The sequence below is a fragment of the Somniosus microcephalus genome, chromosome 9 (genome assembly GCF_052327205.1).
Source record: "Somniosus microcephalus isolate GS21.2 chromosome 9, FLI_Smic_1.0, whole genome shotgun sequence".
Classification (NCBI taxonomy): Eukaryota; Metazoa; Chordata; class Chondrichthyes; order Squaliformes; family Somniosidae; genus Somniosus; species Somniosus microcephalus.
In genome coordinates this window covers 130850921-130995099 of record NC_140995.1, presented here as the reverse complement: position 1 = coordinate 130995099, position 144179 = coordinate 130850921, and the positions used below count along the sequence as shown (strand labels likewise).

The following is a 144179-nucleotide window of genomic DNA, read 5'->3' as shown; positions in this document are numbered from 1 at the left end:
CGGTTTTTACCAATATCGTTGGTACCTATATGCACCACGACAACTGGTTGTTGACCCTCCCCCTCCAGAATGCCCTGCAGCCGCTCCGAGACATCCTTGACCCTTGCACCAGGGAGGCAACATATCATCCTGGAATCTCGTTTGCGGCCGCAGAAACGCCTATCTATTCCCCTTACAATAGAATCCCCTATCACTATAGCTCTCCCGCTCTTTTTCCTCCCGTCCTGTGCAGCAGAACCACCCATTGTGCCAGGAAGTTGGCTGCTGCTGCCTTCCCCCGATAAGCCATCTCCCTCAACAATATCCAAAATGGTATATCTGTTTGAGAGGGGGATGGCCACAGGGGACACCTGCACTACCTGCCTGCACCTACTACTCTGCCTGGCGGTCACCCATTCCCTTCCTGCCTGTGCAGCCTTTACCTGCAGTGTGACCAACTGATTAAACATGATATCCATGACATCCTCAGCATTGCGAATGCTCCAGTATGTATCCATTCGCAGCTCCAGCGCCGCAGTGTGGTCTGTCAGTAGCTGCAGCTAGATACACTTCCCGCACACATGGTCGTCCGTGACACAGGAAGTGTCCCTGATTTCGCACATAGTGCAGGAGGATCATGCCACGGGGCCGAGCTGTGCTGCCATGACTTACCCTTTAATTAATTTTAATTAAATTAAATCAAATCAATGCCACTAATTAAACTACAATTAAATGATATACTCAAGGGCCCTTGTTTACTAGCACTCCCCGCTACACAACAGAGACCTTAGAAACTATAACCACAGAAATTAAGACCTTCTAAACTTTATAAACTATTAACCTTAACTGTCAGACTATAGAGTAGTATAAATACTCACCTGGCCGTACTCACCCAATCAGCTGCTTCCTCTTGCCCGCGTCACTTTTTGGAATCATGGCATGGCTCTGGAACGCCGCCGCCGGTCTGCGAGATTGACCGGCTTTTGAAAAAAAGCCTGCGAAAGGGAGTTTAAATACTCACTGTACTCTCCTGCTGTTCCCGATACTGGTCTCTTCCTACAGGGTGAAAAGTTAGGAAAAACAAAGGCGAAGCAAGGGAGCTCCTCCTTCCACTCCTCACCTAACTCCGACTCACCCAACTCGCAGGACTTTGTTGAAACCGCACTCAGTATGTATTGTTATAATGAGCTGACCATACAAAATCACACAACATGCCGGCACAATGCGTACAGTGTAATTGTTTGTTTTTTAAAAGGTCAACCTATAGCAAGATTTATTTTTATAAGTAAAAGGCCCACATAATTAGGAGGTTTTCTTCTTGATCTCCAAATTACTTGCAAAATAGCCCTTGGTTTTCTTCTTCTGTAAAATGTATTACCTGGTAACCTTAAAAGAATTTCTTTGTAAAATACAGCCATAAATATTAAGCCCTGTCTTCATCTCATATTAAATCAAAATATCAAATAATTTTTGTTAATTAAAAACATCTTACAATGTTTAACTTACATATTTTGCATGTTTAAAGAAAACACTTTAATTTGCGAAACTAATTTAAGAATAAAAGAGCTACCAGCGCCATAGAAGTATGGAAGTTTACAGTACCAAAGGAGGTCATTCGGCCCATCATGTCTCTGCTGACTCTTTGCTTGAGCAATCCAAAACTAACCCCACTGCCCTGCTCTCTCCCCATAGCCCTGTGTCTTCCTCTGCATCAAATATTCATGCAGCTTTCTCTTAAAAAATGCAGTGCTCTTTGCCTCAACTATTCCCTGTGGCAAAGTATTACATGGTCCAACAACTAGCTGTGTAAATAAATTTATCCGAACTTCTCTCCATGCTTTCTTAGTGACAGTTTTAAATTGATGACCTACTGACTCCCTAATGAGAAGAACTACCTATTCCCTATTCATTCTGCCCCTGCCCGGCTTCACTTATTATTTCCAATAAAGCCCAACATATATTGACAAATCTTGCAATTACGACATGCATCCCCTCATTATGTTGACAGTTAAAAGAAAGAACTTGTATTTATATAGTGACTTTCACGACCTCAGGATGTCCCAAAGTACTTTACTACCAAGTTAAATGAATTGTACAGTATAAACTGTCTTTTATTAACTGATGTGTAAAATTGCACAGCCTGTGACAACTTTCAGAGATGCAATTAATTTTATGCAAATGTTTTTATTGCCTAAATTCTACAAAAATTAAACCTGCTTGAGTTGCAAAATTGGATACACTACACACAAATTAGTAGTTCACTTTTTAAAAAAACTAAAACACATAGGGGGAAAAATTCGGTTGGCTTGCGCCTCCCATTAGTGCCCTAAGAGGGCGCTAATGGGGCGCAAAGCAACCAGCACCTGGGCGCGGCGATGTTTGCGCCGCTCGCGAAATTGACTAGAGTTTTTGCGGGGGCGCAAAAGTTTACCGCTCGATCTCCTGTGCCCGCAGATCGTGACGTCAGTCGAGTGTGCAACTGGCGCCCCGGACCAGATATTGAGTGGCGCCCCCCTCCTTTCCGCCTGGCGCAAGCAACGACAGGGAGACTGGAATGTTTCCCAGTCGGTGAGGGGCTGGCGGGGGCGGCGGTGGGGGGGGGGCGCTATTTAAAGGCAGCCTCTTCCTGGGCTTTTCTGTAGTAGACATTTTTGCACCACTCATTCTGACAGAGAGATTCTGAGAGAGAGATAGAGAGACTTCTGCATAGAGTCAACGCTGTGTGAAGTAGTTTTGGCTACTGAGCATCACTTTGCAGGTACTTTTGGATTTGACTTTCATTACTTCGATTGCCAAGAGACTATGGGGGCTGCACTGATTTGGGGTGTCATCCTGCGCCTGCAGAATCAGAGGCAACAGAGATGCAGAGAGAGAGTGGCAATCATGGCCAGACGGAGGAGGGTCAACAGGCCTCTGCACAGGAGACCTTACCCTCCCAGGGTATTCCGGGAACAATTCTCCTACATTCATTTGTCTGAGGAGCAGTGTTTGCGCAGGCTGCGCTTCCGCAAGGAGGTGGTCACTGAGCTCTGCCACCTGCTGCAGCCAGATCTGCAGCCTCTACTGAGGACCAGGATGTCACAGTGGTTCTGAACTTTTATGCCACCGGCTCCTTTCACGCAACTACTGGGGACATCGCCAATATCTCCCAGTTCACAGTCCATTGCTGTATCCATCAGGTCACAATTGCCCTCTATAAAAGGAGACGCCAGTACATCTCTTTCCCAATGACCCGGGCCAAACAGCATGAATGCGCATTGGGCTTTGCGAGGATAGTGGGCTTCCCCATGGTGCAGGGCGCCATTGACTGCACGCATATGGCATTGTGGACACCACATGAGAATGCAGAGGTTTTCCGAAACTGCAAGGGGTTCCACTCCTTAAACGTCCAGTTGGTCTGTGACCACAGACAGCTGATACTCGCTGTCAATGCCCGCTATCCTGGCAGTAGCCACGATGCTTTCATCCTGCGCCAGACTGCTATGCCAGAACTTTTCCAGGCACCACATCAGCCAAGTGGTTGGCTCCTCAGGGACAAGGGTTATCCACTGAGCACCTGGCTGATGACACCACTCCATAACCCCAACACCGCTGCTGAGCTGCGGTACAATGAGAGCCATCTCGCCACCAGGAACATCGTTGAGCAGACGATCGGCGTGCTCAAGCAACGGTTCCGCTGTCTGGACCACTCAGGAGGAGCCCTGCAGTACTCGCCTGAGCGAGTCTCCCTCTTCATAGTTGTGTGCTGCATGCTGCATAACCTTGCAATCCTCAGGACCCAGCCAATGCCACCAGGCCTTGGAGCACCACCGGAAGAGGAGGAAGAAGTGGAGGAGGAAGAGGAGGAGGATGATCAGCAGCAGCACCAAGGCGGGAGGGAGGCCCACAATGTTGAAACTGCAAGGGCCATCCGTCAACGGCTGATAACAAGCCGCTTCTAGGCCCCTGCTGAGGAAATGGCTTCTGGCATGGAGAACAACATGAATGAAAGCAACCCGCAACCCCAAAGCCAGCCAAGGCAGCAATGATTCCAAAGGCCAGACCTGTACATTATGAATACAAAAACTTTTTTATTTTACAAATTCTGTGTGTGATTTCTTCATGACAAACTAATAGAAACAAACACAAAAAATCATTCATTAACATAACTGGTTCTCACAATCTGGAGATAATGTCCAAAAAACTAAACAAAGGTTTGAACATGAACCTCGGCCTTGAATAAAAAATTGACCAGCGTTTCGTCACACCTCCTACTTTTTGCCCTTCGATGGTGACCTCCTTCCCTTGCGCACTTCCCCGCTTCCTGTTATGTTCATTAATAAATAGACATTCTTATTATGAACACAGCTAGCTTTTGCTAGTTATTTTATTGAGCACATGTGGACTTGTACAGCATCTTTTAGAGGCTTCCATCTTGACTGTTGCCTTGTGGGTAGCCTAGCCTCATGGGTAATGTAGTCTTAATATATATACAGCTGGGTATTGTAGTCTTAATACATACAGCTATATACAGCTCTACACAGCTCTACGGCTCCACCTAGTGTCCACTATAGAATGACATGTTTTTGATCGTTACATCCCCCTTTCTTTGAGGTTTAACAAAATCAATATCAATCAACTTTCAAGAAAACAATAAAGATAATATCAGTAACACTTTTGTTAGTGCTCTATAAACATAAACATTTTCAAAACAGTCAACACATTTTCAAAGCTTTACATTGTACTCAAAGATTAAGTCTATCAGACTTTTTTACTTCACGTGTGGATCTTCTCAACACGGGTAAGTCTGATGTGTCTTCATGAGATTGTTCTGGCAGTGAATGACAAGATGCAGTTGTGGCATTGTCATCAATCTGCTCTTGTATAGATCGAGGTCTCCTTGCGATCTTTGCTTGGAGAGGGTTTCAGTGTTTCCTTCACTCTTCATGCCATAACTCTCAATGTAGTCAATGCACTCTCGAAAAAATGCTGGCAGCTGGATCCCATCATACAGCATAGTCCTCTCAGCAGCCTCGGCTAATGGAACACCAAAGATTGGCCTGAGGGAAGAAGGAGTATCCACCGGAACTGCTTCCTGCTCTGGTGCAGGCTTCTTCTTTTTCTTTTTCTCTTTCCACTGCTTAACAACATCTGCTGCGGTTATATCTTTGGACTTTTTCTCCTTGTGTTTTTCCTCTTTGTGCTTTTCTTCCTTTGGCTTCTCTTTGACCTTAAAGTCTTTTTCTTTCTTCTTGGAGAAACTAGGCTTTTTGAAGACATGGATACCCTTTGGCCTTTTCATCCTTGATGGGCTCTCTGCTTCATCACCTGAGTCATCTGGTCTGCTTATGGCACAGTTTATACAGTAGACTCTCTTGACCAGTTCTAAGTCTTCACAAGCTTTGTCACCTAGTATCGAGTCAAGTCTTTCAGCCACAACAGAAAACATGAGATGATGCACTTTGTCTTTGACTGTCACTTTAAGTCTGCATACACCTAAGCTATCTATTTTCTGTCCATTATAGTCCTTCAGTAGTACTGACTTTTTCTGTATTTTGGGCTTTTCTTTCATATTGTTAATGTCACTCATACTGATTAAGTTTGCTTTTGCCCCAGTGTCCAGTTTCAATGTAACTAATGCTCCATTTATCTGCAGTGGGATCATCCATTTGTCCTCTTTTACTGCATTAACTTTATGTTCAGCATTGTCTATTTCTGAGGGCTGCACATTTTCTGTATCTTTTTTGATATCGTCACATGACACCATTCCTACAAAAAATGTCTCACTTACATCAGTGTCCTCAATCACATTAACTCGTTGCCCTTTCTTAGTTTGTACTTTTGAAAAGCATTGTTTGGCAAAGTGATTCTTTCCATTACACTTTGTGCATATTTTTCCAAACGCTGGGCATTGTCTTAACTGGTGTTTGTAACCACAGCGTTTACAATTAAAAATTTCATCCTCCGATTGCTTTTCATTTCTGTTCTGCCCACGTTTCTTCCCCTTGTAGGACACAGCACCGACAGCAGCATTATCACTCATTACATTCGCATCATTATTGATTTCACTGAAAGTCTTCGCGTGATTTCGAGCTAGCTCGCTGGCTTGGCATATTTTCACTGCATTTTCCAAATTTAGTTTGGTTTCTCTCAACAGACGTTCCCTGACTTTTTTATCATGAATACCAAACACAATCTGGTCACGAATCATGGATGCTTTGAGCTCAGAGAATTTACATGTCTGTGCTTTCAGTTTCAGATCAGTTATAAAGCTATCAAAAGTCTCATTTTGTTGCTGTGTCCGAGAACGGAAGATGTATCTTTCATACGTCTCATTTTTTTGGGAGAACAATGTGCATCAAATTTCTGTAGCACATCGTCTAATTTGTCTCTGTTCTCCGCTGGATTAAATACAAATGTATTAAATACCTCTATCGCCTGTGGGCCTGCAACCGTAAGCAGCAACGCTATCTTCCTTGCATCTGGCTTCGTACTGAATCCGATGGCTGCAATGTAGAGTTCGAATTGCTGTTTAAAAGTCTGCCAGTTGTAGTTGATTTTTTCTGTGAGTTTCAAACGCTCTGGTGGCTTCAAATTCTCCATGTCACTTTTCACAATTTTCAGCAGATCTTCACCACCCTGGTACCATGTTATGTTCATTAATAAATAGACATTCTTATTATGAACACAGCTAGCTTTTGCTAGTTATTTTATTGAGCACATGTGGACTTGTACAGCATCTTGTAAAGGCTTCCATCTTGACTGTTGCCTTGTGGGTAGCCTAGCCTCATGGGTAATGTAGTCTTAATATATATACAGCTGGGTAGTGTAGTCTTAATACATACAGCTATATACAGCTCTACACAGCTCTACGGCTCCAGCTAGTGTCCATTATAGAATGACATGTTTTTGATCGTTACATCCCACCCTACTGCTCCTCCGTAATGGGGCCCCAGTGGCTGCAGCAAGGCTGGTGGAAGGCTGCTGATTGTCAGAATCTGAGACTACAGATGCCCTTGAAGGACGGCCTCGACCAGCTCTGGGCCTGGAGGGACTGGCTGCAGACTACACCAACTCTGCATGGGCAGCAGCAGTCTGGGCTACAGGCGGTGGCAAGTGCAATGGGGAAGTGACAGTGGTGGCAGCAGGAATGCTGTCATCTTGAAAGAGGACAGAAACTCCCTGCTCAACCAACACACTGGCACTCCCACAGGGCAGCACCTCAGCATCCGGAGCAATCTGCTGGAGCACAGATTGCTGGCCTGCTGCGGCGCGGTGAGAGCCCCGGGGAAATGTGTCCTAACCAGCGACAATGGCAGCAGTCAGTGCTTGCGTGGCCTCAATCTGAGTCTGCATGAGACCAGTCTGAGATTGGATCATGGCAGCCAGTGACTGAATTGCAGCACTAAGCATTAGCGTGGCATCCGTCTGTGCTACAGCATAGTGCTCCACACTCCTTGTGGAGGAAATTGAATCAGAGACTAAGGTCCAGAACTTAAATAAAGGGAATTACGAGGGTATGAGACGGGAATTGGGTAAGATTGATTGGGTGGTGTTTCTGGGGGGATTGACAGTGGATAGACAATGGCAAGCATTCAAAGATAGAATGGAAGAATTCCAGAACATGTTTATACCGGTTTGGCATAAAAATAAACCTAAAAAGGTGACTCAACCGTGGATAACGAGGGAAATTAGGGACAGCATAAAATCAAAAAAAAAGGCATATCAACTGGCAAAAAAAAGCACCAGACCGGAAGATTGGGGGCAGTACAGGATACAGCAAAAGAGGACAAAGGGATTAATCAGGAAGGGGAAAATAGAATACGAAAGTAAACTTGCAGCAAACATAAAGACAGACTGCAAAAGCTTTTATCGGTATATCAGGAGGAAAAGACTGGTAAAATCCCAAGTCGGTCCCTTGCAGTCCGATTCGGGAGAATATATAATGGAGAATAAGGAAATGGCAGACCAATTAAACTCATACTTTGGTTCTGTATTCACAAAGGAGGACACAAATAACCTCCCAGGAATATCGGCAAACATAGGGACTAATGAGAGGGAGGAGCTGACAGAAATTAGTATCTCTAGGGATATGGTGTTGGGTAAGTTGAGGGGACTGAAGGCCGACAAATCCCCGGGGCCTGATAAACTACATCCTAGGGTACTTAAGGAGGTGGCCCTGGAGATAGCAGATGCTCTAAGGATCATCTTCCGGAACTCCATTGACTCAGGAACAGTACCCGTGGATTGGAGGGTAGCTAATGTTACCCCAATATTTAAAAAGGGGGGTAGAGAGAAAGCAGGGAATTATAGACCAGTAAGCCTTACATCGGTTGTGGGCAAAATGCTAGAGTCCATTATTAAGGATAAAATAGCGGAGCACTTGACAAATGGGGAAAGGATCGGACAGAGTCAACATGGATTTACAAAGGGTAAATCGTGTTTGACTAATCTGCTGGAATTTTTTGAGGAAGTAACTGGTAAAATAGATGGGGGAGAGCCAGTGGATGTGGTGTACCTTGACTTCCAGAAAGCCTTCGATAAGGTTCCACACAAAAGATTATCATGCAAAATTAAGGCTCATGGGATTGGGGGCAAAGTATTAACGTGGATAGAGAACTGGCTGGCGGATAGAAAACAGAGAGTTGGAATAAACGGCTCGTTTTCGGAGTGGCAGGCAGTGACCAGCGGGGTGCCGCAAGGATCTGTCCTGGGACCCCAGCTGTTCACAATATATATAAATGATCTGGATCAGGGAATTGGATGCAATATTTCCAAATTCGCTGACGACACTAAACTAGGAGGAGGGGTGGGCTCTGATGAGGATGTCAGGAGGCTACAGTGCGATTTGGACAGGTTGGGGGAATGGGCGGATACGTGGCAGATGCACTATAATGTGGATAAATGCGAGGTTATCCACTTTGGGGGTAAAAACAGGAGGGTAGATTATTATCTAAATGGCAATAGATTGGGAGATGGGGAAGTGCAGAGGGACCTGGGTGTTCTTGTGCACCAGTCACTGAAGGAGAGCATGCAGGTGCAACAGGCGATTAAGAAGGCAAATGGTATGTTGGCCTTCATATCAAGGGGGTTCGAGTATAGGAATAGGGATACCTTACTACAGCTGTACAAGGTGCTGGTGAGACCGCATCTGGAGTATTGTGTACAGTTTTGGTCGCCCCATCTGCGGAAGGATGTTCTTGCCATGGAAAGAGTGCAACGGCGATTCACCAGGCTGATACCTGGAATGGCGGGAATGACCTACGAAGAGAGATTAAATAGTTTGGGCTTGTACTCACTGGAGTTTAGAAGATTGAGAGGGGATCTCATCGAAACATATAAAATTATGGCAGGCCTGGACAGGCTGAATTCAGAGAGAATGTTTCCAATGGCCGGGGAGCACAGAACCAGGGGCCACAGTCTAAAAATAGCAGGCAAATCATTTAAAACAGAGATGAGGAAGAATTTCTTCACTCAAAGAGTGGTGAGCCTGTGGAATTCCCTGCCACAGAGGGCTGTGAAGGCTAATTCAATAAATATTTTCAAGAGAGAATTGGATATATTTCTGAAGGCTAAGGGGATTAAGGGTTACGGAGAAAAGGCGGGGACGGGGTACTGAACTGGTAAGATCAGCTATGATCTCAGACGAAGATCAGCCATGATCTCATTGAATGGCGGAGCAGGCTCGAAGGGCCGAATGGCCTACTCCTGTTACTATCTCTATGTTTCTATGTTTCTATGTTTGCCAGTGCATCAATACAATCGGGCACCCTTTCCACTGCACCCATGAGCTGAGTGTGCATGTCCACCGCCTGGGCGTTCATTTCAGCGATGAGCCGCTCTTCCTCTGCGTCCAGTGCAGCAGAACTCGCTGGCCTACTCTCCCTCCGGGGAGAAGGCCCCCGAGCGTCCCTAGCCACATCGCGTTGCTGTAGCCCGCTGGGTCCCGGAGCTTCACCCTCATCAGCCTCTTCCTCCCTGCTCCCCTCCAGGGGAGACGTGGTCCCAGTGTGGGCATGAGCTTCCTCGGGAGAGCGTGGCATTGATGCTCCGGCTTCCTCTTCCTCCTTGCCTGCGGCTTTGCTCCCACTGGCAGCTTCAGGGCCCGTCTCCTCAGCTGGTGAATCACCATCTGAAAGCAGAGAGGTACAAGAGTGGCTTTAGCATGAGGACGGGGGGCAGTAAGGGAGGAAGGAGTGCAGCAATTTAGTAAGTTGGATTGAAAGTGTCAAAGGCTGGTGTTGTGAGGGACAAGTGGAATGAGAGAGGAGAGAAAGCTGATGACCTTACCATTGCTGCCCCGAGCGGGATCGGCCTCTCCAGGGGCGACGGGACCGATCACCTGGCTTGCCACAATCCTGTGGACGCGCACCTCAAGATCGCTGAGGGGTTGCAGCTGAGGCCGCCCTCCACCCGTCCGTTGCTTCTGTCTCCTATTATGAGATAGCTTGGCCTGCAAGAAAAAGGACGGCATCTGAGTAAATATACAGCCATGGTCTTGCCTGATGTGCCTCCCATAATTGAATAGCCCTTAATGTATGCAGCCATGGTCTTGCCTGATGTGCCTCCCCTAGTTGAATAGCCCTTAATGTATGCAAGGTGTGGAATGTGCGTGTGTGTTTCATGAGAGGGCCATAGGTGTTGGATGAGTGTTGGGCATTGGGGTTTTAAGACCCGCTGGCCATAGAGAGAGGTTGAAATGGAGGGATGGAGAGGCATTGAAAAAAAGCCACTCACCCTGATGACCCTAGTGAGGTCGTTGAACTTTTTGCGACATTGAGTATGGGTCCTGGGCACCATGTTCCTGGAGGAGATGTGCTGAGCCACCTCCCTCCACACTCTTCTGTAGTTGCGCGGCAAAGGCCTCCTGCCACTCTCAGGGAAGATTATAGATGTTCTGCGTTCCACCGCGCCAACCAGAGCCTCCAAGGCCCGCTCGCTGAAGCACTGAGTTTGTTCTCTCACCCTGTCCATAGTCCTTGGCTGGAAAATGTAGTCACAGGTCTCTCCAGGCCAAAATTCAAGGCTCCAATGAGCAGGGTGTGGCTGAAGGGCAAGATCGACCCTCCCCTTTAAGAACTGGCTGGCGCCAGTGTGTCTGTGTTCCATCGCTAACTGACATCACCTGCGCTGCACCCGCGCTCTGAGTTAGCGCCACGCTCCTCGGCCTTTGCGTCTTAAGATAGGTGTGCAGCACCTGATTTAGCGCTCCGATCACCTCCAGGGGCAATAGAAGCCAAGTTTGCAGTCGGAGGCAATATTTATGCTAGGCGCTAAACTTTGCGCCCGGCCTATAATTGTGGCCAAATGGGGCGATACCAAATTTCTCCCCCATATAGAATCTTGTTTTAGTTATCCTAGCTTTAAATTCGAGTAGTTAATTTGTCATTTCAGGGAGAGGTAGAGTGAACAGAGATGGAAAGAGACACAGAAACTATGGGGGTAATTTTAACCCCCAAAAACATGTGGGTTAGGGTAGAGATGTAAAAATAATTTCATCTCAAAACCGAACCTAACCCGCCTCCAACCCACCCACTTCTGGGTTTAATGGACGTGGGACAAGGGGCAGGCAGGCAACCCACTCCCAGCAGGTGGGTTGTCGATTTAAATATTATAATGTGGCTGGGAGCCTCACAGTTAACTTCCCATACAGATTTAATCCTAGCCGGCCGGGATTCCCATGCCTCAGGAAACCCGGCAGCTCAAGGGAGACAAGGGGCTGGATTTTGATACTGGGGCGGGCTGGGGTCGTGTAATCCGCATTTCGTGTTAGCCACCCAATTCTAAATCGATGTGGGAAAATGATACCATTTTAACTTAATTGGCCAATTGAGTTCCAACGTGTGGGAACCCATGGCCAATGAGTTTTTCCAGTCTGAAAGTCGCCTCTGATGATGTCATCATTGCTGCTGCATTTAAGGTCTGCAACAAGCCTTGCTTCTTCTGCAGACTGCCAAGCTTTTGCCCTTGCATGTTAGAGGCACCTGCAGGAAGAATGGCCAGCCAGAGACCTAGGTCTGCACCCCGCTTTGATGACGTTGCCCTGCAGGCTTTAGTAGAGGGAGCAAGAGCAAATAAAGAGGTGCTCTTCCCTTCTTCAGGGAGGGAAGCAAACCAAGGCTGTGTGGATCCAGGTGGCAGAGGAGGTCAACTCTTTGTCAAACCTGCTGATGCGCACTTGTGACTTGCAGAACCTGGCTTCAGTGCAGGAAGAGGTTTCATGACCTTCTGCGCACTGGAAAAGTGAGTATGAATTTCCCGTCACCCTCAATCTGATCCCCATTGCCTCTCCTCACCAGCACTCAGCTTTAGCAATCTCTTCCTCCACATCCCACTTGACACTGACATCCATGCACCCTTAGCCATTCCCTCTCTCTCTATGGTCACATTCACCTAACTATTCGACTATGCAGCCCTCACACTCCTTATCACTATGATGCAATTAAAACTTACAACACACAGGGAGGGCCCTTGGTCTTGCCACCTCACTCCATCTTTGTCTCCTTCTAAGCATCTATGCTATGGATTCTCTACACTCACTCCTTCATTCTCACTCAAACTCCACTTGGCACCCTCATTGCAGGAAAAGAGAGCTCACAATAAGAGGGAAAGAGCAAGGACAGGAGGAGGGCCACCCTCAGTAGCCCAGCTCACCACCTGGGAGGAGGCGGTCCTAGAGATTGTGGGAGTGGAGGAAGATTCCCAAGTGGGGGACAGAGAGATGGGCGCATCATAGCAAGCTGGTGACAGAATAGCTTTCCATCTCTCTCAATGACATTGCATGAGTCACTGATAATGATTCTGAAGCTCTAACAGATAGACTTATGATCATCTGCAATATGCAATGTGCATGTAACCTTGGCCTCACATCTCTGACTCTTTCCTTTACTCCCCCACAGGACCATCGCAAGCACCCGTCCCCACTATCCAGGAGGAAGAGCATGAGCTTCAAGGCTCCTCAGAGGAAGCTGCAACCTCTGAGGGCGCAGCGTCAGCAAAATTCACCGCACCCAGCACCAGCGCAGACACTCACACTTCGGAGGGAACATTGCGAGATAGAGCAGTGTTGTCACCTGGTGTATCACAGCTCACAAGTGCGCATCAGCAGATTGTGGAGACAGGGACAGCAGTGGAGAGTCCTAGTCGGAGAGCGCAGGACTCTGCCAGCTCGGCTCAGCTGCATATCGACCCTCTGCCTCTGGGTCCATCCAGAACAGCGGTGCTGGAACTCCAGGAACAGGTGCAGGAGTCTCTGGCAGGTTTTGTCTCCAGGGTCGCTGCGAGTGTGGAGCGAATGGAGGAGTCCATTGCAAACATGAGCAGAGCCTTTGTAGAGTCATTGGCGCATGAACGCATCACCATGGAAAGGATGGCAACCTCCATGGAGGTGATAAGTCGCCAGAATGCAGAAAACATGATGAGTGTTCTGAATAGAATTACATCTCTGGAAGAGTGATGGTCATCTATTGAACAGAGAAACCAGACCTTCATGGAAGTCCTTCTGAGTAGGATTGCCAGTACAGATACGGGTCCCGTTTGGCCCCCCTGATGTGCAGCAAGGTGCTCTCAAGCCACTTGCAAGCGCTGAGGGGGATCTGACCCATGAGAGGGAAGTTGGTGGCAGACATCAAGGAAATGAGAGCTCCTCTCCAAGCGCTCACACTTCCATGCCACTGCAGAGCCCTCGGTCAGAGCCCCACCACAGTCCACACACAACTGAGATCGGCGTCTCAACCCCTGCACAGCTGCAGGAGCAGCAGACTGTTGGCGAGCCCTCACAGGTTCGCAACCCTAGAGGATGCCCGCCAAAGGTGTCGAGACAGGAGCAGCAAGAAAGTGAGCAAGGGGCCTCCACATCTGCTGAAGCCACAGGGGAAGCACCACGTAGGAGCACGCGTAAGAGAAAGATACTGCACAAATAGTCACAAGGGTAATCACTTGGGTGAAATTTGATGTTTTATGTTAAAAAGCCATCAGATGATTACTGTAAATAAAAAATCTGATGGCTACTGCTGTAGTTGTGGCGTGTGTCATTTCGCAAATGGGACTTCCACATTGAGGGCTTAGGATTACTTGCAATTGTCAGTATGGTGGTCAAATTGCTAGGATTCCACTGGTTCTTGGCCATTGTCGATGCTCAGGTAAGAAGCTGTGAGGCAAAAGTGCTTGATTGGCTAGGCTAAGCAAATCTGACCAAGATGAGTGCGTTCCTTGCATCCTGGGCAGCAATGTTCTCGCGTACTGCTGCCGCTGGTTGATGGGTCTCTGCAAGTTGTTCGTTTTCGCTCTCCTCCTCCTCCTCCTCCTCCTCATCTGAGGAGGATATGTGACGAGCCACTTGGTCCTCAGGAATCTGCAAGCCACGACGCTGTGCCATGTTGTGAAGTGCACAGCAACGACGACGATTCTGGAGACCCTGGCTGCTGAGTACTGCAGGGCTCCACCTGACCTATCCAGGCATCTGAAGCGCATCTTCAGCAAACAGCAATGGTTTGCTCAATTATGGCTCTAGTGGACATGTGGCTGGAGTTGTAGCTCTCCTCAACTTCGTTGGATGGGCTCCTCAATGGCGTCATTAGCCACGTCTTCAGGGGATAGCCCTTGTCTCCAAGTATCCATCCGTTAAGTTGGTCTGGCGGACTGAATAGTGGAGGTACACTAGACTGGCGCAGGATGAAGGAGTCATGGCAACTGCCAGGGTACTTGGCACAAACATGCAACATTTCCTTCTTGTGGTCACACACCAGCTGAATGTTAAGGGAGTGGGAGCCCTTGCGGTTGACAAAAATACCTAGATTGCGATGGGGTGCCTTAAGGGCCACATATGTGCAGCCAACGATGCCCTGCATCCTTGGAAAGCCTGCCAGATTAGCTAATCCAACCGCACGCGTCGTGACACTTGCTTGATCCTTGGTGAAATGGATGTAATTGTGCGCGATGGCAACGAGGTCATCGGTTACCTGCGTGATGCAAGTGTGTGCGGCCGCCTGGGAGATGACGCTGATGTCTGCTGCTGATCCCTGGAATGAGCCTGAGGCAAAAAAGTTGAGTGCGGTGGTGACTTTGACAGCCACTGATAAGGGTTGTCCACCTGGTCCTCTGGGCTCCAGGTCTTGTTGCAGCATTGCACAGATGTCACCCACTATCTCTCGCGAAAATTGGAGCCACCTTTGGCACTGCTGCTCAGACATGTTGAGGTAGCTGACCCTGTGTCTGTAGACCCTGTTTGGGGTGTATCTCCTGCGCTGACGGGCTTTCATGCGCTGGCCCCTTCTGGCCTATGCAGCTTCAGGTGGGTGAGCAGCAGCTTGGCGCTCCTGATGTTGCTGGTGCTGCTGTTGTTCCTGGTTCTGCTGGTGCCGCGGCTGGTCTTCGTCCTCATCTGATGTCCAGAAGGGAAGGAAATAAATGCCTCCCATGCTTCTGGTAAATGCCTCAGTTGAGGAAGCGCTCAGTCAAGGTGGCGAGAGGCGCTTCCCAGGAGGTCACACTGGAGATGGGTGTCATGCTCCAAACTTCCACAGCTGTGGTTATGCCTTCCAAAAGTTCCCCCAGACCTGAGACAACAAAGTCCTGGCACCTGTAAATGATGGCTGATCAAATGTCCTATTTAATGGTTGAGCTGCAGCTTATAGTCAGCAATCCAGTTGTGCTACCGCCAGGTTTCACCGTCGTGTTTCAGAACAGGCGTGCTTCACGTGGGAAAAGGGTTAAAATCACAAAGGCCTATCAAAATGGCATTATAGCGGCAATTTAGTGCTTGTTAAGGGCCTTAATGGCCTATCCCGCCTCTTGGAGGCGGGACAGAGACGGGACCAGTAGACACGATTTAATGAAAATTGCTTGGAGGTGGGGTTGGGCCCGCCCACCAGTTTTTGCAATTTTAACCCCCCACACGCCTCCAATCCCACCTCAACGGCCCGATGAAATTCGAGCCCAGGGACTCCATTTTTTGAAACTCAGGTGTCAGGTGTTAAGTGGGCTGAGTGACATTGTTCCAGTTATTATCTCATTGGGCATTAATTGTACTAGTTCTTCATTTTCTAGTGAGATTTCCAAAGATGGCCTTTTCTCATTAGCTGTTGAATCTTGCAAGATTATGAAGAGTTTTTTGTGCCTGTTTCTGCAGACTTATTTCCATGTGTTTCCAGGGCATATCCAAACTATTGCAGACAATTTTATCTTTGATCTTATTACTGAGCCATCTAGCCTTTTGCCATGTTCTCTCGACATGCTGGTACTTCAACTTTTCAGATTTCCTACTAATCCTAGCAGCCTCGTTGCCACTCCTTCCTGGGTTGTGACTTGTCCTGGTGAACTCTTTATTTAAAGGGACTTATCTTTGTCAGGAGAGTGGTCAGCAGTGTGTATGCAGTTCAGGGCGGTCTTCAAAGCTCTTCTGTTCCCCTCTTACTACTAAGCACCATTTCAGGGTGTTAAATGCAATTACTTTAAGTAAACATTGCCTATTTTTTCCTGTTTCATACACTACATCTTAGGGCTGAGGCCCTAAGCTCTGGAATTCCCTCCCTAAACCTCTCCACCTCTCTACCTCGCTTTCCTCCTTTAAAACCTGCCTCTTTGACCAAGCTTTTATCTGCCCTAATATCTCCTTATGTGGCTCGGTGTCAAATTTTGTTTGATAACACTCCCGTGCAGCGCCTTACTATGTTTTACTATGTTAAAGGCACTATATAAATGTAAGTTGTTGTTGATCTGATGTTTTGAGTGCTATCCTTTGGCTTCCTATTATTCTTGCACAGGTGACCTGATGATAGAGGCATGTCAGTATTCTGGCAAACAGTGGGTAGGCAACCGTCGAGGTTTGTGACTAAGCATAGTGGGGTATCAAATTCCAGGTTGGGATTTGGCCATCATGAAGAGAAGTAGTCTAAAATATAAAGCTACTTTCTTTATTGACGTTTTTGTTGAGTCTGTGTGCCCCAGTTGTGCTTATTATAAATCACTGGACACAGACAACAAGAATAACTTTAACAGGTCTTTACTATTCGGAGGTCAGGGCTGAACTGCCCAGCAAATCACTACACGTGTCACCACTGGTATTACAGTATACAGCAGCCAAGAGAAAGTAGTACATCTCTTAAGGTAGTTCTCTTAAGGTGGAACAGGTTACATACACCACAATCCTCCCTTTTTAGCTTAACAGTGTATATCCCCATTTAACATAACATAATAACATATATATACAACTTCATGCAAAACAGTTCAAAGATTCAGTCTCTGAGGAGGCCTCCTGATCCGAGTTGGATAACGCCTTTCAGGGGTCTCTGATTCTCGTTGCTGGGGTGACTCATCTAGTTGATCTCTTATGGATTGGACATCATCATCAGGTACATTCACTTCTGAGGTAGATGCTTCAGGTTCACTAACTTCTTCCACGGTTGTCTCTGCCATAACCATGGGTTCGACCCTTGTTCTCGATTCTACCAGTTGGTCAGCATGACGTCGTATTACATTTTCACCAATATCTACCGTGTACATCAGGGGTCCTAATCTGGCCCGAATTGTTCCAGATTGCCATTTCTCATTTTTATAGTCCCGGGCTAACACTGGTTGTCCTATTTTGAAACTCCGAGTGGTCTTGTTATTTCGACTTCCCTCCGCACATTTGGTTTTAACAAGTCCAACCTGGACCGCAACCTCCTGTTATAGAACATCATGGCAGGACTTTGGTTTGTCACTGCATGAGTGGCGTTTCGATATGCCAGTAGGAATTTGTCCACCTTGTGTTGCAGTGGAATCTGATCTTCGCTCATGGCCTTTATTGCTTTTTTGAACGTTTGTACAAATCTCTCGGCCAACCCGTTTGTAGCCGGATGATATGGGGCAGAGGTATAATGTTTCACCCCATTCTTCTTCATGAATTTCTGGAATTCTTCTGACACAAAATGCGGTCCGTTGTCTGAACATATTTGTTCTGGCAATCCATTTCTTGCAAATATCGTTCTTAGCACCGCGATCGTCTTTTCCGAGGTAGTGGTAGTCATCTTAATCACTTCTGGCCATTTAGAATGTGCGTCCACTGCAATTAAAAATATGGAGTCCATGAATGGACCAGCAAAGTCAATATGTACACGTTGCCATGGGGTTGAAGGCCATTCCCATGGATGCAGCGGTGCAATCGGAGGTGCATTTTGAACTTTTTGGCACCCTGAGCAGCTTTTCGTCAGATCCTCTATCTGTTGGTCGATACCCGGCCACCACACATAAGCCCTAGCAAGGCTTTTCATCTTGACTCCCCCCCCAGATGACTTTCATGCAGTTCCTTTAGAACTCTCTCTCTTAACTTAGGAGGGATAATCACCCTTGTTCCATACATCAATGTTCCTTGACAGACGGACAGCTGTTCTCGTCTTGCTGAGAATGCCGGTAACAGTGGATCACCATGTGCTGGCCATCCCTTCACTGTCAATTCGTAGACCCGGGACAGTGTCGGGTCGTTCCTGGTTTCTCTTTCAATACTTGCATTGGTGACTGGTAAACATTCGATGATGGTCGAGTGAAATAACTCAACAGGGTCAACCGTCGGTGCCTCCTCCGCTGTAGGTAGTGGCAGGCGCGACAGCCCATCAGCATTACCATGCTGCTTTGTACCTTTGAATTCGATCTGATATTGATGTGCCCCTAGGAAAAGGGACCATCTCTGGAGCCTCTGTGCTGTCATCACCGAAACACCCTTCTTAGGGTTAAAAATGGATACCAACGGCTGGTGGTCTGTCAGTAGCGTAAACTTTTGGCCCTGCAGGTAATGATTAAACTTCTTTACTCCCCACACAAGGCTGAGAGCCTCCCTATCTATCTGAGCATAGTTGCGCTCAGCAGAGGTCAATGATCTGGATGCGAACGCGACTGGCCTCTCCAAGCCATTTGGCAACTTGTGTGAGAGTACTGCCCCAATACCATATGGAGAAGCATCACAAGCCAAACGAATAGGCAGCGTTGGGTTGAAGTGAGCCAACACTTCCTCTGAGGTGATCAATGCCTTGCTTTTGCGAAAGGCCCTCTTACAGTCCTCGCTCCACTTCCATGGTACTCCCTTCTGCAAAAGAGCGTTCAGCGGGTGCAGCACCGTGGATAAATTTGGCAGAAACTTATGGTAATAGTTAATCAACCCTAGGAACGACCTCAACTGGGATACATTATCCGGAGCGGGAGCCTTCACAACAGCTTCGATCTTGTCAGGAGACTTATGAAGCCCCTCCTGGTCAATGACATGACCACAGTACGAGATCCGCTTCTGAAAGAACTCACATTTCTGGTGATTAACTCGAAGTCCATATTCTTTCAATCTGGTGAGCACCAGTTCCAAATTTGCAAGGTGTTCCTCATCATCATCTCCTGTAATCAGAATATCGTCCAGGTAACATTGTGTGCCTGGAATTCCCTGTAATACCTGCTCCATGGCCCTCTGCCAAATTGCTGGAGCCGATGCCACTCCAAAAACCAGTCTATTATCCCGATACAAGCCTCTATGCGTGTTGATCGTGAGATACTGGCGTGACTGTTCCTCAACTTCCATCTGTAAGTACGCCTGCGCCAGGTCTATCTTGGTGAAGTGTTTCCCGCCAGACAACGAAGCGAAGATATCCTCAATCCACGGAAGTGGATATTGCACCGTGTGAAGCACCGGATTAACAGTGATCTTGAAATCTCCACAGATGCGAACCTTCCCCGGTTCCCCCGGCTTGTTGCTCGATGAACGCTTCATGACGGGAACAATGGGCGTGGCCCACTCACTCCAGTCCACCTTAGACAGTACTCCTGAACGTTCTAGCCCTTCCAGCTCAGCTTCCACAGCAGGTCGTATCGCATAAGGTACCGGTCTGGCTTTGAAACATTTCGGGTTTGCATGTTCTTCAACCTTGATGTTTGCCGTAATTCCTCTCAGTGTTCCCAGTCCCTGCTGGAACACCTCTTTAGCATCGTCCAATATTCTGGACAATCGTTTAGGTTTGACATCTTTTTTACCGGAATCTACCGTTAGTGCTTTTAAGGAATGCCAGTCCATATTTATTCTCCTGATCCACTCCCGTCCCAGTAGTGGTGGACCTCCCTCAGGTAGCACATATAAGTCCATTCCTCGGCTTTCTTTGCCCTTGTGGACCACCTTTACCTTTATCTTTCCGATGGGGTATACTCTTTGCCCCGTGTATGTTTTCAATACAATCTCCGTATCCCGTAGGGGAATATGTGGGAATAACCTTTTGTAATCTTGCTTATTCATGACCGTCAATGCCGATCCAGTGTCCAATTCCATCTTCACTTGGACTCCTGCTATCTGAAGTGTGACCCAGATAGTTTGGAGGTCTGCTTCATTACCCACATTGTGTACTCTTAGACAACCCAGTTCCTTACTGCTGGAGTCTGAATCTGACTTCTGTTCATCCGAACTGTTCTCTGTCACCTTGTGTACCTTTCTGCACTTTTCCTGTGGTGACTTTTTGTTGCTGGTCTTCTTTCCTGACCGGCATACTTTAGCTATGTGACCAAGCCTGCCACATTTTCTGCATTCCTGATTTTTGAACCAGCACTGGTTCTGATCATGCGTTGTCTTTCCACAACGATAACACTTTACTGCACCCAAGGCCATTTGATTGGTGCTGAGTTCCGATGACCTTAGCTGCATTTCCGCAGTGCCTCTCGCTGTGGCTTCGTGCGATGCTGCAATAGTGACAGCTTTATCAAGCGTAAGATCATTCTCCTCTAGCAATCACTTTTGTGTTCCTTCTTTTAGCAATCCACACACAAATTTATCTCTCAGCGTATCTGCTAGTCCTGTTCCAAACTGACAGTACTTTGATAGCTTACGCAGTTCAATTAAGAATTCAGCGTTGCTTTCTTCTTTCAGCTGCGTTCTTCTGTAAAATTTAAATCGTTCCGCTATCAGCAGCGGCGTGGGGTTTAAATGATTTTTCAGGACAGTAACAATATTCGCAAAAGTCTGATCTGCCGGTTTATCTGGTGATACAAGGTGCTTCAATAGCCCGTACGTCTTCGCACCCATTGAGTTTAATAAGGTTAGTGCTTTCTTATCATCTGGTACCTCATTTGCTTTACAATAAACTTCCATGCGTTCTACATACGTGGCCCAATCTTCGACATCGCTATCAAAAGCATTGATGTTACCATGTTTAGGCATCCTTGCAAGTTTCTTTAAATTTTCTTTTTCCCAAAATGGCGGCTTCCCGCGCTTGTCTTCTTCCCCCGCCTACTAAAATGGCGGCTTCCCGCGCTTGGCGGTTTTTTCCCGCGCTCGTCTTCCTCCCCCGCCGACTACAATGGCGGCTTCCCGCGTTTGCCTTCTTCCCCCGCTGGCTGCAATGGCGATTGCCGTGCTGTTGCCGTTCTCGCCTCCCCAGCGGTTCTCAATTCCCCGACGCTGCTTTTTGCTCCCCCGCGGTTCCCGTGGGCATTCACGCTTCCCCTGCTGTTGCGCCTCTCAGCCCCGCTTGCAGGCCGGTCCTTTACACCGGCTGCGGTTGAGTTCTCCGCGGTTCTCGTGGCCTTAACACTGCCCCAGTTGCTGCGCCTCTCGGCCCCGATTGCAGCCCGGCCCTTTTCACCGGCCGCGGTCGAGTTCTCCGCCCTTTTTCCTCCGTTTTCCCTCCCCTACTCCACAGCCAACGCGGCCGACTTTCTGCTCGTGTCGCTGATCGGCTTACCCACCACCGTGGTAGAAGGGATGATCACTGCCTGTCGCTGATGGAGGGCTTCGTGGTCAGAATTTTTCTTTTTAACCCGGGTTCTCGATGCCTCCCGTGCGATGTGGTGCTCAGCAGGATGATGAGGGCGGATGCCTCTTCTCGACGCCCGTTCTGAGGACGAAGCTGCCTTGGATGTAAAACTGCCGCAGGGTAAGATCGGACTCGTCGCCACTGTTGAGTCTGTGTGTCCCAGTTATGCTTATTATAAATCACTGGACACAGACAGCAAAAATAACTTTAACAGGTCTTTACTATTCGGAGGTCAGGGCTGAACTGCCCAGCAAATCACTACACAACGTTTATATACCGGTGTGGTCACCACCGGTATTACAGTATACAGCAGCCAAGAGAAAGTAGTACATCTCTTAAGGTAGTTCTCTTAAGGTGGAACAGGTTACATACACCACAGTTTTCATCTGCAACTTTGTATGACAGCTTGACACAGTCTTAGCTTTAGTTAAAAAACATTATTTAATGATGCTTTACACTGAAAAAATAATACACTGGATCATTCGTATAACTGCGGTGGCTGGCACAAGATTTACCAAGCATTGTTTGATTCCAATTTATATGCTCATAAATCAGTATCCATCACTGCTGATGTCCTTCTGCCTTATTGTCACTCCTGCTTCTCTTTTTGCTGCTGCCATTCCTGGCAGCCTCGTAATCTGCCACTTGTGCAAAATCTTTCCAAGTTAGGGTTGGGGTAACCTTGTCTTTTTTTAAGTGGGTGCTAGGGCTTAGCTGGGAGCTAATGCTGGGCTATGGGTTAGGTTTGACTTAGAGTTAGGGTTGGGGTTGGGTTTAGGGTTATGTACTAGTGGGTTTGCTGTGCCAAGAAAGGATTTCTTTGGGTGCTGATATGTTGAAGGACACTGGTCTTAATGTTACCTCTGCCGTGGCTGGTGCTGCTGTCCCTTGCCATTGACTATGTTCCCACTGCTTCCCACGACCAAGGTTGCAGGCACAGAGCCAAAAGTGTTGTCAGGGGTGGCCATTGCAAGTGGTTGGCGGGGGAGGGGGGGGGACTCAAAGGTATACAAGTGACGGAGTGCAGCTGAATATCTGTTTTTAACAAATTCCACTTTAGGCATTGAAGGGCTGGCACAACCCGCACATGTGAATTTCCAAAGGACAGCAGCACCAGCTACAGCACGGGCAACATTACGACCAGTCTCCTAAAACATATCAGCCTCCAAAGAAATCTTCCCTTGGTGCAGAAAATCCATCTAGTACATAGCCTTTCACCTCAAATTAAACATTCCCCTTCAACAAAATAGTCATCCCTGAAATAGATTTACCCTAACCCCAATTCTATATACCCTTGACTTTTCTAAAGGACAAGTAGATGCCTTTCAGGAGTTCAGCACTATTTTTAGCTTAAATAAATCTATGGTGGATTCTAAATATCCTTTACTTAATCAGCATGGTCAATTCAGTATAAGGAAAGCCAAAAGGTTTTCATGCAGGCTTTCTCTAAACATGTCAGTATTAAATCATGTACATATTGCCAGATACAGAAACAATTCTGACTCAGCATGTTAATCCTAAAAAAATGTCCTAAGTGCGTGAGAAAAAGCAGCACAGGTGTTGTTTTCTGCTATTTCTTATACATAGAGTATTATGTTGTAGCAACCAATTTCAACCTGCTATCTGTTTTGTACCTGATGACTTTGTCCAATTTAGGACATAATCCAAATTGCTGACAGCATTGCTTCATTTTATTGAAATATTAAATCTTTTATGAAGAATGTAAGAGAAACAAACTTTGTGACTAAGATTAAATTACAGGATTTACCAAACACTGTCTAAATGGGCTTCATTCAAATAATAACAAAGACTTCCAGACAAAGCACTTAACTTAAAATGTTGACATTTTTATGTTTTAATACATTCTAACACTGCAGATTAGATACTGGAAGATCATTATTCTCTGGAGAAGACTTTATTAAGAATTGACAATTCAAAGCCACAGTAACTGTAGCCTCATCGAACTGAGAACACCAGACTGACTGGTGTGAGTTTTCTGCTGTAGAGTAAGATTTTTTCTTTGTTCAGTCATGTATCTTTATATACATTAAATATAGGTCATAACAAAAACTACATTAGATGATCAATTTCATTAGAGTGAACAATTTGGTGCTAATACAGCTATTAATATTTTAGACAATTATAATAAAAGTACAACGTAAGAACAATGCAGTATTAATTTTCACTAGCTGGCTGTTGCAGTCAGGATTGCTTCGCCCATGTGGATTGAATACAGGGACTACAGCTTCAAGATCAGGTTGGGATAAGGTCATATGTTGCAAACGTGTCTCACGCAGGAGAATTTCACTGATCAAAAACTACAATATTCCACTCCCATGTGCCTGGGGAACACTCATTTCCCAAGGGCAGGGAAGAAAAAGGGGCAGAGACCCATGATACCTACAATAGGTGCAAGCACTGCAAAGGCATAGAAATGGGGAGGAAGGGGCTAAATGACACCATCCACCTCATTTTCCTCTGGAAATACCAGTGGGGCTTCCATTGGAACGGTGGCCTGAAAAAGTTGGGGGTAGCCCTTGCACCTGGCCTCCTTCAGATCGGAGAGGTCTGGCAGCAAGGCAACTGTAGGGTTGCCAACCGTCCTGATTGTCCTGGAGTCTCCAAGAATGACAGATTAATCTCCCAGGCACTGCAGCAAGCAACCCGGGAGAAAATAGGGAAGTAGAGTTGTTGGACAGCATCAGTGGCCCAATGACAGGAGGTGGAGGTTTGACGAGCGGGCATGGAGGCCAATAGGCACGAGGCGGGCATCTTTCTGCTAGCAGGTTAGGGTGGGCTCGAGCCTGTGTGAGCACCATAGACAGTATAGGTCCCAAAAAATAGCTGTTTGTATTTTGGCTGCAGCCATTTTGGATAAGTACTTGTAATACCTTTTCTATACCAATTAGGAATTTTCTATTCCTTTTTTCATTTGCCTCCCTTCCCCAGCCCCCCTCCCCCCCCGCTTTCACTGCATCTTTTCCTAAGTCTGTAGCCTGCCTGCGAGTGAACTATCAGGTCGTTTTGAGGATGAAGTGGTTGGAAACCTCAGTTAGACTTCTTTTTCCCCCTCTGAATAAATTTTCCCTCCAGTCATTTTTCATTGAAATGGAGTGTGAAATGTTTGAATTCTCACCCTTTAGCTCCCAGTGCATGAGCGTGGCAGGGTTGCCGACCGTCCCGGATTGTTGCTTTGAGCAACCTGGCAGAAAATAAGGAAGTAGAATTTGCTATTCGTGCATTGTATCTGTGGTTTGCCTGTGAGTAAATGCATTATGCAGACGCCCAAAAGCAGCAACTCCCCCTCACAGAGAGACTAAATAATTCTCAGAGATTTATTTATACATATAAGTTACAACACAGAATCAGGCCATTCAAGCATAGTAAATATTCTATGCATTAATGGCAATAAGTGGTTCCCGAAAACTGCTATCTCCAATAACTCACCGTGTGACCACAACTTGGATCTTTACAGTGGAGGCAATGGCAGCTTGTACGCTCTGAAGAGCGCAGTGATCCAAACCTTCTCACTTTTTTCACTGCTTGCTCTCTTGGGTTTCAGAGCTGGTGGATGTAGGAGCAGAATGTGCTCCAATCTTAAGCCAGGTCCCCATCAAAAATGTATTTTCCGGACAGCTAAATTGCTAGGATTAAAAAAAATCCTTCTCAGAGTCCACCCAATAAGTACCCTGGAAATGTTTTTACTATTGAGCTTTTAGATGTAGCACAACCGACGTGAAGTGAGCACCACAAGCAGGTGTACAACTACAGCATTGAATCAAATGCGCTTTTTACATTTCAAAATTGAGCAACAGCTCCAGTTTTATTTGCTACAAGTGGTAAACACTGCAAGCAGATTCTACATTATTTTTTGTTTGATGTGTTTTTAAATGCTTTTAACTTAAAAAGCAGTTACATTTTCTCAGAGCTGTGGGTAAGAGTGAAGCTTGACTAAATACGATTGATATTTTTACTTTAAATGTGCCTGATTTTAATTCCAGGTTTCCTTTAGTCAACTGAAATTATAAAGAAAAAAAGAAAATATTGCAAATGCTGGAAATCTTAAACATAAACAGAAAATGCTGGAAACACTCAGCAAGTCAGGAAGCATCTGTAAATCATAGCATCTCACAGCACAGAAGGCCATTCGGCTTATCGTGTCTTTGCCGGCTCTTGAAAGAGCTATCCAATTTGTCCCATTCCCCTGCTCTTTTCCCATAGCCCTACAAATTTCTCATTTTCAAATATATATCCAATTGCCTACAGAAAGTAACTATTGAATCTGCGTCCACCACCCTTTCAGGCCGTGCACTGTAGATCATAACAACTCGCTGCATAAAAAAAAATTCTCATGTCCCCTCTGGTTCTTTTACCAATTACCATAAATCCGTGTCCTCTGGTTATCGACTCTCCTGCCAGCAGGAACAGTTTCTCCCTATTTACACTATCAAAACCCATCATAATTTTGAACATATCTATTAAATGTCCCATTAACCTTCTCTGCTTTTAGGGAAAACAACCCCAGCTTCTCTAGTATCTCCATATAACTGAGATCCCTTATCCCTGGTATCATTTGGTAAATATCCTCTTCATCCTCTCCAAGGCCTTGACACCCTTTCTAAAGTGTCGTGTCCAGTATTAAACACAATACTGTAGCTGAGGCCTAACCAGTGATTTATAAAGGCTTAGTAAAGAAAGGAAAATATTAATGTTTCAGGCCTGCCCTTCATCAGTACATGAAAATATTACAGATAAATTGTTTATAAGGAACAAAGTGAAGGGGAAAAGGAACCACATACACAAGAAAAGAAAAATAATGAGCTGCAAAGCGATTAGGTGGTTAACAGGAGATGGTTAACTGACAGAAGAAATAATGGCATAAGACAAAAAGGGGCATGATGAGAAAAATTAAAGCCATTTAGGAGATCTAGAGAATTTGTGAATAGCTGATGCAGGTTATCTCAATTGGAGACGAAACCTGGCAAACCAGGCTCCAGTGGCGGAGGAATCCAGTGGAAGAAAAAGGCAGGTCAACACCAGCAACCACTCTGTTGGCAGCTGGGATCCTCATATCAAGCACTAACCCTTAAGCTCGACCAGCACCTCATATTTCTACTAGGTGCTTTGCAGCCTTCTGGCCTTAATATTAATCAGACCTTAACCACAGCTCCCATTTTCTCTCTGACAGTGGGTGCTGCTAATGTAAAATAGCTGTACCAACACTTACATAAGGACATAAGAGGGAGGCCATTTGGCCCCTCTAGCCTGCTCTGCCATTCAATAAGATCATGGCTGATCTTCTACCTCAACTCCACTTTCCTGCACTATCCCCATATCCCTTGATTCCCTTAATATCCAAAAATGTATCAATCTCTGTCTTGAATATACTCAACGACTGAGCCTCCACAGCCCTCTGGGGTAGGGAATTCCAAAGATTCACCACCCTCTGAGTGAAGATATTTCTCCTCAGTCCTAAATGGCCGACCCCTTATTCTGAGACGGTGACCCCTGGTTCTAGACTCCCCAGCCAGGGGAAACATCCACCCTGCATCTACCCTGTTAAGTCCTGTAAGAATTTTGTATGTTTCAATGAGATCACCTCTCATTCTTCTAAATTCTTGAGAATATAGGCATAGTCTACTCAATCTGTTCTCATAGGACAATCCCCCCATCCCAGGAATCAGTCTGGTGAACCTTTGTTGTACTCTCTCTATGGCAAGTATATTCTTCCTTCGGTAGAGACCAAAACTGTACACAATACTCCAGGTGTGGTCTCACCAGGGCCCTATATAATTGCAGTAAGACGTCTTTACTCTTATACTCAAATCCTCTTGTAATAAAGGCCAACATGCCATTTGCTTTCCTAATTGCTTGCTGTACCTGCATGTTAACTTTCAGTGATTCATGTACAAGGACACCCAGGTCCCTCTGAACACCAGCATTTCCCAATCTCTCACCATTTAAGGAATACTCTGCTTTGCTATTTTTCCTACCAAAGTGGATAACTTCACATTTCTTCACATTATATTCCATTTGCCATGTTGTTGCCCACTCACTTAGCCTGTCTATATCCCCTTGAAGCCTCTTTGCATACTCCTCATAACTTACATTCCCACCTAGCTTTGTATCATCAGCAAACTTGGATATATTACATTTGGTCCCCTAATTCAAATCATTGATGTAGATTGTGAATAGCTGACACCCAAGCACTGTTCCTTGCAGTACCCCACTAGTTACAGTCTGCCAACCCGAAAATGACCCGTTTATTCCTACTCTCTGTTTTCTGTCCATTAACCAATCCTCAATCTATGCGAATATATCACTCCCAATCCCATGAGCCCTAATTTTGTTTAATAACCTCTTGTGTGGCACCTTATCGCATGCCTTCTGAAAATCCAAATACACATCCACTGGTTCCCCTTTATCTATTCTGCTGGTTACAACCTCAAAAAACTCTAACATAAGAACAGAAGAAATAGGAGCAGGAATAGGCCACTTGGCCCCTGGAGCCTGCTCCGCCATTCAATAAGATCATGGCTGATCTAGGGGCTCAAAGCCGCTTCCCAGCCCGCTCCCCATAACCCTTCACTCCCTTATCTTGCAAAAATTTGTCTATCTCCACGTTAAATGTATTTAATGACCCCTGCCTCCACGGCTCTCTGGGGCAGAAAATTCCACAGATTTATGACCCTCTGAGAGGAGAAGTTCCTCCTCATTTCAGTCCTAAAAGGGCGACCCTTTATTCTGAGACTAGGTTTCCCCATGAGGGGAAACATCCTCTCTGCATCTACCCTGCCGAGCCCGCTCAGTATATCTTATATATTTCGATCAGATCACCTCTCATTCTTCTAAATGCCAATGAGTATAGGCCCAGCCTGCTCAACTTTTCCTCATAAGTGAAACCCCTCATCTCTGGAATGAACCTAGTGAATCGTCTCTGAACTGCCTCCAATGCAAGTATATCCTTCCTTAAATAAGGAGACCAAAACTGTACGCAGTACTCAAGGTGTGGTCTCACCAATACCTTGTACAGTTGTAGCAGGACTTCCCTGCTTTTATACTCCAACCCCCTTGAAATAAAGGCCAACATTCCATTTGCCTTTTTGATTACTTGCTGTACCTGCATACTAATTTTTTGTGTTTCATGCACAAGGACCCCCAGGTCCCTCTGAGCTGTAGCATTTTATAATCGTTCTCCATTTAAATAATAGTTTGCTTTTTTATTTTTCCTGCTGAAGTGGATAACCTCGCACTTTCCCACATTATACTCCATCTGCCAAATGTTTGCCCACTCACCTAGCCTGTCTATATCCCTTTGCAGATTCTTTGAGTCCTCTGCACAACTTGCTTTCCCACCCATCTTTGTATCATCTGCAAACTTGGCTACATTAAACTCGATCCCTTCATCCAAGTCATCGGGCCAGTAATTCCTGTCCCAACGCGTGAGTACGGTCGGGGTACTCACGCGTCTGGCCGGAGGAAATGCCGGTTTTCAGCATGCACAGCGCATGCGGGGAAAACCGGCATTTCCTGCCCTCTGAACGAAGGGGTTCAGAGGCAGAACGCGCGTGACTGCACAGGCAGCGCGTGCGCAGTAAAATTCCTTTTTTTTTTCCAAAGTTGCGCACGTGTAAAGGCCTCCGGTCTTTACGCGTGGAAAAACAAGATGTAAGTATTTAGTTTTTCAGGTAAGTGGGCTTTTAGTACAATGTAGAAATTTTTTTCCCACAGGTTTGTTATTTTTAAAGAATTTACAGGATGGTAAGTTTAGTTTTAGACCCTATTTTTAAAAAATTTATTTTCAAAAAATTGATTAATTGTTTAAAACATTTTAAAAAACTTATTTATAGTTATTGGCCCAGTAATTCCTGTCACAACGCGTGAGTACGGACAGGGTACTCACGCGTGTGCCAGGAGGAATTGCCGGTTTTCAGCATGCACAGCGCATGCGCTGAAAACCGGCATTTCCTGTCCTCTGACCCAAGGGGTTAAGAGGCTGAACGCATGCGCGGTATCGGGCACCGCGTGCGACTTGGATTTCCTGTATTTTTACAGATTTGCGCATGTGTAAAGGGCTCCGGTTTTTACGCATTGAAAAACCACACGTAAGTACTTAGTTTTACAGGTAAGTGGTCTTTTAGTACAATTTAGAATTTTTTTTTCCCACAGGTTTATTATTTTTAAAGAATCTACAGTAAGGTAAGTTTAGTTTTAGACCCTATTTTTTAAAAATTTATTTTTTTCAAAAATTTGATTAATTGTTTAAAATAGTTTTTTTAAAGTTATTCATAGTTAATTTAATTATTGGGATGCTTTTTAAAATTTTATTTGAAGTTTAAGTAGTGTTTTGGTGCGCCGTACTTTTCATGAGTTTGACAGTCTTTACTATCAAACTTATGAATGAAGTTTCCCCTCCCCTGATTGGCTGAACAGTGCTCACCTGATCCCAGCCAGCACATCGCACTAACTACGCCGCTGGGTCAGGTTAGCACAGCGCGCCGAGATCAGAACCGGGCCACTTACAGGAAATCCACTGCGGGCCAGGTTTCAGATGTCGGCGCGCCGGGTAAGTGCACATCGGGGGCTTGCACGCGCGGCAAGCCCCCGACACCAAGTTCTGGGCCATTATAATCAGTGGGATGTTTTTTAAAATTTTATTTAAAGTTAAAGTAGTGTTTTGGCAGCCCATACTTTTCATGAGTTTGACAGCTCTTACTGTCAAACTCATGAATGCGTTTCCCCTCCCCTGATTGGCTGCACAGTGCTCACCTGATCCCAGCCGGCACATCGCACTAACTATGCCGCTGGATCAGGTTAGCACAGCGCGCCGACAGCTGAACTGGGCCTGTGAAAGGAAATGCAAGCAGGCCCGGACTTCAGATGTTGGCGCACAGGGTGAGTGCAGATCAGGGGCTTGCACGCGCGGCAAGCCCCCGATCTAATTTCAGGGCCATTAATGTAGATGTAAATAGTTGGGGCCCCAGCACCAATCCTTGTGGCACCCCACTAGTTACCGTTTGCCAACCAGAAAATGACCCATTTATCCTGACTCTCTGCTTTCTGTTAGTTAGACAATTCGTTATCCATGCTAATATATTACCCCCAACTCCGTGAGCTCTTATCTTATGCAATAACCTTTTATGTGGCACCTTATCGAATGCCTTCTGGAAATCCAAATGCACCAAATTCACTGGCTCACCCTTGTCCACCCTGCTTGTTACATCCTCAAAGAACTCCAGCAAATTTGTTAAACATGATTTCCCTTTCCTAAAACCATGCTGACTCTGTTTGACTGCAGTATGTTTTTCTAAATGCCCTGCTACTGCTTCCTTAATGAAGGACTCCAGCATTTTCCCAACGACAGATGTTAGGCTAACTGGTCTATAGTTTCCTGCTTTCTGTCTATTTCCTTTCTTAAATAGGGGTGTTACATTAGCGGTTTTCCAATCCGCTGGGACCTCTCCAGAGGTCCAGGGAATTTTGGTATATTGCAACCAATGCATCCACTATCTCTGCAGCCACTTCTTTTAAGACCCTGGGATGCAGGCCATCATGTCCAGGGGACTTGTCGTCTTTTAGTCCCATTATTTTACCGAGTACTATTTCCTTAGTCATAGTGATTGTCTTTAGTTCCCCACTCCCTGTGGCCCCTTGATTATCCATTATTGGGATGTTGTTAGTGTCTTCTACAGTGAAAGCAGATGCAAAATATTTGTTCAGAGTCTCTGCCATTTCCCCGTTCCCCATTATTAATTCTCCAGTGTCATCCTCTAAGGGACCAACATTTACTTTAGCTACCCTCTTCCTTTTTATATACCTGTAGAAGCTCTTACTATCTGTTTTAATGTTTCTTGCCAGCTTACTCTCATAATTCATCTTCTCTCTATTATTTTTACATGGCCACAGTTGTCAAACATGATTTCCCTTTCATAAATCCGTGCTGACTCTGTCCAATCCTATTATTATTTTCTAAGTGCCCTGTTACCACGTCCTTAATAATAGATTCTAGCATTTTCCCTACTACTGATGTCAGGCTAACTGGTCTGTAGTTCCATGTTTTCTCTCTCCCTCCTTTCTTAAATAGTGGGGTTACATTTGCTACCTTCCAATCCGCGGGAACCATTCTAGAATCTATGGAATTTTGGAAAATGACAACCAATGCATCCACTATCTCTATAGCCACCTCTTTCAAAAGCCAAGGATGTAGGCCATCAGGTCCAGGGGATTTATCGGCTTTCAGTCCCATTAATTTCTCCAGTACTTTTTTTTACTAATACTAATTTCTTTGAGTTCCTCATTCTCGCTAGACCCTTGGTTCACCACTAATTCCAGGAAGTTTTTTGTGTCTTCTTCCGTGAAGACAGATACAATTTGGGCTGGATTTTGCCAGCCCCGAGGAGGCGGGTTTGAAGGCGGGTCAGGTGGGAAAGTTGCAAAAAATGGCGGCAGGTTCTGATCCCGTCTTCAACCTGCCTTTGCACAACTTTGCCAAATGCAGGCTTGCAGACTCCGTTTCAGTCCCACCTCCAAGCGGTGGGATAGGCCCTTAAGGCACTTAACTGCTTCTGAATCCCATTTTGAGAGGTCTTTCAAAGTTTACCACATTTCCAGCATGCTGCACGTCTCTCCTGGAACACGCCAGCTAATCCTGTCAGGTTCACAAGTGGTTGGCTTCTTAACAGCTGCAGCTCCACCATAAAAACGGAGTTTTCAACAATGATCATTTGCAGGTGGCAGAACTTTCTTTTCTCAGGTCTTGGAGAACTTTTTGCAGGTCTAATCATTTTGGAAGTGTTGAAGCTGAAATCCATCTCCACTGTGACCTCCTCCTGGGAAAACCCTCTCCCCACCTTGACTGAGCGTTTCCTCAACTGAGGTATATACCAGCAGCATGGGAACCATTTATTTCCTTTCCTCCTGGACCTCAGATTCAGACGAAGACCAGCCGTGGCAGCAGCAGAACCCAGAACAGCAGCACCAACAGCAGCAGCAACAACATAAGCGCCAACCTGCTGCTCAACCACCTGAAGGTGCACAGGCCTCAAGGCGCCAGCGCAGGGAAGCACGTCGCCGCAGGAGATACCCCCAAAACAGGGTTTACAGAGGATGAGTTACCTCAACATGAGTGAGCAGCAGTGCCAAAGGAGGCTGAGACTTTCGCGAGAGGTAGTGGGTGATATCTGCGCATTGTTGCACCAAGGCCTGGAGCCCAGAGGAGCGGGTGGACACCCCTTACCAGTGGCCGTAAAAGTCACCACCGCACTCAACTTTTTTGCTTCAGGCTCACTGTTGCCTCACAGCGCCAGGGACCCGGGTTCGAATCCGGCCTCGGGTGACTGTCTGTGTGGAGTTTGCACATTCTCCCCGTGTTTGCGTGGGTTTCCTCCGGGTGCTCCGGTTTCCTCCCACAGTCCAAAGATGTGCGGGTTAGAATGATTGGCTATGATAAATTGACCCTTAGTGTTAGGGGGATTAAATACGTGGGGTTACGGGGATAGGGTGGGATATGTGTTGGTGTAGGGGTTACGGGGATCGGGTGGGATATGTGTCGGTGCAGGCTCGATGGGCCGAAATGGCCTCTATCTGCACTGTGGGGTTTCTGTGATTCTGTGAATCAGCGGCATCTCCCAGTCGGCCGCACACACTTGCATCACACAGGTAACCGATGCCCTCTTTGCAAAGGCGCACAATTACATCAACTTCTGCAAGGATCAAGCACGTATAACCGCGCGTGCTGTTGGATTTGCTAATATGGCAGGCTTGCCAAGGGTGCAGGGCATCGTAGACTGCACAAATGTGGCCCTTAAGGCATCCCATCACAATCCAGCTCATTTTGTCAACCGCAAGGGCTTCCACTCCCTCAATGTGCAGCTGGTGTGTAACCACAAGAAGGAATTTTTGCATGTTTGCGCCAAGTACCCTGGCAGTTGCCATGACTCATTCACCCTGCAGCAGTCTAGTGTGTCTCCGCTCTTCAGTCCACCAAACCAACTTTGTGGATGGCTACTTGGAGACAAGGCCTATCCTCTGAAGACGTGGCTAATGATGCCATTCAGGAGGCCATCCAACGAAGCTGAGGAGCGCTACAACTCCAGCCACATTTCGACCAGATCCATTATCGAGCAAACCATCGGCTTGCTGAAGATGTGATTCAGATGCCTTGATAGATCAGGTGGGGCCCTGCAGTACTCAGCAGCCAGTGTCTCCAGAATCGTTGTGGTCTGCTGTGCACTTCACAACATGGCACAGCATCGTGGCTTGCAGCTGCCTGAGGGACAAGTGGCTCAGTGCATAGCCTCCTCAGATGAGGATGAGGAGGAGGATGAGGATGAGGAGAGTGAGAAGGAAGACCTTGCGGAGGCACATCAACCAGCGGCAGCAGCACACGAGAACATTGCTGCCCGGGATGCAAGTGATGCACTCATCTTGGCCAGATTTGCTTAGGTTGCCCAATCAAACACATTTGGCTCGCACCTTCTTACCACACCATCGACAATGGACAAGATCCTACGGCTTCCTTTCACTCTGACCACCATACTGACAAATCGAAGTTGCCCTGAGCCCTCAAGGTGGAAGTCCCATTTGTGAAATGCCACAGCCCAGACCTTCAACAGTTTGCCATCACTTTGTTTTATAACATTCAGTAAAGGCTGGCATTTCACAATTAAACACAACATAACACCCAAGTGACTACCCTTGTGACTACTTGTGCTTTATCTTCCTCTTACGCGTGCTCCTACGTGGTGCTTCCCCTGTGTCTTCAGCAGATATGGAGGCCCCTTACTCACTTTCATGCTGCTCCTGCCTCGACACCTTTGGCAGGCATCTTCTGGGGTTGCGAGCCTGTGAGGGCTTGCCAACATTCTGCTGCTCCTGCGGCTGTGCAGGGACTGAGATGCCCATCTCAGTTGTGTGAGGACTCTGACCGAGGGCTCCGCAGTGGCATGGGAGTGTGAGCGCTTGGAGAGAAGCCCCCACTTCCTTGTTGTCTGCCACCAACATCCCTCTCATGGGTCAGCCCCACTTCAGAGCTAGCAAGTGGCTTGACAGCACCTTGCTGCATTTCAGGGGGGCCATGAGGACCCGTTTCTGCACTGGAAGTCCTACTCCAGAGGACTTCCATGAAGCTCTGGTTTCTCTGCTCAATAGCTGCCCATCGCTCCTCCAGAGATGTCAGTTTATTCTGAACAATGACTGACGTAAGAAAACTACTAGGCACTTGGTCCAAGCATTAAACAAAGCTTTAATCAACTGTTTTACAACATGGAGGTCTAGTTGTGTCCTTCACTAGTTCCTGTTAAGAATGTCCTGCACAAGCTGGGCCCGTGCCTGAGTGTTTATACTCTCCCTGGACAGTGCCACCCGCAGGCCACTCAGTATTATTTCATAAGTCTTTCTTTCATGAATGACTGATTCATGTCAATGACCATGTTATCAAGACCCTGGCGACTCAGCTCCTCCATGGCTGTAGCCATCCTCTCTTCTACCGTAGCCATCCTTTCCTCTACGGTAGCCATCCTTTCCACGGAGGTAGCCATCCTTTCCGTGGTGATGCGTTCATGCGCCAATGCCTCCACAAAGGCTCTGCTCATGTTAGCGATGGACTCCTCCATCCTCTCCACACTCGCAGTGACCCTGGAGACAAAACCTACCAGAGACTCCTGCACCTGTTCCTGGAGTTCCATCACCGCTCTCCTTCTGGATGGACCCGGAGGCACAGGGTTGACATGCAGCTGAGCCGAGCTGGGAGCACCCTGCGGCCTCCGACGAGGACTCTCCACTGCTGTCCCTGTCTCCACCATCTGCTGATGCTCACTTGTGAGCTGTGATACACCAGGTGACAACACTACTCTATGTCCCGAAGGTCCCACCGAGGTGTGAGTGTCTGCGCTGGTGCTGGGTGCGCAGATTTCTGGTGATGCTGCGCCCTCAGAGGTTGCAGCTTCCTCTGAGGAGTCTTCTGGCTCAGGCTCTTCCTCCTGGACAGTGGAGAAGGGGGCTGTCGATGGTCCTGTGGGGGAGTAAAGGAGTTAGACATGTGATATAAACATTGCATGCACATGGAATTGTGCAGATGATCATAAGTCAATCTGTTAGAGCATCAGAATCAATATCAGTCACTCATGCAATGTCAATGAGAGAGATGAAAAACTATTCTGTCACCAGCTTGCTCTGATGCACCCATCTGTCCATCCCCCACTTGCACATCCTCCTCGGCTCCCATGATCCCGAGGGCTGCCTCCTTAGCGCTGGTGAGCTGGGCTATTGAGGGTGGCCCTCCTCCTGTCTTCGCCCTTTCCCTCTTATTGTGGGCTCTCTTTTCCTGCAATGAGGGACACAAGTGGAGTTTGAGTGATAATGATGGAGTGACTATAGAAAATCCATAGCATAGATGCTTAGAAGGACACAAAGATAGAGTGAGGTCCCAAGACCAGTAAGTTGTTTTCATAGCATAACAGTGATAGGGAGTGTGACGGTAGCATAGTCGAATAGTTAAGTGAATGTGTACATAGAGAGAGAGGGGATGGTTACGGGTGCAAGGGGTGTAAGGGTAAAGTGGGATGTGGAGGAGGAGGTTGACGATGCAGAGTGCTGGTGATGAGAGGCGATGGGGAGCAGATTGAGGGTAATGGTGACGTCATACTCACTTTTCCTGTGCGGAGAAGATCATTAAACCTCTTTCTGCACTGCAGCCAGGTTTTGCTGCACATTGATCTTGAACTGACCTCCTGTGCCACTTGCAGCCACACAGCTTTGGTCTGCTGGGGAGGTTTTTTCCTCCCAGAGGAAGGAAACAACACCTCTTTGTGAGCTCTGCCTCCCTCCACCAGAGCACGGAGGGAGTCCTCATCAAAGCGGGGTGCGGCCTTGGACCTTGAAGTTGACATATCAGCAGCACAAATCCCTTAGAAGAATCCAAAAGTTCTAAGGCAGAAAATGAACCAAGGCTGTTTGCAGCCCTTAAATGCAGCTGCATACATGACATCATCAGAGGCGAGTTTCAGGACCAAAAGACTCATTGGGCCAGGGGTTCGCACACGCTGGGAATCAATAGCCCAATCAGAGCAAAATCGCTAAATTATCCCGCCTGGCATCGGAGGCGGGAGCGGGAACCGCCGACCACCGGACCCGCCCCCAATGGCAAAATCCAGCCCAAAGTATTTGTTTAATTTCTCGGCCATTTCCTTATTCCCCATTATAATTTCTCCTCACTCAGCCTGTAAGGGGCCCACATTTACTTTCGCTAATATTTTCCATTTTACGTATCTATGGAAGCTTTTACAGTCTGTTTTTATGTCTCTCATTAGTTTACTCTCATTCTATTTCCCCTTTCTTTATCAATTTCCTGGTTCTCCTTTGGTGAATTCTAAAATCTTCCCAATCCTCAGGCTTACTACTCTTTTTGGCAACATTATAAGCCTCTTCCTTTGATCTAATACTATCTTTAACTTCTCTTGTTAGCCCCGGTTGGACGACTTTTCCTGTGGGGTTTTTGTGCCTTAAAGGAATGTATATTTGTTGGAAATGATGTATTAATTCTTTAAATGCTAGCTATTGCTTCTTTACCGTCATATCTTTTAATGTAGTTTCCCAATATACCTTAGCCAACTCACCCCTCATACCTACGTAGTTTGCTTTGTTTAGATTTAAGACCCTAGTTTCAGATTTAACTAAATCACTTTCAAACTCAATATAAAATTCTATCATATTATGGCCACTCTTCCCTAAAGGCCCCTTTACTACAATATTATTAATTAACCCTTTCTCATTGCATAATACTAGATCTAAAACAGCTTGTTCCCTAGTTTGTTCCTCAACACTGATCTAGGAAACTATCTTGTACACATTCCATGAATTTGTCCTCCACATTATTACTGCAAATTGGGTTTCCCAGTCTCTATGTAGATTAAATTCCCCCATGATTACTGTATTACCCTTGTTACATGCGCCTCTAATTTCCTGATTTATACTTTGCCCTACATTACAACTACTGTTTGGGGGCCTATAAACAATCCCCACCAATGTTTTCTGCCCATTGCTGTTTCTTAGCTCCACCCAAACAGATTCTACTTCTTGATTTTCGGAGCAAAGATCCTTTCTCTCTACGGTCTTTATCCCATCCTTTCTAATCAGGGCTACCCCTCCTCCTTTTCCATTTTGCCTATCTCTTCTAAAAGTTAAGTATTCTGGAATATTTAGTTCCTAACCTTGGCCACTTTGCAACCATGTCTCTGTAATAAATATTAGATCACACCTATTAATTTCTATCTGCGCTGTTAATTCATCTATTTTGTTGCGAATGCTTCGTGCATTCAGATATAGTGCCTTTAGCTTTGACTTTTTTCTATTTTTCCCTGATGTCACCTTAGTCACTGATGCCCTATTACCTTTGTTACTCTCTCTGTCCCTTCCTGACCCACCCTGCTTATTTTTACCCAAAACTCTACTCTGCTCTAGAGCCTTGACTTTTCTCTTGCTGCTTTTTACTGTACTCTTTCCTGAATCTTCCAACCACCAATCCCACCCACCCCCCCCCCCCCCCAATTAGTTTAAAGCCCTCTCTACTGCCCTAGTTATTTGATTCGCAAGGACACTGGTCCCAGCCCAGTTTAAGTGGAGCCCATTCCATCGGAACAGCTCCCTCTTTCCCCAGTACTGGTGCCAGTGCCACATGAACGGAAACCCCTTCCTGCCACACCACTCTTTGAGCCACGCATTTAAACCTCTAATCTGTTTGTCCCTATGCCAATTTGTGTGGGGCTCAGGTAACAATCCAGAGATTATTAACTTTGAGGTTCTGCTTTTTAATTTGGATCCTAGCTCCTCAAACTCCCTCAGCAGAAGCTCATTCCTAGTTCTGTCTATGTCGTTGGTTCCTACGTGGACCACGACAACTGGATCCTCCCCCTCCCAGTTCTTCTCCAGCCACGAGGAGATATCCTTAACCCAGGCAACACAGCCTTCAGTTCTCCCTGTCACGGCTGCAGAGGACAGTATCTATCCCCCTGACTATACTGTCACCTACCACTACCACATTCCTTTTTACTCCCCCCACTTGAATGGCCTCCTGTACCATGGCACTGTGGTCAGTTTGCCCATCCTCCCTGCAGTCCTTGTTCTCATCCATACAGGCATTTCTGGGAATGGGGAAGGGGATGGGTCATATCTTCATGTTCTGGTGAAGGGCTATGCCTGAAAGATGAACATTTCCTTTCCTTTACAAATGCTTGTTGGACATTGGAGAGTTGTATGTTGGACATCCTAAGGAGTTAAGGGTTAATAACTGAACTTCTTTGTATCTTGGAGCAACAGGCTTCCCAGGATAAACAGGATGGCTTTGAAGAGTCCTGACAGGAAAGTATGGCTTTTCTTCTGCTTTTAGTGTCCGAGTGTTATATACGGGAAATGCTTGTGCAAGGAAATAAGTGACAGTAATGACATCAGCCATGAGTGATTAAGGTGTAACTTTAGTGGCTAGGGTAATAAATGTAGGTAGAGGGATCCATTAACCATAGTATAGAAAGATAACAGTTAATAAAGCCTATTCTTCAAAGGATTTAAGAACAGTTACGTCAGGAAATTTTGTTTAAGCAAAGTAGCTTTGGAGTAAACAACTGCAAGTGTTTACATGAATAGACTGTCTTCAAAGGATTCAGGAATAAAACGTCATGAGGTCTTAGCTGTGATATATACCTTTGATGTTGGCAAAATATGATGTATAAAGGAGCATGGTTTCCAACAGGTTTTCAGAGGGCTCCAAAGATAGAACTAGAAACCGAAAAGCTACTGCCTGTGTCTAGTTGAGCTGATCACTCAAACTAGACATCAATAAAGTCTGTTCTGTATACTCCACCATCAAGTGTCTTGTGCTTACTTGAAACAAGTTGTTGTGAACCTCAGAAGGAAGTTGAATGTTAACAATGCTGCCTTACTTGCTGAGTGTTTCCAACACTTTCTGCTTTTGTTTTATAAAAATTGTCTACCTCTGACTTCAGAAGCAGGTGAGAGATCACAAAACACAACCTCGAGGTGGTTGGAGATCAGAGAGCACATCTTTCAGGGGCAGTGGGGATCTATTCATGGGGGCACTCTGGAAATTTCCCAATATCTAGTTCATCTCTGCCAGTGAGCAAAGACACTCAACTACAGGAGCTCCAACGTTTATAAAGTAAATACAATCACAGTTGTAAACTGCAGGGCAAGTGTCACATGATCAAATCTCCAGGAATACATCTGAAGTTGAAAATTTAGGTACTAACCATTGGATCCTTGAGGTTGGAGGCTTCTGGTTGCTTTTGGAGGGGGGGGGGGTGCAAACTTGTGCTGTGAGCACATTGGAGCATTTTTTATCCACACTTTTGGTTTGTGCCTTTTCCTTTTTTTCTCTCTCCCACATGGCAGCTGTCTTTCATTCTGCCAGCATATTTCACACTTTATCTAGAGCCATCCTTTGTTTCTTTACCTGTCCTATTACCATCTCGTCTCGCCTTGACTATCTCTTAATGTCTCTTCACCCCCCACAGACCTTCCCTTTTGTTCCTTCATCCCCTCCCCCATTTCCCAGCCCCCAAACTTGCTTTTGAATCTGTTTCATTTCCTGCTTTTTTCTCAGTTCTGACGAAGGGTCTTCGACCTGAAACGTTAACTCTGTTTCTCTCTCCACGGATGTTGCCTGGCCTGCTGAGTTTTTCCAGCGTTTTCTGTTGTTATTTTGGAGCTATACAGGTGATCTGAACCAATACAAGTGGGCTCAGGTCAGGTGTGCAGCACCTACCTAGCACCCACGTTCAAAGCTTGCAGTATCAGGCTCAATAATCCCATGTCACCCTGAAAATGTGTTTTTAAAGCATGCCTTCCAGGTGTCCTAACCTTGTTACATAGAACATACAGCGCAGAAACAGGCTATGCCAGTGTTTATGCTCCACACGAGCCTCCTCCTCCCAACCCTTTTTCATCTCACCCTATCAACATAACCTTCTATTCCTTTCTCCTTTGCGTACTTAACTAGCTTCCCCTTAAATGCATCTAGGCTATTTGCATCAACTACTCCTTGTGGAAGCGAGTCCCACATTCTTATAGATTTTTACATTGATTAATTTCGTTAAAAGTTGCAATAACAACTTGTTTATTGAAAGATAAAGTGCTTTTTTTAAAGAAAATGTTAAAAGTTGTAAGAACTTATTTATTGAAAGATAAAGTGTTTTTTTAAAAGAAAATGTTAAAATGATTATACTTTTTCAAGCAGGGAGAAGATTTAGAACCTTGGAACAAACAGTTAAGCCAAAGAGAAGACAATTGTGCTCCGAGTAATTAATTAATTAATAATCATATACTGACCATCAACACTCACTGCGCGACTCATGCACGGCGGGGCGGGGCTTGGCTTGGCGTCCGTGACGTCAGGGCGCGGCGGTTGGCGGCTCGCGCCGAGTTTTGAATGTGCGGGTTCTGAGCGCCCGCCATGGTGAAGCGCGCGGTGCCACGGAGCAGACTGCAGGCCGTTATCAGGAGGCATAAACCGCATCTGAAGCTCAGCAAGGACATTCACATCATGGTGAGCCCGTCCACCCGCCGCTGCCGCGGCCCCGCGCCCTCCTCACTCACACCCGCCCAAAGCTTCTGACTCGGGCCTACCACCTACAGCATATAGTCCCTTCTCTCCCAGTGTCAGCGCCGGGCGGGGGCGGCTCCGGGCCTGTTGCCGGTGATGGGAGGCCCCGGCCCCTGATCCTGATGTGTTGGGCCTTTTTTGATGGACCAATGAGGGTGACGCTGGGTTGCCCCAGGACAACCAAGCAACAGTCATCACAACAAGCGCCCCTTTCAGGGCATCACTAATATGGGATGGTCCAATCTAACTAAAAAGATGCCAAAATAAGCATCAAGTGGCACCAAAACAACAGGGCGGTGGTATGTTGGGAGATGTTTCTGTTCGGAGTGGCTCTGGGGCAATGGTCACCACGCAGTTACTGCCCCGCGTTTGCGGTGACTGAATTGTGTCAAAAATGTGGCTAAGTGCCAAGGCAGAAACACGGGTGCTGGGCCAAGAAAGGGAGGGTGGATTGGGCAAACTTGGTCAAAGATGAGTTTTCTGGAGGGTGTTTATGGAGGAGAGGGAGATGGAGGAGATTCCAGGGAGTCCACACTGGTGGTGGGGGAAAGTGGGTGGGATGGACAGTGTCTGGAGAAGGTGGGTACAGGGTTGGAGGAAATACTGGGTGAGGATGTGAAGGGATATAAATTGAGTGTGAAGGGATTTAAAATTGATTGTCAGCTGTGGCTCAGTGGGTAGCACACTCTCCTCTGAGTTGAAGTTCACAAATCTAGGCTGACACTCCAAGTGTAGTGCTGAGGGCACGCTGCACTGTCAGAGGTGCTATCCTTCGGATGAGACGTTAAACTATGGCCCTGTCTGCCCTTTTTTTATTAATTTGTGGGATGTGGGCATCGCTGGCAAGGCCAGCATTTATTGCTCATCCCTAATTGTCCTTGTGAAGGTGGCGGTGAGCCGCCGCCTTGAACGGCTGCAGTCCCTGTGGTGAAGGTACTCCTACAGTGCTGTTGGGGAGTTCCAGGATTTTGACCCAGCGGTGATGAAGGAATGGCAACATATTTCCAAGTCAGGATGATGTGAGACTTGGAGGTGTTGGTGTTCCCGTGCACCTGCTGCCCTTGTCCTTCTAGATGGTAGTTTTGGGAGGTGCTGTCGAAGAAGCCTTGGCGAGTTGCTGCAATGCATCTTGTAGATGGTACACACTGCAGCCACGGTTCGCTGGTGATTGAGGAAATGAATGTGGTGGATGGGGTGCCAATCAAAAGGGCGGCTTTGTCCTGTATGGCGTTGATCTTCTTCAGTGTTGGAGCTGCACTCAAATAGGCAAGTGGTGAGTGTTCTGTCACACTCCTGACTTGTGTTTTGAGGTTGGTGGAAAGGCTTTGGGGAGTGAGGATCAATGTTCCCGCTAATTTTTTTTTGGGTGTGCGGCCCCTTTAAGGGGCTGCGCGGCCGAATCAAATTACCGCGTATGCCCGGTTTTTACCATTAGAACGCCGTTGAGCCAACTGCATGGGGTCTGCAGATTGCTGCGCAGTTGCGCAGCTTAAAGGGAACATTAGTCAGTAGATGAGTCACTTGCTACAGAATATCCAGCCTCTTGTAGCCACAGTATTTATGTGGCTGGTCCAGTTAAGTTTCTTTTTAAAATTTTTGTTCCTGGGATGTGGGCGTTGTTGGCAAGGCCAGCATTTATTGCCCATCCCTAATTGCCCTTGAGAAGGTGTTGGTGAGCCGTCTTTTTGAACAGCTGCAGTCCTTGTGGTGAAGGTACTCCCACAGTGCTGTTAGGGAGGGAGTTCCAGGATTTTGACCCTGTGACGGTGAAGGAATGGTGATATATTTCCAAGTCAGGATGGTGGGGAATCTGGAGGTGGTGGTGTTCCCATGCACCTGCTGCCCTTGTCCTTCTAGGTGGTAGTGGGTGCAGGTTTGGGAGCTGCTACCGAAGAAGCCTTGGTGAGTTGCTGCAGTGCATCTTGTAGATGCTAAACACTGTAGCCACGGTGCGACGGTGGTGGTAGAAGTGAATGTATAAGGTGGTGGATGGGGTGCCAATCAAGCGGGCTGCTTTGTCCTGGATGATGTCAAGATTCTTGAGTGTTGTTAGAGCTGCACTTTTCCAGGCAAGTGGAGAGTATTCCACTCCTGACTTGTGCCTTGTCGATGATGGAAAGGCTTTGGGGAGTTAGGCCTAGCCTCTGACCAGCTCTTGTTGCCACAGTATTTATGTGGTTGGTCCATTTAAGTTTCTGGTCAATGGTGACTCCCCAGGATGTTAATGGTGGGGGATTCGGTGATGGTAATACCATTGAATGTCAAGGGGCGGTGGTTAGACACTCTTGTTGGAGATGGTCATTGACTGGCACTTGTGTGGTCCAAATGTGACTTGCCACTTATCAGCCCAAGCCTGAATGTCATCCAGGTCTTGCTGCATTCAGGCACGGACTGCTTCATTATCTGAGGAGTTGCAAATGGAACTGAACACTGTGCAATCATCAGCGAACATCCCCACTTCTGACCTTATGATGGAGGGAAGGTCATTGATGAAGCAACTGAAGATGCTTGGGCCTCGGACACTGCCCTGAGGAACTCCTGCAGCGATGTTTTGGTGCTGAGATGATTGTCCTCCAACAACTACAACCATCTACCTTTGTGCTGGGTATGACTAGCCAGTGCAGAGTTTCCCCCCTGATTCCCATTGACTTCAATTTTACTTGGGTTCCTTGATGCCACACTCGGTCAAATGCTGCCTTGATGTCCAGGGCAGTCACTCTCTCCTCACCTCTGGAATTCAGCTCATTTGTCCATGTTTGGACCAAGACTATAATGAACTCTGGAGCCGCGTGGTCCTGGCGGAACCCAAACTGGGCATGGGCATCGGTGAGCCGGTTATTACTGAGTAAGTGCCGCTTAATAGCACTGTCAACGCCACCTTCCATCACTTTGCTGTTGATTGAGAGTAGACTGATGGGGCGGTAATTGGCTGGATTGGATTTGCCCTGCTTTTTGGAGACCTGGGCAGTAGGTGGTAATTGTTGTGTCCATGTGTTGATAGAGACACTGAAGACAGGAGTTGGTTTCACAGGTGTTTACTAAACAAAGTCTGGAGGGGAACTAACTGATACAACACAATATACAGGCTTATATAGCCCGAGTGGCCATTACTGGCATTACAGTACACATGGGGCTCTTAAAGGCACATACACTACAATTCCTCCCCTTTTAGCCAACCAGTACATAATATTTTAAGTAATCATTAATTACATGTTACAAGAAAAATAATCTACACATTGCGGCAGTTAATTAATTATAAGTCAGTCTCTCTGGAGGCTTCCTGACTCGGTCCGGATAACGCCTCGGTGGTGTAGTAGTTTCTGGTGGTGTAGTAGGTTCTTTTGGCAAGGCTGACTCGGCTTGAATGCCAGTGTCGGGTTCATCGGGTTCCAGTATCACCGGATCGGAGGTAGATATGGGTATCTCTACTTCATCATTAGGCGTATAGAGTTGTGGTGTAGGTTGTCCCTTTTCGGATGACTCTATGATTTGGTCAGCATGGCGCCTTATTATGCTTTCTCTGATGTCTACGGTATACATCAGCGGTCCTAGTCGTGTGCAGATAGTTCCAGGCTGCCATTTCTCGGTACGGTAGTCCCGGGCCAAAACTTGTTGACCTATCTGGAAGGTTCTAGTTGGCCTTTCATTCATGCCTTGAAATTGCCGGTTCTCCACGTCCCTTCTGATGTTTGGCTTGATCAAATCCAGCCGGCATCTTAGGTTTCTATTGAAGAACATCATGGCGGGAGTTTGGTTTGTAACCATATGTGTTGCATTCCTGTATGCGAACAAGAAGTTATCCACCTTGTGCTGAAGTTTTATGTCTTCATTACCCATTGCCTTTATGGCCGCCTTGAAGGTCTGGACAAACCTTTCAGCCAATCCATTGGTGGCGGGATGGTGTGGGGCGGACGTGTAGTGCTTCACCCCATTGTTTTTTAAGAACTTCCTGAATTCTTCAGACACAAATTGCAGTCCATTATCAGAACAGATCTGTTCCGGCAGCCCATTCCTGGCAAATATGGTCCTTAATACTGTGATGGTTTTTTCCGTGGTGGTGGAGGACATCTTTATTACCTCCGGCCACTTGGAGTGTGCATCAACCGCGATTAAGAACATTGAGTCCATAAATGGACCAGCAAAGTCGATGTGTACCCTTTGCCAGGGGGATGAGGGCCACTCCCATGGATGTAGAGGGGCTTGTGGTGGAGCGTTTTGGACCTTCTGGCATCCTAGGCAGCTCTTGGTCATTTCTTCGATGTCTCCATCGATACCTGGCCACCATACAAATGCCCTGGCTAGGTTCTTCATTTTCACTCCACCCAGATGCCCCTCGTGAAGCTCCTTTAGAACTTTATCCTGGAGTTTGGGTGGAATCACCACTCTGGGTCCACACATCAAGGTTCCTTGGCACACTGACAGCTGTTCTCTTCTTTGCGAGAATGCTGGCAACAGTGGTTCGCCATGTGCTGGCCATCCCTTCACTGTTAAATCGTAGACTCGTGAGAGAGTCGGGTCATTTCTAGTTTCCCTTTCAATGGCAGAATTTGTTACTGGTAGACATTCGACTATGGTAGAGTGGAAAATCTCCACTGGGTCTACGGTAGGTGCTTCTTCTACTGTTGGCAACGGTAGGCGCGATAACCTGTCAGCATTCCCATGCTGTTTTGATCCTTTGTATTCTATGTTGTATTGGTGTGCCCCTAGGAAAAGGGACCACCTCTGTAGCCTTTGCGCTGTCATAATGGGAACACCCTTTTTAGGGTTGAATATGGAGATGAGTGGTTGATGGTCAGTCAACAAGGTAAATTTTTGTCCGTGTAGGTAATGGTTGAATTTCTTCACTCCCCATACCAGGCTGAGTGCTTCCCTGTCGATTTGGGCATAGTTACGCTCAGCTGAGTTCAATGAGCGTGACGCAAAAGCTATCGGCCGTTCCGATCCATCAGGGAATTTATGCGATAATACTGCTCCTACGCCGTAAGGGGATGCATCGCACGCCAGTCTGATTGGCAGTGATGGGTTGTAATGAGCCAAAACGTCTTTGCATTTATGGAAGGCACGTTTACAGTCTTCGCTCCATTTCCAAATTACTCCTGTTTGTAGCAGTTCATTAAGAGGGTGTAGAAGAGTTGATAAGTTCGGTAAAAATTTATGATAGTAATTTATTAATCCCAGGAACGACCTTAATTGTGAAACATTTTCTGGTGCTGGGGCTTTTATGACCGCTTCAATTTTTTCAGGTGACTTATGCAACCCTTCCTTATTAATTATGTGGCCACAATATGATATTTGATTCTGGAAAAATTCGCACTTGGGGCGATTTGCTCGTAGGCCCCGTGCTCTCAGCCTAGTGAGCACCTGCTCCAAATTGGCAAGGTGCTCGTTGTCGTTTTCTCCTGTTACAAGGATGTCGTCTAGGTAGCATTGAGTCCCCGGAATCCCTTGGAGGACTTGCTCCATAGCTCTTTGCCAGATAGCTGGAGCGGATGCTACTCCGAAAACCAGTCGATTGTACTGGTACAGGCCTTTGTGTGTATTTATCGTGAGATACTTTTTAGAGGCCTCTTCAACCTCCATCTGTAGATAAGCCTGTGCCAAGTCAATTTTGGTGAAACGTTTCCCTCCGGATAGTGAGGCGAAAATATTTTCTATCCTCGGAAGAGGATACTGTACCGTGTGAAGGACCGGGTTTACAGTCACCTTGAAGTCTCCGCAGATGCGAATTTTTCTCTGTTCTTCAGATTTATCATTATTCAAAGTTTTCTTCATGACCGGGACGATGGGTGTTGCCCACTCGCTCCAATCTATTTTGGATAATACGCCTGCCTTTTCCAAATTCTCCAGCTCTGCCTCGACTGCTGGACGAATTGCGTATGGCACCGGTCTTGCCTTAAAAAACTTGGGAATTGCCGCACCTTCCACTTTTATTGAGGCGGTGATGCCTTTCAAGGTTCCTAGTTTCTCTTGAAACACTTCCTTGGCGTTGGCCAAGATGTCTTTTAATCGTTCAGGTATGACGTCATCACCATTTTTTTCCTTACTGGTCACCGTCAGTGCCTGAATGGAGTGCCAGTCTAAACGTATTTTCCTGATCCATTCACGTCCCAACAGCGGTGGACCACCACCTTGTAGAACGTATAAATACAACTTCTGTATTTCTTTGCCGTTGTATACAACAGGCACCCTTATTTTTCCTTTGGGGTATACTTTCTGCCCCATATATGTTTTCAAGATAATGGATGTGTCTTTTAAAGGTATATGCGGAAATAGCCGCATGTAATCCCGTCGATTTATGACGGTCAGAGCTGATCCTGTATCTAGCTCCATTTTAACTGGGGACCCTGCTATTGTGAGGGTAACCCAAATGGTCTGGTAATCTTCTTTGGCAATTACATTATGTAATTTGAGAGAGCTTAGTCTCTTGTTTCCGGAGTCGCTATCGCTCTTCTGTTCTTCGGAGCTAATGTCCGTCATCATTTGTACCTTTCTGTGCTTTTCCTTATTGATTTTTTTTCTGTTAGTGGATTTTTTGTTTCCAGATCGGCATACACGTGTAATGTGTCCCATCTTTCTGCATTGCCTGCATGCTTTGTCCTTGAACCAGCAGTCCCTCTGGTCATGGGTGGATCTGCCGCAGCGATAACATCTCTCGAAACCCCGTGTCATTTCATGGGTGCCGAAGTCCTGTGGCTTTTGCTGTATCTCTGCAGCTCCTCTTGCACTGAAAGCCTTGTCCAGTGTCAAATCTTTCTCAGAAAGTAGCCTTTTTTGTGTTCCTTCACTTAGGAGACTGCAGACGAATTTGTCTCGTAGAGAATCTGCCAGTCCTGCCTCGAATTGGCAGTGTAGGGTATCAACAATCTCCTTAAAATTCTTGTCCATCGGTTCGGCTGGAGTGATTAAGTTTCGTAACAGCTTGTATGTCTTTGCGCCCATTAGATTTAGAGGTACTGAAGCTTTTTTTTCATCTTCTATTCCATTTGCGGTGCAATATATCTCCACTCTTTCCACATATGTGGTCCAATCCTCTATCTTGTTATCAAAAGCATCAATATTGCCAGACTTAGGCATCCTAGAAAAAAAATGGCACTTCCCGCGCTTTTCTTTCTTTTCTGCAGAAAAGATATGGCGCTTCCCCGTCGCTGCTGCCGATGACGACGCTGTTTCCCGCGGTTTCCGTTCTTTTTATTTATTTATTTACAGTTGGAGACTCGTTCCCGCCGGACTCTCTCTCTCGGTCTGAACGCCGACCTGCTTGCAGCGCCGGCCGTCTCCCGAGTGCTCCCTCCCCATCTGTTACTGCTTGCCTCCGCTTTCGCTGCTTGGCCTAGCTGCAAGCCAGCCGCTGGAGCCCCAGCCCGACGCCCAGGAAGGATTATTGCAGTACTTGCCGCTAGCTGGCGAAACCACAGCTTTCTCTTTTTCTTGATTTCTCTTCAACCTTGGACGCCAGAGGAATCGATGTCCTTGAGGTGCTGCCGAATTGCAGGTAAGTCCGTTTCCAATTCGTAGCCACTGTTGTGTCTGTGTGTTGATAGAGACACTGAAGACAGGAGTTGGTTTCACAGGTGTTTACTAAACAAAGTCTGGAGGGAAACTAACTGATACAACACAATATACAGGCTTATATAGCCCGAGTGGCCATTACCGGCATTACAGTACACATGGGGCTCTTAAAGGCACATACACTACAGTAATCAGCAGGAGGTTTCCTTGCCCATGTTTGACCTGATGCCATGGGGTCTGGAGTCAATGTTGAGGACTCCCAGGGCCACTCCCTCCCAGCCATATACCACTGCTGCCACCTCTGTGATGGTGATGGAGGAATCTGGGACATTGGCTGAAGGGTATGATTCTGTGAGTATGACTGTCAGGCTGCTGCTTGACTAGTTTGTGGGACAGCTCTCCCAATTTTTGGCACAAGTCCCCAGATGTTCGTGAAGGCTGGGTGTGCCGTTGATGCCGGTGGTCTGACCGGTTTTATTCTTATTGTTTTTCATAGTGGTTGTGTACAACTGAGTGGCTTGCTTGGCCATTTCAGAGGGCAGTTCAGAGTCAGCCACATTGCTGTGGGTCTGGAGTCACATAAAGACCAGACCAGGTAAGGATGGCAGATTTCCTTCCCTAAAGGACATTAGTGAACCAGATGGGTTTTTACGACAATCCAATAGTTTCTTGGTCACCATTACTGATGCTAGCTTTTTATTCCAGATTTACTTAATCAACTACATTTAAATTCCTCAGCTGCCGTGGTGGGATTTGAACTCGCATTGCCTGATTATTAGTCCAGGACCTCTGGATTACTAGTCCAGTAACATAACCACTATGCTACCATTCTGGTCAATGGTAACCCCCAGGATGTTGATGGTGGGGATTCAGCAATGGTAATGTCGTTGAATGTCAAGGGGAGGTGGCTAGACTCTCTTGTTGGAGATAGTCATTGCCTGGCACTTGTGTTGCACGAATGTTACTTACCACTTATCAGCCAAAGCCTGAATGTTGTCCAAGTCTTGCTGCATGCGGACTGACTGAGAGTAGGCTGACGGGGTGGTAATTGGCTGGATTGGATTTGTCCTGGTTTTTGTGGACAGGACATACCTGGGCAATTTTCCACTTTGTCAGGTAGATGCCAGTGTTGTAGCTGTACTGGAACACCTTGGCTAGAGGTGTGGCTAGTTCTGGAGCACAAGTCTTCACTACTGCTGGGATGTTGTTGGGGCCCATAGACTTTGTTGTATCCAGTGCGCTCAGCCGTTTCTTGATGTCACATGGACGTAAAAGATCTCATGGCACTATTTTGAAGAAGAGCAGGGGAGTTCTCCCCGTGTCCCAGCCAATATTTATCCCTCAATCAACATCACTAAAACAGATTATCTGGTCATTATCACATTGCTGTTTGTGGGAGCTTGCTGTGCGCAAATTGCCACGTTTTAAAAAGTACTTAATTGGCTGTAAAACGCTTTTGGACATCTGAGGTCATGAAGGCGCTGTATAAATGCAAGTTCTTTCTTTACAAGGATTTTAAATGTGCAGCTTTGTGGGATGGAGAGTCAGTGTCGGACAGCGAGGACAGAGGTTTTGGGTAAGTGGGACTTGACGTGGGAGGCCTGCATGCAGCTGTTTTGTTCAAGTTGGACTTTGTGGATGATGGGAGGACAGCTAGGAAAGAGTTGCAGCAATCCAATCTGGAGGTGACAAATTATAAGGGCTTCATGGCCTAGAAGTAAAGTGGGAAAGTCTTGCAGAGATGGAAATAAGAAATCTTTTCATAGGAACGTAGAAACAGGAGTAGGCCATTCAATCCCTTGAGCCTGCTGGTGAGGATATTAGGACTGAAGCTCAACTCGGTCGAGCCGGAATCAGAGGTCGTGAATGGTTTGGTTGAGTCTGATACAGTGGCGGAGAAGGGGTCTGGAATTGCTGACAAAGGAGAAGAGTTTGTGGCAGGAGCCAAAGACAATGGTTCCAAAATTCTTGGGCCTGGGAATGCAATACCGTTCTGTATACTGGGGGGGCGGGGCGGCGGTGGGTGGGTGGGGGGGGGGGGGGGGCGGCGGATGAAATTGTGATGGAACGGTTCTGCTGGGTTTCCACCACTTTTTTTCTCTCGCTAATAAGAAATTAGGGCAGGGGGCACATGCCCACCACCTTCAGCCCTGATGTCAGAAGAGAAGACGGAGCTGAGGGAATGATGTCAACTACTAGTAATCCCGATATTTCCATCTTGTTTGCACCTGGCATATAGGTAGAAGTGAGGCCCGCAAAGCTAATTTCCTAATGACAAATTCAAAATATGTACCTTTTCTAAACTTTTGACCAATCTTTGGATGGAATGATCCTGCCCCTATCAACAGAAACTTTAAGGTGGGGGAAAGTTTTTTTTCCCCCAAGGACGAATGGTGCAAATAGTGGCGTTATAGGTGGGTTGGGCAATGTGGATGATAAGTGAGATGACAAAATAGTTCTAGAGAACCTCATATTTAAATTCTATTGGCCTCAACCTTCCCTATCTCTGTAACTGCTCCTCCTCCACACCGCCTTCCCCCAATCAACTCTCATTTCTAACTCTGGCCTCTTGTCTAGTCCCCTCCCTTCACCTCACCATCGGCGTCTGTGCCTTCATCTGCCTCGGCCCTATGCTTTGGAATTTCTTCCAAAAACCTCTCCACCTTTAAGACACTCCTTAAAATCCACCTGCCTGGCTAAGCTTTTGGTCACCCCTCCTGATATCATCTTTGGCTTGATGTCCATTTTCTTTCTTATGCCTTCATCAAGCAGTTTAGGCTTTTTTTTCTACATTAATGATGTATTATAATTGTCAGAGATTGCGACCACAGATGCAGACAGGCCACAAGATATGAAGAGGTTGATGGTGGAGTTGATATGAGGGGGGAAATTGAGGATATGAGGATGGTGAATTTGGAGGAGAAAGAGCTAGGGGTGTTGAGGTAAAGATTGAAATGACCTAGAATGAGGTGTCATTCGGTAGCGAGGCTGAGGAATGAGAAAGGGAGACTCTCGGTAGAAAGTTGCTGTGGGGCTTGTGGGTGTGGTGAATGGCAGATTTCAAATGAAAAGTGGGAGAGGGTGGGATGCTTGAATGAGGAGAAGGTGCTGGAGCAGTAAGGGAGAGAAATTAATCTGATTTGAAGATGAGGGTCCACACCATTACCATGGTGGCTTGGTCTGGGTGGCGATAAAAGGTATAGCCTGGTGGGTAGGCTTCTGTCAGCGGAAAGAGTCATTTGTGTATGTCAGTTCTAGCATAACAAGCGATCGCCTGCAATGAGATTGTGCAGAGTAAGGGCTTTGTTTGTGACTAAGCAATTTTCTGGAAGCAAATATAGAATGACTGAGGAATGTCTGGTTGGTGGCAAGAGGGGTGGGAGGAGATTGGAGAAGCTGACCCCCAGGAAGTGCACTGCATGAGATGATTTGGCAAGACCGGAGGATGGAGTAGTTGGGGTTGTTGCTCTTAAGGCAGTGACAAGTGCTACAATGGGCCTGTTGGAGAATGCTGAGAGAAGCACAGAAGGTAGCCATGGGCTTGTTGAAGAGGAAATGTAGCCTGGGATGATGACAAGAGAAGGTAAGCTAAGGAGTAATAATCAAATAGGTGTGGGTGATGTCAACAGAGAGCTTGGGGTTCTTGGTAGACGCGACACGTCCAACCAATGCACAGCAGTAATGAACAAAGCTGTACTCTAGCAAAAACAGTAGCTTGTAAGTCAGAGGAAGTCATGTGGTCAGACCACACCTCTAGCACTGCGCATAGCTCTGTTCATCGCAGCACAGCACCATTCAAATGCTGTAGGTAGTATTGGAAAGAGCCACAAGACTGATCCCCACGTCTTGAGTTATGAGGAAAGTCTGTGAAAACCTGGCCTTTTAGCCTTGAAAGGAGAGATTAGAAACATAGAAACATAGAGATAGGAACAGGAGTAGGCCATTCGGCCCTTCGAGCCTGCTCCGCCATTCAATGAGATCATGGCTGATCTTCGTCTGAGATCATAGCTGATCTTACCAGTTCAGTACCCCGTCCCCGCCTTTTCTCCGTAACCCTTAATCCCCTTAGCCTTCAGAAATATATCCAATTCTCTCTTGAAAATATTTATTGAATTAGCCTTCACAGCCCTCTGTGGCAGGGAATTCCACAGGCTCACCACTCTTTGAGTGAAGAAATTCTTCCTCATCTCTGTTTTAAATGATTTGCCCGCTATTTTTAGACTGTGGCCCCTGGTTCTGTGCTCCCCTGCCATTGGAAACATTCTCTCTGAATTCAGCCTGTCCAGGCCTGCCATAATTTTATATGTTTCGATGAGATCCCCTCTCAATCTTCTAAACTCCAGTGAGTACAAGCCCAAACTATTCAATCTCTCCTCGTAGGTCATTCCCGCCATTCCAGGTATCAGCCTGGTGAATCGCCGCTGCACTCTTTCCATGGCAAGAACATCCTTCCGCAGATGGGGCGACCAAAACTGTACACAATACTCCAGATGCGGTCTCACCAGCACCTTGTACAGCTGTAGTAAGGTATCCCTATTCCTATACTCGAACCCCCTTGATATGAAGGCCAACATACCATTTGCCGCCTTAATCGCCTGTTGCACCTGCATGCTCTCCTTCAGTGACTGGTGCACAAGAACACCCAGGTCCCTCTGCACTTCCCCATCTCCCAATCTATTGCCATTTAGATAATAATCTACCCTCCTGTTTTTACCCCCAAAGTGGATAACCTCGCATTTATCCACATTATAGTGCATCTGCCACGTATCCGCCCATTCCCCCAACCTGTCCAAATCGCACTGTAGCCTCCTGACATCCTCATCAGAGCCCACCCCTCCTCCTAGTTTAGTGTCGTCAGCGAATTTGGAAATATTGCATCCAATTCCCTGATCCAGATCATTTATATATATTGTGAACAGCTGGGGTCCCAGGACAGATCCTTGCGGCACCCCGCTGGTCACTGCCTGCCACTCCGAAAACGAGCCGTTTATTCCAACTCTCTGTTTTCTATCCGCCAGCCAGTTCTCTATCCACGTTAATACTTTGCCCCCAATCCCATGAGCCTTAATTTTGCATGATAATCTTTTGTGTGGAACCTTATCGAAGGCTTTCTGGAAGTCAAGGTACACCACATCCACTGGCTCTCCCCCATCTATTTTACCAGTTACTTCCTCAAAAAATTCCAGCAGATTAGTCAAACACGATTTACCCTTTGTAAATCCATGTTGACTCTGTCCGATCCTTTCCCCATTTGTCAAGTGCTCCGCTATTTTATCCTTAATAATGGACTCTAGCATTTTGCCCACAACCGATGTAAGGCTTACTGGTCTATAATTCCCTGCTTTCTCTCTACCCCCCTTTTTAAATATTGGGGTAACATTAGCTACCCTCCAATCCACGGGTACTGTTCCCGAGTCAATGGAGTTCCGGAAGATGATCCTTAGAGCATCTGCTATCTCCAGGTATATAAGATAAACAATATGGAAAAAGTAAATCTGGAAATTACTTCAGACTAAATTGCAGGAGTATGACAAGGGAACATGGGTTCAAATTAATGAAAGGCGAGCTTGGGACTGAATTCGGGAAGTTCTTCGCAGTGATTAATACATGGAATGGACCTCTGAGTTTGGTGGAGGTGAAAACCTGGGATATTAGGAAATAGCCTGATGTCACAATGGGTTGGGGGCGGCGGGGGAAGCTTTTTATTGTCTTGTTGAATGAATGAACTAAAAATCACCTTCCCTATTAGTAATTATCTTGTGATCATATCAATGGTCGTTTTGCGACATGTTTAATATGCCAATTTGGAGGTAGTCACTGCAGCAGCGTAAAAGAAAACATTGCATTACAAAAGTTTGTATCTCTGCACATGTGTCACAACATGAATTTGTCTTGACTGCAAACATAAGGTGCAGTTTGCAAAGGACACTGTTCTAGGAAATGAGCCATCCTGAAAAATACCTCTGTACAGTCTAATTATGTAGCTTACGAGGCACCTTCTTGATGTTTGAAAACGTTTTTTATTTATTTACAAAAACATGGCACAATGGCATTCTGCTCAAGTTCTGTATTTACCAGGTAGGTTTTGTTGTGCGCAGTTAACAAAAATAGTGATTCCCAGGGCTATTGGGAAAATATATCTGTATTTTCATTGCATATACTCATAATCATTCTGCCCTGCTCTCTAATAATCCCCTTGCTGCTCTCAGCTCTTACCTGATGCTGTTGCTCTGGGGGATCAAAGTATGCTGTCCGCCGTGGCGATTCCTGATCTTATAGCTTTGTAAGATCCAGAATTCCCATCCACAGCATCTGCTAAGTCCTGAAGTTGCGGTCAGTTTTAGATGGGGCATTACCCACTGCAAATTCCAGGCCAACGTTTTACAAGATTATTATAACGCTGTGTTCATCTCTTCTCTTATCTTCTATATATATAAATGATGATGAGTCTGTCTGTCTGTGTGTATGCGTGCGGTAAACTCAAAAGTTATAGAGCGTACCTACACATATGCTATATCAAAAGAAAGCTTATGATTAGGGGAGTGTCATAGATGTGTTTATTTTTTGGTCAGACAAAAATTTTTCGGACAGTTTACGAAAAAAAGGACAAAATCCGCTCATTTCAGCTCATTAACGTTGAGTGACATGATGGTTGACCAATCCTACGGGGGAACCGCGGTATGATGCGTCACGGGGGGCGTTTCATGGCATGTGTGGGCGGGGCCTAAGCCTGCTGCCTGCCGTGAGTGCGGGACCGGGAAAAGAGATACAGAGACAGAGAGAACCGCGCGGCCCGAGAGACAGCGAGCGGGGGGGCGGCGGCGGCCCGGAACGGGAGCTGAGGTGAGTCGGGCCGGGCCTGAGGCGCTAGGCCGCGCACCGGGTCACCGCAGCCGGGCTCTGAGTACCCGGCGTTGCCGAGGGAACTGAACAACCCTCTGCCATGGAGCGGCGGCGGGCCGGAGCGGGAGCTGAGCTGAGGTGAGTCGGGCCAGGCCTGAGGCGCTAGGCCGCGCACGGGGGCTCCGGGTCCAACCCCTTCCCCGGGGTGTCTTCCTCTCTTCTCTATCTCCTTCCCTCTTTCTCTCCTCTTCTCTCTCCCTCTTTCCTTCCCCTCTCTCTCTCTCATTAATGTCAATGATAACATTGCAAAATTATAATTCTGCTTGCTACCTCCAAATTCACATAGAAGGAAAACTGTAAAACCTGGAGTATATGGCTACTGTCGATCCCCATTAACAAAAAACGAAGTTAAAGAGCCATCTCCTGGGTGCTTAGCAAAATTTCTTCAATCCCAACAGTTTTATAAACATGGCAGAGGGTTCTTCAGTTCCCTCGGCAACGCCGGGTACTCCAGGCTAGTATAACATTATAAAAGGACCAGCGGGGGAACCGAAGAGGCTTTGACACCTTAGTAATGGAGAACAATAGTACTCTTCTAATCCTGGTTGATTGTTTCTCTTCAGTTACTCGTCATTTCAGAAAAACAATTAAGGACATTTTTTTGGACATTTGCTCTCATTTGATTCTCTTCACTTTAGGAAATGCTGGGGATGTGTTACAGTATGAGCTTTATCCCAGTATCTTTTTCCTTATTTCTGCCATGGTTGGGAGCAATGAACCCCACTTGTGGTAAATTGCTTACTGAAGAATGTCTAGGATGCTTACAAGATGCTCCTGTCACCTCAGATGATGGAAAATACCACACTTAGATAACTGCATAAAGGCTGAAACTATTGTCCAGATTTGTTAATGGATAAAATAATAGAAGCAGAAATTTAGGTAAGATAATATGCTAATATGCAGCACCAACAATTTACACTACAGTATAACTTTGTTTTAAAGAGAGAATCTGGAGTTCTTGGAGCTTCTCTTGAAAACTTTTAGAAAGACAGATTATGGTGATACATGTATATGCTTCATGCTTACAAAGCTCTGTCCACCCCGTTCTGTAGCGACGCAATGAATAGAAAATTGAAGAATGGCTACAAGACCTCACCTTTATACATGGAATTCTTTAATGTCGAAGCAACCTCTTTGAATATGACCTTTTTAATAAGCAGAATCTTCTCAGTCAGGATGATGTGTGACTTGGAGGTGATGGTGTTCCCATGCGTCTGCTGCCCTTGTCCTTCTAGGTGAAAGGTCGCGGGTTTGGGAGGTGCTGCCGAAGAAGCCACGGTGATTTGCTGCAGTGCATCTTGTAGATGGTGCACACTGCAGCCACGGTGCACCGGTGGTGGAGGGAGTGCCAATCAAGCGGACTGCTTTGTCCTGGATGGTGAGCTTCTTGAGTGTTGTTGGAGCTGCACTCATCCAGGCAAATGGAGAGTATTCCATCACACTCTTTACTTGTGCCTTGTAGATGGTAGAAAGTCTTTGGGGAGTCAGGAGGAGAGATACTCGCCACAGAATACCTAGTCTCTGACCTGCTCTTGTTGCCACAATATTTATATGGCTGATCCAGTTAAGTTTCTGGTCAATGGTGACCCCCATGATGATGGTGATGGTAATGCCATTGAATGTCAAGGGGCGGTGTTTAGACTCTCTTGGAGGTAGCCATTGCCTGGCACTTCCGTGGCGCGAATGTTACCTGCCACTTATCAGCCCAAGCCTGAACGTTGTCCAGGTCTTGTTGCATGCGGGCATGGACTGCTTCATTATCTGAGGAATTGTGAATGGCGCTGAACACTGTGCAGTCATCAGCGAACATCCTTATCTGACCTTATGATGGAGGGAAGGTCATCAATGATGCAGCTGAAGATGGTTTTAGCAAAGAATTACTCTGCTAGAGTTTATGCAGCCTGCCTTCTTCGAGATGTAATTTGGGAAGGTTACCTTTGGTATATAGAATTAGTTATTCACAGTATATAATATAATATATATATTTGACTCCTTCATTGACTGAAGTAATCCTCAACTGACCATAAATCCCAGTGCGCTGTCCACTGCACCTTGGTCTGAGGCATGTCTGGATTCCTCAGTTCAACATGTGCTGTTACTGGTGCTTTATCGTCTTGCTATCACATTAAGATTGTAGATCCTAGTTTTTGTTCTGTACTTTTTATAAATGACTTTTAGCTATGACTTTATCTTGAAAAAGTAAAATTGGGCCTATAGGGGAAATTTGGACTGTATTTTCTATCAGCGAGTCTTGTACAGATTATTTCTTCTGGTAGAAAACTGAAGATGGCCATGTGGGGGCACTCTTGAATGGAACAGAAATGAAATACTTCCAGGTTTCAGCCAAAAAGTGGTTTCTCTGGATATTTTTTCCCTCTTCTACTGTTGGGTGGCTTATTTACCAATTGAATGTGGAGGATAGCACAAATCAAAAATTGAGGACCATTACACATTACATATGGGATGGTGCCCATTGTTTTATGCTGTGATGTAGCAGGTGATGTAGAGCAGTGCTGTCCAGTAGAAATTGCTGACTAGCTACAGACATGGCCTCAGTGACACCACTTTACCCACATATACTAATTTTAGTGGAAAACGTCTTCAACACAATACAAGTAAATGTACTTCATGTATATTTATTTAACAAAGTTCTAACATCATTCACTGGAAGACTTTGCAGTCTCCTCTTTCACCAGAATGTTGAATTCTAACATGAAACACACCATGTTTTTGTCCAGCAGTTGCGAGCAGTACTTTGACTTCATCAGAGTGGTTGCTGAGAATGTTGACTCGCACAATGAGACATGCCAAACCCACTCCTGCTCTCCATCCAGAACACAGTTGAATGCTACTTGCCCTTTGTCATGATGTGCTCTGTTCGAGCTACTCATCATTGCTTGGGCTTGCATTCTTCTGGCCTGGAGCAGTTATCAGTCAAGCTGACCACAAAGACAGCTTCCCTCTCCATACAATGTTCCTGGTATTTCCATGGTGCTGAAGTCCAGCATTTTCACCTGTTACACACCATATTACAGTAGCTGATAACCATTAAGCAATAACCAAGGAAGTAAAGCACACACAACAATCAAAAAACTCTCATACTCTGCTTCCCCTGTTAGCATTTTACCAACAAACACACACAAATGCCGAAGTATACATGCATACACCATGTGAACTAGTATTGAGACCACATGCCCAACAAGTGTCTATTACTCATTTTTTAATTTACTAATCACACATGTAATTTGTCACATCTAGATTCCCAATTATCGATTAGTGGCTAATGTATTGGAAAACACTTCTAGAGCATACATTTTGCCAGAATTAAATGGTAGAGCTTACCTCTTTGTGTGATTGGATCTTTAATATGAAGCTCTTTAGCTCACAATTTAGTTGTGATTATTAATCCTTTGTATACTGCACAAGGATTCTGCTGTGTTCAAATTGATTTTCAGCTGGCAATGGGTTAAGTGCTTCAGCTTCAATACATTAATGCTGTAAATGGAATTGAAGCTTGCTGTTTTTTGTATGTAAATGCAGTTTATGGGGAATGCAACTTTAGAATGTGTTTTTGATTTCTGTGTAAAAAGATATTGGGCAGTACACAAAGTCTTTCTAAATAGGAAATATTCCGAGTCAGACTTGTGAACTGTGTACATTATTATGCATATTGGAAGCTATGTGAATGACATTGATGGAGGAGTATTTAAAGCTGTTCATCTTGATTTTCTGCAGCTTTAAAATGTGCGAGAAGTTGATGGTCTTGTGTTTAGGTATAGTTTTGATGCCGTTCAATTTATTTATTTAATGAGAATGTTGGTTAGATTTCTAGCAACAAAATCAATTGCAGCATGTTTGGATGAGCTTTGCTTCATACTAGATATTTCCCCAAGTTGCATGCTGTGCACTAAAGTAGAGATTACACTAAATTAAAATAGTTGCAATCAATAATCCAACCGTCTAGACCTTTGTAGAAGCACACAAGTCGAGTGGCACGGCGTTTGTCATTGGACAAATACTGTATTTGTTCTTTGGAAGTTAGCCCCATTTCCTATTTATACTTTTCATTAATTCTTTTAATAAAATAACATTTTAAACATTATAATTAGTGCATTTAGATGATTGTCAAGATTGTTTCTCATCCCAGTTTTGTGTGCTGTGTTCATTCGTCACGGAAAAGAGTTACGGCTGGTATATTCCCATTATGTGATGTGTTAACAGAAATACAGTAATTGAAAGAAATGTGAACATCAGGCCTCACGAGGACTGTTATAAATTCTAGTTACATTTTCCAGTAGTTTTGTAGTCACATGTACATGTATGGAATTAGTAGTGGCCAAAACCATATTCAATTGGTTTGCAAATCCAAACCATTGTATGAAAATGCCCTGTGGACAACAATCATTAATGATTCAAAATGTCCATTTTTAGTGTTTTAAAAATAGTGTATTAAAAGGTAATATAATCCACAGGAATGAAACTCATGGATTATAAGGTTATCAGAATGGTTATTGAGATTTTTTTTTTAGCGGCATGTAACAGGAAATTAGTTACTTGAAGGAGTGTCCAAACTTGCACCACACTCCATTACAAAGCTTTTCTCTCACAAGGTAAACTTCTGAGCAGGCTGAAAAATGGTTGCTTTTTGCCTCCATTATTTTCAGTGCCTCCTTTCTGGTTATATCGGAGGTCACCTTTTTTTCCACTCTCTGCAACATTTAGGTAAAAATGACAGAGAAACTCTGTCCCTTGCTTGAGAGTAGATATGCCTCTTTCGTCTTCCTTCCTTTTTCTTTGGTGTAGGGATCAAAATAAACTGGTTTGTAGTTGAGGTATGGTCTTTGTTCCAGTGTGGTAAAATCATTGATATCAAAACATTGTGAAGGGAGGATGTCCTTGCAGTTTTCCCCAAGCAAATGGTACTGTACAACTTTCTCCTGCAATAAGCAGAGAGCCCCTTAATTCAAAGCATGGAGAAGACTTTAGGTAGGTAATCTGTATTCAAAAAAAACATTTTCCACTTTCGAGTTTTATGGTTAAAGTTAATGTTTAACGTTTATATTTTCCTCATCACTGCTGAGTTTTGATCTCGGTTTATGCTCCAAGACAGGAATACGTTTATAAAAAAAAAAAAAAAAAAAATGCTTGACCAGATTTGTATTACTCTTATCCAAGGGAAAGATTCTTTTATTGAAAAATAATGATTTTGTAGAGATACATTTCAGAGATGTAACACTGAAAAACATACTAAATTTTTCAGCGTATCATACACTATTTTGTACTGTTGACAAATATAAAGGGAGCCTTGGAATAGTTAATCCTCCGAAGTTTTAATTTACTCTGTAAGCACAGTGAAGTACTTGCAACTACTATATCTTGTATTCATTGAATTTTTAAAAATCATTTTTGGCATGCTAAAATACAACAGGCACCTGTATCATACTATAATGGGGACAGCAATAACTTCTTTGAAGGTTTTTAAACTGTTAACAGTAGAACTTCCACATTACAATTCAGCTTATCTGAGTTTCTATAGTGCATTACTAAAGGTCTGTTTTTGATCCTTTGGATATGTTTTTTCAATTAAATAAAAACCCACCAGAAATCAGATAAACAGTGCTTTGATAGTTTTCCAAATCAACCTGCAAGAATATCTGGCTTTTATATAGCCTACTGTGTACAATGAATTGATCTAATTTCAAAGTATCTGCTGTGCATTACATTTATTTATATCTGTACATACAGTATAGAGAAAGTCTGTGTAATCTTCTATACACTGAGATTAAAGTAAAATCTCCAAACTCTACTATAATTTCATTACTGCTATGTAAATTGAATACAGACGAGCCAAGAAAAGATGGCATGTTAAAAGGGAGGGAACATTGAGTGATTTTCTGTACACAGTACTGCCCCAGCCTTCTGAAAAATGTATATTTTGTTTTAGAAAATGTCCTCAATGTTTATTCCAGTAGAGACTGATATTTTGTGTTTGCACATGCTTCCTCTGGTAGAATAAAATATGAGAATGACCTGTGCACATTCCAGTGTGGCTCTGCAAACTCTAATCAAAGCTTGCATTTTGAACAAGACATAAGAACAAATCTGGTATCACGAGCATAGAAAAAAATCACAGTCGCCTAGTTATTGCATAGTTCAAATATCACCATAGTAATTTGAGAATTTGTTTTAAAATCTGGAAATATAATATTGGTACTAGTAAAAGTAATCATTTTCAAAGAAAACCAACTGGTTCATTTTAGGGAAGAAAACCTGCTGTCCTTGCCCCAATATGTGACTCCAGTCTCACACCAACATGGTTGACTCTTAACTGCCCTCTGAAGTGACTTAGCAAGCCATTCAGTTATATCAAAACCATTGGTACTGCCAAATGCTTGGGTTCTGTACATAATTTTTTCCTCCTCCTCCTGTTCTGTTGAATGATGGCAATCTATCCTTACAAAAAGAATATTCTATTTTTATTTGAATTATAGGTACATTTAAACTGTCTCTTGTTCCTTCATCGTCTGGCAGTGGAGGCTAGGACTAAAGCTGTTGAATCAAAGAGTGCTACCATTCAACCAAACCATGTCATGGAAGTGGCAAAGGTAAAACAAACATGTTTTTAAGTTGCAATAATTGATGTTATTTAATATTAATTACACACTAATAATGGGATAGCTTTTTTATCAGATATGTTAAGTGGGCATCCATTTCAGTGGACACAGTATAAAAACTTCACAATATGCTTTATTAAAATCTTAGTGACAACATTTGTTTAATGGGAAAAGAACCTAAACATCATTAACTCAATACTGTTTTCTTGAACTGAAAGATAATTTTGTTTATTTGACTAAACTTCCTGCAGTTATGTTTTCTTCTATTTGCTAATATTCGTGAAAACATTGGCATGACTATGAAACAGTTGCAGAGGGGAGTTTCCTTTGAACTAGTTTCTCCGGAAGCTGCAGTTGAGCTAAAGCCTGCACAGGCAGTACGGGATGAATGGCCTCCTGTGCATCATTTCTGTGATTCTCTATCATAGAAATTTACAGCACAGAAGGTGGTTATTCGGCCCATCTTGTCCGTGCCAGCCGACAGAGTTATCCACCCTAATCCCACTTTCCAACACTTGGCCCGTAGCCTTGTAGGTTACGGCACTTCAAGTGCATATCCAAAATGTGATGAGGGTTTCTGCCTCTATAGTTAACTTGCAAAATTCTTAGGCTTTTCTTCAGTCAACACCAGCGTTGCAGTCTACGATGGTCAAATTGAATCTGGTTGGCCCACCAATTTATACTTATTTTTGGTTTAAAAGTGCATTGATGCATGGATCATTCCCAGTAACTCTCTGTCATGATGCCTGCCTGTGCTGTCTTGTAATACGGTATGGAAATGTTGTTCTTTGCTCCTAAGTGACCCTAATAGCTCAATATTACTGATTCATTTACCAGTAAGCAGTCTTGGCTACAAAGATGTTGAAACTTGATTTTGTTTTTTGCTCCGAGCAACCTGTTGAGTTCCAGCTTAGCTTCGAAGTACTCTTCCACTCTTGGGTAGACAGAGTTTTGAACAGGAGTGGGAGGCAAAGCAGGCCAACTTGTGGGATCAGTTGGAATATTTTCCTGATGAAATAAAGTGTAAATTCAGAGAAGTGCGTAAACTTGTGAGGATTGGTATCGTTGTAAATTTATGCTCAACATTGTAATATACATGTTAAGCATTCATAAAATCATAGAATGGTTACAGCAGAGGAGGCCATTCAGCCCATCGAGCCCGTGCTGGCTCTCTGCAAGAGCACTTCAGCTAGTCCCACTCCCCCGCCCTTTCCCCGTAGCCCTGCAAATTTGTTTCCTTCAGGTACTTATCCAATTCCCTTTTGAAAGCCACGATTGAATCTGCCTCCACCATCCTCTTGGGCAGTGCATTCCAGATCCTAACCACTTGTTGTGTAAAAAAGCTTTTCCTCTTGTCACCTTTGGTTCTTCTGCCAATCACCTTAAATCTGTGTTCTCTGGTTCTCGACTATTCCGTCAATGGGAACAGTTTCTCTCTTGACCCCTCATGATTTTGAACACCTCTGTCAAATCTCCTCTCAACCTTCTCTGCTCTAAGGAGAACAACCCCAGCTTCTCCAGTCTATCCACATAACTGAAGTCCCTCATCCCTGGAACCATTCTTGTAAATCTTTTCTGCATCCTCTCTAAGGCCTTCACATCCTTCCTAAATTGTGGTGCCCAGAATTGGACACGGTACTTCAGTTGAGGTCAGACCAGTGTTTTATAAAAGTTCATCATCATTTCCACACTTTTGTACTCTATACTTCTATTCATGAAGCCCAGGATCCCCATAGCTTTTGTAGCTGCTTTCTCAACATGCCCTGCCACCTTCAACGATTTGTGCACATAAACTCCTAGGTCTCTCTGTTCAGACACCCCCTTTAGGATTGTACCCTTTAGTTTATATTTCCTCTCCTCATTCTATCAAAATGTATCACTTCGTATTTTTCTGCGTTAAATTTCATCTGCCACGTGTCCGCCCATTTCACCAGCCTGTCTATGTCTTCCTGAAGTCTATCACTCTCCTCCTCACTGTTCACTATACTTCCAAGTTTTGTGTCATCTACAAATTTTGAAATTGTGCCCTGTACACCCAAGCCCAAGTCATTAATATATATCAAAAAAAGCAGTGGTTTTAGTTCCTCAAGGGTAAAGTGCTGAAAGGCAAATGAAAGCAGACTGGCAGGGGAAGAGATTTTTTAAAGGTTTGTTAACTGATTACTTGTGGCTGTTAGGATGCAGATGGATTAAAAACGCATACAGCTTTCCTTAGGTGAAAATAAATTTGAAAAGGCAGTTCGCAAGTTATATTTTGCCTGTGTTACCTGAGTGGATTGAAAAAAAAATATATATATATAATATTTCTGTAGTGGATTGTTATGTAAACTGTGCACTATTGCGTACTGCAGTGAAAAGATGGCTGCTTGTGATCCCAGAAAGTCTAGGTGCCGTTCTATTTCATTCACACTCCATTAGGGGTTTAGCTAAAGCAGATGTCTGGGAGCCTCCTGCTCCCATGTCAAAAGGTAGGCATTCCCTTTGGGGGTAGAACCCTTAATCCACAACTTGGGCCATGTACTCTATCATCTCACATTTTTAAGAGGTTTCCCTCTCCCTTGCCATTTCTTCTCTCATTCTCTCTCCTCTCTGTCTGTGTCTGTGTGTCAGTCTGTCAAAGAATGTGGGAAAATTGATCTCGCTGTGAAAACTATGGGGTCGATTTTCATTGACCCGTGGAGTCGGGATTGGAGGCGTGCGGGGGGGTTAAAGTCCCAAATTTGGGGGTCCCATCCCGCCCCCAACCCGCCTCCATGTAAGTTTCAAAGGAGGCGGGTACCCGCCCCGCACTGGGACCCGCCTACCCGAGGTGGGAAGAAAACTAAGATAACGGGAGAAATGGTTATAAGCTTACTCAGCGGGGTGGTATTAAGGAGGCTTTTAAACAAACAGTGGAAGGTGGAAAAGCAGAAGATTTAAGGGAGGTAATGCCAAAGAGTATGACCTAGGTGGCTGTGCCATCAGCTGACAATACTGAGGTGAAGGAAGGGAGCTGCACAAAAGGCTAGAGTGCGAGGAACTGAGATTTGGAGGGGGGGGGGCAAGTTGTAGGGCTGGAGGAGGTTACAGAGATGGGGAGAGGCAAGGCCATGGAGAAATTAAAACACAAGTGTGACTATTTTAAATGAGTCATTGAGGGACTGGATGCCAGTGTAGGTTAGTGTGGACCTGGATGATGAGCTGATTGGTGTGGGATAAGCTACATGGCGCAGAGTTATGAAAGAACTGAGATTTGTGGAAGATGGGAGTCTGATCAGGATGGTATTGGAATAGTTGAATCTGAAGGTGACAAAAAGTCATGTACGAGTGCTTCATTGCAGGTTGGCTGAGGTAGGAGCAGAGGTGGTCGATGTTATAGGTGGAAGTAGGTAGCTTTTCTGTGGAGAGGATATGGGATCAGAGGTGCAGCTTGGGGTCAAACGGCACTGGTGTTGCGGACAGCGTGAAATACTAGCCATGGAGGGGGATTGAGTTGGTAGCGGGTATGGTGTTTACGACGGGAGCTGAAGATGATGGCCTTGGACTTCCCATTGTTTAGCTGGAAAAAATTATAGTGTCAGTCGTGGCTCAATTGATAGCACTAACCTCTGAGTCAGAAGGTTGTGGGTTCATGTCGCACTCCAGAGACTTTTTATTCATTCACAGGATCTGGGCGTCGCTGACAAGGCCAGCATTTATTGCCTATCCTTAATTGCCCTTGAGAAGGTGGTGGTGAGCTGCCATTTCAGAGGGCAGTTAAGAGTCAACCACATTGCTGTGGGTCTGGAGTCGCATATAGACCAGACCAGACCAGGTAAGGATGGCAGAATTCCTTCCCTAAAGGACATTGGTGAACCAGATGGGTTTTTACGACAATCCAGTTGTTTCATGATACTAGCCTTTTTTTAAATTCCAGATTTATTTAATTAACTGAATTTAAATTCCCCAGTTGCCATGGTGGGATTTGAACTTGTGTTTCCAGATCATTAGTCCAGGCCTCTGGATTACTAGTCCAATAACATGCACAAAAATTTAGGCTGACACTCCAATGCAGTACTGAGGGCGTACTGCATTGATCAGAGGTGCTGTTTTTCGGATGAGACGATAACCGAGGCCCCGTCTGCTCTCTCAGGTGGATGTAAAAGATCCTATGGCATTATTTTGAAGAAGAGCAGGCGAGTTATCCCTGGTGTTCTAGCCAATATTTATCCCTCAATCAACATCTAAAACAGATTATCTGGTCATTATCACATATCTGTTTGTGGGAGCTTGCTGTGTGCAAATTGGCTACCACGTTTCCTACAACAGTAACTACACTTCAAGAAGTAGTTCATTGGCTGTTAAGCGCTTTGGGACACCTGGTGGTCATGAAAGGTGCTATATAAATGCAAGCCTGCCTGTCTTTCTCATCCAGACCTAAATGTCAAACAAACTATCTGGCAGCACCGAAGTAGTGGAAGAATTGAGAGGGATCGTGGAGAGATAGGGCTGGATGTCATCAAGAAAACTGACCCCATGTCTGCAGATGACATCACCAAGGGGCAGCATGTAAATGATGAAAAGGAAATTCAGGGATTCAAACGGGGAGTTGTTGGCGAGACGGGCACTGAGTTGGGAGGCGATCAAAGAACCTAGGAGAGAAAGGAAGATTGGCGATGGGGCAGTAGTTAATGAAGACAGAAAGGTCAAGGTTGGGTTTTTTGAATAGGGGGTGATGACGGCAGTAAGTGTTCTCCATTGTCCAGCCTTTTGGTATCAACAGGCTTAACTGTATCCCAGTTTCTGACTGACAATGTGAAAGGACTAGCATAAAGGAACTACAATTCTAACAGTAAGACAACATTGGTTTCCAGGCAAGGATCACAATAATAGTTGGAAGTATTTTGTCCACCAGTGCCATTATTAGAACTTTGGTCCACTGGTATGCTGGCAGTTTTATTGAACTTCCAGATGCAATTATTTGCTCTTGGGGCAGGGCAAGGAAACACCCATGGTGTCCCAGTTTATGACGCATGCCAAAAAAATGTTTCATGCCTCTGGTTGGTCTGATTTGGAACTTCAGTTTGGTTCTGAGAAAGGTAGTGTCTGTCTTTTAAACTTGTGCATTTCTGTGAACTTAAATCTCTTTCACCTTAAGTTCACGCATTCACACTTTCCAGCACAGGTTATTGAAAGGTCATCAGGAGCAGGAATCATGGCTGATTTTCCCTTGTCTACCTTAAGAGCACTGATGCTCATTATAACATTTTGACTATCACCCCACCTGAGATCAACTAACTCATTACAGATCAGGAAACAAACCTGGAACCTTCTGGGTCAGTATGGTTCAGCTACATAGAATGAGTCTTTAGATGAGCTGTATCTTTTTAAACGAAGAGTTGTAGTTTGTAAGTTTATCGTGTTTGATAACCTCTGACTTACTTCAATCAATTTATTACTATTGAGTTTTTACTCTGTTACTTGATAAAATTGTGCTTCAAGGTTTGATGGGAAAACCGTTTCAATAATCTTTGTTAGAACATAAGAACATGATTATGTGACATTGATCGTTCCATATACAATCCCCACCGTTTAAACTGCCTTGTTTAAATTGGGCAGTTGGTTAAATTGGGTAAATAGTGCTAACCATTTGCCATTACCGTTGATTACAAAGTTGCGCTTGCAGCATGTTAAGCGCGCTAGCTATTTTGGGCAGACATGGGTGTTCCATGAACAGTTTGCACCTTTTTATGGTGCAGTTACCTATTATACTTCTCGGTTATGGAGCCACAAGAGAAATTCAGCTGACAAGAAACTGGGCAAAGTTGATTGATCTCTGTGGACAGAACCAGTGTGGAAGCGTAAGGGGAGGAGTTTGCGATTCTTTGCCATTGTGAGAATCGTGCAGAGCAGGATACAATAACAATGGAGTACATTGTACCAGAAAAAAGTTTGAGTGGGTTGGAATTCTAGAGCGCCGAGTTCCAACAGCACCTCCCATGTCCCTGATTAGTGCAGGATAGTTCAGGTATAGTCAGAGCACTTCAAGGTTTAAACCGTTGAACGTACACCGGGCAAATTGCATTAGCACCAGTGTGCAATACTTTGTGCTGTTCATTTTAAAAACTGAATTTTTGCAAGACCAAATGAAGGTGGCATGTTTCTAGGTAATTTATTCTGTAAGTAAGGTTAAATTAGACAGATGGAGGATTGCTTTGCAAAGTACTTGTAAAATCTTCTCCTTTAGTTCAGAGTTTGCCTGGTTGATTTTTGTACTAGAATATTTGGTATTGAAGATTTTTATAAAAACATTGATCTCAGTATCATCTCTGTACATCATGATCTTGTGCTTGATCCCAGTCAGTATCTTAATGCCCTTATCATGTCTGACTGCCTTAACGAGCTGTGCTAGTGCCAGTATAAATAGTAGTAAACAGCCATCATGCATGGTGCTGTTATTAAAAACTTGGAAGAAAACCAGGCCATTGTCCAGAATTACTGTCAAAAGCAGGTCATGGCTGAATAATAAGTGTAAAATAAATACTTGGACTCCACATGGTTGAAGAAATACATTTGGCTAGTTTAAATACCTCACACACTTTTTTTATTCGTTACTGGGATGTGGGTGTCGCTGGCCAGGCCAACATTTATTTCCCATCCCTAATTGCCCTTGAAGGTTGTGGTGAGCTGCTGCCTTGAACTGCTGCAGTCCGTGTGGTGAAGGTACACCCATAGCGCTGTTAAGGAGGGAGTTCCAGGATTTTGACCCAGCGACTATGAAGGAACGCCAATATATTTCTAAGTCAGGGTGGTGTGTGACTTGGAGGGGAACTTTGAGGTGGTGGTGTTCCCATGTGCCTGCTGCCCTTGACCTTCTAGGTGGTAGAGGTTGTGGGTTTGAGAGGTGCTGTCGAAGAAGCCTGGGCCAGTTGCTGCAGTGCATCTTGTAGATGGTGTACACTGCAGCCATGGTGTGCCAGTGGTGGAGGGAGCGAATGTTTAAGGTGGTGGATGGGGTGGCCAATCAAGTGGGCTGCTTTGTACTGGATGGTGTTCCATCGCATTCCTGATTTGTGCCTTGTAGATAGTGGAAAGGCTTTGGGGAGTCAGGTGTGGTGAGACACTCTCCACAGAATACCTGCCTCTGACCTGCTCTTGTAGCCACAGTATTTATGTGGCTGGTCCAGTTAAGTTAACATTTTTCTTATTAAAAGAGGAATAAGTGGTTAACTAATCAGTCAGTTAAGCTAGTAACAGAAGTAATGTAACCCAGATGAAGTTGTGTAGGGGAGCTAAGAACAGGTGACTACCAGGGGTGCACATTTTTATACAGATTCAGTGCTCTAATTTCCATTTTTTGATTTATCCTTCAAGGGGTATTTTGAACCAGACACTTAAGGAATTAATTAGTTCAGAATCCTCTTGAAATACCCTCTGGGTGTCTATAATTGTTGTAACCTTTGAATTTGAATTTATGAAGTACGGTTAGTAGCCCTGAACAGTATGCGGTAAGTGACTCAAGATACTCTCAAACCTGAGCACTGCTTTTGATTATGTAAACTGTAGTTACAAATGTTGTTTTTGGTGATTCATTTATCTTGCATTGCAATTTATGGTAACTTTAGAATATAAAAATCTTATTAAAAAGTCTAACTTTCCTTTTTTGTGTTCCAGGTAATTTGGATCATACATTTACCCCAAAATTTAAGTTACATTAGAGATATGTTACATAAATATCTGGAATAAAAATTAAATATGAAGTATGGTACAATCATTGTTTCAAGGCATGTTTACAGACATAATATTACTATGGATTAAAATTAAAAAACAGATACTAGTTATAGAGATACCCATTTTCAAATATTGTGAATGGTATTTTTGAAATCTGTAATACTGAATAATTCCTGACTTAAAAGTGTTATTTCAAAACCTAAGTAAAGTTTACAGAAATTATTTCAAAAGCACTTTTTAAAAGTAAAATGTTATATAATGCAGAGACTGCAGGAGTACGCACAGTTTGTTAGTGGGAGAACGGTAACAAAATGGTTTCAAACATTTTTAGCATGGCTATATAATTTGTGAGAGTAGAGTACTACCATACAGCTCTGCCATATAAAGGTACCTCACCTGGCTGCTGTCCCTTCCTGCATTCCCACACAAAGGAGATCAATTTTCAGTTCTTGTTCCTGAAGTTGTTTCAAATGTCTACCAATTTTGAGATTTTCTTGTAGAATATTTTTTCAGTAATGCATCAGCAAGCTCCTGTCATTGGTTCTCAACCAACTGCATAATCTAGTGTGATTGTCAGGGTGTTCTTTAACCTAAGTTTCTTTCTACAGTCATATCAAAATTTTATTTGTAGTAGTCTCTTTCTATAAACCTTTGTAAATCTGAATTGGATTCGGGTAACCTTTTCGCCTGTATATGTCTCATAGTTTTAGACTCTCTTTCTAAAGATTAGCAAAATTACTTGTTGAACATATTCTGCATTGTCTTGCTGGCAAGAAAGCTTGGGCAAAAGCTTCCTCTAGATTTACTGTTATATCGTTGGTTACATTACACAACAGCTGCAGGACTACTACTTGAAGTTACCTTCATACTTTCACCAAACATGGTTGATTAGGTCTATCAGCCAAAGATCATCACCCAGTTTGATAGATTCATTCTGACAGGAGGTGTTGCATTTTGGAGCAAGCGGACTAGTATTATCTTGCCAAATGGATCAGACTAGCTATGAGGAGGATGCTGTAATGAAGAATAAATTTAAGATTATGTGTCATACTGCACTGTTTTCTTTTAATGAAAACTGCCTTGCTGTACCAAGCTGTTTCCCATCCAGCTGCTTTGGCCCCCTCTTATGGGTCAGAATTTGTATAGCATTATTGTACTTCATGATTGACAAAAGGAATTATGTAGCAGCCATAAGAAGGTGCCATTATGTTTTTAAAAAAAGGGAAAATCACAAGGACATTTATCAACAGAAAAAAATTCACAAAAGAACTGTATTTTGGGGGGTCTTTACTCATTGACAAGCTGGACATTTGCATGATGTGGATGCTGCTCTGCATTTGAGAAAGCCCTTATGATAGATAACTAACTTTGTGCTGCATGTCAGGGACATCCAAGTTTGTAAAAACGTTATTAAGGGTTACACACTACAAATAACATTTGGAGAAGATTTAAGTGCTATTGCAAATGTGTTACAAGATTCCTGTCTTAAAAATAGAGCCCCCACCACTTACACAGTTATTGCGGGCAACTGTCTCCGGGGCAATTAACGCTAGCCATTTGCCATTTCCATAAATGTCAGTGCCAAATGTACTACTTGTACCAGGTTAAGCGCTTCGGCTATTTCGGGTAGACTTAGCCGTTCGATCAGCTGTTCGCACCTTGTTATGGTGCAATTGTTGTTGCTTCTTAATCCTGTTATTGGTGTCTGGTTCCAGAAAGAGGAAATCAATGACCTAACCTAGATTGATGCGCTGCTTGGCTTCCACAGTGCAAACAAAGCAAGTGTATCTTAAATAAAGTCGGTGAAACCTACTGGTTTACTTTGTTCACTGAGTGCATTTTAAATGTCAACTTGATGTTTGAGAAACCCTATGCTTTTTACTGTCCACCTCATTGCAGGCAAACTACATTAACACAAATGCACCTGAGATAAGCCGTAGGGATTGTACTTCAGTTTAAATGTTTCAATGTCTAGTGGTCTTTTATGGAGTGGAAGGTGGAGCAGCAAGAAAGAAATGAATTACGGGACCATGAAACTTTTAAAAAAAAAGATTGAATTTCTCTTTCTCTCTCTCTCTCTCTCTCTCTCTCTCTCTCTCTCTCTTCTCCTCCTCCTCCTCCTCCTCCTCCTCCTCTTTCCCCCCCCCCCCCCATCCAATGCTTATAGTGCGCAAATCACGTTAACATCAATATGCTCGCTATGAGCGGTGGGCACTGTTTTCACCGTGTATACATGGGTACTTTTTGAGTGTTGATAAAAGGGTAAAATGAAAAGCAGAATATGCTGTTTATTTGATCATTGAATGCTTTACTTCCTTGGTTACTAAATGGTGGTAGATGTTAAGTAAATATGCACGTGAAGTACATTTACCTACATTGTGTGAGTGTATGCAAGACATTCGCTACTAAAATTAGTGCATGTGGCTAGAATGATGTCACTATAGCCACATTTGTGGTTAGTCATCGATTTCTATTGACAACACTGCTCTGTTGGGGAGTTGTTCAAGTCCCTCCATGGTCTTTCCCCTCCCTATCTCTGTAACCTACTCCAACGTTGCAACCCTCCAAGATCTCTGCGCTCCTCCAATTATGACCTCTTGTGCATCGCTGAGTTCCTTCGCTCCACTGTTGGTGGCTGTGCATTCAGCTGTCTATGCCCTAGTTCTGGAATTCCCTCCCTAAACCTCTTTGCTTCTCTGCCTCTACCTCTCCCCTTTTTTTAAGTCGCTCCTTAAAAAAAAAAAAAAAAAATCTCTTCAACCAAGCTTTTGGTATTCTGTCCAAATATTTTATGTGCCTTGTTGTCAAATTTTGTCTGATAATGCTCCTGTGATGTGCCTTGGGACATTTTATTATGTTAAATGCGCTATATAAATGTAAGTTGTTGTTTTATAGGGGAGAGAGTGGGGGGGGGGGGAAAGTTGGAACAAGTTTCTTTGTGAGGAGTTGTTAGCGCATGCAATATTTGCCACAGGGTTGAGATGGAGAATTTTGCACATTTTAAGGGCAGAGTAAATAAATATTTGAAGTTGAAGATAAGTTGTGGGGTGAAAGTAGAGCAGTGGGATTCATTAATGATTACTCTAACAAAGAACCGGGATAGAGACAGTGGGTTGAATTACCTCCTTCTGTGCTGTAAATTTCTACTGTTCATTCCTGCTACTGCAGGCGTAAGAGGTCTACAGCAGCGGTGGACATTCCTCCCCCACTTCCAGACACTGGGCTCTGCCAGGGAGTGGTATTTGGCCTGTGTAAATTACCTGAACCTGGAAATGCAGGCAAGTTCAGTTCATTGTAAGTAGAGCACATTCAGGGTATGGTTTTTCTGCCTGGTGCCCGGGTGCAGAGGACAGAGGAAAAAAGCTTTATTTTCTCCTTTACACAGGAGTAAATAATCTGAACTTGTATTTTTGAAAATATGCCTAAACATGATACTACAATGCAAGATGAGTTTGGATTGTTTTACTGAAGCAGAATGGAATTTATTCATCCGAATATTGTAGATTGTTTTAAATGAAACCAACAAGTTTTGTGCATTGACCTCTGGGAAGCAGATATTAATCTGTACCTTACAAGAGTGGTGGGTGCAAACACCGTGGCCCCAGCCAAATTATAGAATTTTGCCAAAGCTAGGCGTAGACGCTAGTTTCTTTGATGTATTGGCTTTATTGGAAGGGAGGGGGAAAAGAGTGATGATAAATCTAGGCAAAGCCAATTTTTTAATTTGTCTATTACTAAAATTGCACTTTCAACCTTGCATCTTGCAAAAGCATATCCATCATATTTATTAAAAACATTTTAAAGCAAATATACTTAATATGTAGAAAATAAAATGGTTATGGGTAAAATAGCAATTTTCCTGATTAAAATATTTGTGTATGATTCTTGTATACATGGTCCTAGACGGTTGTAATGCTCCTTTGATAGTTTTCCAACTAAATAAAATTTACTCTTGTAGAAATATTTGCTGTGACCTCCTGAGTTATAATTAAGACATGACAACCTGTTCTCAGATCATTGTGTACAAAGCATCATGATAGATCATAAAACATACAAAATCCTTTCAGTAGTTGAGTGTGTTTCTGTTTTTAATTCACAGGCTGTTCTGAAGAAGAGTAGAGGCTGAAGAAGAGAAGCAACACTGCATATAGCAACATTTTATTTTCTGTATTTGATAAACCATTGCTAACTGAAATACTGAGTTGCATGTAATCAAGGAAAGGGAAATCAGTTGAGTTTTTTCTTTCAAGAGACAAATGTTTCCTTGCATACGACCATACATACGAATTAGGAGCCGGAGTAGGCCACTCGGCCCTTCAAGCCTGCTCCGCCATTCAATAAGGTCATGGCTGATCCGATTACTCCACATTCCCGCCTACCCCCGATAACTTGTCTCAGTTTCTTGCTGAAATAGTTCTACTTTTTGTGGCATCTTCTTTCAATTTACTATTTCATGAGTGAATTACAGTATTTTACTATGACATGTCAGTCTTTTTGAAAGTGCTGTACTACATAGTATTGATACTTTTACAAAAATAGAATGCTTATGTTTTGTATTCTTTTGGACTATCTGGGCTTTTGAATAATTTATATTTCAGCCCAAGAAGCTTCTTGGCTGATTGTTGGATTCATGTTGCTTTAGATGTACTATATTACAGAAAGGAAAAATGATTAAAGATCAGTATGTTTTAACTTGGCTGTAAATAAAGCTTGTTATACATAAAATACAGTTTATTGATTCATGTCTGTAATTTTAAAAAAAGTATTGTACTTTTTATTCATTAAACACTGCTGTGTAATACTTATTTTGTTAGAACAGAGAGCAAGAGGAAATAGTGAAATCTGTAATGTATGGATTTAGAAGCAATCTGGAGTTAGGCAAACAAAATTTTGCACTGCCTCCCTAAACATTTTTCCAAATAAAGTTATTTTCAGCTACTTTATTTTGAAATCATTAAAAAAAATCAATCAATCTAGTTCAGACGTAATGCAAAGAGTTTTAGGTTTAGAAATTAGTGACCGCCACAAAAGCTGCCAGTGCCACCACAGCCAGGCGTTAACGGCCGCAGAAAATGGTGACAATGGCAGGACCGAAAAAACTGGGGACTAATCAACATTAGCCCAGCGCTAACTCACTGTGCAATGCCATCCTGGTGGCGTTCATCCTGGCAGGAGGCCCCAATGTAGTATGGCCAAAGCGTCATTGCAGCTAGAGCAGCCTGCTCTGAAAGCAAGGCTGTCATTTTAGAAAGCAGTTCGCTCTCTTAGAGGGGCACTGCCTTCTGAAATGAAAAAAATTAAAATGATGTAAAAATAGGCAGTTTTTAGCACTTGGAGCTCAGCTGCCTTCTGGAAAAAAAATTAACATTAAAAAGAATTCCCAAAATTCGAGTCTTCAGCTCTTAAAACTGAATTGCCTTCCGCACCTTAAAAAAAAAAAAAAAAAATGGGCAAAGTGCTTCAGCACCAACGCAAATGGCTCATCAAACCAAGGAAGCGGCACCCAGGGTCTCGCATGCAGCACTCCAGCTTTGTGCACGAGAGGTCCTCTACCCACCGGGGCCAGGAGGCCCTCCAGAAAGAAGGATGTGGAACCACATCACCAAGGCCGTCACTGCCAGCAGTGTCGCCCCCACCACCTGGTTCCAGTGCCCGAAGAAGCTTCCTGACTTCAGACCAGTGGTTAAGGTCAGTGAATGCATCTTTAAAAGCCATCTCCTACCAATTGCACCACTAGCATCACCATTCTCAATGCATAACCTCTCCCCCTGCCACCCCTCCCCATCACTCAGCTACCAACAATCTACCAAACATGAGGCGCACCTCCCATTTCTAGCATCACCTCATCCCCTTGGAGGAGACAGTGCTGGCCATCCTTGGCCAGTGACAGGGCTGAAGAGGATACCAGCATCTTGTATCCTATGTTATCCACCATGCATGAACCTATTGCTTTCCTGTCCTTCCTTCCTCACCATAACTCTATCCTTGTGCCTTCCTCATTTCACACACCCAGGAACTGCAGCCTGCCCAGCCAGTGACCAAGAGGGAGAGGATAGTGAAGAAGGAACGACGTCACTTGATTTCACACACTCAGCTACCATCAAGGCCATCTGCAGTGCCCCCCCCACAAAGTCAGCAGCCTTCCACCAGCCATGCTGCAGTCATGAGGGTACTGCATAACATCAGTAGGATAGGCAAAGGCATATACACAAGACCGTCTCTAAGGGCATGCATAAGGGTGATGAGTTGATTTCTTGATGTCATTGGCTGGATAGATGTATAAAGTTGGATTGGAAAGTTTGCTTTGTGGTGGCTTTTTCACCATCGTGACCAAGAGGATACTGAGATGGTCAGTAACAGAGGGACGGTAAGGTGTGGGACAAATGCTGAAAGGGGAATTGGGGTTGTGGTCACTGGTACCACAGGTGGATGATTCCATTCCAGCCAGAAAGGGGCTGTCTGGGTTGCATCCTTCTGCTTCATCCTCCTCTGCATCTTTCTCTGCGAGCGGATGCTCTAAATCTGAAATGACAGCATAAAATGCTGGAAATAGTCTAGGTCAGGGCGCCATTTTTCGCAAGGACAGCGTGCGAATGGGTGGCGGTAAGCAGACAATTTCTAGGCCTTAGTTTTTCTATTGGTTTTAAACAGTTATTACAATTTTGGGCGGGGAGGGTGCTGGAGGGCCACCTGCATTTCAGATTGTAGTATAGTCAGGGTCTGGTACATCTGAAGTCAAGCTGATTGTTTACTTGATCACTTTTCTGGTGGTACAAGATAAATATTGACCTTGTTGAGTAACTTAAATCTAACAAATTTGAGTGTAGGATTATTTATATATATAATTCAGGAAGTATGGGCCTTGGTTGAATCATTAGATTGAGTTCACCTTTATGAACTCTTAATAAAACTGCATATTTAAGCCAATAGGTGGAGGTAGATGCAATTCACATATAAAATGAGTTATGCTGTTCTCAGCCTAAGTTGAATTTGAGTTAAGGAAACTAAATGCTGTAGAAATATAACTTGGTATGGTCTGAGTATCTACTTTATTATAGCAATAGAATCATTGTCTTCTCCATGCTTTCAGTTTCTTTCCTTATTAAGATGGAAAAGCCACTACCAGGTGAGAACCAGCAGTTCTCAGCCAATATAGGTTTTTTTGGGATTGGAACCAACTGCTGCATTATTCCCACCACCCACGGGCAATCTAAACCACAGGTTTTCATTGAAATGAATGGAGCTACTCCAAGAGGCTCTGAAGGGAAGCAGAGACCTGAGATAGGTCTCCATTTAGGGGAAAAGAGGGTGCAAAAATCCAGATATCACCTCCTAAAAAATAGTCAGGTAAGAATTCTTTTTGAAAAGAGAGATGAGGTTGAGTAGTTTGTAAAGGAAGTATTCTGCTAGACTTTACTTTAAATATATTTTTAATATCAGGCAACATGTGTTATAAGTACACATGATAGAGCTCAGTGCTTTATGAAGAATCATTGAGTCTCATCGTTGATCTTTATTTATTTGCCACACTTCTATTTATGTATTTAACACTTAAACATATACATTTATGCCTTTAGGCAAGAACTAAGAGGTATAGCATTAGGAGATGACATCATAATTTATGGGAGCATAGGGATAAATTTGCCAATCTTGCACTCCCAATTGAGCACAGCCCCAGCTGGGAGTGCAGGATCAGTGAATTTATCCTACAAGTCCATACTTTCAGCTTTTTTATATACTGAGCCTAAGAACGGTCAATATAAGTTGGATACTGTTACATTTAGATACAATTATTGTGACAAAAATATAACCCTTCTCTCTTTTAGCTTTGGAGAGGTTCCTTTTATTTAGTCATTACTCAAAAGGAGTTTGAAAAAAATATAGCTTGTCAAAATCATATCCTGAGCCTGACCCGGTACAAATGTTGCAAGTTCCGTTGGTTATTTACACTTCTTGAGGGAGAAGCCAAATTACATTCAAACAAGCACACTATGACAGCCAGTTATTTTCAAATGTGGCTGGCAGTTATTCAAAGCCAGGAAGTCCTGATAACTGTTTTCAGCTGTGTCTGTCCAAACCTTTGGGGGAAAAATTCAGTACATTAGCGCCTCCCATTAGCGCCAGCAGATGGTGGTAACAGGGCGCTGATGCAATATCGCCAGGGTGAGGCAAATCCAGCGCCGCACGGCAAATTTTCACCACCTCCCCCCCCCCCCCGTTGCGTCGCCAGTACGGGGTACTGCCAGCGACTTCAACACCAGGCAGATCGTGACGTCAGTGAGCGTGTAACGCTCACCGGCCACCCGATCTGCAAAATTGATTGTCGCAACTTATCTTAGCGCCTCGACCAGACAGCGACAGGGAGTTCCAGGATGCCGGCTCCAGCGACGTCATTTAAAAGCATCAGCATTAATCACTCCCATCTGTTAGGTCAGGTTAGTTTCAGTGGTTTCTTGTCAGTTTCACCCACTGGAACAGTTTCTATGAGTAATTGCAAGCTTCTTTTGTATCAGCAGTCTTCTGGCAACCATAAAGTAGCAACATTTATACTACAAAGTAGTTACATTTATTGTTCAAAGATTCTACAACAAAGGGAGCGTAGGCAGTGAGAAATACGGGAATATGTACGTGGATGGATATTGGGGCTCTCACCAGGAGGCCTTATCCTCCGAGGCTATTCCAACAGCACTTTTTCTACCTTCAATTAAGTGAGGAGCAGTGTATTAGATGGCTCCGCATCACCAAGGTGGTGGTCACAGAACTCTGCCACCTCCTCCAAACAGACCTCCAGCCTCACACCGGGATGACTTAAAACTCCAGATCATTTTTGCTCACCACATCCCCATCATACCATCCCTGTCTCATGCCATATCACAGCATCTGCCTGGGTGCAAAGGTGAAATGAGAGAGACCACAAAGTATTGCAAACTCCATTAATAAGAACATAAGAAATAGGAGCAGGAGTAGACCATTTGGCCCTTCGAGCCTGCTCCGCCATTCAATGAGATCATGGCTGATCTTCTGCCTCAACTCCATTCACCGGCCTTATCGCCATATCCCTTGATGCCCTTACTAGTCAGAAATCTATCGACTTCGGTTTTGAATATACCCAATGACTGAGCCTCCACAGCCCTCTGGGGTAGAGAATTCCAAAGATTCACCACCCTCTGTGTGAAGAAATTTCTTCTCATCTCAGTCCTGAATGGCCTACCCTTTATCCTGAGGCAGTGACTCCTGGTTCTAGACTCCCCAACCAAGGGAAACATTCTCCCAGTATCCATCCTATCAAGCCCTGTAATAGTTTTGTTGGCTTCAATGAGATCCCCTCTCATTCTTCTGAATTCAAGAGAATACCAGGCCTAGTTTACTCAATCTCTTCTCATACAACAGTCCTGCCATCCCAGGAATCAATCTCGTGAACCTTTGTTGCACTCCCTTTATGGCAAGTATATCCTTCCTTAGGTAAGGAGACCAAAATTGTACACAGTACTCCAGCTGTGGTCTCACCAAGGCCTTATATAATTGGAGTAGGACTTCTTTACTCCTGCACTCAAATCCTCTTGTAATGAAGGCCAGCATACCATTTGCCTTCCTAATGGCTTGCTGCACCTGCACATTCACTTTCAGTGACTCATCTACAAGGACACCCAGGTCCCTTTTGAGCATCTGCATTCCCCAATCTTTCACCATTTAGAAAATACTCTGCCTTTCTGTTTTTTCTACCAAAGTGGATAACTTCACATTTATCCATATTATATTCCATCTGCCATGTTCTCGCCCACTCACTGAGCCTGTTGAGATCTCCTTGAAGCCTCTTCACATCCTCTTCGCAACTGACACTGCCACCTAGCTTTGTATCATCAGCAAATTTGGAAATGTTACATTTAGTTCCCTCATCCAAATCATTGATATAGATTGTGAATAGCTGGGGCCCAAGCACCGATCCTTGTGGTACCCCATGAGTCACAGCCTGCCATCCTGAAAAAGACCTGTTTCTCCCTACTCTTTGTTTTCTGTCTGTTAACCAATTCTCAATCCATGGTAGTATATTACCCCCAATTCCATGTGCCCTAATTTTGTTCACCAACCTCTTGTGTGGAACCTTATCAAAGGCCTTCTGAAAATCCAGATATACCACATCTACTGGTTCCCCTTTGTCTACTCCACTAGTTACATCCTCAAAGAACTCCAATAGGTTTGTCAAACAGGATTTCCCTTTCATAAATCCATGTTGACTCTGCCCAACCTTACTATTAGTTTCTAAGTGCCCAGTTATTGCATCCTTTATAATAGATTCTAGCATTTTCCCAACTACTGATGTGAGGCTAACAGGTCTGTAGTTCCCCATTTTCTCTCTCCCTCCTTTCTTAAATAGCGGGGTTACATTTGCTATCCTCCAATCTGCAGGAACCATTCCAGAATCTATAGAATTTTGGAAGATGACAACCAATGCGTCCACTATTCCAATGGCCATCTCTTCCATGGTCATCCGGTCCTTGGGGTTTATCGACTTTTAGTCCCATTAATTTTGCTAGTACTTTTTTTTACTAATAATAATTTCTTTAAGTTCCTCATTCTCGTCACATCCTTGGTTTTCTCGTATTTCTGGGAGGTTTTTTGTGACTTCCTCCGTGAAGACAGAAACAAAGTATTTATTTAATTTCTTTTCCATTTCCTCATTCCCCATTATAAATTCTCCCATCTCTGACTGTAAAGGACCTACATTTACCTTTGCCAGTCTTTTCCTTTTCACTATAGAAGTTTTTAAAATCCGTTTTTATATTTTTTGCTAGTTTGTGCTCATATTCCATTTTCCCTTTCTTTATCAATTTCTTGGTCCCCCTTTGCTGATTTCTAAAAAGATCCCAATCCTCGGGCTGACCGCTTTTTCTAGCAACTTTATAAGCTTCCTCCTTTGACTTAATACTAGCTTTAATTTCTTTTGTTAGCCATGGTTGGATCACTTTTCCTTTTGGGTTTTTATGCCCTAGAGGAATATATGTTTGTTGCAAATTATGCATTATTTCCTTGAATGTTAGCCATTGTATGTTCACCTTCATTCCTTTTAGTGTAGTCTCCCAATCTAACATGGCCAATTTGTCCCTCATACCCTTGTAGTTTCCTCTTTAGATTGAAGATCTTAGTTTCAGATTGGACTACATCACTCTCAAACTTGATGTAAAATTCAATCATATTATGGTCACTTGTCCCTAAAGGCCCCTTTACCACAAGATTATTGATTAGCCCTTTCTCATTACACAGTACCAGATCCAGAATAGCCTGTTCCCTGGTTGGTTCCTCCACATACCGATCCAGGAAACCATCTCGCATGCATTCCAAGAATTTGTCCTCCACACCATTAGTGGTAATTTGATTTGCCCAGTCAATATGTAGATTAAAGTCCCCCATGATTACCGTATTGCCCTTGTTACATGCACTTCTAATCTCTTGATTGATACTGTGCTCTACATTATGATTACTGTTTGGTGGCCTATACACAACTACCACCAATGTTTTCCGCCCTTTGCTATTTCTTAGCTCCACCCAAACTGATTCCAGTTCTATATCACGATCTGTCAAGCCAAGATCTTTTATCTCTACTGTACCGATCTCATCCCTTATTAACAGCGCTACGCCACCTCCTTTTCCTTTTTCCCTGTCCTTCCTAAATGTTGAGTACCCTAGAACATTCAGTTCCCAACTTTGGTTACCCTGCAACCATGTCTCTGTAATGGCAATTACATCATACCCATTTACTCCTATTAGTGCCATTAATTCATCCACCTTGTTGCGAATGCTACGCGCATTTAGATAAAGTGCCTTCAACTTTGCTTGTTTAATATTTTTCTGCACTTTGACCCTCTTTACTGTTGGCCTTTGTTTCTGCTCCCTACTAGTTTTGCTGACTATTTTTCTAACTTGCACTTCCAGCTTTGTTTCTCTCCATTCTGGGCCCACACTTAGGTTCCCAGCCCCCTGTCAAACTAGTTTAAATCCTTCCCAACAGCACGAGCATTTTATGCATAAACATATCACACATATCACATTCATTCTAATAACTAATGACCCTTGTGCCTGCCATAATTGAATAGCTGTCATTGTGTGCAAGGTGTGAGATGTGGGTGTGAGTGTTGGTAGGTAGAAATTGTTGGTGGGTGAGTGCTGGGGGGTCTGGTGCTTTAAGCAGTGTGTGAAGCTTGTGGTACACCTGGTGGTATGTAGCATTTGTTGAAGCATTCAATCACTCTGACCACCTGACCGAGGTGGATCTGCCATGAGCATACCTGCTTCAGTCCTCCTGCTCCATCTACTTGACCTGCTGCTGCTTGTTGAGGCAGCTGCATTGCCAGCAATGCTGAGAATGGGGTGCTGCAGTATCAATGAACCTCCCCTTTATGTACTGGGAACAGCATGTGACGTGTGTATATATTTCTATATATATAAAGCGGCTCTTCTGTCTGTCCCGATGTCTGTCTGTCCCGATGTCTGCCTGTCTGTCCGTTCTCTATACGTTTGAAAGTTACAGAGCGTACCGACGCGCGCGTCGCCTCAAAAGAAAGCTTGCGATTCCGGACCAGTCATAGGCATATTTACGTTTCGGCCGGACAAAAATCCCGCCCGCGGTATCCCAAAAACGTTCAGCGTTCCGCTCATTAGCATCTCATTAGCGACCGTGTGACGTCGAGGTCCGCCAATCGGACGGCGGGTTCCTTCCTACAGTTGAGTGTCGAGTGACTCGACGATTGACCAATCCTACACTTCGGTGACCTGACCGGTCGACCAATCGGTGCATGTGTGGGCGGGCCTTATCCTTCTGAACCGAGGTGAGTGGCCGCCATCTTCATTTTTCACAATTTTTTCCCCCACACTTTCTGTGTGTTAGGGAACTAAGGTAAATATTTTAATGATGTGTTAGGGAATTAAATAACAATTTAATAGTGGGGGAGGAGAGCCTCGGGAAATCGCGGGGGGGGGAGAGCCTCGGGAAATCGCGGGGGGGGGAGAGCCTCGGGAAATCGCGGGGGGGGGAGAGCCTCGGGAAATTGCGGGGGGGAGAGCCTCGGGAAATCGCGGGGGGGGCGGTGGAGAGCCTCGGGAAATCGCGGGGGGGGCGCGCCTCGGGAAATCGCGGGGGGGGAGAAGAGCCTCGGGAAATCGCGGGGGGGGGGGAGAGCCTCGGGAAATCGCGGGGGGGGGGGGAGAGCCTCGGGAAATCGCGGGTGGGGGAGCCTCGGGAAATCGCGGGGGGGGGAGAGCCTCGGGAAATCACGGGGGGGGGGAGAGCCTCGGGAAATCGCGGGGGGGGGAGAGCCTCGGGAAATTGCGGGGGGGAGAGCCTCGGGAAATCGCGGGGGGGGCGGTGGAGAGCCTCGGGAAATCGCGGGTGGGGGAGCCTCGGGAAATCGCGGGGGGGGGGAGAGCCTCGGGAAATCGCGGCGGGGGGGCGAGCCTCGGGAAATCGCGGGGGGGGGCGAGCCTCGGGAAATCGCGGGGGGGGGGGCGGGAGAGCCTCGGGAAATCGCGGGGGGGGTGGGGGAGAGCCTCGGGAAATCGCGGGGGGGCGAGCCTCGGGAAATCGCGGGGGGCTCGCGCCGCCTGCACTGACCGCGCATGCGCCGCCCGCACTGACCGCGCATGCGCCGCCCGCCCGCCCACAGCGGCCGTCCATCAGCCGCGCGATACGCGGGGGACCTCAGCTCCGGACCTCAGGCGCTAGGCAGGGGGAGGGGCCGGCGAGAGAGACAGAGGGGAGCGGGGGAGTGGGGGAGGGGAGGGGTGGGGGTGGGCGAGGGAGGGAGACGGGAGGGAGAGGAGGGGAGGGAGAGGAGGGGAGGGGAGGGAGAGGAGGGGAGGGAGGGATAGGACAGGGAGAGGACATGACAGGGAGAGGGGGGACACACAGGGGCAGGGAGACCAAGCGCCCCAAAATTGCCCTCGCAACGCGGGGCTCCCCAGCTAGTATATATATGCGTGTGTAGGAACTGGGGTTCCTAGCCGAAGAATTGAGATCGACTCAGAAAATCAAAAACAATAAAATTTAATGAACAAATGAAGCTGTACAGGAAACTGTAGGATACAATGCAAATAGGTCTGGTCTGCTTGAAAGCCTCTCTGGAAACTGCTAGAAGGTTCCGAGCTCAACTGCTAGTAGGTTCCGAGCTCAACTGCTAGCAGGTTCCGAGCTCAACTGCTAGAAGGTTCCGAGCTCTACTGCTAGAAGGTTCCGAGCTCTGATGTCATGATGTCATCACGTTCTTCCCACCGTTGAGAGATCACGTGACGGACGGCGGGCCATCATCACGCGGAGTACAGGAAAGAAGCCCTAGTACAGTTAACAGATACATTAAAGGTGCAGCCCCCAGCTGTACTACATTGCTGTAAAAGGAATTATATGCAATTGTCCGTAATCCTCTGGTGGTTCCGCCACATGCGCCCCCCCAGAATTGCTTTTAACAGAGAAGGTAAGGCGAGAAGGTGATCTGACGAGGCTGTCCGACCGACTGCGATACCCCAGCAGCTGGAACGGAGCGCTAGAAGACGAACTGGCCATTGGCTGTGGTTAGGATGACGCCGCAGGCGGAGGAGAAGAAGAGGCCGGCTGTGGTCGACCCGGTGAGGCGGGCACTGGCGACTCAGTGGATGACTGTGACTGTACTGGACCGGCAGTCGACGGTGGACGACCACGACGAGGCGGCTGAGCGGTGACTACTGGTTCGCTCAGATCCAGATGCGCCGGTTTCAACCGGTCGATGGAGATCTGGTCAGGCTTACCGCCGACGTCGACTGTGAAGGACTTGTCACCTGACGAGATGACGCGGAACGGACCTGTGTAAGGCGGTTTGAGCGGGTTTTTGCGAGCATCCTGCTGAATGAACACGTATTGTGCGCTCTTAAGATCCACCGGGACATGGGAGCGCTGCAGGTCATGATGCGACGTAGGCACTGGGATGAAATTCCTAGCCGCTTCCTGGTGGCTGACGAGCTGCTGAGCTGGGGACCAGGGTTCCGTGTGAGAAGGAAGAAAATCGGCAGGCACTCTGAGTGGTTGGCCGTAAACCAGCTCTGCTGAAGAAGAATGCAGGTCGTCCTTAGGCACCGTGCGAAGACCTAGCAGCACCCAAAGGAGCCTGTCCACCCAACTAGGCCCACGGAGACTAGCACGCAGTGCGGCTTTAAGGGACCTGTGGAATCTTTCACACAGACCGTTCGCCTGTGGATGGTAGGCGGTGGTACGATGAAGCTTTGTGCCCAAACCTTGAGCTACGGCATTCCAAAGCTCAGAGGTAAATTGAGGCCCCCGGTCGGAGAAGATGTCAGCCGGTACCCCGAACCAAGCTACCCACGATGAGATGAAGGCTCTGGAGACGTCTGCTGCTGTGGTGGCAACCAAAGGAATTGCCTCTGGCCACCTGGTGGCGCGGTCTACCACGGTGAGGAGGTGAGTGTACCCGTGAGAGGAAGGGAGAGGACAAACCAGGTCCACGTGCACATGGTCGAATCGACGCTCCGGAACCGGAAAAGTGGCGACTGGGGCCTTAACATGGCATTGTATCTTGGACTTCTGGCAACTCACGCAGGTATTGGTCCAGTCACGGACGTCGAGATGCATGCCCTTCCAGATGAATTTCTTTGTCATGAGTCGTTGTGACGCTCTCATGCCAGGGTGTGACAACCCGTGGATAGTGTCGAAAATTCTCCTGCGCCATTCGACTGGAATGATTGGACGTGGGACGCCGATCGAGATGTCACACAGGAGTGTGGTCCCTGCGGCCTGGAAACTGACATCAGCCACTTGTAAGCTGGAAGGTGCGGTCCGGTATGCCTGCACTTCAGGGTCTGCCTTCTGTTCTTTTGCCAAACCAACATAGTCGACTCCCAGGTGTGCTGCGTGGAGCTGGGCGCGGGAGAGACAATCCGCCACCAGGTTGTCTTTGCCCAAGACATGTTGTATGTCGGTTGTAAATTCAGATATGTACGTAAGATGACGTTGTTGCCGCGCCGACCATGGTTCCGCTGTCTTGGCCATCGCAAAAGTAAGTGGCTTGTGGTCTACAAAAGCCGTGAATGGGCGTCCTTCCAGTAGGAAGCGAAAATGGCGGATGGCCAGAAACAATGCCAACAACTCCCTATCAAAAGTACTATACTTGCGTTTGTTCTTCCGCAATTGGCGGCTGAAGAAAGCCAGTGGTTGCCATGTGCCGTCGACCTACTGCTCCTGCACTGCCCCGATGGCATAATCAGATGCGTCGGTGGTAAGGGCAATGGTTGTGCCCGGAAGGGGATGTGCCAACATGGTCGCAGCAGCCAAAGCGTTCTTAGTGTTGAGGAAAGCCTGGTCCATCTGGGGTGTCCAATCGATCGGGTCTTTGCCCGATTTACCTCTGAGGGCCTCGTACAAAGTTTGCATCAACAATGCTGCCTTGGGGATGAACCGATGATAAAAATTGATCATTCCCTGAAATTCCTGGAGGGCCCTGATGGTCTGAGGAAGAGGGAACGAGGTGACTGCTTCCACCTTCGTGGCCAGCAGGATGGCGCCTTCTGAGGTGGTTCTGTGTCCCAGGAAATCAATGCTGTGCAACCCAAACTGGCCGGGTTGATAATAAGGCCATGTTGGCTGAGACGAGAAAAAGGATACGCAAGTGCGTAATGTGTTCTTTCGTGCTGTTACTGGCAATAAGGATATCGTCTAGGTAGACGAACATGAACGGGAGATCGCGCAACACGAAATCCATGAGACGTTGGAAGGCTTGTGCTGCATTCTTCAGCCCAAACAGCATACGAAGGAACTCAAAGAGCCCGAAAGGTGTGATGATGGCAGTTTTGGGGACATCCTGAGGATGCACGGGCACTTGATGATAGCCTCGGACGAGGTCTACTTTGGAAAAGATGGAATTCCCTGCCAGATGGGCCGAAAAATCCTGAATGTGAGGAATTGGGTACCGATCCGGTGTGGTAGCCTCATTCAGGTGTCTGTAGTCGCCGCATGGTCGCCATCCACCGCCCGGCTTACGAACAATGTGTAATGGCGAGGACCAAGGACTATTCGAATGTCAAATAATACCCAGGTGTTCCATTGTATGGAACTCCGCCTTGGCAGCCGCGAGTTTACCGGGTTCCAGCCTTCGAGCTCTCGCATAAACGGGGGATCCTGTCATGGTAATGTGGTGCGCCACGCCGTGCCTCGCGACTGAAGAAGAAAATGTGGGCCTGGTGAGCTCAGGGAACTCACTGAGAAGACGAGAGAACTCATTTGGAGATGGGACCGCACAGGCAACTGACCAAGACATCGCGGTGCTTCGGTGGCAGGGCACCGAGTGAAAAGTGGAGGTACTGATTAGCCGGCAGTGTCGGATGTCGATGAGAAACCCGTTTGCGCAGAAGAAATCTGCCCCCAGGATGGCCTGTGAGACTTTCGCTGTGATGAACTCCCAAACAAAACGTTGGCCGCCAAAACTCAACTGGACCCTATGCTTTCCGAACGTGCGAATGGCCGCCCCATTGGCTGCCTCGAGGGGGGGGACCTTGACCGCCGGATTGAAGATCTAGCTTCGACGCTGGTAGGATACTGCACTGGGAGCCAGTATCACAGAGAAAACGTCGCCCTGACAGGGAGTCTGTAATGTATAGGAGTTTCCCTGCAGACCCGACGGCCATCGCAACTCCAGCGCATCCCTTAGGCCTTATTGATCTTCTCAGAAACCGCTGGTTTGAGGTAGGTTTTTTTTTTGGTGAGAAACTGCAGAGCGGACGGCAATTTCTGGCCTTCGCGCCGAAACGAGCGTGGTATGCACACCAGCCTGCAGGAGGAGGAGTTGGATTCGCTCTTGTGGATGATGGGCGCCTCGTGGCTGCAAAAGATTGTTGTGAGATGGTGAATATTTTATCCGCTTCCGCAGCGAGTTCAGCACAATCCGTGATCGCGGAATTGGCCAAGGCCGTCTGTACTGGCACTGGTAGTTGACAGAGAAACAGCTCGCAGAACAGAAAACATTGCGATTCTGAGCCCAAAAGCGTGAGCATTTGGCTCATGAGCTCTGAGGGTTTTGAGTCCCCGAGGCCGGGCATGGAGCTAAGTCTGTGAGCGCGCTCCGACTTGGACAGACCGAAAATCTGCAGTAAACGTGCTTTTAAAGCTTCGTACTTGCCATCGTTCGGTGGACTCTCGAGGAGGCTGACGACCCGCGAGGCCGTGGCGCTGTCGAGGGCGGAGACCATGTAATAATAATGGGTCGAATCCGCTGCTACTCCCCGGATTGCAAATTGGGCTTCCGCCTGGAAAAACCACGCGGCCGGTTGTTGCTCCCAAAATTGTGGCAGTTTGAGGGTGACGGCGTTCGTGTCCATGATGTAACTTCAACGAAAATTGTTCGAAGAAATTGGGGTCATCAATGTAGGAACTGAGGTTCCTAGCCGAAGAATTGAGATCAACTCAGAAAATCAAAAACAACAAAATTTAATGAACAAACGAAGCTGTACAGGAAACTGTAGGATACAATGCAAATAGGTCTGGTCTGCTTGAAAGCCTCTCTGGAAACTGCTAGAAGGTTCCGAGCTCAACTGCTAGTAGGTTCCGAGCTCAACTGCTAGAAGGTTCCGAGCTCTACTGCTAGAAGGTTCCGAGCTCTGACATCATGATGTCATCACGTTCTTCCCGCCGTTGAGAGATCATGTGACGGACGGCATGACGTCATCACGTGGAGTACAGGAAAGAAGCCCTAGTACAGTTAACAGATACATTATAGGTGCAGCCCCCAGCTGTACTACATTGCTGTAAAAGGAATTATATACAATTGTCCGTAATCCTCTGGTGGTTCCGCCACACGTGTGTGTGTGTATATATATATATATATATGCGTGTGTGTTTATATATATGCGTGTGTGTCTATGTGTATATGTGTGTGTATATATATATGTATGTATGTGTGTCTATATGTGTATGTGTGTATATATACACATATACACACACATATACATATACATATATATATATATATATATACATATACATACAAGGATCAGTGCTTGCGCCTCAGCTATTTACAATCTATATTAATGACTTAGATGAAGGGACTGAGTGTAACGTATCCAAGTTTGCTGATGATACAAAGTTAGGTGGGAAAGCCAGTTGTGAGGAGGACGCAAAGAGGCTGCAGAGAGATATAGATAGTTTGACTGAGTGGGCAAGAACTTGGCAAATGGACTACAATGTGGGGAATTGTGAAGTTACCCACTTTGGTAGGAAAAACAAAAAAGTAGAATATTTTTTGAATGGTGAGAGACTGGGAAATGTTTGCATTCGGAGGGACCTGGTTGTCCTTGTACATGGATCACAGAAATTTAACATGCAGGTACAGCAAGCAATTAGGAAAGCAAATGGCATGTTAGCTTTTGTTACAAAGGCGTATAGAGTATAAGAGTAAAGGGGGGAATAATTCAGTTGTTTGCACCTCCCGTTAGCGCCTTAAGAGGGCGCTAATTGGGGAGCAAAGCAACTAGCGCCCGGGAGTGGCGATGTTTGCGCCACTCGCAAAATTAACTAGACATTTTGCGGCAGCGCTAAACACTACCGCCACGATCTCCTGCGCTGGCAGATCGTGACGTCAGTCGAGTGTGCAACGCCCTGTTAGCGCCCTGGACTGGATATTGAGTGGCGCCCCCTGCCTTACCGCCTGCCGCTAGCAACGACAGGTTGAGGGGAGCGTTTTGCTGTCAGAAAGGGACTGGGGGAGCGCTATTTAAAGGCGGCCGCTTCCTGCCTTTTTTTGTCGGTGACATTTTTGCACCACGCATTCTGAGAGACACACTTCTGGAGAGATTCAACGCTGTGTGAAGGAGTATTGAGTACTGAGCAGCACTTTGCAGGTTCATTTTGATTTGCCCTTCCTTGTTTCACCAGCGCTCTGAGGTAGCGCCTCACTCCTCGGCTTTGTGCCTTAAGACGGGTGTGAAGCGCCTGATTTAGCGCTCCAATCACCTCCAGGGGCGATAAAAGCCAAGTTTGCCGTCGGAGGCGATAATTAGCGCCAGGCGCTAAACTTTGCGCACGGCCGACAATGGCGCCCCAAACGGGGCGATACTGAATTTTTCCCCCAAGAAGTCTTACTACAATTATACAGGGCCACACCTAGAATACTGTGTACAGTTCTGGTCTCCTTACCTAAGGAAAGACATTCTTGCCTTAGAGGGAGTGCAGCGAAGGTTCACTAGACTGGTTCCTGGGATGAGGGGATTGCCTTGTGAGGAGAGGTTGAGTATACTAGGCCTATATTCCTTAGAGATCTAATTGAAACATACAAAATTCTTAAGGGGCTTTACAGGGTTAATGCTGGGAAAATGTTTCCCCTGGCTGGGGAATCTAGAACATGGGGTCACAGTCTCAGAATAAGGGGTAGGCCATTTTGGACTGAGATGAGAAATGTCTTCACTCAAAGGGTAGTGAATCTTTGAAATTCTCTACCCCAGAGAGCTGTGGATGCTTAGTCGTTGAGTATATTCAAGACAGAGGTCAATACATTTTTGAGAACGAAGGGAATTAAGTGATATGGGGATAGTGCGGGAAGGTGGAGTTGAGCTCGAAGATCAGCCATGGTCTTGTTGAATGGCGGAGCAGGCTTGAAGGGCCAAATGGTCAACTCCAGCTCCTTGTTCTTCTGTTACTGAAAGCTTCCCTAGATACTGTGGCTGGTGAAAATGCTCTCAGGTACAGGGATCTGAGACTCACCTATGAGAGTGATCTAAAATACCAAAGCTGCGAAGTCTATAATAAGAGTGGAAAATACCCCAAAAAATAACAATCAAATCTGTTTCAGGTTTGTAGGGCCATGTAAAATCTATTTTTATTAACCTCCCCAACCCACCAACATTATTGTGTCTCATACTTGGGACTAAAGTACTGGTCCCAACAACTTTAAAAGGCATTACCTAGATGAGATTAAAGCATTTTAGGGTTATTTTTATGGGGAAAATGATACATATCATGCAGGTATGTCTTTAAGTACTTGTTGCAGTAGGTATTCCTAAACCTAAAGTAACACAACCCCATTTAAAACAGTATCCTACTTTATCTGGAACATTTAAGGTAATTGAGAACCTACAGTCTCAGTACCATTTGTATATTTTTAACATCATTACTTATAAAATGTTTGCAGCACTGGCTCTCAAAATAAAAAAAAGTACACAATACAGGCTTTAGAACCATTTAAATGTCAATTTGTGCAAAATTGTTCTGAGAAAATGATCTGCAGAGCTTTGTAAGAAATAGCTGTTAGATTCAAAGATGGGTTTTAATTCTAGAACAGAGACTGACAACATGCAGCTGGGAACAGATAGCAGAAATGCCAGCAAGGTCGAATATCAAGCATCAAAAGACAAATAGAAGTGATAAGGGAATCGTAAAATGCAAAACATCACAGGGTGGTGGGATAATAGGCAAAAATGGAGCCGAAAAGTCATAAAATGCCCTTAAAGAAACATAACAAAACATTCCTCAAAAAGATAAGAGGGTGGCCTCATCAGCCATGCAGAAAGGGACGGTGAGGGATGCCTTCCCACTTCACAATTGGACAATAGGATGGGGGATCAAATGATTGACACCAGGTGATTACCAGCCCACCGAAATAACTATAAATATAGACGACCGAGAGAGGAAATCAGGCAGTCAGGGGCAAAGGCTTCTCCGAGGTGGCTACGGCCTAACACCTTGGTTAAGTTTAGCCTCTGAGGTGGCTGATGGCCTAACATCTCCAGCAGCTTGAGAGATGACCCAACGGAAGTGATCGCTGCAGCAGACTGCAGGAATCCACCCAATCCAAGACCACCATACTGCCTCCCCGTCCGTCCGGTCGTGTCATTCCGATTCGGGAGTCGTAGACCGCTCCTACTGTCACGGGTTGTATGTCTATTATACTCGGCTTAAACCATATGTAATATTTGATTATGCTTTAAAACTGTAGCGCTTTAATAAAACCTTACAACTTCTAAAGCCCTGTTGGGTAATCTGTGTGTGAGCCTGTGATCCTAATCTTACAACTTTGTAAGTCATTAGGTGTAAAATTACCTTAATCAACAACAAACTGATGTGTAACTTTTAATACATTTCATACATGAAATAATTTTACATTGGCTATTGAATAAACTGTCTGCTTTGCATTAATTTTAACACTTGGTCTATATATGCAGGACATGGTACACTAAAATAGAAATCATATGTGGTTTTCTCTTTTACTATCTCCAGAATTTGAAGCTGAAATTAATGAATCTTATTTAATAGAACCATCTGCTTTGTGCCCAGAGAAATTTGCTATCAATGAAACATCAATTTATCTTTTTGTTTCTGTCAGTCAGTGCCTAAAATGTTGCAAAAATAACACATTTTGTAAATAGTCTTATAACTTATTTTATGAGTTTTGCGATACAAACCAGTGCTACTAAACCAACATAAAACACGCTGCACTAGAATCATCAAAGATAAATATTGCTTCACATGGATTTGCTTTCTTTTTCAACCTTGCATGACTCCTGAGTTTTTAAATTAACGGTTGCACTCTTCCTCTGCCTCTTATACATTTAAGAATAGGCATATCCCCCAATTAATGCAAATCAGACAGAGTATTTAAAACAACATTGATATATTTTACTCATTGAAGATAATAATCACGTGCTAGAACCCACGACTTAACTCGGGTGCTTTATGGTGGGGTGGGGGGGGGAGGCTGGGTTGGAACAAACAGGGGAGCATTTAGACGCAGTGACTGAATGTATAGCCAGACATTTTTTTTGCAGCAATAGCAAGCTGGAGGAGTTAGGACAATTTTAAGAGAAGAGACTGGCTGACACCAAAAGGGAACCAGAGGGAAAGTAGAATGCAGAGCAGAGTTGGAAGGCCGTGGGATGCTAGGACGATTGGAGCTTTCAAGACTGAGATCGATAGATTTTTGGTAGGTAAGGGATATGGAACAAAGGCAGATAAATGGAGTTGAGTTACAGATTAACCACAATGTAATCGAATGGCGGAGCAAGCTCGTGGGGCTGAATGGCCTACTCTTGTTCCTATGTTGCTAAGGTGAGGTAAAGCAGGACATATGACGCCAAGCTTGGGTTTTCAAAGTCTGTAGATTGTAGGAGGAAGGGGGGCTGATGGAGAGGAGGTGTCTCACAGTTTGGAGATCCTGGGAAAGAATGGGTTTTCAACCTCTACAGGGTGGTTTGCCTCTGCACACAGGTTTCTCAGTGAAAACATGTGTGGGGCAGAGCCCCTCAGGGAATGGTTGCAAGGTTATAAGTAAAGTTTTTAGTCACCTTCAATAATGCTGCTTTTAAAATGCATCACTATTATGCCTGTAATTACTGAAACTTTTGTGAATTTTGTGAGCATTTATTAAACCTTACATTATGCATTATATATTGTTTTGTGACTAATTTTACAATAGCCTTAATATTTTTTCTTTTGGCCTAGAAATTGGGTTTTGGCGCAGCCAGGGCTTTAGCGCCGGAAGTTAGTGCCGGCGCTAAGTCCCCCTGCGCGCGCCAAAAATTCAGTAGCGCCGCGCCCAAACGGCTGCCGGCGCTACTGGAGGGTTTCAGCGCCTCCCAATGGGCGCTACCTGCCCCATTGCGGCGCTGTTCCGGCGCTGCGGCGCCCGATGCGGTGCGGCAGGCTGGGGAAGTGCAGGCCTCCTCCTTCCGTTAAGGAGGAGCTGCCTGCACCCGACCGCTGGCCGTTGACGGCTGAATAAAAATGAGCCCGGCACCTCGGAGAAGTGCCGGGCTCGCGGCCCACACGCATCTGTGCCGCGGGGGGGTCTTGGAGGAGTCCGGGGAGGGAGGTGTGGGCAGGCGGCCGCCGGGGAAGCGGCCGGCCGCCGCGCGACCTTAATGCGCCGGCGCTAACTTCAGCAAGGCACCTTTTACAGAACGTTGCTTGCGGCTGCCACGGGCGAGGCGGCCGCAACTCAATTTCGGAGTTCGGGCGGGTTACCACGGCAACCGGGACGCTGCGCACACCGATGACGTCATCGGTGCCGGCGCAGCGCTACCGGTGCAACGCCGCTTTAGGGCCCCACTCAATTTTTCAAATGGCCATAACTCTGGCGCTAGTCCCTCTAGCGCCTCAAAAGCGGCGCTAAGGCTAGTGAATTTCTAGGCCTTTGTCGATTGCTTTAAAATTTGCTGTACACTTAATTGTGATATTAACATTGCCAGCACTGATTTCTGCAGTGTGAAAATGTTTGTAACAGTTTTCAACAATTTTGTCATCCACATATTGCAGGAGAAAAAACAATTCACTACAATACAGATAAAGTGTTCTTACAGTTCAAATACAGAACTCTTTCCTTGACCTTTCATGAAGTTCTTATGATTTGGTATACGTCTATCGAAGTTTGCCTACAGTAGCAATGAAGCCAAAAGGTGAGGCAATGAATAATGTGTGTGAAAATAGGACTTGAATTTTTGACATTTGTTTATTTTTATATATAAACTTTCAAATGCAAATCAACTATTTGAAACATGAGAAAGTAAACGTTATGTGACTGACAGTTGTTTTATTGTGTTTTAAATTTTTTGTTGTTTGCTAAAGAATACCAGATGCTGTTCACATGATGCCAAACATATGGCATTTGGAAATGCTCTAGTGATCTGCAATAGATTGTTGTAATGTATAAAAAAAGAGAGCCTTTTACAGACTGCACTGACATGTTAGGTCTTGCAGCTGGATTCAATTTTGCCACTCTGATGGGCTTTTGCTTACAGCAGATTTTTGAGGGTTTTTTCAACACTAATATATATTTTTTGAAGTGGTTTACGTTATTGTAAATATCACAAAGGGATTGTATACAAGTAAATTGATAGATTGTTCTGCTGAAGTTTTTGTGTTTAACCTTTTCCAATTTGCTCGGATGATTGTTATTGAAGGAAGAAAGATAAGTCAATCCGAAAAAGTCATGTGTAACAGGTGAGCTAGAAATAAAAAAATCAATTTATAATCAAATTTCCAAACTACAAGACATTTCTAATAAAAAACAGTGTCCATCTTCCATGACTAATTTTCATCATTAATCTTCATTGTTCCTAAATATATTTATATTTAAATTCATGAGAAAGGTCACGTGTATAATAGCATATGTTTTATACTTAAAGCATTAGAAACTATTAGGAATTCCATGTTTATTCAGTAAAGCAAAAAATTAAAAGTTTCCTAAATTCTTATAACCCTATATTAAAGAAACATTTTAATCCTACATTAAAGAGACATTATTCGCCTCTTCCTTAATTTATTTTTCCCTTTTTATTTAATGATTCTTTGCATTGTATTACATTAACTATTTATGGCAAAGATTATAGTGCATAGGATTAAGGGGAATGTGGTTACATGAATAAAGAGATTATTGGAGTGCAGAAGCAAAAGGGTAAGGGTAAAAAGAAGTTTCTCAGAATGGCCTGGTAAGGCATTTGCCATATGAAAGGTTGCTACTCAAGATAAGGACTCCTGGAGTTGGAGGTAATATATTAGCATGGATAGAGGATTGGTTAATGGACAGAAAACAGAGAGTAGGGATAAACGGGTCATTTTCCGGTTGGCAGGCTGTAACTAGTGGGGTGCTGCAAGGATCAGTGCTTGGGCCTCAGCTATTTACAATCTATATTAATGACTTAGATGAAGGGATCGAGTGCAATTTATCCACCTTTGCTGACGATCCAAAGCAAATTGGAAAGCAAGCTGTGAGGAGGACACAAAGAGCCTGCAAAAGGGTATAGAGGTTAACTGAGTGGGCATTAAGGTGGCAATTGGCGTATAATGTGAGATTATTCACTTTGGTAGGAAGAATAGAAAAACAGAATATTTTTTAAATGGTGAGAAGCTATTAAATGTTGGTGTTTGGTTATGTACAGGAAACATAGAAAGCTAGCATGCAGGTACAGCAAGCAATTAGGAAGGCAAATGGCATATTGGCCTTTATTGCAAGGGTGTTGGAGTACAAAGGTAAGGAAGTCTTACTACAATCGTACAGGGCTTTGCTGAGACCACACCTGGAGTACTGTGCAGTTTTAGTCTCCTTATCTGAGAAAGGACATACATGCCTTAGAGCCGGTGCAACAAAGGTTCACTAGATTGATCCCTGGGATGAGAGGGTTGTCCTATGAGGAGAGACTGAGTAGATTGGGCCTATACTCTCTTGAAGATTTTAAAAGGTTATGATAAGGTAAATAGTGAAAGAATGTTTTCCACTGGTTGATGAGACAGTACTGAGAGGGCAAAATTTAAGGGTGGAGAGAAAAAAATCTCTTTACACAGAGGTTGGTTAAAATATACATTTGTGTGCTACACAACTGAAGCAGAGTCAATAAACTCTTTTAAAAAGGTATTAGATAATTGCTTGAAAAAAAGGGAATATTAAAAGGTATAAGGAGCGAGCAAGAGAGTGGGATTGGACTAGATGGCTTGTGGAGAAAAACACTGTTGCAGACTTAATGGGCCACATAGGCTGTTTCCACACGGTACTCTGCTGACAGTCCTGTCCTACATCAGCCCGGAGTTTGTAGTCAGCAGCGAACACATGGCACCCACCATTCATTGTGCTTACAGCTGCCCACAGACATTTTGTGGGCTTTTGCGTGACAACTTGCTGTCGTCAGACAACTGATCCAGCGCAGCACTCTCTACAGGGGATCTGGGATCTGTGTGAACAGGGCAAGCAATGACTCTTCAACCAATCAAATTAAAGAATCCTTACTGAGGTACGCAGAGTCGAAACCATGAAGTGTAAATTAGCATATTTAATTCAATATAAAATCATGTACAGAAAGCAAAGTAAAGAGAGGGAAAGAAAGGTGGGATTAAGAGCGAGAGGTAAAAGACAGAAAGAAAAAGTAAAACATTTTAATTTTAAATTTTTGAAAAATCTCCAACAATACTTAAAATCTGAAGGAATGAGACTCCACACTTGTAAAAGTTAATTTTCAGTGTCAGGGAAGTTGTTTGGTATTAATTAAGACTTATCATGACATAAAAAATTCACTTACACTTGAATGGACAAGCCCCAACTTTTTCTGGTGTGTTTAGTGGGTAAGTATGGCAACCTCACGCCCTTCATGCGTTTGCATTATAAATCTTTCAGCGAGGTATCATTGTAGTGAAGCTTCTGAATGAGCAGGGCAACTCATACAGCAACTTCCTGATTTCCATGTTTAAATGCTCATGTGCAGACGCCGGCAGTTGCTGTCTGATTTACTCTTTAATAATGGTGAGCGCTGATAGCCTCACCATTATTCCTACCGCAAAATCCAGTTCATCATGTCCTCAGAACAGCAATTCTTGTCTGTGGCTTGAAACTGTGAAACTGACCTGAAATTGGCAACAAAAAAAATTATAAAAGGAATATATAATTTCAGAAAGGTTTAATTCATGATCTGAAAACAATGTCCCTTTTTCGCTGCTCACGATGCGGTCTCCTCTACATTGGGGAGACCAAATGCAGATTGGGTGGCCGCTTTGCGGAACACCTCCGTTCAGTCCGTAAGGGTGACCCCGAGCTTCCGGTCGCCTGTCATTTTAATTCACCGCTCCATTCCCACTCGGACCTCACTGTCCTTGGCCTCTTGTATTGTTCCACAGAAGCTCAACGTAAACTCGAGGAACAGCAACTCATCTTTTGATTAGGCACTTTGCAGCCTTCCGGACTCAATATCGAGTTCAACAATTTCAGATCATAACCTCGGCCCCTATTACTTTTTTACTTATAATTTTTTCCACCCCTTTGTTTTGGGTCCTCCTTTCCCCCCCCCCCCCTTTCCTTTTGTTTCTCTCTCACCTGGCAGCTGTCTCTTACCCTGCCGTACACTTCACACCTAATCTCAGCTGCCTTTTGTCTCCATGGGCCTATTACCATCTCGTCTGGCTTCGAATACCTTTTATTGTCTCTTTTACTTCTTTTGTTCGATCCCAGTCTTGCCTTCGATCTATTTTATTTTCTTTCCAGTTTTGAAAAAGGGTTTCGACCCGAAACGTCAACTCTAATTTCTCTCCACGGATGTTGCCTGACCTGCTGAGTTTTTCCAGCATTCTCTGCTGTTATTTCCCTTTTTTCCAGTTGACCTCCTTGGCAATTGTGGGTCAGTTTCATAAATTTAGAATTCAGCCAAGCAGCATTGTCTGTGTACTCTGGCTGGTGTTTTGAGAGATTGTCAGGAAATAAATTACTAAAATGAAATCTAAGTAACATTTAAACAAAAAATTGGAAGACAATCATTACTGTAATTTGTACAATTTTTTTTAAAGAAAGATTCTTTCTGGTATAACTATAGACAACAGAAGCCAACCAACTAATGACTTCATTATAATTACAATTTTGAATCAGAAAGATCATTGTTGTACAGTTGTAGGGGAAGAATTTCTGAAGTGTGTTCAGGAGAAATTTCTTGATCAGTACATTTCTGGCCCAACAAGGGAGGAGGCATTGCTGGATCTGGTTCTGGGGAATGAGGTAAGTCAAGTGGAGTAAGTGTCAGTAGGTGAGCATTTAGGGAACAGTGATCATAGAAACATAGAAGATAGGAGCAGGAGTAGGCCATTCGGCCCCTCAAGCCTGCTCCACCATTCAATGAGATCATGGCTGATCATCCAAATTCAGTACCCTGTTCCTGCCTTCTCTCCATATCCCTTTAGCCTTAAGAAATATATCCAACTCCTTCTTGAATATATTTAATGAATTGGCAGAGAATTCCACAGGTTCACCACTCTCTGGGTGAAGAAATTCCTCCTCATCTCTGTCCTAAATGGCTTACCCCTTATCCTTAGACTGTGACCCCTGGTTCTGGACTGCCCGACCATCGGGAACATCCTTCCAGCATCTAGTCTGTCTAGTCCTGTTAGAATTTTATAAGTTTCGATGAGATCCCCTCTCATTTTTCTAATCTCCAGTGAGTACAAGCCCAATCGACCCAATCTCTCCTCATATGTCATTCCTGCCATCCCAGGTATCAGCCTGGTGAATCTTCACTGCACTCCTTCCATGGCAAGAACATCCTTCCTCAGATAAGGTGACCAAAACTGCATACAATACTCAAGATGTGGCCTCACCAAGGCCCTGTACAACTGCAGCAAGACATCCTTGTTCCTGTACTCAAACCCTTTCGCTATCAAAGTATCATAAGGTTTAAATTAGCTGTGGAAAAGGACAGGGAGCAATCTAGAGTAAAAATACTTAATTGGAGGAAGGTCACTTTCAGTGGGATGAGAACGGATCTGGCCCCTGGATGACGAAAGAGTTAGAGAGTAAGATGAAACAGAAAAAGAGCACATATGACAGATGTCAGGTCGAGAATACATCTGAGAATCAGGCTAAATATGGAAAGTTCAGAGGAGAAGTGAAAAAGAAAATAAGAGGGGCAAAGAGAGGGTATGAGAATAGAATGGCAGCTAACATAAAAGGTAATCCAAAAGTCTTCTATAGGCATATAAATAGTAAATGGGTAGTAAGAGGAGGGGTGGGGCTGATTAGGGACAAAAAAGGAGACCTATGCATGGAGGCAGAGGGTATGGCTGAGGTACTAAATGAGTACTTTCCATCTGTCTTCACCAAGGAAGAAAATGCTGCCGTAGACATAGTGAAGAAGAAGTTAGAGGAAATACTGGATGGGATAAAAATTGATAAAGAAGAGGTATTAGAAAGGCTGGCTGTACTTAAAGTAGATACGTCACCAGGAGCAGATGGGATGCATCCTAGGATGCTGAGGGAAGTGAAGGAAGAAATTGCGGAGGTACTGGCCATAATTTTCCAATCCTCCTTAGAAACAGGGGTGGTGCCAGAGGACTGGAGAATTGCAAATGTTCAAAAAAGGGTGTAAGGATAAACCCAGCAACTACAGGCCAGTCAGTTTAACCTCGGTAGTGGGGAAGCTTTTAGAAACAATAATCAGGGACAAAATTGTCACTTGGACAAGTGTAGATTACTTAAGGAAAGCCAGTATGAATTTGTTAAAGGCATAACATGTTTAACTAATTTGATCAAGTTTTTTGATGAGGTAACAGAGAGGGTTGATGAGGGCAATGCGGTTGACGTGGTGTACATGGATTTCCAAAAGGCGATCGACAAAGTGCCACATAATAGGCTTGCCAGCAAAGTTGAAACCCATGGAATAAAAGGGACAGTGGCTGCATGGATACGAAATTGGCTAAGTGACAGGAAACAGAGAGTAGTGGTGAACGGTTGTTTTTCGGATTGGAGGAGGGTATACAGTGATGTTCCCCAGGGGTCGGTTCTAGGACCACTGCTTTTCTTGATATATATTAATGACTTGGATATGGGTGTACAGGGCACAATTTAAAAATTTGCAGATGACACAAAACTTGGAAGTATAGTGAACAATGAGGAAGATAGTGATAGACTTCAAGAGGACAGAGACAGGCTGGTGGAATGACCGGACACGTGGCAGATGAAATTTAACACAGAAAAGTGCAAATTGATACATTTTGGTAGAAAGTATGAGGAGAGGAAATATAAACTAAATGGTACAATCCTAAAGGGGGTGCATGAACAGAGAGACCTGGGGGTATATGTGCACAAATCGTTGAAGGTGACAGGGCAGGTTGAGAAAGCAGTTAAAAAAGCTTACGGGATCCTGGGCTTCATGAATAGAGGTATAGAGTACAAAAGCGTGGAAGTAATGATGAACCTGTATAAAACACTGGTTCAGCCCCAACTGGAGTATTGTGTCCAATTCTGGGCACTGCAGTTTAGGAAGGAGGTGAAGGCCTCAGAAGGTGCTGAAAAGATTTACGAGAACGATTCCAGGGATGAGGGACTTCAGTTACGTGGATAGATTGGAGAAGCGGGAGTGGGACCAGAGCTGAGAGCGGGGATAAAAGGAGCGGCAACCCGAGGCCCGAGATCACAGGGGGAGCAGGACCAGAGCTGAGAGCGGGGATAAAAGGAGCGGCGACCTGTGGTAAACCACTGTTTGTATTCCACTGTGTACATGCCTGTACATGCCTCGGCTGACTCCTCCCACAAATCCAGGTATAAAGGTGACTGCTCCACAGCCCCTTTGTATTCTGGACCGGTCGACTACTCGAGGCACACCTTCATTCTCTTGTTAATAAAAGCCTGTTAATTACTCGCTTAATCTCAGTCTTTTGAGTTATTGATAGCGCATCAATTTTATTAACAAGATTTTTATAATGGAGAAGATCCTCACACCAGCATGCCTGGACTTAGATCATCAGGAGGCAGACTCATCCACCAAGTTTACTCACTGGCTTAGGTGTTTCGAAAAATTCCTGACCGCCTCCGCTGCAATCAAATCGGACGAGGACAAACTGGATGTCCTGACCTCCAAAGTGAACCACCGAGTGTACTCGGTCATCCAAGACGCGACCTCGTACGCGGATGCTATCAAGCTCCTCAAGGACCAGTACACGCGCCCAGTGAACGAATTGTACGCCAGGCACCTTCTGGGGAGTCGTAAACAACAACCTGGGGAATCGACCGAGGAATACCTTCAGGCACTGTCTGTGCTTGGCCGGGCCTGTGGTTGTAAGGATGTAAAGGCCGCCGTGTACACAGAGGAACTTATCCGGGACGCTTTTGTAGCGGGTCACAGGTCCAATTACACCCGACAGCGACTGTTGGAGCAGAGTGACCTCGACCTCAACAAGGCCTCTGAACTCACGCTATCATTGGACGCAGCCTACCGGGGCATGGATGCCTACTCCTCTGCACCGTGGACGCCGCGGGGAACGACAGCCTGGGACACGGTAGGACCGCCTCATAGCGCCGTGCCACCCCAGCCACATCCCAGCAACGGCCCAACTACCACAGCAGTGTCCCAAGGCCAGACAGCAGTGCCCCAAGGCCAGAAATGCTACTTCTGTGGCCAGGCCAAACACCCCAGAGCGCGCTGCCCGGCAAAAAATGCGATCTGCTCGGGCTGCGGGAAGAAGGGACACTACGCCAGCGTCTGCAGGGCCAAAGCCACCCCGAACCCCAGCAGCGCCGCGTGTGGGCCGTGCGGGCCGCCATCTTGGGCCTCCCCGGCCATGTGCGAACCACCGGAACAGCAGCCATTTTGGACGCCTCCAGCCACATGGGGATCATGGACGCCGCCATCTTGGACGACAGCCGGGACGCAGCAGGCCCCCAACACTGCCTCATCTGATACCCGCAGCGACACACCGACCCCTACGCTGGCCTCCGTTACACTGGACCAAGCGAGACCGCACCAGCTGGCCAGTTCCACAATGGACATTAAGGTAAATGATCACGAAACAATCTGCCTTTTTGACTCTGGGAGCACGGAGAGCTTCATCCATCCCGACACGGTGCGGCGTTGCTCTCTCCCGGTCCTGCCTGCGCACCAGCGGATTTCTATCGCCTCCGAGTCCCAGTCAGCGGACATTGGCGCTACTGCGTGGTGACACTCGTAGTAGACGGGACTGTGTACGATAATTTTAAACTTCTGGTCCTGCCTGACCTCTGCGCTGCCGTTCTACTGGGGTTAGATTTTCAGTGCCACCTTAAAAGTGTTACGATGGCGTACGGTGGACCCCTCCCCCCACTCACAGTCCGCAGCCAGCAGCTTCCAAATTGCCCGCCGCGCACCAGGTGCAACCTCTCCACACTCAGAGTCACCCCCCCCCCACTGTTTGCTAACCTCACCCCCGACTGTAAGCCCATCGCCACAAAGAGCAGGCGATACAGTGCCGGGGACAGGGTTTTCATTAAAACCGAAGTGGAGCGGCTCCTGAAGGAAGGGATTATCGAGGGCAGCACCAGCCCCTGGCGAGCCCAGGTTGTGGTCGTTAAGACCGGCGAGAAGCAGCGCCTGGTCATCGACTACAGCCAGACAATAAATCGCTACACCCTGCTGGACGCTTACCCACTCCCCCGCATAGTTGATATGGTCAACCAGATCGTGCAGTACCACGTCTTCTTGACCATTGACCTGAAATCAGCGTACCACCAGCTCCCTATCCGCCCTGAGGACCGCCAGTATACTGCCTTTGAGGCAAACGGCCGCCTCTATCACTTCCTTAGGGTTCCCTTTGGCGTCACCAACGGGGTCTCCGTCTTCCAAAGGGAGATGGACTGGATGGTCGATCAAAATGCGTTGCAGGCCACTTTCCCATATCTGGACAATGTGACCATCTGCGGCCATGACTTGCAGGACCATGACGCAAACCTCGAAAAATTCCTCTGCACCGCCAAACTCCTCAACCTGACGTATAACAAGGAGAAGTGCATATTCCGCACAACCCGCCTCGCCATCCTTGGCTGTGTTGTGGAACATGGAGTCATCGGCCCCAACCCCGACCGGATGCGTCCCCTTATGGAACTCCCACTGCCCCACTGCCTCAAGGCCCTGAAGAGGTGCCTAGGGTTTTTCTCTTATTACGCCCAGTGGGTCCCCTACTATGCGGACAAGGCCCGTCCGCTGATCAAGTCCAGCTCTTTTCCCGTGACGGCAGAGGCCTGCTTAGCCTTCCACCGTATCAAGGAAGACATTGCCAAAGCCACCATGCACGCAGTGGACGAATCCATCCCCTTCCAGGTGGAAAGCGACGCGTCCGACTTTGCCCTGGCCGCTACCCTCAATCAGGCGGGGAGACCCGTGGCCTTCTTTTCACGAACCCTCCAGGGCCCGGAGACCAGACACTCCGCTGTTGAGAAGGAGGCCCAGGCTATTGTGGAGGCTGTGCGTCATTGGAGGCACTACCTGGCCGGAAAACGATTTACCCTGCTCACTGACCAGCGTTCAATTGCTTTCATGTTTAACAACAAGCAGAGGGGCAAAATCAAAAACGACAAGATCTTGAGGTGGAGAATCGAACTTTCCACCTACAATTACGAGATCTTGTACCGGCCCGGGAAGCTCAATGAACCCCCGGAGGCTCTATCGCGTGGCACCTGCGCCAGCGCGCAGATCGATAGACTGCGGGCCCTCCACAATGACCTCTGCCACCCGGGGGTCACCAGGTTCTTCCACTTCATCAAGGCCCACAACCTGCCTTACTCCATTGAGGAGGTCAGGACCATGACCAGGAACTGCCAAGTCTGCGCTGAGTGCAAACCGCAATTTATAGACCAGACAGGGCTCACCTGATAAAAGCCACTCGCCCCTTCGAGCGCCTGAGCGTTGATTTTAAAGGGCCTCTCCCCTCCTCCGACCGCAATGTGTACTTCCTCAATATTATTGATGAGTACTCCCGTTTCCCGTTCGCCATCCCCTGCCCGGACATGACCAGTGCCACGGTCATTAAATGTCTGAACGACCTCTTCACCCTGTTCGGTTTCCCCAGCTATATCCATAGCGACCGGGGCTCATCGTTTATGAGCGACGAACTCCGTCAGTACCTGCTAGCTAGGGGTATTGCCACAAGCAGGACCACCAGTTACAACCCCCGGGGGAACGGACAGGTGGAAAGAGAGAATGCGACAGTTTGGAAGGCCGCCCTGCTAGCCTTAAAGTCTAGGGGCCTTCCGACCTCCCGCTGGCAGGATGTGCTCCCCGATGCGCTCCACTCTATTCGGTCACTGCTCTGCACTGCCACTAATGCCACCCCTCATGAGAAAATGTTTGTCTTCCCAAGGAAGTCCACATCGGGGACATCGCTACCGCCATGGCTGACGTCCCCAGGGCCGGTCCTACTGAGAAGACACATGAGGACCCATAAAATGGACCCCCTGGTCGAGAGGGTCGACCTCCTCCACGCCAACCCCCAGTATGCTTACATTGCGTACCCGGACGGGCGGGAGGACACAGTCTCCATAAGAGACCTCGCACCCTCGGGGGCCGCAGTAACCCACTACCCACTATCACCCCCCCCCACGATCCGATATCCAGCCCCAGCAGACAGCAGGCCTGGGCCCCGCGACCCGCTCGACATCTACGAGGACTACACACCAGTGCCCCAGCCTACGCGGGACTCGACGCTGGAAGCTCCACTACCCCTGCCGTCGCCACGTCGATCACAGCGGCAGACAAGACCTCCGGAGAGACTCCAATACACTAACTTTTAATACACTTCACCCCGCCGGACTCAATTTTAAACAAGGGGTGAATGTGGTAAACCACTGTTTGTATTCCACTGTGTACATGCCTGTACATGCCTCGGCTGACTCCTCCCACAAATCCAGGTATAAAGGTGACTGCTCCACAGCCCCTTTGTATTCTGGACCGGTCGACCACTCGAGGCACACCTTCATTCTCTTGTTAATAAAAGCCTGTTAGTTACTTGCTTAATCTCAGTCTTTTGAGTTATTGATAGCGCATCACGACCCGAGGCCCGAGTTCACAGGGGGAGCGGGAGCGGGACCAGAGCTGAGAGCGGGGATAAAAGGAGCGGCAACCCGAGGCCCGAGATCACAGGGGGAGTGGGACCAGAGCTGAGAGCGGGGATAAAAGGAGCGGCGACCCAAGGCCCGAGATCACAGGGGGAGTGGGACCAGGGGATAAAAGGAGCGGCGACCCAAGGCCCGAGATCACAGGGGGAGTGGGACCAGAGCTGAGAGCGGGGATAAAAGGAGCGGCGACCCAAGGCCCGAGATCACAGGGGGAGTGGGACCAGGGGATAAAAGGAGCGGCGACCCAAGGCCCGAGATCACAGGGGGAGCGGGACCAGAGCTGAGAGTGGGGATAAAAGGAGTGGCGACCCAAGGCCCGAGATCACAGGGGGAGCGGGACCAGAGCTGAGAGTGGGGATAAAAGGAGCGGCGACCCAAGGCCCGAGATCACAGGGGGAGTGGGACCAGAGCTGAGAGCGGGGATAAAAGGAGCGGCGACCCAAGGCCCGAGATCACAGGGGGAGTGGGACCAGAGCTGAGAGTGGGGATAAAAGGAGCGGCGACCCAAGGCCCGAGATCACAGGGGGAGTGGGACCAGGGGATAAAAGGAGCGGCGACCCAAGGCCCGAGATCACAGGGGGAGCGGGACCAGAGCTGAGAGTGGGGATAAAAGGAGTGGCGACCCAAGGCCCGAGATCACAGGGGGAGCGGGACCAACAAGAGGCACAGAGTCAGTTAGCAACTCAACATGGGAGTGATGTCAGAATTCAAAAGTGTCACTGGCACAAGGGAGCTGAGAATCGGGTGAGTATTTGTGGTAAGTTTTTCGTTCTGTTCTGAGTATATTTCTGTTAAGTAGTTCCTAGCCTATTTAATAGAGGGAAGTGCTGATTGGTGGATAGTTGTTGAGTTTTTCTTGTTAAGTTTTAAGTTTATTTCTGGTACATAGAGGCATGGCAGGGCAGCTCAGTCCCGTGAATTGCACACCCTGTGCCATGTGGGAAATCCTGGACGCTTCTTGCAGCCTGGATGACCACGTGTGCAGGAAATGTCGCCAATTGCAGCAACTCGAGCTCCGGGTTTCAGAGCTTGAGCAGCAGCTGAAGTCACTACAGTGCATTCGCGAGACCGAGAACTTCGTGGATAGCACATTGCTAGAGGTGGTCACCCCGCAGCCTCAGAATGTGCAGGCAGAGAGGGAATGGGTGACCGCCAGACAGAGATGGAGGACTAGGCAGGTAGGGCAGGAATCCTCAGAGTGCATCTCACTCACTAACCGGTTCACGGTTCTGGAAACTGGTGGGGGCAATGGTTCCTCTGGGGAGAGCAACCAGAACCAAGTCCACAGCACCATGGGTGGTTCAGCTGCAGGGGGTGGGGGGGGGGGTGGTGGAAGAAGCATGGAAGAGCAATAGTGATAGGGGATTCATTTGTTAGGGGAACAGATAGGCATTTCTGTGGCTGCAGACGTGACTCCAGGATGGTATGTTGCCTCCCTGGTGCCAGGGTCAAGGATGTCACCGAGAGGCTGCAGGACACACTGAAGGGGGAGGGTGATCAGCCAGAGGTTGTTGTCCATATCAGTACCAACGACATTGGCAGAAAGAGGGATGAGGTCCTGCAGGCAGACTACAGGGAGCTAAGGGAGAGATTAAAAAGCGGGACCTCAAAGGTAGTAATTTCCAGATTACTCCCAGTGCCATGTGCTAGTGAGTACAGGAATAGAAGGATAGAACAGATGAATGCGTGGTTGGAGAGATGGTGCAGGAGGGAGGGTTTTAAATTCCTGAGGCATTGGGACCGTTTCTAGGGAAGCCAGGCGGGTTACATCTCAACAGAGCCGGGACCAATATTCTCGCAGGGGGGGTTTGCTAGTGCTGTTGGGGAGGGTTTAAACTAGCTTGGCAGGTGGATGGGCACCAACATATAGGAGTAGAAAAGAGGAATATGGTGCATAAAAGAATAAGGCCTAGAAATTGGGTTGTGGGCTCGCCAGGGCTGTAGCGCCAGAAATTTTGCGCCAGCGTTAATGCGGCAGCGCCCGACGAAAATTCGGTTGCGCCAGCCCCAGACGGCGGCGGGCGCTAAAGGAGGGTTTTAGCGCCTGAAAACGGGCGTTGAATTGGGTTTCCCGGCGCTAATCCCCCGCTGCGGCACCCGATGCGGTGCGGCAGGCTGGGGAACTGCAGGCCTCCTCCTTCTGTTAAGGAGGAGCTGCCTGCAGCCGACAACTGTCCGGCGGATTCCCCCGACATCTGAGCCCGGCACCTCGGGGAAGTGCCGGGCTCGCAGCACACACTCATCAGGGCCGCGGGGGGGGTGATGCAGGAGTCCGGGAAGGGAGGTGCGGGCAGGCGGCCGCCGGGAACGCGGCCGGCCGCCGCTCCACCTTTATGCGCCGGCGCAAAGGCGTGTAAGAACACTTTTCACATTCGTTAGTTGCGCCTGCCACGGGCGAGGCGGGCGCAACTGAATTTGGGCTTGGGGCCGGGTTACCACGGCAACCGGGACGCTGCGCACACCGATGACGTCATCGGTGCCGGCGCAGCGCTACCGGCTAACGCCAATGGTAAGGCCCAAGTCAATTTGCAAAACGGCTATAAGTCCGGCGCAAGGCCCTCTAGCGCCACTAATTGGGCGCTAAGCCCACTCAATTTCTAGGCCTAAGTGTGTTGGATAGTACTAGAGAAGAAAATAGTACTAGAGGCAGAAGTAGTCATAGAGTCATAATGGCACAGAAGGAGGCGATTCGGTCCATCAAGTCCGTGCCGTCTCTCTGTAGAGCAATCCAGTCAGTCACATTACCCCGCTCTATCCCCGTAGCCCTGCAAGTTTATTTCCTTCAAGTGCCTATCCAGCTCCCCTTGAAAACACTGAGTGTCGCCGCTTCCACCACTTCCATCGGCAGCGAATTCCAGGTCATCACCACTCGCTGTGCAAAAAAGTTTTTCCTCATGTCCCCCCTGTATTTCTTGCCCAAAACCTTAAATCTGTGTCCCCTAGTCCTTGTACCATCAACTAGTGGGAACAGCCTTTTCCCGTCTAGCCTATCCAAACCCGTCATAATCTTGTACACCTCTATGAAAAATCAAGTAGTACCATATTAGACAGGAGCAGATTAAGACAGACTACGGAAAATTCAAAAATGGGTTTAGAATGCATATACGTAAATGCACAAAGTGTGGTGAATAAGGTTGGTGAGCAAGCACAACTAGCCGTTTGGCAATATGATGTTGTGGCAATAACGGAAACGTGGCTTAAAAACGGTGAAGACTGGGCACTTAATATTCAAAGGTACAAGGTGTTCATAAAAGATAGGGAAGGTAAAAAGGGAGGTGGGGTGGCAGTGCTGATTAAGGAAGGCATTGTAGTGTTGGAAAGGGAGGATGTTCTTGAGGGGGCAAGGACAGAATCCATTTGGTTAGAGTTGAGGAGCAAAAAGGGTATGATCATGCTATTGGGGGTATTCTATAGGCCTCCAAATAGTGAGAGGGAGGTAGAGGAGCAAATCTGCAGGTAAATCACCAAGTTATAGAGTGGTGATATTAGGGGACTTTAATTACCCAAATATTGATTGGGATAATGCTAGGGTAAAGGTAAGGAGGGGGAGGATTTTCTGAAATGTGTTCAGGAGAATTTCCTTGAACAGTATGTTCTTGGCCCAACTAGGAAGGAGGCATTGCTGGATCTGGTGATGGGGAATGAGGTGTGCCTGGTCGACCAAGTGTCTGTGGGAGAACACTTGGGTACGAGTGATCATCATATCATAAGATTTAGATTAGCAACGGAGAGGAGCAAGGAACAATCTAGAGTGGAACTTCTAAACTGGAATAGGGCTAACTTCAATGGGATGCGAAAGGATCTTGCCAGGGTAAAATGCAACCAAAGACTAACAGGAAAAACCTGCGGCCGGTGGCGAGAGAACCAACATGAGGGAAAAACCTGCTTGACCTCGTCCTCACCAATCTACCTGTTGCAGATGCATCTGTCCATGACAGCATTGGTAGCAGTGACCACCGCACAGTCTTTGTGGGGATGAAGTCCCGTCTTCACACTAGCAGCTCAAAACTGGGCATCCATGAGGCACTATGGGCCATCAGCAGCAGCAAAATTGTATTCCACCACAATCTGTGACCTCATGGCCCGGCATATCCCTCATTCTACCATTAACACCAAGCCAGGGGACCAACCCTGGTTCAATGAGGAGTTTAGAAGAGCATGCCAGGAGCAGCACAAGGTGTACCTAAAAATGAGGTGCCAACCTGGGGAAGCTGCAACACAGATATGCATACTTAACAGCAGAAGCAGCATACTATAGACAGAGCTAAGTGATCCCACAATCAACAATTAGATTAAAGCTCTGCAGTCCTGCCACATCTAATCGTGAATGGTGGTGGACAATTAAACAACTAACAGGAGGAGGAGGCACCATGAATATCCCCATCCTCAATGATGGCGCAGCCCAGCATGTGAGTGCAAAAGACAAGGCTGAAGTGTTTACAACCATCTTCAGCCAGAAGTGCCAAGTGGATGCTCCATATCGGCCTACTCCTGAGGTACCTACCATCACAGAAGCCAGTCTTCAGCCAATTCAATTCACGCCATGTGACATCAAGAAACGGCTGAGCGCACTGGATACAGCAAAGACTATGGGCCCCGACAACATCACGGCTGTCATGCTGAAGACATGTGCTCCAGAACTAGCCGCGCCTCTAGCCAAGCTGTTCCAGTACAGCTATAACACTGGCATCTACCCAAGAATGTGGAAAACTGCCCAGGTATGTCCTGTCCACAAAAAGCAGGACAAATCCAATCCGGCCAATTACCGCCCCATCAGTCTACTCTTAATTATCAGCAAAGTGATGGAAGGTGTCGTCGACAGTGCTATCAAGTGTCACTTACTCACCAATAATCCTGCTCACCGATGCTCAGTTTACATTCTATCACCTCAGACCTCATTATAGCCTTGGCCCAAACATGGACAAAGGTGCTGAATTCCAGAGGTGAGGTGAGAGTGACTGCCCTTGACATCAAGGCAGCATTTGACTGAGTGTGGCATCAAGGAGCCCTAGTAAAATTGAAGTCAATGGGAATCAGGGGGAAAACTCTCTATTGGCCGGAGTCATACCTAGCACAAAGGAAGATGGTTGTGGCTGTTGGAGGCCAATCCACTCAGCCCCAGGACATCGCTGAAGGAGTTCCTCAGGGCATTGTCCTAGGCCCAACCATCTTCAGCTGCTTTATCAATGACCTTCCCTCCAACATAAGGTCAGAAGTGGGGATGTTGCTGATGATTGCACAGTGTTCAATTCCATTCGCAATTCCTCAGATGATGAAGCAGTCTATGCCTGCATGCAAGACCTGGGTGACATTCAGGCTTGGGTTGATAAGTGGAAGGTAACATTCGCGCCACACAAGTGCCATTCACTGACAATCCACAACAAGTGAGAGTCTAACCACTGCCCCTTGACATTCAATGGCATTACCATTGCCAAATCCCCCACCATCAAAATCCTAGGGGTCACTATTGACCAGAAGCTTAACTGGACCAGCCACATAAATACTGTGGCAACAAGAGTAGACCAGAGGCTGGGTATTCTGCAGCAAATGTCTCACCTCCTGACTCCCCAAATCCTTTCCACCATATACAAGGCACAAGTCAGGAGTGTGATGGAATTCTCTCCATTTGCCTGGATGAGTGCAGCTCCAATACTCAAGAAGCTCGACGCCATCCAGGACAAAGCAGCCCGCTTGATTGGCAGCCCATCCACCACCTTAAACATTCACTCCCTTCACCACCGTCGCAAAGTGGCTGCAGTGTGTAGCATCTACAAGTTGCACTGTAGCAACTCGCCAAAGCTCCTTTGGCAGCACCTCCCAAATACGCGACCACTACCACCTGGAAGGACAAGGGCAGTAGGCGCATGGGAACACCATCACCTGCAAGTTCCCCTCCAAGTTACACACCATCCTGACTTGGAAATATATCGGTGTTCCTTCATCGTCGCTGGGTCAAAATCCTGGAACTCCCTCCCTAACAGCACTGTGAGAGTACCTTCACCACACGGACTGCAGCGGTTCAAGAAGGCGACTCACCGCCACCTTCACAAGCGCAATTAGAGATGGGAAATCAATGCTGGCCTTGCCAGCTACACCCACATCCCAGGAATGAATAAAAAAATTATGAATTATTTCTTTAAATATTTGTCATTGCTTATCAACAATCATATCTTTTAATTTAATTTCCCAATCTACCTCAGCCAACTCAACTCTCATACCTCCATAATTGACTTTGTTTAAATTTAAGACCCTAGTTTCAGACTTAACCACATCATTCTCACACTTAATATGAAATTCCAACATATTTTGATCACTCTTCCCCAGAGGATACTTTACTATAAGATTAATGATTAACCCTGTCTCATTGGACAATACTAGATCTAAAATAACCTGTTCCCTTGTTGGTTCCTTGACATATTGTTCTAGAAAACTGTCTCTAATGCATTCCATGAACTCGTCCTCCAAGCTACTTTTAATAATTTAGTTTGCCCAGTCTATATGAAGATTAAAGTTCCCCAGGATTATTGTATTACCCTTGGTACATGCTTCTCTAATTTCCTGATTTACACTCTGTCCAACACTATGATTACTGTTAGGGGCCTATAAACTACTCTCACCAGTGTTTTCTGCCCTTTGTTATTTCTTATCTCTACCCATACTGATTCTACATCCTGATTTTCTGGGCCAAGATCCTTTCTCTCAACTGCCTTTATCTCATCCTTTATTATCGGACCGATCTCACCTTCTTTTGCCCATCTTTTCTAAAAGTCAAGTACCCTGGGATATTTAGTTCCCAACCATGGTTACCCTGTAACTACGTTTCAGTAATGGCTACTCGATCAAACCCATTTATCACTATTTGTGCCATTAATTCATCTGTCGTGTTATAAATGCTTTGTGCATTCAGATATGTCTTTAATTTTAACTTTTTACTATTTTCCCCTGATGTGGCCTTAGTCACTAATGTTCTATTACCGTTATTAAACTCTCGGGGGGAGAAAATAGAGAACATCACGGATGTTGCCTGGCCTGCTGAGTTTTTCCAGCATTTTCTGTTGTTATTTTGGAGAAAATAGTGTGGTTTGCACCACAAGGTGGCGCTAAAATGCCTTTGGGAACTTTAACGCCACAGTGTATGGGTCCTGGGGACCACAGTGCTGCTCGTGATGTGGTGTGCCACCTCCCTCCACATAGTCCAGCAGACTTGTGGTGAGGGCCTCCTGCCAGTTGGCAGGTACAGAACTACATATTTTGGTTCTGTCTTCACAAAAGAGGGCACAAATAACCTCTCAGAGATGTTGGGGAACATAGGGTCTGATGAAAGGGAGGAACTGAAAGAAATCAGTATTTGTAGGGAAATGGTGTTGGGGAAATTGACGGGATTGAAGGCCGATAAATCCCCAGGGCCTGATAATCTACATCCTAGGGTACTTAAGGAAGTTGCCCTAGAAATAATAGATGCATTGCTGATCACCTTCCAACATTCGATAGAATCTGGAACAGTACCCATGGATTGGAGGGTAGCTAATGTTACCCCACTATTCAAAAAAGGTGGTAGAGAGAAAACGGGGAATTACAGACCAGTAAGCCTGACATCGGTAGTGGGGAAAATGCTAGAGTCCATTATAAAAGATGTAATAGCAGAGCACTTGGAAAACAGTGACAGGATCGGACAAAGTCAACATGGATTTACAAAAGGTAAATCGTGCTTGACTAATCTACTGGAATTTTTTGAGGATGTAACTGGTAAAATAGATAAGGGAGAACCAGTGGATGTGGTGTATTTGGACTTTCAAAAGGCTTTCGATAAGGTCCCGCGTAAGAGATTAACGTGTAAAGTTAAGGCACATGGGATTGGGGGCAAGGTATTGACTTGGATAGAGAACTGGTTGGCAGACAGAAAGCAAAAAGTTGGAATAAATGGGTCTTTTTCCGAGTGGCAGGCAGTGACTAGTGGGGTACCGCAGGGATCGGTCCTTGGACCCTAGCTATTCACAATATATATTAATGATCTAGACAAGGGAACTAGATGTAATATCTCCAAGTTTGCAGATGACACAAAGCTGGGTGGGCGTGTGTGCTGTGAGGAGGATGCCGAGAAACTCCAGGATGATTTGGACAGGTTGGGTGATTGGGCAGAAGCATGGCAGATGCAATATAACGTGGATAAATGTGAGGTTATCCACTTTGGTGTCAAAAACAGGAAGGCAGATTATTATCTGAATGGCAATAGATTGGAAGAAGGGGAAGTACAACGAAACCTGGGTGTCCTTGTGCACTAGTCGCTGAAGGTAAGCATGCAGGTGTAGCAGGCGGTTAAGAAGGCAAATGGTATGTTGGCCTTCATAGCGAGAGGGTTTGAGTACAGGAACAAGGATGTCTTGCTGCAGTTGTACAGGGCCTTGGTGAGACCACACCTTGAGTATTGTGTGCAGTTTTGGTCACCTTATCTGAGGAAGGATGTTCTTGCCATGGAAGGAGTTCAGCGAAGATTCACCAGGCTGATACCTGGGATGGCAGGAATGACGTATGAGGAGAAATTGGGTCGATTGGGCTTATACTCGCTGGAGTTTAGAAGAATGAGAGGGGATCTCATTGAAACTTATAAAATTCTGACAGGACTGGACAGACTAGATACAGGAAGGATGTTCCCGATGGTTGGCGAGTCCAGAACCAGGGGTCACAGTCTAAGGATAAGGGGTAAGCCATTTAGGACAGAGATGAGGAGGAATTTCTTCACCCAGAGAGTGGTGAACCTGTGGAATTCTCTGCCACAGAAGGCAGTAGAGGCCAATTCATTAAATATATTCAAGAAGGAGTTGGATATATTTCTTAAGGCTAAAGGGATTGAGAGATATGGGGAGAAAGCAGGGACAGGGTACTGAATTTGGTTGATCAGCCATGATCGCATTGAATGGCGGAGCAGGCTCGAGGGGCCGAATGGTCTACTCCTGCTCCTATCTTCTATGTTTCTATGTTTCTATGCCCACCTTCTCTCCACTGCTAAAACCAATGCCTCCAAAGCTTCATTGGAAATCCTCCGGGCTCTCTCCTGGGGCGGCGATCTGCCATCAGGATTTGTAAATTACTGTTCCTTCTTCTGGTACTTCTTATGGTTGTAGAGGCAGCTGCACACCCAACCATGCTGAGAATGAGGTGCGGCAGCATCAATGAACCTTCCCTTTAAGTAGTGAAAAAATCCTGTAACAATCATTACTTGTGTTTAGACTGCCCCCGATATTGGTCCATCTTTTCAGTGTAATGCCAATGAGCTTGGGTTTTTAGATGTGCCCCCATTGAGAAAATCCAGCCCCTAGTTTTAAATACTTACTGCCTCAAGCTTATACAGACCACTACCAGAGTTAAAGACACTTCCTTCCCCCTCAGCACTGAATTTCTACTCTCACCAATCAGAGAGGGGAAGACGGGAAGAGAGACAGTTTTATGAAGAGAGAGACACACAAGCAAATCTTCTTTTTCTTTTGTCCATGAGCAATACATTTAGTGATTAACTAATTGTGGTGGTCTTGATCTGTTGTCCATTGTCACCTTTTCTATTATGCAACACCAAGATCTTTAAACAGTGAATATTTGTCGATTTGAGTTTCTTACTTGATAGCAAGAAATTCCTGGTGGAATTTGATAAACTTTGCATATAGGGAAAGAAATAACTTGTATTTATACAATGCCTTTCAACAACAGCAACAACAACTAGTATTTATACAGCGCCTTTAACGTAATAAAACGTCCCAAGGCGTTCATAGGAGCGTTTTTTTTAAATTGACACCAAGCCACATAAGGAGATATTAGGGCAGATGACCAAAAGTTTGGTCAAAGAGGTAGGTTTTAAGGAGCGTCTTAAAGGAGGAAGGAGAGGCGGAGAGGTTTAGAGAGGGAATTCCAGAGCCTAGGGCCTCGGCAGCTGAAGGCTCGGATGTCCTCAACGTCCCAGAGCGCTTCACAGCCAATTAATTACTATTTAAAAAATGTCTCTTGTTTTGTAGGTAAATGTGGCAGTCAATTTGGGCGCAGCAATTTCTCACAAACAGCAATGAGATAAATGATTATTTTATCTGTTAATGTTGAATGAAGGGTAAACGTTGGCCAGATCACTGGGGGAACTGTTTGGTGCTTTTAATAATGCAATAGAATATTTTACGCCCAACTGAACAGACAGACATTTTAACACCTCATCTGAAAGGCAGCACCTTCAATTTTGCAGCACTGCATTGAAGTGTCAGCCTAGATTATGTACTCAAGTTGTGGTGTGAGACTTTAACTTACAATCTTTCTACCACTGGGCCAAGCTGACATATGTTATAATAATTAATATGTTAAGTTAGATATTGTTACAAATAAATGGTTCTTCATTCAATCTCCACACACTAAGATATTGATCATTACCTATCAGGGTTTGTCACCTGGGACCACTTTCCTTTTAAAATAAAAGTATCCCACTGTACAGCCTCACGCTGAGATTCATCTTCAATTTGTTCCCAAAAAAAACATTCTAATTTTCTCCATTTCTCTCCTGCAGTGAAGGTGCTAACTTTTGCTGGGTATATATATGTATATATATCTCTGGCAGGACAACAGTAAGAGTGCTACAAATATGTAGCACTCTTACTGCTGTCCTGCCAGAGATCAGCTTACTGAGTATAAACCAGGAATCATACAGACCTTGCTGGTCTGTATGAAACATGGAATGAGCTCTTACATTCAATGTTTTACTCTTTGTTGTTAACTGCTCTCCTGTACTCGTTACGGGGGAAATTTGTTGCAGCAATGCTTTTGACATGAATAAGTCCTTTAAATTGTTTAGGTTGGTTTTGTATTTTCCTCCTTAGCTTAAGTTGAGCTTTACTACGGTTTTATTCCTTGGTGCAAAAAATCTAGTATGATTTGGGATGCTAGAAATTTCTTTCCTTGGAGCACAAATTGTCGACGAGGTTTATTTAATTGACATTTAAATAATTTTTTGCTCTTTTTGTGACCTTGCCTTTTCTGTAAAAAGTCTTTCAGTTGTCATAGCACACATGGCTCAAACAGTTTTACTCTAAAGAGCAACCCTAAACAGCCTTAGAAAAGTATAATTTAAAGTTTGTTTGAATGAGGTGGCCATCGTTCTTTGTTAACTGTGATCTCAGGATTACGTCAAATACTACAGAGCCTCTAATACTAAAGCAAAATATTGCGGATGCTGGAAATCTGAAATAAAAACAGGAAATGCTGGAAATACTCAGCAGGTCAGGCAGCATCTGTGGAGAGAGAAACAGAGTTAACGTTTCTAGTTCTGACTAAGCATTATGAAACCTAACATCTAAGGGAATTGCCTTGAGACAGGGGTTCTCTATTGTGACTCTTCCAGGCTGATTGGTGTCAAAGGCACTTCCTTTCATTTCAAAGAAAGTACTACTCTGTGTATGAACCCACAGGAATTTTCATAACTCACATCTCCCACAAGTATACCATTTTCTCTGTCTATGTTTTATGTGAAATTTTAGTGGCCTAGAAATTGGGTATAGCCCCACTTGAGGCGTTAGAACTGGCGCTGCGCAAAGTTTATAGCCAGACGCAACTTATCGCCACCTGGCGCGATATTGGGTTGCATCGCCCCCAAAGGCGATTGAGGTGCGAATTCAGGCGTTGCACGGGACTCCTAAGGCGCTAAACTTCCGGCGCAAGCCAATATCGGCGGGAACGGGCGCAGCGCAGGTGCTCTCAATTACCGATAACCACGAGACTTCAGGCGCCGGCCGGCTCTTAAAGGGGTGGGTCAGTCAGCCTCAGCTTCCACACTCAGCGCCTTGTAGGCCTCAGAATCGGCGCAGGCCCTTCTCTGGTGCTAAAAACTTGGACCAAATGGAGAAGGTGAGACAGAGAGCAGAGCGCTTCAGCAATGAGGCTCTGGAGCAATTGGTGGCCGCAGTGGAGCACCGTCGAGATGTTCTGTACCCAGACAATGGCAGGAGACCGAATCATAAGGACTACCGACGAGCTTGGAGGGATGTATGCCAGAGGGTCAACTCCAGCAACATGGTGACCAGGAGCCCTGTCCAATGCAGAAAGAAATTCAACGGCCTCACTCGGGTCATCAGGGTGAGTGTTGTTTCTGCAAACTTCTGCATCCCTTCATTTGCACCTGTCTTTATGGCTACAGGGTAGGTGTAAAGTCCGTGCCTCAATAATACACGGACTTCGGGAGAACAGTTTAACAGGTACTTTACTGAACAAGAGGCAGCTTGAAACTGAAACTACAGAAGCCTGCTAGGGCCTTTTATACAGGGGTGGTCACTGCCGGTACTGCAGTCTAAGACCAGTTATTCCCTTAAAGGGACATACACAACAATTCCTCCCCTTTTAGATAAACAGTACATAACATTCATTTAACAACTAAATAATAACTAATTACAATTACAATTTTCTCAGTAATATATACATCAACTGGAATAGTCATTTATAAGTTCAGTCTTTGAGGAGGCTTCCTGATCCAGACTGGATAGCGCCTTTCTCGAGTATCCTGTTCTGGCGGTGGAGTCAATTCTGGCTCATTGTCAGTGGTTGGTTCATCAGCTTCCAATACCCTGCTTCTGTACTTCGGGCTCATTACCAGGTGCACATGCTTGTGGTACAGGTTTGGCTTGTTCCTGTGACTCTAGAATCTGGTCAGCATGGCATCCCATGATGCTCTCTCCAACGTCCACTGTGTACATTAGTGGTCCCTGCTGTGTGCATATCGTGCCTGGCTGCCATTTTTCTGTTCGGTAGTCGCGGGCCAAGACTGGTTGCCCTATCTTGAAGCTCCTGGTTGGCTTCTCATTTATGTGCTGGAACTGCTTATCCTCAACATCTCGTCTTATGTTTGGTTTGAGCAACTCCAAGTGACATCTTAGTCTCCGGTTGAAAAACAGTACGGCTGGAGTTTGGTTGGTTACTGCATGTGTCGCATTCCGGTAAGCAAACAGGAAGTTATCCACCTTGTGTTGCAGTGGTATGTCATCATTATACATTGCCTTTATGGCCTTTTTAAAGGTCTGAACAAACCTCTCAGCCAATCCATTTGTGGCTGGATGATATGGGGCAGATGTGTAATGTTTCACCCCATTATTCTTCAGGAACCTCCGGAAATCCTCAGACACAAACTGTGGGCCATTGTCGGAACAGATCTGTTCTGGCAACCCATTCCTGGCGAAGATGGTCCTTAGGACTGCAATAGTTTTCTCCGTGGTGGTGGAGGACATTTTAATGACCTCTGGCCATTTCAAATGGGCGTCCACAGCGATTAGAAACATTGAGTCCATAAATGGACAAGCAAAATCAATGTGTACTCGTTGCCATGGAGATGAGGGCCACTCCCATGGATGCAGCGGGGCCTGTGGTGGAGCGTTTTGGACCTTCTGGCATCCTGTGCATCTCTTGGTCATATCCTCGATTTCTTTATCGATTCCCGGCCACCACACAAATGCCCTGGCTAGGCTCTTCATTTTTACCCCTCCCAGATGACCCTCATGAAGCTCATTGAGCACTCTATCTCTCAACTTGGGTGGAATTACCACTCGGGATCCACACATCAAGGTTCCCTGGCACACTGACAACTGTTCCCTCCTTGGCGAGAATGCTGGCAACAGTGAGTCGCCATATCCTGGCCATCCCCTCACCGTCAAATCATAGACCCGAGAGAGTGTCGGGTCATTTCGGGTTTCCTTCTTAATACTTGCGTTTGTAACAGGCAAACATTCGACTATGGTCGCATGGAATATCTCCACCGGGTCCACTGCAGGTGCTTCTTCCGCCGTAGGCAACGGTAGGCGCGACAGCCCATCAGCGTTTCCATGTTGTTTCGTACCTTTGTACTCTATGTCATACTGATGTGCCCCTAGAAAAAGTGACCATCTTTGCAGCCGTTGCGCCGTCATCACCGGAATGCCCTTCTTTGGGTTAAAAATTGAGACCAGGGGTTGATGATCAGTCAGTAGGGTGAATTTCTGCCCGTGCAGATAGTGATTGAACTTCTTCACCCCCCACACCGGGCTGAGGGCCTCCCCGTCAATCTGGGCGTAGTTACGCTCGGCTGAGGTTAGCGAGCGCGATGCAAAGGCTATTGGCCTCTCTGAACCGTCATGGAATTTGTGTGACAGCACCGCTCCAATGCCGTAAGGTGACGCATCACATGCCAACCGAATCGGTAGTGTTGGGTTGTAGTGGGCCAATACTTCTTTTGAAGTGATTTGGCATTTATATTCCTGAAAGGCACGCTTACACTCATCACTCCATTTCCATGTTACACCATCTTGAAGGAGGGCGTTCAGTGGGTGCAGAATTGTAGATAAATTCGGCAAGAACTTATGGTAGTAGTTCACCAACCCGAGGAACCACCTCAGTTGCGACACATTTTCTGGTGCTGGAGCCTTGACTACAGCCTCAATCTTGTCCGGCGACTTATGCAACCCTTCCTCATCAATCATGTGGCCATGTTCTCTGCGGTCCTCGTGGCAATGGCAGCGCCTCACGTTTTCCTGCGTGCCTCTCTCCCCCATTGATGCTGCTCGGCCCCTGAACACCGGCTGCGCTCTGCTCTCTCTCGCCACTCTCCCCCGTTGACGCCGCTCGGTCCCGAACACCGGCTGTGCTCTGCTCTCTCTCGTTGACGCTGCTCGGCCCTTGAACACCGGCTGCGCCCCGTGCGCTCTGCCCTCTCTCTCTCCCCCGTCGACGCTGCTCGGCTCTTTCTGAGCCGCTCGGTCGGCTCTAGCCGCCGCTGTCCGGGAAGGGTCTGCGCAGTACCTGTTGCCAGCCCATTTTGCTTGACCACCGTGGCTGGAAGGCCAAGCCTGGCTCTCGACAGCCTCCCCTGCGATGCCCGTGCTTCTGGACTCGACCTCCTTATGCAGAGTTGCAGGTAGGTTCGAATCTTCTCGTCGCCAATGTTAGATCCGGGTATCTTAATGTTGTGTCCTTTCAATAATCAGACAAAGACTGCAGGGAACTGTTGTGTATGTACCTTTAAGGGAAGAACTGGTTTTAGACTGCAGTACCGGCAGTGACCACCTCTGTATAAAAGGCCCTAGCAGGCTTCTGTATTTCAGTCTGACGTTGCCCTCCTGTTCAGTAAAGTACCTGTTAAACTGTTCTCCTGAAGTCCATGTATTATTGAGGCGCGGACTTTACAGTGGCGACGAGTAAGTTCGAACTCACCTGCAGTGTGGCATCATCTCACGGGGATCTTGCCCTGAGAGGAGGGTTCTTGGAGGTCGTAGTCTGAGCAACGGGCGTCGACCGCGGGCAACCGCCCAAAGAATTCATTGGTGTTCGGAGAATTGCGGGAGAGACTGTGGAGAGCTGTGCTTGGCTCCCCAGTTAAGGTTTTCCAGCAAATTGTGCTGGTAGCAGGTAGTGTGCTGACCCTTCTGGACTGCGGCGGGCTCAAGCTCGATCGAGCGGCTCTACAAAACTGGCCGCGCAGCGTTGCTGGGAAAAAAAACCAAGAGAGAGAGTGGGTGGAGCGCAGCGGAGAGAAAATAAATGGGTGGGAAGGAAAGCGAGATGCGCCGAAGCCGCGGGTCGCTGCCATTACCCCGTAGAATGCTAGGAGCAGCGTGGCAGCAAGGGGAAGAAGGAAAAGCGCGGGAGGCGCCATTTTATTCCATTGGGGAAGAAGAAAAAAAGCGCAGGAGGCGCCATTTTAAATCACCCAAGGTGCCAAAAAGTGGCAGTATCACTGCTTTCGACAACGAGGTAGAAGACTGGACCATGTATGTGGAAAGAATTGAAGTGTACTGCAAGGCAAATGAGGTGGCCGATGGAAAGAGGGCGTCGGTATTATTGAATTTGATGGGCGCGAGTACGTACGACCTATTGCGGAATTTAATTACCCCAGCTAAACCAATGGAGAAAAGTTTTGAGGAGATTGTTAATACCTTACAGGAACACCTAAACCCTACACCACTGCTGATAGCAGAAAGATTCAAGTTCCATAAAAGAAACCAGCACAAAGATGAGAGCAATGCTGACTATCTTACGGAACTACGCAAGTTATCGAAGCACTGCCAGTTCGGAGCAGGACTGGCAGACACCTTGCGGGATAAGTTTGTCTGCGGGCTCCAGAGTGAAGGAACCCAGAAACGACTACTTTCAAAAAAGGACCTGACGCTAGAACAGGAATTCAGCGTGGCAGTATCCTACGAAGCAGCAGCACGGGGAGCTGCGGAAATACAACAGAAACCACAAGAATACAGCGCTAACGAAATGGTGTATGGAGCAGAAAAGTGCTATCGCTGCGGCAGAACAACCCATGAGCAGAAGGACTGCTGGTTTAAGGACAAAGTATGCAGGCAATGCGGAAAAATGGGACATATAGCAAGAGCCTGCAGGTCGGGAAAGAAAACCAACATGACAAGAACTACTAAGGAACAGTACAGGAAAGTAAAGAAACTGACAGACAGCAGTTCGGAAGATCAGGAGAGTGATAAGGACTCCGGGAGCAGGAGACTAAGTTGTCTAAAGTTACACAACGTGATCGCAAAGGAAGATCACCAAACCATTTGGGTCACCCTCATGATAGCAGAGTCCCAAGTAAAGATGGAATTGGACACAGGATCAGCCCTAACTGTCATGAATCGACGAGACTATGAGCGGCTATTCTCACACATACCCTTAAAGGACACATCCATTGTATTGAAGACATACACGGGGGGCAAAAGGTCTACCCCAGAGAAAAAACATGGGTGCCAGTTAAATATAACGGCAAGGAAACACAGAAACGATATATGTATATACTACGAGATGGAGGACCACCATTATTGGGACGTGAATGGATCCGAAAAATACAATTGGATTGGCATTCCATTCTGGCGCTAACTATGACTGACAAAAAAGATGATGACGTCGCACCTGGACGTCTGTCACAAATTCTAGCTGACGCGGAAGAGGTGTTCCAACAAGGACTAGGGACTCTAAAAGGAGTAAAGGCAACCATAAAGATTGAGGATAACGCAAACCCAAAATGTTTCAAGGCCAGACCGGTGCCATACGTGATCCGCCCAGCCGTTGAAGCTGAACTGGAGAGTCTGGAGCGTTCGGGTGTGCTGTCCAAGGTGGACTGGAGCGAGTGGGCCACACCCATCGTTCCTGTAATGAAGAAAGCATTGAGCAGCACGCCTGGGGAGCCAAAGAATGTTCGCATCTGTGGGGACTTCAAGGTGACTGTGAACCCAGTCCTGCACACAGTACAGTATCCACTTCCGCGGATAGAAGATATTTTCACCTCACTATCTGGAGGGAAACATTTTACAAAGATTGATCTGGCCCAAGCGTACCTACAAATGGAGGTGGAAGAAGCATCTAGAAAATACCTTACGATATACACTCACAAAGGCCTTTACCAGTACAATCGACTGGTATTTGGGGTAGCATCGGCCCCGGCTATTTGGCAGAGGGCAATGGAACAAGTCCTGCAAGGGATCCCGGGGACCCAGTGTTATTTGGACGACATCCTGGTTACGGGCGAAAATGACAATGAACACCTTGCCAACCTGGAGCAGGTGCTCACGAGATTACAGGAATATGGGCTACGAGCCAACCGCCCCAAATGCGAGTTCTTCAGGAGACAAATCTCGTATTGTGGCCAAATGATTGATGAGGAAGGGTTGCATAAGTCGCCGGACAAGATTGAGGCTGTAGTCAAGGCTCCAGCACCGGAAAATGTGTTGCAACTGAGGTCGTTCCTCGGGTTGTTGAACTACTACCATAAGTTCTTGCCGAATTTATCTACAATTCTGCACCCACTGAACGCCCTGCTGCAAACTGGAGTGACATGGAAATGGAGTGATGAGTGTAAGCGTGCCTTTCAGGAAAGTAAATGCCTAATCACTTCAAAAGAAGTATTGGCCCACTACAATCCAACACTACCGATTCGGTTAGCATGTGATGCGTCTCCCTACGGCATCGGAGCGGTGCTGTCACACAAATTCCTTGACGGTTCAGAGAGGCCAATAGCCTTTGCGTCGCGCTCGCTAACCTCAGCCGAGCGTAACTACGCCCAGATTGACGGGGAGGCCCTCAGCCTGGTGTGGGGGGTGAAGAAGTTCAATCACTATCTGCACGGGCAGAAATTCACCCTACTGACTGATCATCAGCCCCTGGTCTCCACTTTATACCTAAAGAAGGGCGTTCCGGTGATGATGGCGCAACGGCTGCAAAGATGGTCACTTTTTCTAGGGGCACATCAGTACGACATAGAGTACAAGGGTACGAAACAGCATGGAAACGCTGATGGGCTGTCGCGCCTACCATTGCCTATGGTAGAAGAAACACCGGCAGTGGACCCTGTTGAGATATTCTATGCGACCATCGTCGAATGTTTGCCTGTTACAAACTTGAGTACAGAGAAGGAAACCCAAAATGACCCGACACTCTCTCGGGTCTACGATTTGATGGTGAAGGGATGGCCAGCATAGGCGACTCACTGTTGCCAGCATTCTCGCCAAGGAGAGAACAGCTGTCAGTGTGCTGGGGATCCTTGATGTGTGGATCCCGAGTGGTAATTCCACCCAAGTTGAGAGATAGAGTGCTCAATGAGCTTCATGAGGGTCACCTGGGAGGGGTAAAAATAAAGAGCCTAGCCAGGGCATTTGTGTGGTGGCCGGGAATCGATAAAGAAATCGAAGATATGACCAAGAGATGCACAGATGCCAGAAGGTCCAAAACGCTCCACCACAGGCCCTGCTACATCCATGGGAGTGGCCCTCATCTCCATGGCAACGGGTACACATTGATTTTGCTTGTCCATTTATGGACTCAATGTTTCTAATCGCTGTGGACGCCCATTTGAAATGGCCAGAGGTCATTAAAATGTCCTCCACCACCACGGAGAAACCTATTGCAGTCCTAAGGACCATCTTCGCCAGGAATGGGTTGCCAGAACAGATTTGCCCCGACAATGGCCCACAGTTTGTGTCTGAGGATTTCCGGAGGTTCCTGAAGAATAATGGGGTGAAACATTACACATCTGCCCCATATCATCCAGCCACAAATGGATTGGCTGAGAGGTTTGTTCAGACCTTTAAAAAGGCCATAAAGGCAATGTATAATGACGACATACCACTACAACACAAGGTGGATAGTTTCTTGTTTGCTCACCGGAATGCGACACATGCAGTAACCAACCAAGCTCCAGCCGTACTGTTCTTCAACCGAAGGCTAAGATGTCGCTTGGATTTGCTCAAACCAAACATAAGACGAGATGTTGAGGATAAGCAATTCCAGCACATAAATGAGAAGCCAACCCAGAGCTTCAAGGTAGGGCAACCAGTTTTGGCCCGCAACTACCGAACAGAAAAATGGCAGCCAGGAACGATATGCACACAGCAGAGACCACTAATGTACACAGTGGACGTTGGAGAGAGCATTGTGAGGCGCCATGCTGACCAGATTCTAGAGTCACAGGAACAAGCCAAACCCGTGCCACGAGAAGGTGCACCTGGTAATCAACCTGAAGTACAGATTGCGTCTACCTCAGAAGCAGTAGTATTGGAAATTGACGAACCAACCAGTGACCATGAACCAGAATCAGCTTCGCCGCAAGAACAGAATACTCGAGAAAGGCGCTATCCAGTCAGGATCAGGAAGCCTCCTCAAAGACTGAACTTATAAATGATTATTTCAGTTGATGTATATAATATCCAGAAAGTTGTAATTAGTTATTATTTAGTTGTTAAATGAATGTTATGTACTGTTTTTCTAAAAGGGGAGGAATTGTTGTGTATGTACCTTTAAGGGAAGAACTGGTTTTAGACTGCAGTACCGGCAGTGACCACCCCTGCATAAAAGGCCCTAGCAGGCTTCTGTATTTCAGTCTGATGTTGCCCTCCTGTTCAGTAAAGTATCTGTTAAACTGTTCTCCCGAAGTCCGTGTATTATTGAGGCGTGGGCTTTACAGGAACGATCAACAGGTGTTTACTGGATGAGGTTCAAACTGCAACTGACTGTACAGAGCACCACTCAGGGCTTATATACAGGTGTGGTCACTGCCGGTACTACAGGATACAGGAGCTGTAAAAAGTAGTTCTCCCCCTTAAAGGTACATACACTACATGTTCCCCCCGCCAGCATGCTTTCTCACTGTGGACCCATGTCATAGCCTTGCCACAATCTGGCATCCCTTGCTGCCAAGCTGTCCTTTTGCTAAAGCCACTCTTCCACCTCCCTGCTTTCAGATGCTGCATCACCAGCTCAGGAGCCGGGCCCTGAAGCTGCCAGTGCCAGTGCCTCCGGAGGCGAGGATCAGGAGGAAGCCGGACCATCCGTTCCAGCCTCAAGGGAGCCTACACATCTGCAGACTGGGGATAGTAGTTCCCTGGAGGGGAGGGGGGGTGCTCTGATGAGGAGCCAGTTGCCGGAACAAGCGGCCTGCAGCAACGCGAGGGGGGTAGGCAAGTTCGGGGACCGGCTCCCCGGAGGGCAAGGCAGGGCACGATGACTGCTGCACAGAGTGCAGAGGAGGTGCGTAGCCTTGCCGAAATGAGCACCCAGGCCCGGCTCAGGCACACTGAGCTTATGGTTGCAGTGGGGAGGATGCCTCAGTCGATCGACCCACTGGCAAAGCGTGTGCTGGACTTTGGGGCAGCAATGGAGAGGACTGTCCAGGGCTTCGGGGCAGCAATGGAGAGGACTGTCCAGGGCTTCGAGGCCGCTATGGAAAGGACTGTTCAGAACTTCGGACAATCCCTGGAAAGGTCTGTCCAGGGCTTGTCCGAGGCAGTGGAACGGACTGCTCCGGCCTTGTCCGAAGCAATGGAAAGAACTGTCCAGGGCTTCTCCGAAGCACTGGCACCTGCCACACAGGTCCTCACTGCTGCCACGTAGTCACTTGCTGGCCTCGTCCACACCCAGATTGAGGCAATGCGAACTCTCACTGCAGCCACCCTATCTGCATCAGCCAGGATCACCCCGGGCCCTTCCAGCACCACAGGAGGCCATGAATCAGTGGAGCAGTCGATTGTGGCGGATGATCCGAACCGGTCCCCTCAGAGAGCCAGTGTGTCGTCCGACAATGGTGCAGGTGTCCTCTCTTGGCAGGTGATCATTGCTCATGCCACCGCTGGAACGTCTGCAGTGCAGCTGCCACCACCTGCAGTGCACACTGCTTCCAGCCATGCCCAGTTGAAGCAGCCAGCTTCCGCGCCCTCCAAGCCCAGAGGTCGTCCAGGCCGTCCCTCAGGGGCTTCTGCGCTTCCAGACACTCAGCAGGCGTCCCCCAGCCTTGACGCCGCCACTGGGATTCAATTATGTAGGAGCTGCAGGGAGGGAAGGGGCCGACCGCGAAAGAGAAGTCGGTCTCCATCAAGGGGCCAGCAGTAGAGGGAAGTGCTGAGACGTATCTTTCTCCAAATTCAAGGACGCCCTCACCTATTGTGATTGTTTGTGATGGCTTGTTTAGTTTCGCGGCTTTGCCAGAGAGTTATCTGTTATTTTGTTAGTTATGGTTTCTGTTGACATGACGTTGTAATGCTGGAAGAAAGCACTTTTTTGACAATAAAGAATTTTTTTTATTTACAATGGTACTCCGAACAATTTACAATCATGGTGGCCTTCATAGGCTTTGTGCGAGCCGAAGTGCGCGGTACGAATGACACCCATCATTCCATCAGAGGGGCCTAGAACCGAGTCCTTATGAGCCTCTGACGGATGGCCCTTCCAGTTTCAGGAGCCCTCCCATCTTCCTCCTCCTCCTCCTCCTCGTCCGCATGCTCCTCCTCCTCCTCGCCGCCTGCTCTTCCTCCTCCTCCTCCTCCTCGTCCGCCTGCTCTGTTGGACCTTGAGGGTCGGCTGGCATTGGCTGGGTTCGTCGAATGGCCAAGTTGTGGAGCATGCAGCAGACGACGACGATGCGACCCACTTGCTCCGGCGAGTACTGCAGGACTCCCCCTGAATGGTCTAGACAGCGGAAACGCTGTTTGAGCACACCAATAGTGTGCGCCACAATGTTCCTGGTCGCCTGATGGCTGCTGTTGTAAAGCCCTTATGCCGGGGTGGCGGGCAAACGGAGTGGGGTCATGAGCCATGGGCAGAGAGGATAGCCCTTGTCGCCAAGAAGCCAGCCTCGTGGGTGAGCCAGGCCCTCAAAAAGGTCAGAAACTGAGGTCTGCAGCAGGATGAACGCATCGTGGCTGCTCCCAGGGAATTGTGCGTTGACTGCCATGATCATCTGCCGGTGGTCACAGACCAGCTGGACATTGAGGGAGTGGAACCTCTTGCGGTTGCGGAACTCCTCAGGATTCTGTAATGGCGCCTGCAAAGCCACGTGTGTGCAAACAATGGCCCCCTGCACCATGGGGAAGTCCGCAATAGCAGCGAAGCCCTGCGCGCGCTCCCCCTGCTTCTCCAGGGTCACAGGGAAGGTGATGAATTCACGCCTCCTTCTATAGAGGGCAGCTGTCACTTGCCGGATGCAACAATGCACTGCAAATTGTGATATATTCGCGATGTCCCCAGTGGCTGACTGAAAGGATCCACTGGCGTAGAAGTTGAGGGCAACATTCACTTTGACGGCCACCGACAGAGAGGTCCTGCACCGTAGACGCGGTTGCAGATCTTCAGCAAGCAGGTGGCACAGCTCAGTCACAGCCTCCTTACCGAATCTGAGCCTTCGCAGACACTGCTCCTCGGACATGGTAACGTATGACACCTGCTGCCTGAAAACCCTCCCAGCGTATCATCGGATTGGGCGACCTCCATTGCCCCTCCTCCTTCTGGCCAATCCCGGCCCTCTCTCCCGCTGTCTCTGTGCCCCTGCCAAATGTCCGGCCATGAGGACGTTCCCCTCCAAAGCAGCTCCCATTGCTATGCCAGTCGGGCAAGACACAGTTAAGTCTAGCGCTCCAACTGCTCCGGACAGGGCTGCAGGTCCCAAGTCTCCGAAGGCTAAATCAGAAAATTACTGTGCAACAGAAGGTCAGCAATTCTCTCCAGCAATGATCAGAATGAACAGGCCAAGTGTCTGCAGCTTTTATACTAGAGCTGTCCCCTTTAAATAGTGCCCCCCGACTCCGAGAAGGGCCTGGGAACGTTCCATCCAACTGTCACTAATAGCGCCAGGCGGAAAGGTTGCGGGCGCCACCGAATATCCGGTCCGGGGCGCCAAAAAGGCGTTGCACACTGAAATGACGTCATGATCTGCCTGCGCACGCGGGCGCGTGCAAAGAATTAGCGCAGGCGCTAAAAGGATACTCAATATGGGAGGTGGCGCTATCTTCATTGCACCCGCCCGAACATTGGGTAATGCCCCAATTCTCGGGCTCTTTAGGCACTAATCGCTGGTGCAACCAACCGAATTTCTAGGCCTGTTTCTTAGTTGGAACAAATTTGAATGTAATCTTACCATTTACTAACATCACATGTTGTCTTCACTGTTACTCTTGCAATAGTTCAAAACTGAAATAGAATCTAGGTTTGTGGCACAGGTGCAACAAAGCACTACTGTAATCTTTGGTTGCACAGTTCCAGCTGATTCTTGTAGTATGAGGTACGAGAGGATTCATAATTCCACAGTGCATTAAAGTTCTAACATCAGAGGTGGATAATTTTTGAGTTGGTTTGGTGCCAGAATTTAGTTTTCACGATGAAAACTGTAAAGAATCATATTTTCTCAGTTGGAGAACAATGTCAAAAGAACACAGAAGTTATAATTGCATACAGTTTTGGTCTCCTTATTTAAGGAAGGATGTATTTGCATTGGAGGCAGTTCAGTGAAGGTTCATGAGGTTAATTCCTGAGATGATGGGGTTGTCTTATGAAGAAAGGTTGAGCAGGTTGGGCCTATACTCAGTGGAGTTTAGAAGAATGAGAGGGGATCTTACTGAAACATAAGATTCTGAAGGGGCTTCACAGGGTAGATGCAGAGAAGACATTTCCCCTTGTGGGGGAATCTAGAACTAGGGGGCATAATTTCAGAATAAGGGGGTACCATTTTAAATTGGAAATGAGAAATTTCTTCTCTCAGAGGGTCGTGAATCTTTGGAATTCTCTTCCCCAGAGAGTTGTGGAGGCTGGGTCATTGAATATATTTAAGGTGGAGATGGACAGATTTTTGAAAGGTAAGGGAGTCACGGGTTATGGGGAACGGGCAGGAAAGTGGAGTTGAGGCCAAGACCAGATCAGCCATGATCATATCAAATGGCGAACAGGCTCGAGGGGCCAAATGGCCTACTCCTGCTCCTACGTCTTATGTTCTTATGTTCTTAATTCTGAGGGAATAGGTAAATAACTTATACATTTACTCACTCTGTCCAGAAAATGAACATGCCATTTAGTTGATGTAGCTCACCATCCAAGTCTTGTTTCAGGAAAATCTTTTTCCTACACCAAACCTGCAGCCCTGTGTTCTTTACTAAATGAGGAATTGACCCAGTTTCCTTTTGAATTGTTCAACAGAGCCAATATCCGCTTCCCTTGGCAGTTCACTCCATAAGTCAATTGAGTCTAAGCATGTAGTTATTGCTTAAAATTATCCCTCTGGCTTATTTAGCTTCTAATTGTGTCCTGATGTTCTCCCGTCCTAGAAATACTTCATACTTTAAAATGGAAAAGAATTGTAGGTTTAGTTTATGTGTTGTTACTATCTGTCAAATATCCTCAAAAATAGAGCACCAGAAATTCCAGGGGCGACCTTGGGGCAGGCAAAACTTCCATCCAATTCTGTCTATGCCACTCAATCCATCAGAAATCTTGGGGTCACGCTAATTTAAATATCAGACGCATTGGCTCTGAATTTGCGGTCGGAGGTGTATCTCCAGAGTACGCCACCAACCCGCTAAATATTTCCGTACTTACCTCCTGGCTCGACAGCTATGGAGAGTTCCCTTCTTGGGTCTGCGGGCATACGCCTGCGTAAAGGCCCACAGATCCTGGGGGGCACGTGGTTTGCAAACATCCCTGGGATCACATGGCCCCGGTCAAACAATCAAAAAGGGGGATTCCTATGATGCTCATGGGGATTCCATTTACGTACGGAATCCCCATAAGAATATTAGATAAATAAGCATTCACACCACTTAAATAAAAATAAATATTTCCATGTGCAAAATTAATAAAAAGATCCTTTAATTATTTAAAATAAAAATTTAATTTTTTGAAAAATAAATTTAAACATTTTAAAATGGGCCAAAATTTACCTAAACTAATTTTAAATGTATGTTTATGTTTTAATAATTTAAAAATTTTTATTTCAACATTTACTTTAACCCTTACACTTGTAAAAGGCGGCCTTATGCCTGCCTTTATCAGGTGTAAGGGTTTTGTGGGCATTCATTGGGCATTCGTTGGGCAAATAACTCTGCGCCAGCAAAGGTGTTTTTGCAGCGAATGCGAACCTTGACAGATCGCAAGTTCTGGGTATTTGCGCATGCGCAGCACATGCAGAAACCCGGAACTTGCGGGGCCTTTCAGAAGGCTTCTGACAGCGCTGTCAAAACCACCATCATTTCAGGCCCATTGCGTCCTCCAATGTACAGGTGTATAGACAAGGCAGGGAAGTGGAAGATACAATTGGACACCAGTCACACTGCATTCTGCCTGGAATGCGTAATTTAATCTAGTCAGTAGTAGGCAGGCTAGAGGCAGGCAATGCAGACTAATGCAGAGATAGTTATCAAAGTATAGTGGCGCTGAAGGTTTAAGCCCTCAATGTTCAGACGATGCACAGCACAAACACTCCCGGGTTTGGAGGGCGCAAAGTGTGAACATTCCCGGGTTCACACAACACACAGTGTGAACATTCCCGGATTCAGACAACACACAGTGTGAACATTCCCGGGTTCTGACAACACACAGTGTGAACACTCCCGGGTTCAGACAACAGGGCAGCACCGTGGCATAGTGGTTAGCACTGTTGCCTCACAGCGCCAGGGACCCGGGTTCGAATCCTGCCTCGGGTGACTGGCTTTGTGGAGTTTGCACATTCTCCCCGTGTTTGCGTGGGTTTCCTCCGGGTGCTCCGGTTTCCTCCCACAGTCCAAAGATGTGCGGGTTAGGATGATTGGCTATGATAAATTGACCCTTAGTGTTAGGGGGATTAAATACGTGGGGTTACGGGGATAGGGTGGGATATGTGTTGGGGTTACGGGGATCGGGTGGGATATGTGTCGGTGCAGGCTCGATGGGCCGAAATGGCCTCTATCTGCACTGTGGGGTTTCTGTGATTTCTGTGAACACACAGTGTGAACATTCCTGGGTTCAGACAACACACAGTGTGAACATTCCCAGGTTCAGACAATGCACAGTGTGAACATTCCCGGGTTCAGACAACACACAGTGTGAACATTCCCGGGTTCATACAACACACAGTGTGAACATTCCCGGGTTCAGACAACACACAGTATGAACATTCGTGAGTTCAGACAACGCACAGTGTGAACACTCCCGGGTTCAGACAACACACAGTGTGAACACCCCCGGGATCACACAACGCACAGTGTGAACACTCCAGAGTTCAGACAACACACATTGGGAACACTCTAAGGTTCAAAAATTTCTGCACAACCCCAAAACAGAAGAAGAATAAGCCTTTTAAAATGATTTTGGAACATTACAGAAGAAATCTGTACAAAGGATAAATGTATGGTTGGGCCTAACAGAAGATTTCAAAGAGGTAAAGGACACATTTTTTCCTAAGTGTATGGAAGGAAGAAATTTTGGACTGTTTTAAGGAATTATTGGACCAAAGGGATGTAAAATAAAAATCCCAGGAAGATTTGGCTGGTTTAAAAGACATGTTCAGGCTTGCAAAAGGCTGTGACACAGGGGAGGTGGGTGGGCCCCCGAGTTTGAATATTGGACAGTCTGAGAATGTCCTGGGCCACCCCAGCTTTACATAAAGACAATAAAACCTGTTCCCGTCGAGAATTCGCAGAACCAGGTACATGAATAAACAGGACATGTCCCCAGCAACACAAAGCAAAGAACATAGCCCCACAGGATACAACAATGAAACCACAGTCCAAAACCAATGAAAGAGATTGACAAATGTTTTGCATTTTTAAACTAGTTTCAAGACAATCCCGAAACCAGTTAAAGGCGAATTAAGTTTAGATGGGCCATCCCCGAAGCTCGTTAAAGTTTTAAAACCTATTAAAATTAACGAACCCACCAAATTTAACAAAGAAACCTGAGATTTGGCGGTCAGATAAGCCAGGCCCCAAATTAGTATAATTGAGGCCTGCCTTTTCAGTTCGTCAGTTCGTCATCAGTTTGAGGTCAGTTCAAGATCGGAGCAGTTCAAGTTCAGCCAACTAGTTCAAGAGAGAGATCATCATCGGAGACTTGAAGAAACAGAAGGAGAATGAAAGTCGTGGCAACCAAAGGCCTACAGAAGGCAACAACCACCAATATTACCACCAACCAGGTAATATTGTGCCACCACGGCCAACAAGAAACCAACCGCCAAAAAACTCGAAAAACAAAGACTTGTTTCCACTCTACAGGCTAGTCTGACTTACCCCTGGGTAAGATTTGGACACAAAAGACCCTAAAACTAGCCCTAACCAAAGAAGATCGGGTACTGACCTGATACATCCAACAGCGCGACTAACCGTATCTGCGGAGAAACCCAAACTGAAAACCCAACGTGGGTGCAGTCTTCTACCACGTCCGGGGTACGGCAGGCCCCAACCGCTACAACTAAGGAGAACCCTGAAATCGCGAACCTCTACAGTCTGTCAAGAAAGTCATTTTGGTGAGCATTTCCTGGTCCTCTGGATTCCAGCCTAGCTAGTGTAGTGGGGCTGGGAGGGTAAGGGATTTTGTGTATTGTAATTCTCCCTCGCTTATTCCGAATGTTCCCCACCTGTTTAAAGTATAAGTTTTATTGTATTGTATATTTTCCTGTCACAAAATAAAGATCTGAATTCTTTTGACTAACCCAGGTGTCTGTTGCAAGTTTATTACAACCCCAAATTAAGTCCAAAGTCTAGAACAAAAGGGAGTGGGAGCGATTCGAACCGCTCAAAGGAGTCATAGGTGAAGCTGACAAACAACCCACATGCCGCCCCTTACAACTCCCGGGTTCAGACAATACACAGTGCGAACACTCCCGAGTTCAGACAAAACACAGTATGAACACTCCTGAGTTCAGACAACACACAGTGTGAACACTCCCGGGTTCAGTCAACACACAGTGTGAACATCCCCGGGTTTAAACAACACAGTGTGAACAATCCCGGGTTCAGACAACACACAGTGTGAACACTCCCGGGTTCAGACAACACACAGTGTGAACACTCCCGGGTTCAGACAACATACAGTGTGAACAATCCCGGGATCACACGACACATTATGTGAACACTCCCGGGATCACACAACGCACAGTGTGAACACTCCCGAGTTCAGACAACACACAGTGTGAACACTCCAGAGTTCAGACAACACACATTGGGAACACTCTAAGGTGCAAAAATTTCTGCACAACCCCAAAACAGAAGAAGAATAAGCCTTTTAAAATGATTTTGGAACATTACAGAAGAAATCTGTACAAAGGATAAATGTATGGTTGGGCCTAACAGAAGATTTCAAAGAGTTAAAGTACACATTTTTTCCTAAGTGTATGGAAGGAAGAAATTTTGGACTGTTTTAAGGAATTATTGGACCAAAGGGATGTAAAATAAAAATCCCAGGAAGATTTGGCTGGTTTAAAAGACATGTTCAGGCTTGCAAAAGGCTGTGACACAGGGGAGGTGGGTGGGCCCCCGAGTTTGAATATTGGACAGTCTGAGAATGTCCAGGGCCACCCCAGCTTTACATAAAGACAATAAAACCTGTTCCTGCCGAGAATTCGCAGAGCCAGGTACATGACTTAACAGGACATGTCCCCAGCAACACAAAGAAAAGAACATAGCCCCACAGGATACAACAATCAAACCACAGTCCAAAACCAAACAAAGAGACTGACAAATGTTTTGCATTTTTAAACTAGTGTCAAGTCAATCCCGAAACCAGTTAAAGGCCAATTAAGTTTAGATGGGCCATCACCGAAGCTCGTTAAAGTTTTAAAACCTATTAAAATTAACGAGCCCACCAAATTTAACAAAGAAACCCAAGATTTGGCGGTCAGATGAGCCAGGCCCCAAATTAGTATAATTGAGGCCTGCCTTTTCAGTTAGTCAGTTCGTCACCAGTTCGAGGTCAGTTCAAGATCGGAGCAGTTCAAGTTCAGCCAACTAGTTCAAGAGAGAGATCATCATCAGAGACTTGAGGAATCAGAAGGAGAACGAAAGTCGTGGCAACCAAAGGCCTACAGAAGGCAACAACCACCAATATTACCACCAACCAGGTAATATTGGGCCACCGTGGCCAACAAGAAACCAACCGCCGAAAAACTCGAAAAACAAAGACTTGTTTCCACTCTACAGGCTAGTCTGACTTACCCCTGGGTAAGATTTGGACACAAAAGACCCTAAAACTAGCCCTAACCAAAGAAGATCGGGTACTGACCTGATACATCCAACAGCGCGACGAACCGCATCTGTGGACAAACCCAAACTGAAAACCCAACGCGGGTGCAGTCTTCTACCACGTCCGGGGTACGGCAGGCTCCAACCGCCACAACTAAGGGGAACCCCGAAATCGCGAACCTCTACAGTCTGTCAAGAAAGTCGTTTTGGTGAGCATTTCCTGGTCCTCTGGATTCCAGCCTAGCTAGTGTAGTGGGGCTGGGAGGGTAAGGGATTTTGAGTATTGTAATTCTCCCTTGCTTGTTCCGAGTGTTCCCCACCTTTTTAAAGTATAAGTTTTATTTTATTGTATATTTTCCTGTCTCAAAATAAAGATCTGAATTCTTTTGACTAACCCAGGTGTCTGTTGCAAGTTTATTACAACCCCAAATTAAGTCCAAAGTCTAGAACAAAAGGGAGTGGGAGCGATTCGAACTGCACAAAGAAGTCATAGGTGAAGCTGACAAACAACACACACGCCACCCCTTACAACTCCCGGGTTCAGACAATGCACAGTGTGAACAATCCCGGGTTCAGGCAACACACAGTGTGAACATTCCCGAGTTCAGACAACACACAGTGTGAACATTCCCGAGTTCAGACAATGCACAGTGTGAACAATCCCGAGTTCAGACAATGCACAGTGTGAACAATCCCGGGTTCAGACAACACACAGTGTGAACATTCCCGCGTTCAGGCAACACACAGTGTGAACACTCCCGAGTTCGGACAACGCACAATGTGAACAGCCCTGAGTTCAGACAGAACACAGTGTGAACATTCCCGGGTTCACACAACACACAGTGTGAACATTCCCGGGTTCAGACAACACACAGTGTGAACATTCCCGGGTTCAGACAAGGTACAGTGTCAACATTCCCGGGTTCAGTCAACGCACGGTGTGAACAATCTCGGGTTCATACAACACAGAGTGTGAACATTCCCGAGTTCAGACAACACACAGTGTGAACATTCCCGAGTTCAGACAATGCACAGTGTGAACATTCCCGGGTTCAGACAACACACAGTGTGAACACTCCCGGGTTCAGACAACACAGAGTGTGAACATTCCCGGGTTCAGAAAAGACACAGTGTGAACATTCCCAGGTTCAGACAACACACAGTGTGAACATTCCCGGGTTCAGACAATGCACAATGCGAACATTCCCGGGTTCAGACAACGCACAGTGTGAACATTCCCGGGTTCAGACAACACACAGAGTGAACACTCCCGGGTTCAGGCAACACATAGTGTGAACATTCCCGGGCTCAGACAACACACAGTGTGAACATTCCCGGGTTCAGACAACACACAATGTGAACATTCCCGGGTTCAGACAAAGCACAGTGTGAACATTCCCGGGTTCAGACAACGCACAGTGTGAACATTCCCGGGTTCAGACAACACACAGTGTGAACACTCCCGGGTTCAGGCAACACACAGTGTGAACATTCCCGGGTTCAGACAACACACAGTGTGAACATTCCCGGGTTCACACAACACAGAGAGTGAACATTCCCGGGTTCAGACAACACACAGTGTGAACATTCCCGGGATCACACAACACACAGTGTGAACATTCCCGGGTTCAGACAACACACAGTGTGAACAGTCCTGGGTTCAGACAACACACAAAGTGAACATTCCCGGTTTCAGACAACACACAGTGTGAACATTCCCGGGTTCAGACAACACACAGTGTGAATACTCCTGGGTTCAGGCAACAAACAGTGTGAACATTCCCGGGTTCAGACAACGCACAGTGTGAACATTCCTGGGTTCAGACAACACAAAGTGTGAACATTCCCAGGTTCAGACAACACACAGTGTGAGCAATCCCGGGTTCACACAACACACAGTGTGAACATTCCCGGGTTCAGAAAACACACAGTGTGAACACTCCCGGGTTCAGACAACACACAAAGTGAACATTCCCGGGTTCAGACAACACACAGTGTGAACATTCCCGGGTTCACACAACACACAGTGTGAACATTCCCGGATTCAGACAACACACAGTGTGAACATTCCCGGGTTCTGACAACACACAGTGTGAACACTCCCGGGTTCAGACAACAGGGCAGCACCGTGGCATAGTGGTTAGCACTGTTGCCTCACAGCGCCAGGGACCCGGGTTCGAATCCTGCCTCGGGTGACTGGCTTTGTGGAGTTTGCACATTCTCCCCGTGTTTGCGTGGGTTTCCTCCGGGTGCTCCGGTTTCCTCCCACAGTCCAAAGATGTGCGGGTTAGGATGATTGGCTATGATAAATTGACCCTTAGTGTTAGGGGGATTAAATACGTGGGGTTACGGGGATAGGGTGGGATATGTGTTGGGGTTACGGGGATCGGGTGGGATATGTGTCGGTGCAGGCTCGATGGGCCGAAATGGCCTCTATCTGCACTGTGGGGTTTCTGTGATTTCTGTGAACACACAGTGTGAACATTCCTGGGTTCAGACAACACACAGTGTGAACATTCCCAGGTTCAGACAATGCACAGTGTGAACATTCCCGGGTTCAGACAACACACAGTGTGAACATTCCCGGGTTCATACAACACACAGTGTGAACATTCCCGGGTTCAGACAACACACAGTATGAACATTCGTGAGTTCAGACAACGCACAGTGTGAACACTCCCGGGTTCAGACAACACACAGTGTGAACACCCCCGGGATCACACAACGCACAGTGTGAACACTCCAGAGTTCAGACAACACACATTGGGAACACTCTAAGGTTCAAAAATTTCTGCACAACCCCAAAACAGAAGAAGAATAAGCCTTTTAAAATGATTTTGGAACATTACAGAAGAAATCTGTACAAAGGATAAATGTATGGTTGGGCCTAACAGAAGATTTCAAAGAGGTAAAGGACACATTTTTTCCTAAGTGTATGGAAGGAAGAAATTTTGGACTGTTTTAAGGAATTATTGGACCAAAGGGATGTAAAATAAAAATCCCAGGAAGATTTGGCTGGTTTAAAAGACATGTTCAGGCTTGCAAAAGGCTGTGACACAGGGGAGGTGGGTGGGCCCCCGAGTTTGAATATTGGACAGTCTGAGAATGTCCTGGGCCACCCCAGCTTTACATAAAGACAATAAAACCTGTTCCCGTCGAGAATTCGCAGAACCAGGTACATGAATAAACAGGACATGTCCCCAGCAACACAAAGCAAAGAACATAGCCCCACAGGATACAACAATGAAACCACAGTCCAAAACCAATGAAAGAGATTGACAAATGTTTTGCATTTTTAAACTAGTTTCAAGACAATCCCGAAACCAGTTAAAGGCGAATTAAGTTTAGATGGGCCATCCCCGAAGCTCGTTAAAGTTTTAAAACCTATTAAAATTAACGAACCCACCAAATTTAACAAAGAAACCTGAGATTTGGCGGTCAGATAAGCCAGGCCCCAAATTAGTATAATTGAGGCCTGCCTTTTCAGTTCGTCAGTTCGTCATCAGTTTGAGGTCAGTTCAAGATCGGAGCAGTTCAAGTTCAGCCAACTAGTTCAAGAGAGAGATCATCATCGGAGACTTGAAGAAACAGAAGGAGAATGAAAGTCGTGGCAACCAAAGGCCTACAGAAGGCAACAACCACCAATATTACCACCAACCAGGTAATATTGTGCCACCACGGCCAACAAGAAACCAACCGCCAAAAAACTCGAAAAACAAAGACTTGTTTCCACTCTACAGGCTAGTCTGACTTACCCCTGGGTAAGATTTGGACACAAAAGACCCTAAAACTAGCCCTAACCAAAGAAGATCGGGTACTGACCTGATACATCCAACAGCGCGACTAACCGTATCTGCGGAGAAACCCAAACTGAAAACCCAACGTGGGTGCAGTCTTCTACCACGTCCGGGGTACGGCAGGCCCCAACCGCTACAACTAAGGAGAACCCTGAAATCGCGAACCTCTACAGTCTGTCAAGAAAGTCATTTTGGTGAGCATTTCCTGGTCCTCTGGATTCCAGCCTAGCTAGTGTAGTGGGGCTGGGAGGGTAAGGGATTTTGTGTATTGTAATTCTCCCTCGCTTATTCCGAATGTTCCCCACCTGTTTAAAGTATAAGTTTTATTGTATTGTATATTTTCCTGTCACAAAATAAAGATCTGAATTCTTTTGACTAACCCAGGTGTCTGTTGCAAGTTTATTACAACCCCAAATTAAGTCCAAAGTCTAGAACAAAAGGGAGTGGGAGCGATTCGAACCGCTCAAAGGAGTCATAGGTGAAGCTGACAAACAACCCACATGCCGCCCCTTACAACTCCCGGGTTCAGACAATACACAGTGCGAACACTCCCGAGTTCAGACAAAACACAGTATGAACACTCCTGAGTTCAGACAACACACAGTGTGAACACTCCCGGGTTCAGTCAACACACAGTGTGAACATCCCCGGGTTTAAACAACACAGTGTGAACAATCCCGGGTTCAGACAACACACAGTGTGAACACTCCCGGGTTCAGACAACACACAGTGTGAACACTCCCGGGTTCAGACAACATACAGTGTGAACAATCCCGGGATCACACGACACATTATGTGAACACTCCCGGGATCACACAACGCACAGTGTGAACACTCCCGAGTTCAGACAACACACAGTGTGAACACTCCAGAGTTCAGACAACACACATTGGGAACACTCTAAGGTGCAAAAATTTCTGCACAACCCCAAAACAGAAGAAGAATAAGCCTTTTAAAATGATTTTGGAACATTACAGAAGAAATCTGTACAAAGGATAAATGTATGGTTGGGCCTAACAGAAGATTTCAAAGAGTTAAAGTACACATTTTTTCCTAAGTGTATGGAAGGAAGAAATTTTGGACTGTTTTAAGGAATTATTGGACCAAAGGGATGTAAAATAAAAATCCCAGGAAGATTTGGCTGGTTTAAAAGACATGTTCAGGCTTGCAAAAGGCTGTGACACAGGGGAGGTGGGTGGGCCCCCGAGTTTGAATATTGGACAGTCTGAGAATGTCCAGGGCCACCCCAGCTTTACATAAAGACAATAAAACCTGTTCCTGCCGAGAATTCGCAGAGCCAGGTACATGACTTAACAGGACATGTCCCCAGCAACACAAAGAAAAGAACATAGCCCCACAGGATACAACAATCAAACCACAGTCCAAAACCAAACAAAGAGACTGACAAATGTTTTGCATTTTTAAACTAGTGTCAAGTCAATCCCGAAACCAGTTAAAGGCCAATTAAGTTTAGATGGGCCATCACCGAAGCTCGTTAAAGTTTTAAAACCTATTAAAATTAACGAGCCCACCAAATTTAACAAAGAAACCCAAGATTTGGCGGTCAGATGAGCCAGGCCCCAAATTAGTATAATTGAGGCCTGCCTTTTCAGTTAGTCAGTTCGTCACCAGTTCGAGGTCAGTTCAAGATCGGAGCAGTTCAAGTTCAGCCAACTAGTTCAAGAGAGAGATCATCATCAGAGACTTGAGGAATCAGAAGGAGAACGAAAGTCGTGGCAACCAAAGGCCTACAGAAGGCAACAACCACCAATATTACCACCAACCAGGTAATATTGGGCCACCGTGGCCAACAAGAAACCAACCGCCGAAAAACTCGAAAAACAAAGACTTGTTTCCACTCTACAGGCTAGTCTGACTTACCCCTGGGTAAGATTTGGACACAAAAGACCCTAAAACTAGCCCTAACCAAAGAAGATCGGGTACTGACCTGATACATCCAACAGCGCGACGAACCGCATCTGTGGACAAACCCAAACTGAAAACCCAACGCGGGTGCAGTCTTCTACCACGTCCGGGGTACGGCAGGCTCCAACCGCCACAACTAAGGGGAACCCCGAAATCGCGAACCTCTACAGTCTGTCAAGAAAGTCGTTTTGGTGAGCATTTCCTGGTCCTCTGGATTCCAGCCTAGCTAGTGTAGTGGGGCTGGGAGGGTAAGGGATTTTGAGTATTGTAATTCTCCCTTGCTTGTTCCGAGTGTTCCCCACCTTTTTAAAGTATAAGTTTTATTTTATTGTATATTTTCCTGTCTCAAAATAAAGATCTGAATTCTTTTGACTAACCCAGGTGTCTGTTGCAAGTTTATTACAACCCCAAATTAAGTCCAAAGTCTAGAACAAAAGGGAGTGGGAGCGATTCGAACTGCACAAAGAAGTCATAGGTGAAGCTGACAAACAACACACACGCCACCCCTTACAACTCCCGGGTTCAGACAATGCACAGTGTGAACAATCCCGGGTTCAGGCAACACACAGTGTGAACATTCCCGAGTTCAGACAACACACAGTGTGAACATTCCCGAGTTCAGACAATGCACAGTGTGAACAATCCCGAGTTCAGACAATGCACAGTGTGAACAATCCCGGGTTCAGACAACACACAGTGTGAACATTCCCGCGTTCAGGCAACACACAGTGTGAACACTCCCGAGTTCGGACAACGCACAATGTGAACAGCCCTGAGTTCAGACAGAACACAGTGTGAACATTCCCGGGTTCACACAACACACAGTGTGAACATTCCCGGGTTCAGACAACACACAGTGTGAACATTCCCGGGTTCAGACAAGGTACAGTGTCAACATTCCCGGGTTCAGTCAACGCACGGTGTGAACAATATCGGGTTCATACAACACAGAGTGTGAACATTCCCGAGTTCAGACAACACACAGTGTGAACATTCCCGAGTTCAGACAATGCACAGTGTGAACATTCCCGGGTTCAGACAACACACAGTGTGAACACTCCCGGGTTCAGACAACACAGAGTGTGAACATTCCCGGGTTCAGAAAAGACACAGTGTGAACATTCCCAGGTTCAGACAACACACAGTGTGAACATTCCCGGGTTCAGACAATGCACAATGCGAACATTCCCGGGTTCAGACAACGCACAGTGTGAACATTCCCGGGTTCAGACAACACACAGAGTGAACACTCCCGGGTTCAGGCAACACATAGTGTGAACATTCCCGGGCTCAGACAACACACAGTGTGAACATTCCCGGGTTCAGACAACACACAATGTGAACATTCCCGGGTTCAGACAAAGCACAGTGTGAACATTCCCGGGTTCAGACAACGCACAGTGTGAACATTCCCGGGTTCAGACAACACACAGTGTGAACACTCCCGGGTTCAGGCAACACACAGTGTGAACATTCCCGGGTTCAGACAACACACAGTGTGAACATTCCCGGGTTCACACAACACAGAGAGTGAACATTCCCGGGTTCAGACAACACACAGTGTGAACATTCCCGGGATCACACAACACACAGTGTGAACATTCCCGGGTTCAGACAACACACAGTGTGAACAGTCCTGGGTTCAGACAACACACAAAGTGAACATTCCCGGTTTCAGACAACACACAGTGTGAACATTCCCGGGTTCAGACAACACACAGTGTGAATACTCCTGGGTTCAGGCAACAAACAGTGTGAACATTCCCGGGTTCAGACAACGCACAGTGTGAACATTCCTGGGTTCAGACAACACAAAGTGTGAACATTCCCAGGTTCAGACAACACACAGTGTGAGCAATCCCGGGTTCACACAACACACAGTGTGAACATTCCCGGGTTCAGAAAACACACAGTGTGAACACTCCCGGGTTCAGACAACACACAAAGTGAACATTCCCGGGTTCAGACAACACACAGTGTGAACATTCCCGGGTTCAGACAAAGCACAGTGTGAACATTCCCGGGTTCAGACAACACACATTGTCCACACTCCCAGGTTCAGAAACACACAGTGCAAACATTCCCGTGTTCAGACAACGCACAATGTGAACATTCCCGGGTTCAGACAACACACAGTGTGAACACTCCCAGGTTCAGACAACACACAATGTCAACATTCCCGGGTTTAGACAACACACAGTGTGAACACTCACGGTTTCAGGCAACACACAGTGTGAACATTCCCGGGGTCAGACAACACACAGTGTGAACACTCCCGGGTTCAGACAACACACAAAGTGAACATTCCCGGTTTCAGACAACACACAGTGTGAACATTCCCGGGTTCAGACAACACACAGTGTGAATACTCCCGGGTTCAGGCAACAAACAGTGTGAACATTCCCGGGTTCAGACAACGCACAGTGTGAACATTCCCATGGTTCAACAACACACAGTGTGAACATTCCCGGGTTCAGACAACACACAGTGTGAACAATCCCGGGTTCGCACAACACACAGTGTGAACATTCCCGGGTTCAGATAACACACAGTGTGAACACTCCCGGGTTCAGACCACACACAAAGTTAACATTCCCGGGTTCAGACAACACACAGTGTGAACATTCCCAGGTTCAGACAAAGCACAGTGTGAACATTCCCGGGTTCAGACAACACACAGTGTCAACACTCCCAGGTTCAGAAACACACAGTGTAAACATTCCCGGGTTCAGGCAACGCACAATGTGAACATTCCCGGGTTCAGACAACACACAGTGTGAACACTCCCGGGTTCAGACAACACACAATGTCAACATTCCCGGGTTTAGACAACACACAGTGTGAACACTCCCGGGTTCAGACAACACACAGTGTGAACATTCCCGGGTTCAGACAACACACAGTGTGAACATACCCGGGTTCACACAACACACAATGTGAACACTCCCGGGTTCAGACAACACACAGTGTGAACATTCCCGGGTTCAGACGACACACAGTGTGAACATTCCCGGGTTCAGACAACACACAGAGTGAACATTCCCGTGTTCAGACAAAACACAGTGTGAACATTCCCGGGTTCACGCAACACACAGAGTGAACACTCCCGAGTTCAGACAACGCACAATGAGAACAGCCCTGAGTTCAGACAGAACACAGTGAAAAATCCGGAGTTCAGGCAACACACAGTGGGAACACTCCCGGGTTCAGACAACACACAGTGTGAACATTCCCGCGTTCACACAACGCACAGTGTGAACATTCCTGGGTTGAGACAACACACAGTGTGAATACTCCCGGGTTCAGACAACACACAGTGTGAACATTCCCGGGTTCAGAAAACACACAGTGTGAACATTCCCAGGTTCAGACAACACACAGTGTGAACATTCCTGGGTTCAGACAATGCACAATGCGAACATTCCCGGGTTCAGACAACGCACAGTGTGAACATTCCCGGGTTCAGACAACACACAGAGTGAACACTCCCGGGTTCAGGCAACACATAGTGTGAACATTCCCGGGCTCAGACAACACACAGTGTGAACATTCCCGGGTTGAGACAACACACAATGTGAACATTCCCGGGTTCAGACAAAGCACAGTGTGAACATTCCCGGGTTCAGACAACGC

General features: G+C 46.2%; 1 protein-coding gene and 1 long non-coding RNA gene across 2 annotated transcripts; both read left to right on the top strand.

Annotated features, from left to right (window-relative positions):
• The first annotated feature begins 41080 nt into the window (after positions 1 to 41080).
• Positions 41081 to 74978, top strand: cenpw (centromere protein W). The gene is made up of 3 exons (XM_085997192.1): positions 41081 to 41268; positions 62229 to 62342; positions 74140 to 74978. Exons 1-3 carry the CDS (start codon positions 41176 to 41178, stop codon positions 74164 to 74166), a joined length of 234 nt encoding a protein of 77 aa, XP_085853318.1. The 5' UTR covers positions 41081 to 41175; the 3' UTR covers positions 74167 to 74978.
• A 7594-nt stretch (positions 74979 to 82572) lies between these two features.
• LOC147112688 (uncharacterized) lies at positions 82573 to 126937 on the top strand. Its single transcript, XR_015079448.1, has 3 exons — positions 82573 to 82932; positions 94312 to 94451; positions 125596 to 126937. It is a non-coding gene; the product is annotated as an uncharacterized LOC147112688 (long non-coding RNA).
• The last annotated feature ends 17242 nt before the right edge of the window (positions 126938 to 144179 follow it).

Coding starts and splice junctions, on each gene's coding strand:
- cenpw (XM_085997192.1), top strand. CDS start 41,176: ATGGTGAAGCGCGCGGTGCCACGGAGCAGACTGCAGGCCGTTATCAGG. Junction 41,269..62,228: donor GCAAGGACATTCACATCATG/GTGAGCCCGTCC, acceptor TTTGAATTATAG/GTACATTTAAACTGTCTCTT. Junction 62,343..74,139: donor ATGTCATGGAAGTGGCAAAG/GTAAAACAAACA, acceptor TTTAATTCACAG/GCTGTTCTGAAGAAGAGTAG.